This window comes from Moschus berezovskii, chromosome 1 (assembly GCF_049115385.1).
Source record: "Moschus berezovskii isolate FMDL1 chromosome 1, NW_MosBer_1.0, whole genome shotgun sequence".
Lineage (NCBI taxonomy): Eukaryota > Metazoa > Chordata > Mammalia > Artiodactyla > Moschidae > Moschus > Moschus berezovskii.
In genome coordinates this window covers 149574180-149696075 of record NC_142460.1, presented here as the reverse complement: position 1 = coordinate 149696075, position 121896 = coordinate 149574180, and the positions used below count along the sequence as shown (strand labels likewise).

At 41.9% G+C, this 121896-nt stretch overlaps 1 protein-coding gene across 1 annotated transcript; it reads right to left on the bottom strand.

The window, feature by feature from the left end:
• Positions 1-4142: 4142 nt before the first annotated feature.
• On the bottom strand, positions 4143-94912 carry PCOLCE2 (procollagen C-endopeptidase enhancer 2). The gene is made up of 9 exons (XM_055412312.2): positions 94549-94912; positions 93448-93556; positions 35395-35650; positions 27542-27663; positions 24136-24272; positions 16494-16648; positions 11103-11186; positions 7863-8030; positions 4143-4722 (listed from the first exon to the last, which is right to left on the bottom strand). The coding sequence occupies exons 1-9, from the start codon at positions 94629-94631 to the stop codon at positions 4592-4594; spliced, it is 1245 nt and encodes a 414-aa protein (XP_055268287.2). The 5' UTR covers positions 94632-94912; the 3' UTR covers positions 4143-4591.
• Between the last annotated feature and the right edge of the window lie 26984 nt (positions 94913-121896).

Sequence of the window (121896 nt, the reverse complement as noted above, 5' to 3'; positions counted from 1 at the left end):
AACTGGAGCCTATTATACAGAGTGAAGTAAGCCAGAAAGAAAAACACCAATACAGTATACTAATGCATATATATGGAATTTAGAATGATGGTAATGATAACCCTGTATAGAGACAGCAAAAGAGACACGGAAGTATAGAACAGTATTTTGGACTCTGTGGGAGAGGGCGAGGGTGGGATGATTGGGGAGAATGGCATTGAAACATGTATATTATCATATGTGAAATGACTCACCAGTCCAGGTTTGACGCATGATACAGGATGCTCGGGGCTGGTGCATGGAGATGACCCAGACAGAGCAAGGGGAGAAGGGAGGTGGGAGGGGGGTTCAAGAAGGGGAACACATGTACACCCAGGGCAGGTTCATGTCAATGTATGGCCAAACCAACCAGTATAATATTGCAAAGTAATTAGCCTCCAATAAAAAATCAAAAACCAAAAAAGAAAACCTATGGGTTGCAGCAAAAGCTGAAGTTCTAAGAGGGAGGTTTATAGCAATACAATCCTACCAAAAGAAACAGAAAAACATTAAATAGACAACCTAACTTTACACCTAAAACAACTGGAAAAAGAAGAACAAAACCCCAAAATTAGTATAAGGAAAGAAATCATAAAGATCCAAGCAGAAAGAAATGAAAAAGAAATGAAAGAAACAATACTGAAGATTAATAAAACTAAAAGCTGGTTCTTTGAGAAGATAAACAAAATTGACAGACTCATATAGAAAAAAAGAGAGACGAATCAAAACAAAATTAGAAATGAAGAAGGAGAGGTTACAACAGCCAATGCAGAAATACAAATGATTATGATATTATGAACAACTCTATGGCAATGAAATGGATAACCTGGAAGAAATGGATAGATTCTTAGAAAAGTTCAATTGTCCAAGACTGAACCAGGAAGAAATAGAAATTATGAACAACCCAGTTACAAGCACTGAAATTGAAACTGTGATCAAGAATCTCCCAAAAAACAAAAGCCCAGGACCAGATGGCTTCACAGGAGAATTCTATCAAACATTTAGAGAAGAGCTGATGCCTGTTTTTCTAAAACTCTTTAAAAAAACTGCAGAGGAAGGGACACTTCCAAACTCATTCTACAAGGCCACCATCACCCTGATACCAAAACCAGACAAAGACAACACAAAAAAAGAAAACTGCAGGCCAACATCACTGATGAACATAGATGCAAAAACCCTCAACAAAACTTTAGCAAACAGAATTCAGCAACACATCAAAAAGCTCATACACCATGATCAAGTTGGGTTTATTCCAGGAATGCAAGGATTCTTCAATATATGCAAATCAATCAATGTGATACACCATATTAACAAATTGAAAGATAAAAATCATATGATAATCTCAATAGATGAAGAAAAAGTTTTTGACAAAATTCAGCACCATTTATGATTAAAACTCTTAAAAAAATGAGCATAGATGGACCTACCTCAACATAGTGATATATGATAACCCTACAGCAAACATTATCCTCAATGGTGAAAAACTGAAAGCATTCCCCCTAAGATCAGGAACAAGACAAGTGTGTCCACTTCCACCACTATTATTTAACATATTTCTGGAAGTCCTAGCTAATAGCAATCAGTGAAGAAAAAGAAATAAAACAAATCCAGATCAGAAAAGAAGAAGTAAAGCCCTCACTGTTTGCAGATGACATGATACTGTACTTAGAACACCCCAAAGATACTATCAGAAAATTACTAGAGCTAATCGGTGAATTTATCAAAGTTTTAGGATACAAAATCAATACACAGAAATCACTTGCATTTCTATACACTAACAATGAAAAATCAGAAAGAGAAATTAAGGAATCAATCCCATTCACCATTGCAACAAAAATAATTAAATATCTAGGAATAACCTTACCTAAGGAGACAAAAGAACTGTATACAGAAAATTATAAGACACTAATGAAACTGACATTACCATATGTAAAATAGCTAGCCAACGGGAATTTGCTGTTTGTCTCAGGAAACTCAAACAGGGGCTCTGTATCAACCTAGAGGGGTGGAATGGGGAGGGAGGTTCAAAAGGGAGGGGATATATGTATACTTATGGCTGATTCATGTTGAGGTTTGACAGAAAACAGCAAAATTCTGTAAAGCAATTATCCTTCAATAAAAAAATAAAAAGAAAAAAATAGTTAAAAAAAAAAGACAAATCATTGCCATCTATTATTAACGACAAATCCCATCAATGGTTCTAAGTCTTCTGTCAGAGATGTCAGTGGTGTGAATAGTCTGGATTTCTTTTCCTCACTGTGACTCCAACCCACTCTCAGAAACCCATGGAGCTATTTCCACTGGTTGCGAAGGAAGCTGATGGCTGCAAGCCTGATACCTGTGGTATACCAATAAGAAGTTTCTGTTAGAAATGTTAAAATCTTTAGTAATTGCTCCCAAGGTCCCACAACATGCATTCTTGAAAGGTAGTGAGCTGTCTAGAGAAGGGTGGAATCAATCAGGATTCCACAGTTAAATCCTGGCTGCTCGCAGCTGCCCTGTCCCCTCTGTGGGTTGAGAGGGCTTTTCTAAAAGGTGGCACTGGCCAGGGAAGCCACCCACCAGCTCCTCTAGTTCAGCTACTTGCTCAGCTGGTGAATTCCCTGGTTGTTGTTGTCCAGTTGGTAAGTTGAGTCCGACTCTGCAATCCCTTGAACGAAAGCCCTCCAGGCTCTTCGGCCTGTGGGAATTCCTTGGCAAGAATCCTGGAGTAGGTTGCCATTTCCTCCTCCAGTGGATCGTCCCCACCCAGGGATCGAACCTGTGTCGACCCACATCTCCTGTATTGGCAGGCAGATTCTTTACTGCTGAGCCACCAGGGACGCCCTGAATTCCCTGGTACTGATGGTCATCCCACTGGGAGAGTTTAGGGATGATTCCTGACCCTCAAACTAGCCCACATTCATTGCTTTCTTGTGCTCCCTTAGCTGCCCAAGCAGGTTTCTTCCTTTTGAATTTCCATTTTCTGCTCTTTGAGTGTCTGGTCACATCTAGGGCTGGGAGTTATTATTTTTACCCAAAGGAGCATTTTCCCTTACTTCTAAAACATTGCTTCAGCTATGGGAGACCTTATGACCCAAGTCTGTGTTTATCCCTGGTGTGCTTTCCACCTTCTCCGGAGAGGGACAGTTGTTGCCTCTTCTGCAGCTCCCGGCCAACAACCTCCTGAGGCTGGTTGCCACACCCCTGGCAGGTATGGCTACGTTTTAAGTAGCTCTGCACACGATGGGAGCCCTTTAACAGTTCTTACTCTCCTGGGTGAGTATAGATTTTTTAAAGGCAGTGACAGAATGCATCCCAGCAGATACACCCTGACCCAGTTAACTGCTGCTGCTAAGTCACTTCAGTCGGGTCCGACTCTGTGTGACCCCACAGACGGCAGCCCACCAGGCTCCCCTGTCCCTGGGATTCTACGGATGAACAAAATAGCGGTGGGAGGTGCCCTTCCAATTTCTGCACTTCTAATTCAAGTCCTGTAAAATGACTAATTATGATTTAGGCTAGGGAAACAAAGACTGAACTCTGCAAGATAAGAGAGTTTTCCTCTGGGGCAGAGAAGACCTCTTCTAGTGGCAGGAAGGGCACTGGGTTTGGACTTAGGACTTCTGAGCTTGATTGCGTGTTCTGTCTTTTGGGAGGTGTGTGCTCTGGACAAGTTCCTAAATATACCCGAGCTTCCATTTCTATTACAAAGTGAAGGACCTGAAAGAGATTCCTGAGGGACACCATTCCAGCTCTCAATTCTCTGGTTCTGCAGAAAAGAATTATAGTCTGTTTACAAGACTGGATCCAACTGGTTCCTGTTGTCCTTGGACTGCTCTTTTGGTGGTGGTGGTTTAGTCGCTAAGTCGTGTCTGACTCTTGAGATCCCATGGGCTGTAGCCTGTCAGGCTCCTCTGTCCATGGGATTCTCCAGGCAAGAATACTGGAGTGGGTTGCTATTTCCTTCTCCAGGGGATCTTCCTGATCCAGGAATTGAACCTGGTCTCTTGCATTGCAGGCAGATGATTTACCAACTGAGCTGTGAGGGAAGCCCCTTGATACAAGGACAACCTCACAGGTAAATACCAGGGAATATTCTTTTCATAGTGTACCATTTTTTAATAAAAAAAGTTTAATGGCAGTTACATAATCATTTAAAAATACTTTATTAAGCACTGGTTTTAAAAATGCGAGAGAAGAATATAACACCTCAGAGCAAATGCTTGAAGGTAAAACAAATATCACTATAAATATTGCACGTATAAAAATCTCTTTTTTACATCTTCACACAACTCATTTCTAAAATATCCTTTTACAGAGATGCATAAATAAACTGCTTCCAAACTGTCAACGCTTGATACATTTAGTCTCATCACCCTACTGAGTCTGCAGGCTTCCAACCAGATATCTGCTCCTCTTCCATGCAGGCAACAGAACTTCCATCAGCAACACTCGAGCTCTCCTACCTACATCCTGTGAAGAGTAAATCTCTCTGAATGCTCAATATTTCAGGTTATACATTTTCTTCTTCTACTGAGAAAAAAAGATCTTTCAAAGGCAGTGACAGAACTCAGCTTAAATGGACACAGCGTTAACATTGCTTGTTCTTCAGGGCATCCAGGAGCTTCTGATTCTTGGTCTTGAACATCATGATAAAGCTGTTGGGCATAATCTTGCCTCGCCCATCTTCACCCACTTGACCCATAATTATGTAATTTAAACCTAAAAGAGAATGTAAGATTAATTTTTTTCTCTGTGTTGGTTTGAAACAACTGAGACTACAACTTCAGTCAGTTCAGTTCAGTTCAGTCGCTCAGTCGTGTCCGACTCTCCGCAACTCCATGAATCACAGCACGCCAGGCCTCCCTGTCCATCACCAACTCCCGGAGCTCACTCAAACTCATGTCTACAGAGTCGGTGATGCCATCCAGCCATCTCATTCTCGGTTGTCCCCTTCTTCTCCCGCCCCCAACCTTTCCCAGCATCAGAGTCTTTTCCTCCAGGTAAATGTTTTACAAATGGTGTAATTAGATATTTGTTCTTTCCAGCATAAAATCTTGTTTAAGACTTTCATTGAAAAAAAAAAAATCTAACTTTGACAGAATAGAATGTTCCAGTTCTGCTTACATTAGGAAACTGGATGGAATGATTAGATCCAGTCAGGTCCAGCTCTGCAGAAGGTCTAATGTATTTACTGAGTGTCCTTTACAAACACTATTGCTATGAAAAGCACTCCTTCCTCAAGGGGCTGTCTTCAGAAGGCCCTTCCTGGTCCTAGGCTTCTATCTCCCCAGGCATTTGGCAACTATTGATCAACTGTCTTCCATTGTTGTCTTGAACTTTTTATTAACCCCTCCAACATTTATACTATGTAAGCTTTTTGAGGGCATGCTTGGACCATATACTTCTTTACATTCTTATAGTCCCTAAAAAGATATCTACTAAAAAGTACTTCTATGTGTTGTTCTATTTTTTTATATATATCTGTGTGTCTGGCTAAGGTAGGTAGGCCGAGACTGGAGCCCACACTGAGTTATGTTGGGTTCAACTCTGAAGATTTACATTGCTTCAGAAAAATGTGTTACCACCTCCTTTATTCTCCCTCTCCCCCTGTGTGTCATAAGAGACATTTTCCCCCTGTGGAAGCCTTCCTCTGTGGTCCACCACTATAATCGTAGTGGTCCTGAGCCTGTGAAGGCTTGGCGGGCTGGGCGGGCAGAGGCCACCACAAGAGAGATGACAGTAAGCATGAGATCTGATGAGGTGAGATCTGACAGTAAGTATCCAGACCTGGATTATTTGCTGTTTCGGATACTTCTGGAAAGAAGTGTTACCTTTTACAGAGTCTTTACTATTCCCTCTTAAGAGTCAATGGGATTATTATTTGGAATTTATGTGTTTTACATGCATATTTGTGCTCATCTGATTATTTCTTCAAGAAACTACATTTTAGAGTGTAATTTCTGAGCAACAGTATGTTAGCATATGAAAGTTGTACAATGTTGGTTTTTCAACAAACTATAAGGTAGTGTTGGTCTTATTTTTCTGACGCTCACTCCTCTTCTTAGTAGAGAGGTACAATGTTACTGTATTAATTTATAATTTATTCTTGATTATATCCTTTCTGCATTTTGCTTTGAAATTACCAATTGTTTTCTGTTCAGAAATCAAGTCCTTAATACTACTTAAATAATATCAATCTCTTATCTATTGTGTTTACAAAAGTTACTCTACCATTTTATCGTGTTCGTTTGCATTTTAATCTCATTTATAATGTTATATGAAGCTCTGAAGATCAAATCTGTTATGATAAAACTGATCAAAATTTCCCTTTCTGGCATTTTCCATTTTATTGTAGGAAGATTTTCTCACAATATATATATATTTTCAAAATTAGAGTCGACATGAAGCTGCTGGCCTCTGACTTTTCTGAACAATCTGAATTCATAGTAAAGCTTTCTTAATGTGGGATATCTGTATTTCTGTATATGTGGTAGAGGTTTGGCTGCTTTTGATTGTGGAAGAGGTTTGTAATAAGACTGAGAAAAGGACCAAGCTGATGTCGGATGGGAAGTCATGGTTCATCACACAGTGGAGTGCCAGGCATTACTGCCATTACTACCATTCCAAAGAAAGAGAGGGCTGTGCATGTGCTGTTGATGGAAAGCTGTCCACGGAAACATCACGTGGAGGGAAGTTTGAGCAGAATATGTGTAGAAAGATCCCATTTGTCTACATGTGTATGTACATCTTTACATGGACAGAACTTTCTGGAAGGAGCTTTTCATTGTGCCTCTGGGGAAAGGGAAAGGTCTTCCTTTTTTATTTTAAATCCTTCTCTACTTAGTTGGCACTAGTGGTAAAGACCTCCTGCCAATGCAGGAGACATCAGAGATGTGGGTTCGACCCCTGAGTTGGGAAGATCCCATGGAGGAGGGCATGGCAACCCACTCAGTATTCGTGCCTGGAGAATCTCCAGGGACAGAGGAGCCTGGTGGGCTATATAGTCCATAGGGTCGCAAAGAGTCAGACATGACTAAAGCGACTAAGCATGCACTACTTATTTAACTTTTTAAAAAACCATAGAACATACATGTACTTTTATATACCTCTTTTAAGAAATCACGTGCTTCTGGCTCTAGGGTAACTTTCCTTTTCCTAAAATTTATCTTAATAAACTCACTCTCACCCGTGAATTTAATAATCTCATATCTACAGATGAGCCCCAGATCTTTTATTCTAGCCCATAGATACCTCTCTCTTCTGTACACCAGCTCTGAATTTCCTGTTCCTTTTTTTAAAAAACAGTTTTATTTGGCTGCACTGGGTTTTAGTTGCTGCTCACGGGATCTTCAATCTGAGGTATGTGAACTCTTAACTATAGCATGTGGGAGCTAGTTCCATGAACCAGGAATTGAACCCAGCCCCTTGCATTAGGAGTGTAGAGTCTTAGCCACTGGGCCACCAGGGAAGTCCTTGAATTTTCTATTCCTTGATAGATATTTTCCTCTACACATAGTAGTGGTCCTTTAAGTGCAATAACTGAAAATCTCTTTCTCCTGAACCTCTTTCTCTGTCTGTTCCCTATCGATCCAACTTCAAATGCTTCTTGAACTCACTGACCACTTATATTATCCTGTTTTCTTCCACAAGTTACAGGAACTGAGATTGGAGCCCAGTTCTGCCTGACTCCAAAGGCGCTCCTTCTCCATCACAAGTGGGTAACACATGAGCCATGACCTGACTTCTCTAGACCAGCCATGGTGTGGAAAGATCCATGACTTGCTCAGAGAGGCTCTCCTTTCCCCTTCTCTGCCCTTGAGTTCCCCTGGAAGAAAGCCAGGAGTTTTCTTCCTGCTCACCTCTTCTGAGGAGTGGGCACTGCTTGCAGACCACAATGACCTTGGCACTCATGTTCTTGCCAGCCTGCTGAATTGCCAGATTTCCCTCTTTATAAATGTTGATGATCGAGACCGTGGCATGCAGACTCCCACCTCGAGGGATGGTGGTGATGACAGTGCCAGCCAAGACTGCAAAAGAAAACATTTTTTAAATCATAGGACAGTGAAGACAAATGTAAGCAGAATTGAAAATAGTTGTATTGATACATTCCTCTAACTTTCAGATGGGAAACATTTTAATGTTAGAAAGAAGGGCCTAATAAGAGTCATTAAATTTAATTCTGCATATCTGTCATCAAAATTCAGGTTGAAAAACAGGAGTCATGGGGCTGTAATGTTACCCTAGCTGTTAGGCATTGAAAAAACCAAAATAACTACCAAACTGTAGTTATTACCAAACTGTCTCAGTTGCTGAGACAGAGACTTGTTCCAATGTTTTATCCAACGTGTGGATCAATTACCAAACATAGTAATTGCACCTCTGCCTGTTAATACTCGGAGAAGGAAATGGCAACCCACTCCAGTAATCTCGCCTGGAAAATCCCATGGATGGAAGAGCCTGGAAGGTACAATCCATTGGGTCGCAAAGAGTCAGACGTGACTGAGCGACTTCACTTCACTTGTTAAAACTCAACAGGTCTGTGTATCTTTAAGGCAGTGCCATAATAAGAAGTTGCATGGTGGAGGGCTGAGCCATAAACATCTGAGCCCTTGTGTCTGTGTGGGTGAGCACTTACCTTTCTGTATCTCCCCCTGGTTCCTCTCTTTTTATTTATTTATTTGGCTGAGTTGGGTCTTAGTTGCCACATGCAGGATCTTAGTTCCCTGACCAGGGATTGAACCCAAGCCCCCTACATTGGGAGCTTGGAGTCTCAGCCACTGGACTTCTGGGGAAGTCCCTCTGGGTCTTTCATATTCTCTTTCTTATCCATCCTTTTAATCTCAATGAACAAGTCAAAGTATAGAACTGAGGTATAACTTTAAACATTTCCTTGGTTAGAAAAAACTAGCAAAATTCCGTTGCTTTTCATTATGTAACTCTCCTTGCCATGTAACATTCAGAGAGGAGTCTTACTTCTGAGCCAGGTAAAGAAAGATGCAGTGTTTCACAAAGGCATGCTTCGGGCGTTTTTTGAAGAGGGTGTATTCCATGTGATGCAGGACTTAGACTGAATGACTTTTTGATAATCCTGTCCTTACCCAGAAAATCAACTGCAGCCCCCCGTCATTGTGAAATCAAAATCTGTCCCTAAAGGGATTTCCTTGGTGGTCCAGTGGTTAAGACTCCATGTTTCCACTGCAGGGGGCATAGGTCTGATCCCTGATCAGGGAACTAAGATACTGCATGCCGCATGATGTGGCCAATTAAAAACAAAAACAAAACCCTGCCCCTAAAAGAGTTTTACCAATGCTGGTTAGGAACCAACAGGCCTCTGGTGATAGTATTGGGTCATTTTGCTGTGTAAGTCACAATGGAATAGATGGAGTTTTGGACTTGATAATATTACCCTTAAAGTGAAAACTCACTGCTTATGTGGTATGCAAAGCTCATCACATCAGAATTCTTATTGCGACTTACTTTGATTCCCAGTGATGAGCGATTCTCTGCAAAATGTCAGTTGGTAGTGGAGTGAAATCAGATAGCTCCGAAGGACTGGGAGGGAGATTTCCTTAAGCACCTGTTACAGGAGATCACGCTGGATGTGGGATTAATGACACCTGGTGCTACTGGTCTTCATTTTCATGCCGGTTATTTGAATTTTGGCATGCAAACTCCAGATAGATTTAGGGCCCTAGTTTTTTTTTAATTGGGATATAGTTGCTTTGGGGGCATCCCAGGTGGCTCAGTGCTGAAGAATGTGCCTGCCAATGCAGGAGACTCAGGAAACTCAGGTTTGGTTCCTGGGTCAGGAAGATCCCTTGGAGTAGGAAATGGCAACCCACTCCAGTATTCTTGTCTGGGAAATCCCATGGACAGAGGAAGCTGACGGGCTCCACTCTGTGGGGTCATGAAGAATTGGACACGACTGAGCTGCTGAGCATGCATAGTTACTTTACAATGGGGTACAACAAACTGAATTAGCTATATGTGTGTGTGTGTGTGTTTGTATGTGTGTGTGTGTGTGTGTGTGTGTACGCTCAATCATGTCTGACTCTTTGTGACTCCATGGACTGTAACCCACTAGGCTCCTCTGTTCATGGAATGTTCCAGGCAAGAATACTAGAGTGGGCTGCCATTTCCTCCTTCAGGGCATCTTACCGACTCAGGGATTGAATCCACATCTCTTATATCTCCTGCACTGGCAGGCAAATTCATTACCAAATGAGCCACCTGGGAAGCCCCAACTTAGCTACATGTATACATATATTCCCTCCCTCTTGAGGGCCCTAGATCCTTTACTGTCCTCACATATTTACTGCAATATGGTCAATCTGGGCTGCAGTTATCACTTGAAGGCATAAGAAAAAGCAAGCAAAGCCTCTTCTGGGAGGCCCTCTGTGTTGGGTAACCTATTTAGGCCACAGCAACTTTCTTTTCCTGATAAGACTTTTCTTCCATGTTCCTTTTAAACATAACGAACATAATTCAACTTGGGATCGTTTTCTCTTAAGCAGTTTTCACAGAATGTGCAAGATTTTTTTAATTGGAAAAAAACTCTTTAGGAATTCTGATTCATTAGACAATATCTCCTCAGGTTCCAGTTTATAAGAGTTTCCAAATGGATTTCAGATTTCCAAGTTTTAATTTCATCCTCTAGAGGGACACTGCAGAGGAAACACTTGAATTTCTTCTGAGAGGCCAGCTTGGATATGTTTCTGATTTATTTAAGTTGAATTACAGATGTGTGAAAAAATACTCAGTACATGAAAACTATGTGAGGAAAAAAAAAAAGAATGCAGGTTTTTTTTTTCTGGGGTGGGGGGAACACTGAGCTAGCCAGAGCAGTGTCATATATCAGAAGTCAAATTATTAAGTTTTAAGTTTATGTGAAAAACGTGTATTTTCTGCACACATTGTTCTCAGTTGTGAACTCTAATACTTCAAACGGTGCAACACGCCTTAGTGTAGAGGAAAATACTTTCCTGGGTATGCAGAGTGTAACTGACCCTTTGCCATCCCATTCATGGCAGTTCCTTTGAGATTCAGCATGCAGTTTCGGGTTTCTGATTAGAGAGGAAAGACTGGGTTTTCTTTCTTACCGAAGTTGCTTGAGCAATAATTGCTCTCCAGAGTCCCCGACCGTCTACACTTCTGCTGACACAGGGCCACGGTGGGCTTTAAACCTTCATTCCAAGAAGAAATACACAAGATTCAGGAAAATAAAGGCATATATAATTGGTGTTTAGATCTGAAGTGGTCAATTAAAAACTCTCATTTATGTCTCTGAGTCACCAATCTGTCACTGCAGTGAAATAATTAAAGAACCTGCAAAGGATATGCCTCATGTTACCAACTACTACTCTTGATTTCCTCAGGGTAACTCAATGCCCTCTGCTGAGCTTTAAACCTGAGATCAAAGATAACCCAAATTTAGCCCTATTCTCTTCTTCCTTTATATATAACTAATGCTGTAACCAAAAATAGATACAGTCTCATGTACCCTGCTTACCAAAAACCCAGAACAACAAATAAGAACACAGGAAATACAGGTTAACTCTTCACTTCACCAACGGAATCTTATGGGGTTCCCTTGAGAGTGGAGGGAGTTTTCTTGGTGCATTTGAAATACACAGTTACCCAAATGTTAGTATTATAGGTTTTGGGGAACAATGCTCATGTGATGAAGTGTGCTATAGCTGTAATTAGATGCAACCCATCACTAAAACATTTTGAGCATGTCATTGCCTGTAAGGATCTTAAGAACTGAGAAGCAGACAAATTTAAAGTACAGCTAAATAGATAAACACAGTGGTTCTCAACTGGGGGTGATTTCTCCCACTAGGTGACATTTGGTAAACTCTGGAAATATTTTTGGCAGTCACAACTAGGGGATGATACCAGCATCTAGTAGGTAGATAACCAGCGAGGCTGCTCAACATTTCACAGTGAATAGGACAGCCCCCAACAGGAAAGAATTATCTGGCCAAAAATGTAAATAGTGCCAAGGTTGGAAAGCTGTGATATGATGATAACTTTTAATACTTATGAAATGAAATGAAAATATTTAATCCTAATTATCATCATTAAAAATGTTTCCAAAACATTTGGTAATGATTCCCTTATATGTGGCAACATGTTCAGTTCAGTTCAGTCGCTCAGTCGTGTCCGACTCTTTGCAACCCCATGAATCACAGCACGCCAGGCCTCCCTGTCCATCACCAACTCCTGGAGTTCACTCAAACTCATGTCCATCAAGTCGGTGATGCCATCCAGCCATCTCATTCTCTGTCGTCCCCTTCTCCTCCCACCACCAATCCCTCCCAGCATCAGAGTGTTTCCAGTGAGTCAACTCGTCGCATGAGGTGGCCAAAGTATTGGAGTTTCAGCTTTAGCATCAGTCCTTCCAATGAACACCCAGGATTGATCTCCTCTAGAATGGACTGGTTGAATCTCCTTGCAGTCCAAGGGACTCTCAAGAGTCTTCTCCAGCACCACAGTTCAAAAGCATCAATTCTTCGGCGATTAGCTTTCTTCACAGTCCAACTCTCACATCCATACATGGCCACTGGAAAAACCATAGGCTTGACTAGATGGACCTTTGTTGGCAGAGTAACGTCTCTGCTTTTTAATATACTATCTAGGTTGGTCATAACTTTCCTTCTAAGGAGTAAGCGTCTTTTAATTTCATGGCTGCAATCAGCACCCGCAGTGATTTTGAAGCCCCCCCAAAATAAAGTCTGACACTGTTTCCACTGTTTCCCCATCTATTTCCCATGAAGTGATGGGACCAGATGCCATGATCTTTGTTTTCTGAATGTTGAGCTTTTATCATAAGTGGACCAGTCCAGGTTCGACACATAAATTTTCCTCTGTTCAAAAAAAAAAAAAAAGGGTGGTGTCATCTGCATATCTGAGGTTATTGATATTTCTCCCGGCAATCTTGATCCCAGCTTGTGCTTCTTCCAGCCCAGCGTTCCTCATGATGTACTCTGCATATAAGTTAAATAAGCAGGGTGATAATATACAACCTTGACGTACTCCTTTTCCTATTTGGAACCAGTCCGTTGTTCCATGTCCAGTTCTAACTGTTGCTTCCTGACCTGCATACAGGTTTCTCAAGAGGCAGGTCAGGTGGTCTGGGATTCCCATCTCTTTCAGAATTTTCCACAGTTTATTGTGATCCACACAGTCAAAGGCTTTGGCATAGTCAATGAAGCAGAAATAGATGTTTTTTCTGGAACTCTCTTGCTTTCTCCATGATCCAGCGGATGTTGGCAATTTGATCTCTGGTGCCTCTGCCTTTTCTAAAACCTGCTTGAACATCTGGAAGTTCACGGTTCACATATTGCTGAAGCCTGGCTTGGAGAATTTTGAGCATGACTTTACTAGCATGTGAGATGAGTGCAATTGTGCGGTAGTTTGCAACATGTTAGGAAGAACTAAACAGAACAACTGTCAAAGAGCTGTACATATTGGGTAAGAATTTGTCCTTCTAATGTGTTCTGCTAACCTTTCTGTGAATTTACTCTTAATTTGTATCCCTACTTAACTCCTAAAGGATCTAAAGTGGATTACAATATTAAAATATACACAGTTTAATGTTAAAATATACATAATAGCATATAAATATATTGTAGAGAAAGAGCTCAGAAAGCATTTAGAGGGAATATTGCTCTAAAAGTTGGGGACCTAAATTTATCTAATTCACTGAGTCCAAAGCTAAGTGCCTTAGTGGTTCTCCTTGTCTGATGAAAGAGCATCTTCTTATGTGGACCACTTGAAACCAGCTCCTTCTCGGCCTCAGGACATTAGTCTGGAGGTTGGGTGGGTGTCCCACCCTGACACTCTTCATCTTCCTGTCTGCTCTCTGTGGCCCTGCACACCCAAGCGTGGCATGGGGTTTTCAGCTTTCCTCTTCACGTGCTCCCTCAACCATATCGGTGGGTCCTCCCTCCTTGGGGATGATCCCTCTTTGGCTGTAGCCTCAACCACCCGCCCATCTCAGATGTTCCCTCTGGTCCATCATCACCCCTCAGTCCCAAGCTCACGCGTCCTTCTGCTGAAGTCTCATCACCAATCTCTCACCCTTCATCCAACAGAACCTCCTCTCCTTTACGCTTATTTAGTTACCCTCCTACTCTCATGACTACTTATTCTTTCTTTAGAGGTTCAATACACTGAGCCCTCTCCTATTTCCCACTCCATCGACCTGGCCCATCTTAACTCCTTAGCTTCTCCACATAGTTCTCATGGTCCATTAGTTCATTCACTTTCTTAATAATACTTACACTCCTGTTCCCCTCTGCCCTCTGCCCTTTAGGAGTCCTGTAGGAGACTCTTTGCTCTTTCTGTGCCTGCTCACAGACAGCTGAGAACACAAACAGACCCTCATCCAAGTGACAAGCTGCCCCACAACCCCCAGGGCTCCCACCTCCCTTCTCATTCTCAGCGGGTGACCTTGCCTATTTTCTGGTGAGAACCAAGATCACAGAACAAAATGTCCTCCACCAGACCTCCGAGCTGTCTCCATCTGTACCCTCACTTCCTTCCTCTCCTAAGAGAGGAGGCTGCCTACCTCTGGCCTAAGGTCTGTGCTTCTGCACGCCCTCTGGAGGCCAGGCCCTGCCATCTTTGTGGAAACTTCCTCCTCAGTTATTCCCTTGCTCTGCCCTCCGGTTTTCCCTCTTTGCAAGCTACTTCCCCTTAGCTTTACCACGTTCACACACTCAGGCTCTCTACCTCCCTTCCTCAGGGCCGAACCCTCAGACTGACCTGCTGGACTTGGTGTTCATTTCCTTGCCATGCTCCACACGCCCCCTCACCCTTGTCCAGCTTCTACCTGCACCACTTGGCTCACACAACCCCTGCCAGGGTGTCTGGCAGCCTCCACATCACGAAATCAGATGGTACCATTCTATTCCTGCTCTTGTTTAAAGTCTCATCAACATCTGAGTGAGGTGAATTCTCATTAAGTGAGAATCTAATCCTGAACTTTGCTTAAATCCACCGACAGCTTCCTCCACATTTAGGATAAAATCCCAAATACTTAGAGCATAAGGAGCAAGGTGGTAGAGCCCAAAGATGAAGCTAGAAGGAGAGGCTCCAGGGACAAAGTGTGAAGGAAATTGGCCCCTGCTCTGTCCTCTGATCTGACCGCTGGCTACAGGAGGCTTTTAAAATTTAATGAAGTTAAAAATTCAGATCTTCAGTTGCACTAATCACATTTCAAGCATCTAAAAGTGGCCACCATATTGGAAGGCAAAGGTGTAGACAACAAATTTAAGTGGGGGAAAGACATAGTCTGCGCTGTTGGGGGGTGGGATGGGAAGGGGCAGGGCATACTGTGGGGAGTTAAGATAGAGGAAGTCAAGGGAACCCGAGGAGTGTGGCTACAGATGCTGTGGCCCAGGCTTGAGAAAACAGGTGGAGAAGCAGAAATGAGGCAGAATACAGTGTGATAGAAATGAGTTAAATCTGATATATTTTCATTTCAATGTCTAGCAGTTGCGAACTTGTAGGAGATCATTAAAAATCCATGTTTGCAACTTCAGAGAAAGTTTAGGACTGGATATAAGAGCTGGAGAACCACAAGGCTGTAGACAGATGGTTCACTGGAGAGTAGACGCCAAAGTCCACTGAGAGAACTGGAGAAATATTGCTGCGATGTGCGGCAGTACACTTCCGGGCCACAAGGTGGCACACTTGCGGAGTGCTCAGAAAAATCAGCCCTTTTGGAAGTGCCTGTACTCAGGACAGCCCTCTCTGCGAACCGGCAAAAATGGTGGGCAAGAAAGCTGGGCTATTTCAGCCTATTTCACGTCTTAACCTTAGATTCCCCCTTCCCACTTTTTTCTCCTCCCTTTTAGATTTTGAGATCTGAGGCCTGAAATCCTGGTGGGATGTGCTGACAGGGTGTAGAGACAAGAAACAGGAACCCTCTGTTGCCCTTGCATTTCTCAGGTCATACTCAGACCAGAGGTCCCCAACTGGTGTCTACAATACATAGAATACTTTTGTTTGATTTACTCCAGTTTGAAAAAATAATATATTTTGTATGGCACATTTTGGATCATACCCCTCCCCACAACAAAGTCCAAATACTGGCAGAAATGAAAACAGGCAGGAATCAGGGCCCTGAAATTTTAACCCAAAATACTACAGTTCTGTGTAATGAAAAGAAAAACATGATTTTATAAATACCAAGAAATAAAAATTAGGCTTGTTATGATCTCTACCTATAATAGGGTTCCTAGTATTTTTAAGTGACCATAATTTCCTTGGATAACATTTTAAAATTATTAGCTTATAAGCATTCTTATACTTCTCTTTCATTCATGGAATCATATTATTCTCTTATATAAGTTTTTGTCTTATTTAACTTATAGTAGTTTCAAGTATTTTCCTCTTAATCAGTTTTTTTTTTTTCCCCACTTCAGAAGAAATTTTCTTATACTCCTCAAGTCTGAGTAGAAATTTCAAATCAGACTTACTTGTAGTCACTGGAAAGGTGGTGGTAACAGGCAGTGCAGTGGTTGTTGGCAATTTTTTGGGCCTGAATTTGTAGTGCCCGATAAATCCATCTGCAGTTAAACTTAAATCTGATAAAAACTGAATGAGAAGTTCGTTTCTCTCCGATACAATTGGCCTAAAAGGGAAAAAGAAGTTTTAAAAATGCATATATATAGATTTAAAAGTGTAAGAGATACCTCTGAAATGTAGAACTAACTTTCCTTTAATTTCCAACAATAGATTACTCTCTGTTTAAACTGAAAAGTTAAAAGACTTAAAAAGATGACATTCTTAACCCGCTCAATATTCATGCAAATAGCTAACATTTACTGAACGTTTGCTCAGTTAGGCACTGTGCTTTTTGCAAACTGTTGAATTGTGCTTTCACAACAACCCTGTTATTATCACCTTTTTATGGAACTGGTGACTGAAGATCAGAGAGTTCAAGTGATTTGCCCAAGGCCCTCAGTTTGTGTGTAGGAGAGTCAGGATTTGAACCCAGGACCGGGTGCCTCTGGAGACAGTGGCAGACATTGGGGAAAATGTGGACACTGAAGCTGCAGCTGGTGCTTCATAAGCACTCTAGGGTCTGGTCTGACTCAGCAACCACACAGCATCTTTGAACTAAGACTCAGTTCCGGCTGGCCTGGGAGCTAGGGATTGCTGGCCATGGGGAATCAGATGGAGAAACCCGGTGAACAAATTTCCACACCCTGTGAAGGAACAACCAAAGGGATCATCTCAGTAGGCTGGTCACCTAGGGATAAGAAAGCCAAGCAGAATTTAATGGGACTTTCATTTCATTGTTAATAAGAGTTCTTATGTGTGCCTGAAATGGAAACCTTTCTGTTTATAATCTGGGTAGCAAAATGCTTTTAAGGAGAAAGAGAAAGTGATTACTTTGTTTTGGTGGTCATGAACAACCTCATTAAGAATCTAATTTTAAAGCAATCTTAGGGGTGTGCTGGTTATTTGGGACTAAAGATTTAGTGGCCATAATTACTGAGGCACAGGAGCTCTCTTACTTAAATCTTAGGGGATAACTATATTATAAAAGACAGTAGTTTTATCTAATCTTTTGCTATTGTTATTTAAACAATGGTTTAAAAAATGCTGTTTGGCTAATTCCATTTGAAAACAATTTAATTCAGAAGTGGAAAAAATTAAAGTTATTTAACCAAATTAATTGGTGGTTTGTCTAAACTCCTTTTTTGAGGCATCTTCTCAGCTGAACCACTTCTCAGACATCTTGGACAATAAATAAATGAGGCAACTCCTGTTTTCCCTCACCTATCAGCTACTTTGAGTTGGAAGCATGGAGGGGAAGGTAGAACTGGACTTGACCACCAGTTAGAAACAGTGTAGGGTCTTCTCTGTCCTGAAGGTTATTGCCTTCCGGGCCAAGGGATGAACCAAACCTAAGAACAAGCTCTGTGACCTCACTTTTGCCTTCCAGTCACAAAAATGGGACCAAGGTTATTTAAATAATGCTTCTGAGCATCAAGCCACAAATGCAAATATTTAATTCTGCTTCTGAAAATATTCCATGAAATAAACACAGCGTGCATGAAACACAGTTCTCAACTACAATTACAAATAAGACATGTTAACCTTGTTTAGATGATAAAATTACAAAAAGCACTTCTTGTAAGCAGCAAAGAAAACCTAAAGATCCAACCAAGCCAGCCTTATGGGCACGATGTTATAATTATAGTGATCATTCACTGCCTCTTGTATGAACTAATCTTGGAAGCACTATACTGGAAGCTGAATTTTCTCAAGGAAGAGTATTTTTGTAACAAAGACATATTTCAGCTATGCTGCTACTGAGCTTTAGTATGAATGTGACAGAACCGCAGTGCCATAAATGTACTGAGGGCCAAGTGTTGCATTTGCAAATTAATGTTACAAACCACTCGAAAGGCAAAGGGACAACTCATGTGTGCCCACTCCCCACTAGCAAATCCCAGGACTGGATGAAGGATGCTGACTGCTGTCTTACAGAATTGGCTATAACTGTCTGCAGCCAACCAACCACCATATTTCTTGACTCACCTCCTCGTCTTCATCTCTCCCACCCTTCCCTACCTCCATGTCTTTACCTGGACCACTGCCACAGCCTCCTCCCTGCTCTTGTCTAGGAGGGGGTTCTAGAAGCACCGGTCCTGTCACTTCCCCCACCTGCACAGGGAGGGCCCCCATGTCTGCATGATGTGGAGTCCAAATCCACTCTCAGCCTCCTCTCTCTCTCCCACTCAAGGTGTAGGCTCCAGAACAGCACCCATCTCCTCTGTATATCTTTACAACCAAACTCTGCTTGGAACGAATCCTCTGTTCTGTATTTAACTTCCACTCTTCCTTCAAGATTCAGATTCAAGAAGCATAATCTCCCCCAATCTCGCCACCATTTGTCCCTACTGGACCAAAGGACTCCTTGTCAGAAATCCACCCAAGACTTTTCATTGCCAATTTACCTGTCTGCCTTGTTTCCGCCCCTCCTGTTACTCACCTCCGTATCTTTTATTAATCATGGAGTTCCAGGTCCCTAACATCGTGCCCACCACATAGCTGGGGTATATATAGTAAACGTTTCTGAACTGAATCCAACGGTACTGATACTGCATTGAATCAGGCACAGGGATGCTGCGGATGTCCTGCCAGTCACAACACTCCTCCTCCTAGTCACACATCTAACAGGGGAAAAGCTCCCCAAACAGGGTTGCTCACTTTCTGTACTGCCCCACCCCAGAAGTACTCTGACTGTGGGGAGATATTCCTATGGTCCCAGTGCTAGTTGGTGGGCAGGCAGTCCAGCTCTCCCAGGCAAACTTCTTAGGAAGCCAGGGATGCTCAACAGTGCCCTCATCACCCTCACCCACCCTCGTGGAGGCAACCGCTACCCTGAGTTTGTGCTTCTTCATTCCTTCCCTTTATCTACAGATTTACTTATATAAGCTATGGTTTGTCCAGTCGCTGTGTATGGATGTGAGAGCTGGACCATAAAGAAGGCTGAGTGCCAAAGAATTGACGCTTTTGAACTGCAGTGTTGGAGAAAACTCTTGAGAGTCCCTTGGACTGCAAGGAGATCAAACCAGTTCATCCTAAAGGAAAATGAGTTCTAAATATTCATTGGAAGGACTGATGCTGAAACTGAAGCTCCAATGCTTTGGCCCCCTGATGTGAAGAGCCTACTTGTTGGAAGAGACTGATGCTGGAAAAGACTGAGGGCAGGAGGAGAAGGGGGTGACAGAGAATGAGATGGCTGGATGGCATCACCGACTCAATGGACATGAGTTTGAGTGAACTCCGGGAGTTGGTGATGGACAGGGAGGCCTGGCGTGCTGCAGTCCATGGGGTCGCAAAGAGTCTGAGCGACTGAACAACGGTCTGTATCATGAATCCATATAACCTATAGATTTGTATGCTCTTAAACTTCATCTAAATGAAAGCGTATAGTGTGTCTTTTTCTGTTTTTTTTTTCACCCTCAACATTACAACTGTGAGATTTATCCACTATGTTCATGGCTATAGAGTGTGAACTGCAACAGAATCTGACTGTTCTCTTGTTGATAAACTGTTTACTCTCCCTCCAGAACACACAACGTTAAAGAGAACACTTTCATGTCCTGTGACACAGGAGGGCAAAAGTGTCCTTAATGGACACACCAGAAGGTTAGGGTATATACTCTACACTAGGTTAAAGGATACAAGTTCATGTTCAATTTTAGAAGATATTGCCAAACTGATTTCCAAAGTGACTGTACCAATTTACATTCTTCTCAAAGATGTATTCACTGTGCAGCTTTCTTCTGGGAATGCCTTTTCATGTCCTTTGCCCATTTTTCCTAATGAGTTGTTACTTTTTCCTTATTCACTTTTAAGAATTTCTTGATATGTTCTGGAACCTAGACCTAGGTCTTTGTCAAGTATATCAAATATTTTACAAACACCTGTCTCAGTTTTGTGCGTTCTCTTTTCTCTCCCTTTAAGGTGTGTTTTGATGAGCAGAAATTCTCATTTAAACTTCTCATTTAAGTTCCACCTGTAACCCATCTGTAATTGATTTTTGTGTGACATAGATATGAACACAATTCATTTCCTCATGGAAACAAAAATGGTCCCTGCGTCCATTCTCAACAGGGCCATCCTTTGGCTGCTGACTTGTGGGACTCTGGAATGTGCCCACTCTGCAGAGACACGTGGATGTGTTTCTGGCTTCTCTGGTGTTTTCATTAGTCAATTTTTCTATCTCTCTGTTAAAACCACACTGTCTTAATTACAACAGCTTTCTGACCTGTCCCATCGTGGTAGGTCAAATATTCCTGCCAGTTCTTTTCCTTCAGAACAGTTCCCTGATCAGGGATCAAACTGCTGTGCTGCCTGCATTGGGACCATGGAGTCTTAACCACTGGACCACCAGCGAAGTCCTGCAGTGTTCTCTGTTTGTCCATTAGACCAAGCCTGTTGGTTTACAATCTTCTACCTCTTCATTTCTACTTTTTTAAAGAGGTTACCTCAATTTACCATCCATACTTACTTTGGCATATTATAAAGTTTCACAGTATCTTCACCCGACTCTCAAACAATACAGAGACCTGAGAATCCTTCAACTCTATATCCAATATCTTTGCTCAGCGTTTGTTCCTGCATTTCAGTCTTTTATTCTGTGTGTGGTCTTTCTGCCTGATTTAAAGTCATAATGCAGTTTCTTTAGTTTGGATTTGTCGGTAGTAAACTGTCTCAGCTCTTATTCAACTAAAAATGTCTGTATTTCACCCACATTCACAAAAGAGAAGTTTTCCTGGGTAATTAATTCTAGAGTGACAGTTATTTTGTGTTAGCATTTTGAAGATATTTTTCTAAGATCTAACTTTCACTGTTGCTACTGAGAAGTCAGTTGTTAGGCTCTTTGTGATAATCTGTCTTTTCTTCCTGGATGTTTTTAACATCCTTCTTTGCTGTTTTGTGGTTTTATATATAATACATGTAGGCATGAATCTATTAAAATATATATTGCTTAAGCTTTATTGACTTCTCATATTTGATCATTGATATCTCTCCTCCATTTTGGAAATCGCTCAGCTAGTATTTCTTCAAACATTAAATTTCCTACACTCTGTATTTTTTCTTATGGAACCTTGATTAAGTGTATATTACATTCCTTCACTCTAGCTTCTATAAATCTTAACCTCTCTTTCATATTTTCCATCTGTCTCTTTGTGCCATGTTCCAGGTAATCACTTCATACCTATTTCTCAGTTCCTTAAATCCTTTCTGGAACTGTGTCATATCAACTATTTAACATATGTATAAACTTTCTTGTTTAAATTATTATACATTTCAGTGCTGGAAATTCTGTTAGACTCTTTGTTAAATCTATTTGATCATTTCTAAAAGTCTCTTGGTTCTTATTCACTTTCAACCGTCTGTACCATAAAGGCTCTCAGGTAATATATTTTACATGAATTTCTTTGCACATACTTATTTTACATTATGTATCTCATAATTTTACTATATATAGTAATTATATAGTGAATATTTAATTAATATATTTAATTTATATTGAATATAAAATTAAAATATGTATATTTTAATTTTACTGTATTTTTACTGACTACTATAATCAGGCCTCTGTAGGTCTGATTATAGCTTGTTTCTGCTGATGATTGTTTATGTTGGCTTTTTCTTCATGTTTCATGATTTTTTTGATTAGTACTTGTATTTCTTGAAACTTTATTTATAGGAATTCTTAAAGCCTAAGTTAAGATGCATTCTTTCAGCGAGGATTTGTGTTTTCCTCTGTCATACCATGTGGGCACTCACAACTTGGAAATTCTTTAAGTTTCTGACTGCATTTTTGGGGGAATAGTCAGGTAGTGTAAATTATAACCTCACTGGTTTTTGGTGAAGAATTCCCATCAAAGACTATTTTTTTCTTCCTTTCACCAGAAGCCAAGGCCAAAAAACAGCCAGTTTTCCATATTATCTCCCTTGGCGGGGAAGGAAAATTAATTCAATCACATTGGTGTCACATAGTCATCTCCAAAGCCAAATTTGTCTATAGTAATTTTGAAAGTAATGGCAACCCACTCCAGTATCCTTGCCTGGAAAACCCCATGGACAGAGGAGCCTGGAGGGCACTACAGTCCATGGGGTCACAAAGAATCAGACATGACTGAGCGACTGATTACACACACAATGTTTAAATTACTACTAACTTGTGTGTATTAAAATTCTTAACATTATCAAACTTAATAAATATAAATGAATCTAAACTGGAAAGTAACTTGGGACTTTCCTAGTGGTCCACTGGCTAAGACTCCGTGTTCCCAATGCCTGGGGGAGGTGGGGGGAGAGGGGGTGGGCTTGATCCATGGTCAGAGAACTTGATTCCACATGCTGCAACTAAGAGTTCGAATGCCACAACTGAGACCCGGCACAGCCAAAGAAATAAATAAAAATAAATTTAAAAAAAGAAAGAAAATGCTGTGCTTTAATTCTAGCGTGCCTATGGGAAATCACAGAAATTCACTAAGATCAAGTGATGCAGGTACTCTCACCAGGTTGAAGAACAGGGTAAGAAAGATTATATATATATATATTTTTAGAAAGACTATTTAAATTAGCACAATGGTAATTTGCAGGCAAACTGTAGTCATTTAAACTGCCACCTTTACTAGTATTGTATGCGAAGGTGTGACATGTAGTTTATCATTAAGTCGTGTCCGACTCTTGTGACCCTGTGGACTATAGCCTACCAGGCTCCTCTGTCCATGGGATTCTCCAGATAAGAATACTGGAGTGGGTTGCCATGCCCTCCTCCAGGGGATCTTCCCAACCCAGGGATTGAACCCAGGTCTCCTGCATTGCAAGTGAATTTTTTACAGTCTGAGCTATCAGGGCTTACTCAGCAAGAATCTGGGCAACCATGAGAGGAAGTACAAAGCCCCCAAAGGTCCAGGACAGTCCTCTGATCAAGTAAAATCATCTGGATCCAGCTGGCCTAAGCTTTTAGGTTTCCTCATCTGGATTCTCAATAAACAGCCCACAAATTTTTCCTTAGAATTTTCCTCATTCTGCCATGACACTGGAGCTCCCCTCGCAGGGCAGTAAGGTTTCCAGGTCTCTGGCTCAGCATCTGCACCTGGGGCATCACCAGCTCTGCTTCTGTTTATTATTCAGCTGCCCAGGCCTCCACTCTCTTGTTAATGCTGCCTTGCTCTCTGGGTTGGCTACTCTTTGTGTTGTTGCTGTATGGGACTCCACTGGGAAGGAACCCAAGAATTTGCGAGCCAAACAACATAACATCTTCCAGGACATCCCTGGAGGTCCAGTGGTTAAGACTCCCCCTTGCAATGCAGGGGACTTGGGTTCAATCTCCGGTTGGGAAACTAAGATCCCACAAGCCACAGAGCAACTAACTCCACACGCCACAACTACTGAAGCACACACGCCACAACTAGAGAGTCCATGTGCACAACATCACAAAGATCCCGCGTGCTGCAATGAGGACCTGACGGAGCCGAATAAAGACAGACATACTTTAAAAATATATTCAAAATAATCAGATAATTTTATAAGAAACAAGTTTAGAGCCCCTAAAATAAAATAGGTGCTACTTACGCAGGGGGGCTGTCGCCACAATACTTTCCAATTCTTTCAGCGTCGTTGATCTCCCCACCATTAAATACAGCCACGTAATCGTATCGGCAGTAGTTATCACGCTCAACATCAAATTTCTCAAACTTTAATTCTATAAGCTTTAGTGAAAGCACAACATTAGAAGGGTCAAAGGGGTACTGCAGAATAACCTCAAACAGAATTATTCCTCTCCTCAGGTTTCTAAGGGTACCATGTTTTTCCTTGCTGAAAAAAAAGTATTCACCTTGTTTAAATTTTTTCTTATTTTCAAACTTCTTTAGTTAACAACATTGTGTTATTCTCTTGCTTTCATTTTTAATTGTTTCAAAAGATCACTTTAAGCCCAGATCAACCCTAGTTTAGGATCTTTTTTAAATGTTTTTTTTTAATTGTGGTATAAAACATACAATTTTAATCAGGCTTCCCTGATAGCTCAGTTGGTAAAGAACCCACCTGCAGTGCAGGAGACCCTGGTTCAATTCCTGGTTCGGGAAGCTCTGCTGGAGAAGGGAAAGGCTACCCACGCCAGTATTCTGGCCTGGAGAATTCCATGGACTGTACAGTGGCACTTACATTCACATTGTGCAACTCTCACCATCATCCATCTCCTGAATATTTCACCTTCCTAAATTGAAACTCTGTCCCCATTAAACTCTAAGTCCCCATTCTTCCTCCCCCACCACCGGCCCCTGTCAGCTACCAATGTACTTTCTGACTCTATAATTTGATTATTCTAGGTACCTCCTATAAGTGGAGTCAAACAGTATTTGTCTGCACTTATAGAATCCCATGGACAGAAGAGCCTGGCGGGCTATAGTCCACGGGGTCACAAAGAGTCAGACACGACTCAGTGATTAAACAACAACTGTATATTAGAATGCATTTTTAAGGTTACTGATTTAGGATCTTAAACATGGGAACTCTGTTCACTTATAGCTAAGAAAGTACAGAATCACTACATAATCCTATCAATCTATATTAAGAGTTAAATTGGGTTTGTATTGGAGTGGAAATTGGGGCTATATACCAACTTCATTCTTCTCTAGGGGAAAACTAATAGAAATAGAAAGTATTACCTACAATGTCCCCTGTAGTAGTGTATGTTGGGATGTGGTGTTTATGTACGTTGAGATGGGTTTGGTTGTCTGAGATGGGTGGACACAGCAGTTCTACCTTCAAGGGAAGGAGACTAATATTCCCATCACATGCAAATAACTCAAATTCTTCAGGACCAGAGGTTCAGGGAAGTGGGAATTGACTCTGATGTCTTCTGGAAATATGTTTTAAGGCTGTGTCTGCCAAGTACAGTGTGCTTGGTGATTGGGTTGATTTTTGAAGAGGCTGCATAGAAGCATGAACGCACAAAGTCAGTGTTAGATTTCTGAAGGTTTTTTTTTTTTGGCATTGGTACCAACAATAGTGTTCTAAAATACTCAAGTCGATAGGAAGTTTTGATTTAAAAGCAATCATTCCCCTTATAAAAGCAGATCTTTCAAGAGTACCTCCACCATACGTATCAAAGGAAGTCTCACTGGGTTCATAAAGACCCATGGCACCCAGAGACTGGTCCCTATTCTTCCTGGGTGGGCAGGCAACCCTCCCTACTGCTTATGGAAGATACTAGGTGTTAACTCATGTTAGGACAGTCACTCTGTTATTAGCTGTTAGCTAGGGAAGACTTGGACAGTAATGTGGGGAAGTTGTAACAGCAGTGACATCACAAAGAGACAAAAAGGAAAGCTTGGCTTTGAACATGATTGCCACATATCCACATATTTATCCATTTTTCAAAAGCACACTCAAAGGGTGAATAATAGCTTATTCATACTCAACACTGCTTTAAGTTACATTAAAATATTTCCCCTTTGGGTCCTGTAACTTCTCATTGGTCAGAAATAAAATGCATTCCAGGTTACTAAAAAATTGGCTGAACTTTTTCTACTTAGAAATTGGTTACAAATTTTTGGAGAGAAAATAAAAAGGAGGGTAAAGTGGAAAGCTATGATTTTTTTTAAAAAAAGATGTCCTTTAATAGACGAAAATGCCCAAAGCTTTACATAGAAATTACTTAAGACTTAATTTTCTCATATTATTTTTCTCATTTGGACAGTTTCCACTGATTTCAGACACTACAACTGTGACTAGAGACTCAGTTGGCTAAAGCCAAAAATTACATAAATAAAATCCAAATGTAATTTAAATAAAGAGAAAAACTTGGGGAAAAGATGCTAAATTGTAATCTGCAAGTATAATTAATGGAAATTACTTAATCTAACATATTTACAAATGACACAAAGAGAAAAATGATCAATACAATCTCAAGAATTACATAATACCTTAAATGTTGGATAAATTTAATTTTTACATGTTATCTTAAACTATAAAATATTCACTAGATTTACAGAATCCTTTATTATCAAATAAACGAATAAATTTTTCATTTAAACATAAAACTGAGTTTTAGCATTATGATCAAAGTATGTGTGTGTGTGTGCACTCAAATCACTGACTTGCATGGTATATTTTCCTGAATAATTTTCTGCTAAGGAAATGAATATATGGCAAACAGTATTTGTGTAAACAAAAGATCAAGTTAGAAAAAATTTTTTAACAATATCGTAATATTCACCATAGCGTTTGGATTAAAGTCTATAATGTTTCCCATAATAATAATTTTTTAAAGTTATTTTCAAAATTCTATAGCAAAGAGTTGGTCTATTCTCATGCTAAGTTCTGTCCTGAAATTAATATCTGAAAGTGGTCCCCAGAAAAGGTAAAAATTTATATAAACACAAACTAATAAACACTGGAAAACTAGATCTCTTGATTGTTTTAGAGCAATGAATAGTTATTTGTGAGGAACCTGCACAAACTTTAAACAACAACCAAAAAAAGAAAAAGAAAAACCATCATGGAGCACAGCAGTTTTCATGTCAGAGACCTTGTTCTTAGAAAAGATGATGTGATGTGCTTGCACTGGCTTTGTTGAAGCAAAGCATTCTGGGTGTTTTGGATTTGGTGATTCGGAGGGCTATTACCAGGACATGATGCTCTGTGAGCAGATGGTAACCTGAGGTGTACGTAAACTTGGGGATTTGTTAGTCACTGCTGCTCATAAACCACGCTTATAACACCTTCCACAGTGTTTAAACAACCACATGTGGGATTTGCAGGCCATTTGTATTTCAAACCTGTTGAAAATTATAGTTCTCTAATGGGAAATTAAATCCATGACTTTGCAAGTCAAAGAGCACAAAGGCAACTTTAACCTGGGTCTCTGCATGAAGAAATACTGTGTCCAGCAGGGCCTTCCTTGCCTGTATCTTTAACAGTTCACACTGGGCAATTCACACATGCATACTTTCTTCATGTTTTCAGGGAACTTCACCTGATTCTTTGGGGCTACGATGTGCCACACACAAGTGACTCCTGCAGGGTAATCACGGTCTGGCCAGTTGGGGGTTTTGAAAGAGCCAGGTCTTTCAAGGAGTCCTCCACAATACTGATCACCTGAAGTTATTAAAAATGAAAAAAGTCCAAGTTAATGGCAATGCAACCATATGGAAATTAGGAACTTGGAATATTGACATTATGATAAAGGCAATAGCAGATGCTCTTAGTTTTTCCCTTAAAAAATGGTTGTATAGTCTCCTTTAAACACACACACAGACACACACACATACGCACACACAGAATGATCTCGAGGTTACCTGATAGATCACATCAGCACAAGAGAGTGAAGGAGTGAAATGAGGGCCAGAGACTCTTTTCTTTGCCCCATTTTTTGGATGAGACAAAACATTTGGGCAGGTACTCACTCATTCAAAAACCATGCAGGCTCAACCAATTTTATACATTTAAGAACTTAGTTCAGTTCAGTCGCTCAGTCGTGTCCGACTCTCCGCGACCCCATGAATCACAGCACGCCAGGCCTCCCTGTCCATCACCAACTCCCTGAGTTCACTCAAACTCATGTCCACAGAGTCGGTGATACCATCCAGCCATCTCATTCTCGGTGGAAGGCAGGGGTATTTATTAAATAAACCTTATTTATTTATAAGGCTAAAATTCAGGTCCATGGACAAAATCTGAATGAGCTATTATAGACAACTCTTATTACTAGAAAATTGTTTATAAATCTTTCACAATTTTCAAGAATAATTTTGTCAAAATAATATATGTTTATAAACTGTCAGCAATACAGAAAAGCATTAAAGGTAGTATTGATTTCTAGATTGGGCTGATGCCAGTCAGGCAAGCTCTCTCCTAGTCTGAGAAAAGTGACTGCTCCAGAAAAGTCTGTGGATGAACAGGTGCAGGTGTCGCGTGGGGTGGCTACGCGCCTCACAGCTAACCATGCCCCTGGACTCGGTGCTGAGCATGCGCACTTCTGCTCTGAATGACGTCAGAACAGAACCAGGAAGGCTAGCCCCCGGGAGCCTCAGGAAGGGGCTGTTGGCGGCGCCCTCACACCACACAGCACAGGCCTGCACGTTTTGACAGGGGCTGTGCTTCTTCAGCCTGCGTCCCTCTGCTGCCCTCTGTCCCAAACCCTCGGTTCCTCCCTCACCTGCACACTGAGATGGCCTTGTGTGGGAGGATGAGACCGTCCCCCACCCATTCCTCTATTTCTCCCACCCCAGACCCTAACCTAACATACAGCCCAAACTCAGCCGTGCTGAAAATTCTCCCTTTAGGCACAAATCTCAGTATTTCACTAGGAGGTTCCAGAAGTTTCACCAGATCCAGACTCAGCAGTAGTTCTGACAGTGAGGATACTAAGGATGATGGTTTGGTTTCACACTTGGTTTTCAAGAGAATATTCTGCAATGCCAGCTTCCTGGCCTGGGCGAATGAATATTAGTCTCACTTCCCTGGGACTGAACTGGGTTTCCTGGACACATCTAGACTCCTAGTAAAGCTGCTTATTCCCGGTGGAGGGTGGGGAGGGATTAAATTTGGGGTAAGATTCCCTCAAATCCCACTACTTAAAACTAACCACAATAAGTATATGACAAACTCATTTCAGACATCTCTATGCATATGTACTAGAGAGTTGATTGAAATAATTTTAGAAAGATTTCAATACAAGTTTTAATTTAATTTTACTTGGATTTAACCAACAAAGAAAAACTTAAACTCATTCATATATTTAAATAAACTATTTCTTTGACACAGAAGCTAATCATTCTTAAAAGGATTCTTTAAATTGAAGACAATGTATTATAAAAATTGAGGTTGGAATAATTTCTACAACTTTTTGTTTATGGAAAACTTCAAAGCAAACACAATATAATGAATCTCTATGTGTTCATCGTTCAGTTTCAACAAGTATCATCATTCTACTTTTTTTAAATGTCTTTCTATTTTTATTTATTTATCCTTTTTGGCCATGCTGTGTGGCATGGGGACTCTTAGTTCCCCAACCAGGGATTGAACCCAGGCCCCCTGCATTGGGAGTGTGGCGTCTTAACGACTGGACCACCAGGGAAATCCCATCATTCTACTGTTCTATCAATATAGCTAGCCAATGCCCATCACTTGCACTATTATTATTATTACTTTATGCTGGGAGCCAGCACGCGATATCCCACCCATGACAAGGTCATGAGGAGAAGACCTGACAAGCAAGGCAGATCAGGACTTCAGGGATTTCAAAAAGCTGCCCTGGCGCTCACCTTAAAGATGATATCTGTCTTTCTGATGCTTATCTTTCTGACTGCTCCTTAATTTCTGTGACACAGGCTGAAGGCCTTCCCCAATCTCTTTCCAAATAAAATCAACTTGTTTATGCCCTTGACACTAACGCACATGACTGCTCACAACACCTTAATCATAAATAGCATAAAGAACCTGATCACACAAAAAGCCCTAATAGACACAGAGCCCTTCGGGGGGTGAAGAAGCCCTATTAGAAAATGTAAAAAATATTATTCTAGAAGTTGTTACTGAATCAACATTTGCTAGCTGTGTTTTCTGCTCTTGATGTAGAAATTATTGTTACTATAGTTGGAATTTAGAATAATAAGAGTTTAACCCTAGTGTAGAAACCATAAGACAATCGTAAATATTTAACCAGGAATGCAAGGCAGAGGCTGCCTCACCGGAGCCGCAGAGTCTGTGTGTAGTAACTAAAAAGAACTGACCATTGTGTTAAATTTCTAATATGCTGCAACCTGCTGAACCTTTACCCTATGAGATTATAACTTTTCTGTTTTCTGTTTAGCTCAAGGCAAGTGGAAAAATAAGAATAGCTTACAAGAAACAGCTTTGCATTCACCTAGCTTGTAAGAAAAGGTCATAAGATGTTAATAGGCCCCAAGGCCAGAAGATAATGTATTAATATCTACTATAAAAAAAGACTCTCGAAACAGAGAAGTATGCGGAAAGCATTCTGGTTTTGTAAAGGGCAAACTGATGTAATGTTAAGCTGACTTTGTTTACTCCCCTTTAGAACTGTACTAGTTTAGGGTATATAAACACTGATGTAAAAAAATAAAAGTCTTGATTCAGCACTTAACCAAGACTCGATTCGCTTTTTTTTCTTTCTTTTCTCGTCAACGCCGCTCATCCTGGGTATCCCTGGATTCAACCGAGGCTGGACCTCGGTAACTTTATAGGTTTGAGGGAGGTAAATTTGATACTTTGAAATGCACAAATTTTAGCTGTAAAAATTTGAAAAATGGTTACCCCTGTGTGAGCCACACTCCTATGATGTATGTATACAAAATTTCTGTGTCCCTCAGATCAATTTGCTGGATCTCCACATCACTTTTCTGAAAGATTTCACCGTAGATTAGTTTTATTCTAGAACTTCATATAAATGGAATCATATGGTGTTCCTCTTCTGTGTTTGACTTCTCTTGCCTGGCACAATGTCTGAGATGCATTCACGTTGCTGTGTGTATTGGTAGCTTGTTCCTTGACATTGCCAAGTAGTATTCTGGGGTGTGGAAACAACAATTTGTTCACCCATTCTCCCGTTGATATCCATTTGGGTTTCTTCCAGTCTGGGCTACTGTGAATGAAGTTGTTATGAACATTTTTGTACAAATCTCTTGGTGGACTTGTATTTTCATTTCTCTTATATAAATACCCAGGAATGCAATTGCTGGGCCAAGAGGAGATGTAGATGTTTAACTTCATAAGAAACTACCAAAATATTTCCCCATGTGGTTTTAGTATTTTATGCCTCTCAAGGGATGAGAACTTTGGTTGCTTCACATCTTTGCCACCATTAAGTGTTGTCTGTTTTTTTTTTAACCCAGCCTGATGGGTATGTAATAGTAGCTCATTGTGTTTTTAATTTGCATTTCCCTGTTAACTAATGACACTGAACAGTTTTTCATGCACTTATGAATCATTTGTGTATCTTCTTCTGAAAAGTAAATGTTCAACTGTTTGCCCATTTTTATATTTATTGGGATCTTTATCTTTTTACTGTTGAGTTAAGTAAGTTCTGAAGTATATTCTGAATACAAGTCTGTTAGGTATTTTTGCAAATGTTTTTCCTATTCTTTAGGCTATCTATATAAAATTATCTTTTTATAAGCATTAGTTTTCACTTTAATGAAGTTTGCATGGTACATATTTTTCCATCCTTTATGTTTAGCCTGTTTTGTCTTCATATTTCAAGTGCTTTCTTGTAGACAATTATGGTTGGGCTCTGCTTTTTAACCCATTCTAATACTTCAGTTCAGTTCAGTTCAGTCGCTCAGTCGTGACCGACTCTTTGCGACCCCATGAATCACAGCACACCAGGCCTCCCTGTCTATCACTAACTCCTGGAGTTCACTCAAATTCATGTCCATCAAGTTGGTGATGCCATCCAGCCATCTCATTCTCTGTCGTCCTTGTCTCCTCCCGCCCCCAATCCCTCCCAGCATCAGAGTCTTTTCTAGTGAGTCAACTCATCGCATGAGGTGACCAAAGTATTGGAGTTTCAGTTTTAGCATCAGTCCTTCCAATGAACACCCAAGATTGATCTCCTCTAGAATGGACTGGTTGGATACTTACTGTCTTCTAACTGGAGTATTTAATCCTCTATATTTAATGTATTTATTGATATGCTTGATATGCTTGGATTGAGTGTGCCAATTACTATTTTGTTCTATTTGTCACAACTTTCTCTTGTTCCATCTCTTCTTCCTTTCCTGCCCTCTTTTCAGTGGTTAAATAATTCTGGTATTTATTTTAATCTTTTGGCTTTTAGTTAAAACTAAAAAGGCATTTTTAATGGGTTCTCTAGGGACTGCAATATGCATCTCTAACTTATCACAGCCTTTTAGAGTTAACAGAATATTTCTTCATGTATTGTACATTTCCACTTGCATCTCCATCCTTTGTTCCATTGTTGTCATATATATCATATATTATACTTGCCACAATACGCACTTAAGCTTTTTGTTTTTTTTTTAACAGACATATGGTAAAGAAATGAAGAGAAGAAAATAAAATAATACATGCTGCTGCTAAGTCGCTTCAGTCATGTCCGACTCTGTGCGACCCCATAGACAGCAGCCCACTAGGCTCCCCCGTCCCTGGGATTCTCCAGGCAAGAATACTGGAGTGGGTTGCCATTTCCTTCTCCAATGCATGAGACTGAAAAGAGAAAGTGAAGTCACTCAGTTGTTTCCGACTCATTTACCATTTCTAGTGGCCTTCAATCCGTCCATTATCTTTCAGTTACCCTGTGGGGCCACTTCCCTTCAATTTAATAAACTTCCTTCAGTATTTCTTGTGACATGCTTGTTTATCTGAAAATGTCTTTATTTCACTTTCATTTTTGAAGTCTGGTTATAGAATTCTAGATTGATGCTGTTCCACTGCCTCTGGCCTCCACTGTTTCTGATTAAAAGAAAGCCATCCTTCATACCATTGTTTTTCTATATGTAATTTGGGTTTTATCTGATTGATTTTAAGATTTTCTCTTTATCTTTTGATTTCCTTAATTATGATGTGCCCAGGTGTGGCTTCATTTTTTACTTATCTCATTTGGGGTTTGTTGACCTTCCTAGTTCTGTAAACTGATGCTCTTCACTAAATTTGGGTGGCTCCAAGCCATTATGTCTTGAGATACCTTTTTTCTGCACTTTTATCACTCTCTTTTCCTCTGGGACACAAATTACACATATGTTAGACCACCTGATATTGTCTCACTAGTCTCCAAGGCTGTCATTTTTTCATCTTTTTCCTACTGGTTCTTCAGACTGAATCAGCTCTAATCAAAACCACTGCATTTTTCTTCTACCATCTCCAATCTACTTGTAAGTTCCTCTGATAAATTTCAAAATTTCATAGTCTCTATCTTTCAGCTCTAGCATTACCATTGTATTCTTTTCTGAGATTCTCAATCAGTTTATTTTTTTTACACATATATTTTCCTTTAAATCCTTAAACATATGTATAATAGCCACTTTAAAATGCTTGTCTGCTAATTATAACCTCTGGGCTAGTTGCAGGTCCGTTTTTTAAAATTTATTTATTTATTTTTGGCTGTGCTGGGTCTTTGTTGCTGCACTGGCTTTTCTCTTGTTGCAGTGAGCGGGGTTGTGGTGAGTGGGGGCTACTCTCTAGTTGCAGTGTGCCGGCTTCTCATTGTGGTAACTTCTCTCGTTGCTGAGCACAGGCTGTAGGGTGCATGGCTTCAGAAGTTATGGCACGTGGGCTCAGTAATTGTGACTCCTGGGCTCTCGAGCATAGGCTCAACAGCTGTGGTGTACGGGCATAGTTGCTCTATAGCACGTGGGATCTCCCTGGATCAGGGATTAAATCTGTATCTGCTGATTGGCAAGCTGATTCTTCACCACTGAGCCACCAGGGAAGCCCTGGGGGTCAATTTTTATTGACTGCTTTTTTTGTTGTATATAGACACACTTTCCTGGTTTCATCAGATGATTGGATACTGGACATTACGAATACACTATAAAGTGTATACACATGTATATGTATATGTGTATACATTATGATACACTACAAAGTCTCTAGATTCTACTGTGTTCCAATGAAAAGTGATTTTTGTTCTGGCAGGCATTCAACTTGGCTAGATCCAAGCTCGAAGTCTGTCACCCTGCTAATGGGCAGCAGCTGTATCTTGGATCGGTTTCTTCATATTCCAGATGATGCTTTTGCACCAGGCCACCTGGGCTCTCCCCCATATATGTAGAGTTTAACTGTTAGCCAAAGATTTGGGTGGATTTTATATGTATATTTTGTGTCTCAATTCTTCAGAAGCTCCCAGCCAGGATTTCCTCCCAAGTATTCTGGCTGCTCTGTCAGCCCCAGATTCTGTACTATAATATCTCAAACCAGAGAGGCTGAGCTACAGTCCAAGGCAAGAAAAGATTACGCAGTGCCCTTGGGCAGAAGGCTGCAGATCTTGGCCATTCCAGCTGTCTTTCAAGGACAGAAGTTTCTACCCTTGGGAGATCACATGTACTGTTGTGAAACTACTCCAACTTGTAGGGCGAAGCAAAAAGAAAAAGCTGTGAAACAATATGAAAGCATGAGCCCACTTAAAACATTTTAAAAGCTATTGCAAAAGTACAAACTTGTAATAAGTGCACAAAGCATGTATGGGACCCACCAGCCATGCACGGCTATTTCTAAGAGGGGATGACAATAGGGTGAAAAGTCTCTATATCTGTATGCAAGGTTTCACATGTTTTACTCCATGAATTTCTACATTTGAATTTTATAAGAATATATATGGGCTTTAAAAAAATACTGATTTTTGTATATGGTTTATCTCAGAATACATGAATATAATTCCCTGTGCCATACAGTAGGACTTATTGTTTAACCATTCTATATGTAACAGTCTGCATCTGCTAACCCCAAACTCCCAGTCCATCCCTGCCCATTGGCAAGACTGATTTTTTTAATGGTCTCTTGATGGTTTGGTGGGCTCAGCGGTAAAGAATCTGCCTGCAATGCCAAAGACCAGGTTCAATCCCTGGGTCGGGAAGATCCACTGGAGAAGAGAATGGGCAACCCACTCCAGTATTCTTGCCTGGAGAATTCCAGGGACACAGGAGCATGGTGGGCTATAGTCCATGGGGTTGCAAAGAGTCGAATATGACTGAGTGACTAACACTTTGATGATCTGGTGGTATTTGTTAGCTCTCTGTTTGAGAAGAATTGCTCTTAAACTTTGGATTAAGTGCCTAGAACAGTGCCTGACGTACAGGAGGCATTCAGTAACCATGGGCCCTTATTATTGCTGTAATGTGGGAACAATACCTCTTTCATTTGGTTCCGCGGCAGAGAACATGGCCATGAAGCCATTCCCAGCTGTGTTGGCGTCGGAAATCATCTGCACCATCATCTTGTTGCTGCTGGACACAAGGGCTCCAGGCCGGAACGTGCCGCAGAAGCGCCCGATGCGCTGGCCGTTGGCATGGCCATTGTACACATCCACAAAGTCATAACGACACAGGTTGTCACTCTCCAGGTCTATGAATCGGAAATTAAGAACTACTACTTTTCCCTCTGGAACCTGCCAAGAAAACAGCCAAGGAGAAAACTGTCATGGAAATGGCATCTGAAGCCTTCATGTCTAAGCCAATTACTGAAATGAGCAGAAAAAAGTTTAATACCCCAGATCATGTTTTTTTCCTTCAACTCTGAATGAGGCCATAAAAAGCATTCTACCATAATGCATTCCCAGTAAAAGACGAGCATATATTATCTTTTCACAATTCTCTAGGGTACATGAGCTTATTCTTGGGGAGTCTGTCTCAAAGTTTCAAACTATTCGATCAGTCTTATTTTTGAAAATTAATTATTAATTTGTTTGGCTGCACTAGGTCTTAGTAGCAGCATGCGTTTTTGGTTTTTTTTTAGTTGTAGCATGCGAACTCTTAGTTGAGGCATGTGTGATCTAGTTCCCTGACCAGGGATCAAACCTGGGCCCCCTGCATTGGTAGCACAGAGTCTTAGCCCTAGACCACGAGGGAAGTTCCTGGATCAGTCTTATTAATTAATAAATCATAGCTTACAAAGAATACCAGGTCTGACTGGATCTTAGCACACATCTCACATCTGCACATTCTAAAGCACCATGGCACTCAGACAAAGTGCTCGGCAAAGATACATCTGAAACGTCAATTCTCACAAATAACACAATAGGACAATCTCAAGATATAGAATGTTTCTATGAAGTTCAAACTCAAAGGGTGATTTGGGAACTGTGTAGGTAATTTATAGATAATTCACTTTGAGTCCTCAAGAGGCCAGATCAATTATCTACACTGATTATATTGATTAATTGTTGAATCAGCTCTTCTCAAAGTCACTGAGTTTTTGTTTTCCAGGTGAAAACTATACACTAGGCAGCCTTGAAACATAATACACTGATGAAAAAGATGCGTTTTCACTTTCTCCACTTTCTCATAAGACTTTTTTCACCATAATTTCCTCCTCCCTCCTTGTTCCCTGACTAGGTAGAGAAAAATGGCTACAAAAGCATTTGGCAGGATTCTTACAAAAGCCTCATTTATTTCACACTATCTTTTAATTTCTTCATACAAGCTGTTTAGTCATAAAGTCTTGATCAGATTTGTTTCACACTTGATAGCATAAGAATTTCATTCTGTAAAAACCTACAGATGACAAAGATTAAAAAACAACAAAGATCCATAAGCAACACTGTTCACTTCATCTTAATTAACCATCTCAGACTTAAGGATCAACAGATGCCATCACATAAATGTGGCTTGTCCATGTTGCTAAGCTCCCCATACTGGTAAGTGACATGAAAATTTTTTTTCCTATAATAAGAAGTGTGTCTGTGCTATTTGCCTTTTTAAATCAAACACATAACACCCAATGGAGAAACTATAACCCAATAATCACAAGAAGGGGGATATTTTAGCTTTACCATTGTTGTATTCTAATTGCTGGAGGCTTATATTAAGTATGAACATCAGAAGCTCTAAAGCCACAGTCTAAGAAGCTGATAGCAGAAAACACAATTTAACTTTTAAACATTCTCACTGAGATATTTGTTGCAGAATGTCCTCGGTTTTTTTATTTTGTTTTGTTGCATACAACCTCTCTTTATCCCACGATCAGAAAATTATCACAGTGTGATGCCACATCTGCTACCTTGACTATAGGCAAGCTCTCCATGAATCACTGAAAAATTCCCAGTTAAGAAAAACATTCGGAACTAAATTAATTTGGATTGTCCTTGAATGAATAATGACTATTTGCGTAAATGTATAAACTCTGTGGAGGGCAATTCAAAGTTATGGCACTCATCTACCCACAGAGTGAGTGTAGACGAAAAAGGAAAAAGGTCTGAGCATGGAGTCCTGGGGCATTCCAATGTCATCGTGTCTCCAAGATGAAGCCAAACCACCAAAGGGACTGAGTCAGCAAGCAGGAGGCAACCAGAAGAAGGATGTGGTGCCCAGAAGCCAGACGAAGAGAGTGTGTCAAGCAGGAAAGACTGATTGGCTGAATCAGGCGCTGCTGTTTAGTCAGTAAGATGACGGCTGAGCTGTGACCGCTGGGTTTAGCAACCAGAGGTCACTGGTGACTCTGACATGGCTGTTTTGCTGGAGCAGTAGGGATGAAGCCTGAGAAGAGAAGGATCGAGAGAAAATGGAGTGAGAGGAACTGGTGAAAATGAATACAGACAAGTCTTTCAAGGATTTGAGCTGGAAAGATGAACAGAGTAAAAAGGCTGTAACTAGAAGGGGATGTGTGGTCAAGACAGGATTTTTAAATGGGCTGAATTAAGGCATGTTTGCTTGCCAGTGGGAATAATCCTGTAGAGAGGGCAAAACTGATGAAGTAAAAGAGAGGGAGAATTGCTTGAGCAATGCCACTAGCAGGCCAGGGGAGAGCTGATCTAAGACACCGATGGAGCATGGATGGTCTGCCCAGTGAGAGGAAGGCAGGCAGGTGCAGGTAGGCTGGTACACGAGGCTGTGGTGGCATGTGAAACTTTTCTTTTGATCACTTTGCTTTTCTCAGTGAAATAGAGAATGAGGTCAGCAGCAGCAAAAGAGTGGATATGGGAGGAGCTACTGGGAGTCTGAGAACAGATGGATAGGTGTGTAACAGATTAGGGAAGTGTAACAGGGCTACCATGAGTGCTGAGGGTCCACTGGAAGTAATGAATTAAAAGTGAGTCCTCTCTACCGTAAGATCCAGCAATCCCACTCCTGGGTACATATTTGAGAAAAACAAAAACAGGAATTCAAAGACACCTGCACCCCAGTGTTCATAACAGCATTATTTACAAAAGTCAAGATATTGAAGCAGCCTACGTGTTCGTCAACAGATGAATGGATAAAGATGTGGTACATATATACAATGAAATATTAGCCATAAAAGAATGCAATTTTGTCATCTGCAACAACACGGATGGACTTGGACTCTGGGATTCCTTGCTGGCTCAGAAGGTAAAGAATCCTCCTGCAATGCAATCCCTGTGTTGGGAAGATCCCCTGGAGGAGGGCACAGCAACCCACTCCACTATTCTTGCCCGAAGAATCCCCATGGACAGAGGCCTGGGAGGCTACAGTCCATGGGGTCACAAAGAGTCAGACACGACTGAGCAACTAAGCTCAGCACAGGATGGACTTGGAGAGTATTAGGCTAAGTGAAATAATTTAGACAGAGAAAGACAAATACTGTATGATATCACTTAAGTGTGGAATCTATAAAGTACAACAAACTGGTGAATATAAAAAAAGAAACAGGTTAACAGATACAGAGAACAAATCAGTGGGGAGAGGGCAGGGAGGAAAGGGAGCAGAGCAGGGGGTAAAAGCTATTATGTACAAAATAAACAAGACCTGGGTTAGATCGCCGGGTTGGGAAGATCCCCTGGAGAAGGGAAAGGCTACCCACTCCACTATTCTGGCCTGGAGAATTCCCTGAACTTCATAGTCCATGGGGTCGCAAAGAGTCGGACATGACTAAGTGACTTTCACTTTCACAAAATAAACAAGCTACAAGGATATAGTGTACGACCCAGTGAATATAGTCAATAATTTATAATGTTAATAACTATAAATGGAGTGTAACCTTGAAAAGTAGTGAATCACTATGTTGTATTCCTATAACTTACATAATCTTGTATATAAACTATATCTCGTTTAAAGGGAAAAAAGTGAGTCCCCTGCATGGTTGTATTCTCCTTCTCCCCAGCCTGTTCAGCTCCCTAGGTGGAGGTCCAGAGTAGGCAGAGGTGAATTTAAGCAGTGTTGTCGGGGGAGGTTGGGGAGGTGGAGGGAGATTTGCCAAGTTAGGATGACGAAGGGAGAGAGGACATAGGCAGGGGAATGACCACAATGGTGGACTACAGAATCCACGCTGGGTTATAAGGACAGAAGTCAGGACTCAGTGAGGTGAGGACAGCTGTTGTTCAGTGGCTCAGTCGTGTCAAACTCTTTGCGACCCCATGGGATGCAGCACACCAGGCTTCCCTGTCCTTTACCATCTCCCAGAGCTTGCTCAGACTCATATCCATTGAGTTGGTGAAGCCATCCAACCATCTCATCCTCTGTTGTCCCCTTCTCCTCCTGCCTTCAATCTTTCCCAGCATTTCGGTCTTTCTAATGAGTTGGCTCTTTGTATCAGTTGGCCAAAGTGTTGGAACTTCAGCTTCAGCATCAGTCCTTCCAATGCATATTCAGGACTGATTTCCTTTAGTACTGACTGGTTTGATTACCTTGCTGTCCAAGGCACTCTCAAGAGTCTTCTCCAACACCACAGTTCAAAAGCATCAATTCTTTGGTGCTCAGCCTTCTTTATGGTCCAAGTCTCACATTCATACGTGACCACTGGGAAAACCATAGCTTTGACTAGACAGATCTTTGTTGCCAAAGTAATGTCTCTGCTTTTTAATATGCTATCTAAGTTAGTCACACCTTTTCTTCCTAGGAGCAAGCGTCTTTTAATATCATCTGCAGTAATTTTGGAGCCCAAGAAAATAGTCTGTAGACTGTGGTGGAGGCAAGGATAATGACAATGGATGTGGGTGACCAAGAAGCGATGGAGGAGAGGAGATAAAAGATCCAGAGGGATCATCCACACAAATATTGAAATGACTGAATAATGACAAGATTGGTGCTGAAAACAGTGACCATCAGCCAGGGCCTCAAGTTTATAAGAAATGAGGAAGGCTGTCCTGAAGTCTTCCGATGACTGCAACATGGAGGGACACAGGACATGATAGTCTTGTTTCATTGGTAATTTCTCAGTTCTCTGTCACTGAGAAAATGGTATGACTGGAGTGAGGCTGTTGAAATGGAACCCAAGCTTTGGAAATTCATTCCCTATGGGATACATAATTTCTTCTCCAACGTTCTTTACTTGGTCTGGATGCAATGAAAAGTTGAAGCTTCTCTGAGAATGAGACACAAATATGTTGGTAATAGAAAATGGGTTACATCGTGTAACTCTGAACACAAAATCCAACATCCCTAACAAAAATTCTTTGGAGGGAAGATTTCAGGGGAGATCAGTATTCACCGTGGGTCTCCTGGAACTAGATAAATGCCATCTCGCACTGAAGGCCAAGAGAAATTTTGTTGCAAGTGGGATGGACGCCAAGTGGACCCTTCACTATAGCACAACACTGTTCATCATTATATGAGGAACCAAGATTGATGCCCTGTGATGTGAACTCTGCTAAGAGTTCCTGGATTATCATTCTAAAGGATTTTGGAAAGCATCTTCTCTGAAGATGACCTTCCACTTCAAGAATCTATAGTCTGTACCCTTGGTTTTTCTTTGTTAGGAGTATAAAAACATATTGAAAGATACATAAAGTAATATACACCTGGATATCAACAAGCCAGAATTGATAATTGTTAACATTCTTTAAAGTCACCTTCAATAAAGTAAATAAATAATTTCGGATAAAATAGCTTTTTTTTGGCCTCACGTACAGCCTCATTCCCCTGCCTTTCTCAGAAGCAAACACTCATAAATTTAGTGAGTTTCCGTCTGTGCTATTCAAAAAGCTAAATTAATATACCCGTATATGTATCCATGCAAAATCCATAACTGTGTTCTTATGTCTGTTTTAGAAATGAGTGAAAGTGGGATAATGTTGTACATATCACTTTCCAACCTGGGCATCCTTGAATTTTCTCAAGGGTGAGGAAGAAGAGAAGTGGGAGAAATTGAAACAACAGGGACTTGGTAAGCTATTTCTTCTGCCTAGAGCACTTTTCCACTTCTGCCCTTCTCTTACTCAGGGTCTCAGCTTCAAGATCACCTCTTTCTGGAGGTGCATCCAGACCCCTCCCATGTCCTCCTCTTAAGATGGGCTCTGCCCAGTTAACATTCTGGCCCTCAGGTCTCCGAGCCCTGGAAGGCTCAGCCCACTTACTTGGCCCCTGTCTGTTTTCCCTGAAAGATGGAGTTCTAGAAGGTAAGGATCCCCATGCCTTTTCACTGTTGCATTCCCAGCTTCTGGACAGCCCATGGCCCCAAATGTAGTTGTATCATAAAGATTTACTAAATGAATGAATCCATCAAGAGCTAAATGGACATTAGGTTCTTTGCACAAATCCTGGACAAGGTACCTCTTGGGTGGCTCTGCCTCTTTGAGTTTTAACATCTCATACCCCATCCAGCAGCAAAACTCTAGAAGGCCTCTCTCTTTTCTAGGTCATTCTTTAAAAAAAAAAAAGAAGAAGACATATCCTCAGGGAAACTTTATCTTTCAAATCTCCTGTAAATGCTAACACAATGCAGAAACTCAATTAAGACACTTTCTTGGGGTAACATATTAGACAAGGCCACTGATTTGTGAGATCAAATTGACCAGGGGATACACTATCTGCCTGTAGAAAAATAAGTCTGTATTCGTGTTTTTCCCTATCAGCAGCTGAATCCTTCGTGGGCCAAAGCCTGGCGCTGCAACAATGACCTCAGCTCACCCCGCAGCGCCTGGGATGTCCTCATGGTCACAGGCAAGGGTGCCAAGTCGCTCAATGCCAATGCCAGGGCTGCTGCCAGAAAATGAACTGGGAATTGCATTCTAGGCTGGTTGTTTGCATTTTCAGGAAACTATAAGCAAATGCAAATAGAAGTCAGCTTCTTTTGTGTGGAGGAGTAGATTTCCACAGAAATGGGAATGCTCCTTTGTATCTACAGCTTTTCTTTCCCCAAAACACCATTTACTAATTTAAGCAAAAAAAAAAAAAAAATCTGCTTTAAAGCCTGATTTTTTTTAAAAAGCCCTTGTTTTTCATTCCTTTTTATGACTAATACCATGCTTCCCAGGTGGCCCAGTGGTAAAGAATCTGCCTGCTGATGCAGGAGCTGCAGGAGACATGGGTTTGATCCCTGGGTCAGGAAGATCCCCTGGCAACCCACTCCAGTATGGGAATTCCAAGGGCAGAGGAGCCTGGTGGGCTACAGAACACGGGGTGACAAAGAGTCAGACACGACTGAGCATGCACGCACATATGTACTATATATCTTTATCCATTCATCTGTCAATGGACATTAGGTTGCCTCCCTGTCCAAGCTCCTGGAGCAGGAACTGGCAACCCACTCCTGTGTTCTTTCCTGGAGAATCCCTTAGACAGAGGAGTCTGGAGGGCTAGAGTCCATGGGGTCGCAAAGAGTTGGACGTGACTGAGTGACTAGCGCACACACACGTCCTGGCTCCATGTCCTGGCAGTCTGTACTCCATGGGGTTGCAGAGTCAGATACAACTTAGCAACTGAATGAATGGAACGAACTGTGTGAACACTGGGGTTCAGTTCAGTTCAGTCGCTCAGTCGTGACCGACTCTGCGACCCCATGAATCACAGCACGCCAGGCCTCCCTGTCCATCACCAACTCCCGGAGTTCACTCAAACTCATGTCCACAGAGTCGGTGATGCCATCCAGCCATCTCATTCTCTGTCGTCCCCTTCTCCTCCCACCCCCAGTCCCTCCCAGCATCAGAATTTTTTCCGGTGAGTCAACACTTCGCAGGAGGTGGCCAAAGTTTTGGAGTTTCAGCTTTAGCATCAGTCCTTCCAATGAACACCCAGGATCGATCTCCTTTAGAATGGACTGGTTGGATCTCCTTGCAGTCCAAGGGACTCTACATGTGTCTTTTTGAATTACGGTTTGCACAGGTTGCTTAGCTTGGTGCTCTGTGATGACCTAGAAGGGTGGGATGGTAGGGTGGGAGGGAGGCTGAAGTGTATATGTATACATCTATATATATACGTATATGTATATGTATAGCTGATTCACTTCGTTGTACAGCAGAAACTAACAAAACATTGTAAAACAATTATACTCTTAATTAAAAAAAAAAAAGTCCTTGTTTTAATCTAAGATTCTCCTGTTCCACAAACAGACCTTGGGGAAAGCGTGTTCTAAAACACTGACCACATTTTATTTATGGAAAGTTCAAGAGGCATAGCAGCTCTGTTGTCAACTCATTTATATACCCAAATGTAATCCAGGGCAACGTACGTACAAATTATGCACAAATATTTGGCAATGCCTCAAGAGGGGGATAAATCCAAAGCTTCAAAATCTTATTCATATATATTCTGTGTCTATGTAAATACTCTTTTGAAAGATTGAACTGTAAAAGCATTTGGAAACCAGAACATACATTTTGATTCATGGAAATAACATGTGATGTTTAGAAAAGAAATTTTTTTGTCTGGGGATTAAAGGAGGGTGGAAACCCCCAACTACCTCAAGCCCAGGCCATGAGAACCAGTCAAAATGGAATGACACTCCTCTTCTGAAAACTGTCCAAAAGCTTTCCCATGAGGTAGGAATAGAATCCTCACTGTACCTACAGTCACACACCTGGGTAGTGTGTATTAGGTGCCAGGTATTTTTCTAAGCACTTTACTCATATTTACCCATTTAATAACAGCAACCCCATGAAGGTGATGTTAGCTCAGTTTTACAGTTTACAGGTAAGGAAACTGAGGCGCAGAGAGGGAAAGGCCTCGTATAATATCCCTGACTATCTCTCCGGCCTCATCTTTCTCTGTCAACAATCTGGCTGTTCAAAGAACTCTCTAAGCTGGTTCACCACCTCAGGGCCTTTGCACAGTCAGGTCCCTCTGCTGCACACTCTCCTCCCTGATATTCACACATCTGCCTCTACCTACATCATCATTTAACGCTCAGCTCAAGTGTCATCTTTGCAGAGGGGCCTCTCCTGAGCCCTTAGTTGCTTTAGATCGTGTCATCCACATAACCATGTTATTTCTTTATAGATTTTCATCTGTCTCTTCACCAGAATGTACAATCAAGAGACCAGAGCTTGTCCACAGCTAGTCCAATACCTGGCTATTACAGGAGTTCAAAAAGTAACTATTGAATAAATAACTGAGATCCTTATACTCCTTTTTTCTTTAAGAAATTTTATTTATTTATTTATTTTGCTGTGCTGGGTCATAGTTGCGACATGTGGGATCTAGTTCCTTGACCAGGGATCAAGGCCAGGCCCCCTGCATCAGAAGTGTGGAGTCTCAGTCACAGGACTACCAGGGAAGTCCCCAAACACTCATAATCTTAATTTTTAAAAAACAGTGCAGACCACAACTCCTATAACTAGCACATTAAGTTTATGTAACAATGTACATTAACTAATGGGCTTCCTTGGTGGCTCAGTGGTAAAGAATCCTACCAACGCAGGAGATGTGAGTTCAATCCCTGGGTCAGGAAGATGCCCTGGAAGAGGAAATGGCAACTCACTCCAGTCTTCTTGCCTGGGAAATCCCATGGACAGAGGAGTCTAGTGGGCTACAGTCCATGAGGTAGCACAGAGTCGGACACAACTTGGTGACTAAAAATCAACAAAAAACAGGTACAAGGCAAGCGGCAGTGGCACGCTTCTGAAAAGGAAGAAACTGCTCAGAGTGGCTGTGATGACTTAGAGGCACCCAGCAAGTCAGCAGCAGAGGCCAGGTCTCCTGACTTCTTTCCGACTATGTTTCCTCTGGCCTGATACAGGTAGAGGCTGAGGAGGTGCTTATGATCTCAAGTCCTTTCCCCAGCCCCACAAGGAGCTGACATGTCCCAGCCTGCACTGCAGTTAGGTAAGGCCAGATGCCTGGGTCCTGATCAATGGGATGTAGTGAGGGAAGTCAGGTACCCACGTCGAGGCCTAGCCATAAATGTCTCTGCCCAATCCTTTCAGAGTTCTCTTTTGGCTCTAAGAAGGGAACTCAACGGAGGAAACAGGAAGGTTCTCGGAGAAGGCAGAGTCACACAGGAGTTAATGCTCAAAAGAGCCGTCCAGGACAGTCATCCAACAGCATTGGAGTGTCATAAGCAAGAAATCACCATCTGTTCAGACTCACAGACATAAAGTGCTTCACACACGGCGCTAGTGGTAAAGAATCCACCTGCCAATGCAGGGGACGTGAAAGACGCAGGTTCGATCTCTGGGTCAGGAAAATCCCCTGGAGGAGGAAATGGCAACCCACTCCAGTATTCTTGCCTGGAAGTCCCATGGACAGAGGAGCCTGGCACCCTACAGTCCATACAGTCGCATAGAGTCAGACATGACAGAAGCCTCTTAGCATGCACACACACACATAGAGGAGGCTGCCAAGGTGGAGGGAAGGATTGGGAGTTAGGGGCTAGCAGATACAAACTCTTCCTAATAGAATGGATAAATAACATGGTCCTACTGTATAGCATATCTGTTATTTACTTGGGGCCAAACTATGGTGGAGGTAATGAAGATAACGGTGAGCTCCTTCAAAAGAGCCCATGCGTGTATGCTACACTCAGTGCCCCCAACCCTGCAGCAGGCCACCACCAACCCACACCTCCACTGGAAACTCCTGGACACTCACAGGCAAGTCTAGGTTAGCCTCTGGTGTGGGAACACAGCTCCACCCACCAACAGAAAACTGGATTAAATATTTACTGAGCATGGCCCTGTCCATCAGAACAAGACCCAGTTTCCCCATCGGTCAGTCTCTCCCATCAGGAAGCTTCCATGAGCCTCTTATCCTTCTCCAGCAGAGGGCAGACAGACTGAAAAACACAATCACAGAAAACTACCAATCTAATCACATGGACCACAGCCTTGTCTAATTCAATGAAACTATGAGCCATGCCATGTAGGGCTACCCAAGATGGATGGGTCATGGTGGAGAGTTCTGACAAAATGTGATCCACTGGAGAAGGGAATGGCAAACACTTCAGTATTCTTGCCTTGAGAACCCCATGAACAGTATGAAAAGGCAAAAAGACAGGACACTGAAAGATGAACTCCCCAGGTTGGTAGGTTCCCAGTATGCTACTGGAGATCAGTGGAGAAACAACTCCAGAAAGAATGAAGGGATGGAGCCAAAGCAAAAACAATACCCAGTTGTGAATGTGACTGGTGATGGAAGCAAGGTCCAATGCTGTAAAGAGCAATACTGCATAGGAACCTGGAATATTAGCTCCACGAATCAAGGCAAATTGGAAGTGGTCAAACAGGAGATGGCAAGAGTGAACGTCGACGTTTTAGGAATCAGTGACTGGAGTGGGTGAATTTAACTCAGATGACCATTTTATCTACTACTGTGGGCAGGAATCCCTTAGAAGAAATGGAGTAGCCATCATAGTCAACAAAAGAGTCTGAAATGCAGTACTTGGATGCAATCTCAAAAACGCAGAATGATCTCTGTTCATCTTCAAGACAAACCATTCAATATCACAGTAATCCAAGCCTATGCCCCAGCCACTAATGCTGAAGAAGCTGAAGTTGAATGGTTCTATGAAGAAATACAAAACCTTCTAGAACTAATACCCAAAAAAGATGTCATTTTCATTATAGGGACTGGAATGCAAAAGTAGGAAGTCAAGAAACTCCTGAAGTAATAGGCAAATTTGGCCTTGGAGTACAGAATGAAGCAGGGCAAAGGCTAATAGAGTTCTGCCAAGAGAACACACTGGTCATAGCAAACACCCTCTTCCAACAACACAAGAGAAGGCTATACACATGGACATTACCAGACGGTCAACAACAAAATCAGATAGATTATATTCTTTGCAGCCAAAGATGGAGAAGCTCTATACCGTCAGCAAAAACAAGACCAGGAGCTCACTGTGGCTAAGATCATGAACTCCTTATTGGCAAATTCAGGCTTAAATTGAAGAAAGTAGGGAAAACCACTAGACCATTCAGGTATGACCTAAATCAAATCTCTTACGATTATACAGTGGAAGTGAGAAATAGATTTAAGGAAATAGATCTGAGAGACAGAGTGCCTGGTGAACTATGGACAGAGGTTCATGACACTGTACAGGATACAGGAATCAAGACCATCCCCATGGAAAAGAAATGCAAAAAAGCAAAATGGCTGTCTGAGGCCTTAAAAATAGCTGTGAAAAGAAGAAAAGGAAAAAGCAAAGGAGGAAAGGAAAGATATACCCATTTGAATGCAGAGTTCCAAAGAATAGCAAGGAGAGATAAGAAAGCCTTCCTCAGTGATCAGTGCAAACAAATAGAGGAAAACAATAGAATGGGAAAGACAAGAGATCTCTTCAGGAAAATGAGAGACACCAAGGGAACATTTCATGCAAAGAAGGGCTCAATAAAGAACAGAAATGGTATGCACCTAACAGAAGCAAAAGATATTAAGAAGAGGTGGCAAGAATACACAGAACTGTACAAAAAAGATCTTCACGACCAAGATAATCACGATGGTGTGATCACTCACCTAGAGCCAGATGTCCTGGAATGTGAAGTCAAGTGGGCCTTAGGAAGCATCACTACAAACAAAGCTAGTGGAGGTGATGGAATTCCAGCTATTTCAAATCCTAAAAGATTATGCTGTGAAAGTGCTGCACTCAATATGCCAGCAAATTTGGAAAACTCAGCAGTGGCCACAGGACTGGAAAAGGTCAGTTTCCATTCCAACCCCAAAGAAAGGCAATGCCAAAGAATGCTCAAACTACTGCACAATTGCAGTCATCTCACACACCAGTAGAGTAATGCTCAAAATTCTCCAAGTCAGGCTTCAGCAATATGTGAACCATGAACTTTCAGATGTTTAAGCTGGTTTTATTTATTTATTTATTTTATTGGAGGCTAATTTTGCCAAACGTAGACATGAATCTGCCCCGGGTGTACATGTGTTCCCCTTCTTGAACACCCCTCCCACTTCCCTCCTCCCCTTATCCTCCCTTTGGGTCATCCCCATGCCCCAGCCCCGAGCATTCTGTATCACGCGTTGAACCTGGACTGGTGATTCGTTTCACATATGATAATATACATGTTTCAATGCCATTCTCCCAAATTATCCCACCCTCACCTCTCCCACATAGTCCAAAAGACTGTTCTATACACCTGTGTCTCTTTTGCTGTCCTGCATACAGGATTATCGTTACCATCCTTCTAAATTCCATATATATGCGTTAGTATACTGCCATATGATCCAGCAATCTCACTCCTGGGCATACACACCGAGGAAACCAGAATTGAAAGAGTCACATGTACTCCAATGTTCATCGCAGCACTGTTTATAATAGCGAGGACATGGAAGCAACCTAGATGTCCACCTGCAGACGAATGGATAAGAAAGCTTTGGTACATATACACAATGGAATATTACTCAGCCATTAAAAAGAATATATTTGAATCAGTTCTAATGAGGTGGATGAAACTAAAGCCGATTATACAGAGTAAAGTAAGCCAGAAAGAAAAACAAGTTGGTTTTAGAAAAGGCAGAGGCACCAGAGACCAAACTGCCAACATCGGCTGGATCATGGAAAAAACAAGAGAGTTCCAGAAAAACATCTATTTCTGCTTCATTGACTATGCCAAAGCCTTTGGCTGTGTGGATCACAATAAACTGTGGAAAATTCTGAAAGAGATGGGTATGCCAGACCACCTGACCTGCCTCTTGAGAAACCTGTATGCTGCTCGGGAAGCAACAGTTAGAACCGGACATGGAACAGAAGACTGGTTCCAAATAGGAAAAGGAGTACATCAAGCCTGTATATTGTCACCCTGCTTATTTAACTTACATGCAGAGTACATCATGAGGAATGCTGGGCTGGATGAAGTACAAGCTGGAATCAAGATTGCCGGGAGAAATATCAATAACCTCAGATATGCAGATGACACCACCCTTATGGCAGAAAGTGAAGAGGAACTCAAAAGCCTCTTGATGAAAGTGAAAGAGGAGAGTGAAAAGGTTGGCTTGAAGCTCAACATTCAGAAAACTAACATCTTGGCATCTGGTCCCATCACTTCATGGCAAATAGATGGGGAAACAGTGGATAACTTTATTTTTCTGGGCTCCAAAATCACTGCAGATGGTGACTGCAGTCATGAAATTAAAAGACACTTACTCCTTGGAAGGAAAGTTATGACCAACCTAGATAGCATACTAAAAAGCAGAGACATTACTTTGCCAACAAAGGTCCGTCTAGTCAAGGTTATGGTTTTTCCAGTGGTCATGTATGGATGTGAGAGTTGGACTGTGAAGAAAGCTGAGCACCAAAGAATTGATGCTTTTGAACTGTGGTGTTGGAGAAGACTCTTAAGAGTCCCTTGGACTGCAAGGACATCCAACCAGTCCATCCTTAAGAAGATCAGTCCTGAGGGTTCGTTGGAAGGACTGATGTTGAAGCTGAAACTGCAATACTTTGGCCACCTGAAGTGAAGAGCTGACTCATTAGAAAGACCCTGATGCTGGGAAAGATTGAAGGTGGGAGAAGAAGGTAACAACAGAGGATGAGATGGTTGGATGGCATCACCGACTCAATCGACATGAGTTTGGGTAAAATCGGGGAGTTGGTGATGGACAGGGAGGCCTGGCGTGCTGCAGTCCATGGGGTCGCAAAGAGTCGGACATGACTGAGCAACTGAATAGCATAGGAAACTATATTCCATATCCTGTACTTAAACCATAATGGAAAAGGATATGAAAGAGAATGTATATATATGGATTACTGAATCACTTTGCTGTACAGCAGAAATGAACACAACATTGTAAATCAACTATACCTGAATAAAATACTTTTTTAAAAAATAAATTACCATTTGTTGTGCTAGGCCACTGAGATTTGGGGGACTTGGGGTACAGCTTCGCACTTTGGGTTAATTATCCTGACATAAGTCAGTTGTCCTGACCAAGCAGCTCAGGCAACTGGGCAACTGGAGACATGTCTTTGTTGTTTTTTGGTGCCTGTTAAGTTCTATACAAATCAACATTATAACATGGCCACCAAAGAAGTGGGCACAGTCTCAGGCTGTGTGAATGGTGAGAGAGGTGACAGACAATTTGGAGCAATCAGGAAAGTGAGTGAATTCAGTAGGCATCATTGAGGTATGTGCTGTAAATTCAATGGTTCCTGCAAAGTCTAACTGGCACCACCATCGTGACTCCACAATGCCTTTATCTGTGGCTGGGCAGTGAAGGTGAGAAGAGGGTCAGCAGCCAATGGGACTGCTCCAGCTGGGAAAAGAAATGGATCTTATGACTGAAGACTTGACTTAGTCCGCAAGGGAAAATTCTGGTGGGAAAAACTTGAAGAAGCAATAAGGCAGAACCCAGAGCAACAGGATCTGAGGTTGCAAAGAGTCAGACACGACTAAGCGACTTCACGTTCACTAGTATCTCACTATATATTTACCACATCTCCTTTATTGATTCACCTGTCAATGGACATTGAGGTTGCTTCCATACCTTGGCGATTGTAAATAATGCTGCAATGAACACTGGGGTGCATGCATCATTTCAAATTACAGTTTCTCCCCATATATACCCAGGATTATATGGTAGCTCTACTTTTAGTTTTTTAAGGAAACTCCATACTGCTCACATGTTTTCACATTGGTGCCTCTTCTGCTTTTCCTGTGGCTCATGACATCACTAGTACTGTAGATGATGACAAATTTGAGCAAGTTAGGCGATTCATCATCACCTTTCTTGAGAACTGGAAATTCACTACTTAATTTTTCACTAAACACAAGCTTCCTTTTTGGATATTTGTTCCTGAAAGGATTTACTGCAAAATAAAAAAGCACTACCTGACAATAAAAGAAAAAATCACTACCAAACAATAAAGATTTATAAAACAAAGAGCTGTAGATTTATACCAAGCAATAAATAACAAAACCATTCTAGCAAGAGCACTCAGACTCTTTTAAACAGAACAGCTCAGCCTCTGTTTCCCAGCATACATTTCATGGACAATGAATCTATACTCCCCATGTTGTCCATGGGACTAGCCCACTGGAAGCCTGGTGGCCTCATGACCACATGACTGCAGGGAGCTGAAGAATAAAATACTCTTCCTTCCACCACCTAAGACTGAACATAGTGGCTGAAGTCGAAGCTATGTCATGTGATCACTGTGAGTCCTGAATACTGACCTTGAGAGGTCTTAGTTGTATTGGGAAAAAAGAGACAAGTTCTCACTATTTGTCTTTCTCATCTAACCATATGTTTAAGAGAGAGTTCTGCACACTGCGTATGTGTAATATGTACTTCTAGACTAGATCTCGGCAGAAGATGGAACCACCAAGGGAAGCTCTACCAAACCCATCTTGGATTTAACTCTTAGGAGTAATATGCCTTTTAAAACAATGAAACATCCACAACAGTAAACCACGTGAGATGTCCTGAATGACAGGTACGGTCAGAATGGTCTAGGACAAATGAGGACACCTGGCTATCCTGGCCTCAGGGCACCTGGGTCCTTCCTCTAAAGTTTGAAGCTGTCCCATTAAAAACCACAGGTTGAGAGACTTCCCTCATGATCTGGTGGCTAGGATGCTACGATTCCACTACAGGGGCCTGGGTTCAATTCCTGGTTGGGGAACTAAGATCCTGCAGGCCAAATGGCATGGCCAAAATAATTTTAAAATAAAAATTTAAAAATTTAGAAAAAGGATTTCCCTGATGGTCCAGTGGTTAAGACTCCATACTCCCACATTACAGGGGACTCCTGGTTGGGGATGTTCTACAGGCCGCCATGGTATAGCCAAATAAATACATACATAAATAAAATAAAAACCATAGGGTGACTAAATGAGCTGCTGAATGGATAAAAGGGTGAAAGAATGGCTTCCTGATACCTGGAGAATGAAGTCCAAACTCCTTAGAATAATAGTGTGTGAAGCCCACCCTTCTGACATCTACCCATCCTTGAACACACCAGCCCCGTTCTGTTTCCACCTCTATGAGATCATGTGTGCATCCCCTGCCTGGAATCCTTTCTTCCTGTCTCAGACTATCCACTGCCACCCCGATCCCAAATTCTGGGCCAAGCGGCACCTTTCTAGGAACCCACCAGCCTCCCAATCCTCCACCAACGTCCACACTCAGGGGGACGTTATCTTCCCTCTTTCTGCTCCGGGAGCCCACTCATCTACTGTTCTCCCTGCTCTCTTGGGAGATCCCTCAGCATCTACGGGGCCTGGGGTGTGTGCTCTCTGCCTCCAGAAGGACTGCGAACCTTCCACAGGCAGGACTGTTTCATTTTGATTCGTCTGAGTCTGAACCCACAGGCAGCTGGAGGCCAGGTATCAAAAAAAGTGCAGTGAAAGTTAGTTAGGTAGATGGCTCCTGGTTGGACAGCTGGTGTTTGTCAAGTGGATTAAAACTGAAGCTTTGTTTTCACTCAGACACTCCAAGGACAAAGCTAGTGGTAGAAACTGAGCTCTGCAGAAGTAAAGAGGTAAGATGACCACTCCTGGGGTCAAGGAAAACTTCCCTGTCTGCACACATGCAGGAAGGTTCCTTGGGGGTCAAAAGGAAGGGGGCACCACCCCGTAAGAAGTGTGGGCTTACACCCACAGGCCTCTGCAATAATGGACTCCATCTTAGCAAAATGTTGCACACGCATGTTGGGGAGGGTCCTAGAACAGGTCAGGTATGAACAAAGAAATGAGACAATTGGCCAAGGCAAGCAAAGACCCGGGCTTCCCTGATAGATCACTGGGTAAAGAAAACGCAGGAGACCCTGGTTCGATTCCTGGGTGGGGAAGATCAGCTGGAGAAGGGATAGGCTATCCCACTCCAATATTCTTGGGCTTCCCTTGTGGCTCAGCTGGTAAAGAATCCGCCTGCAAAGCAGAAGACCTGGGTTCGATCCTTGGGTTGGGAAGAACCCCTGGAGAAGAGAATGGCTATCCACTCCAGTATTGTGGCCTGGAGAATTCCGTGGACTGAATAGTCCATGGGGTCTCAAAGAGTCGAACACAATTGAGCGACTTTCACTTTTAAACAAAGACCCGGAAGAACTATGAAGTGATTTAAACCACCTCTTTTCTCTGCTCCTCATTCAGAACACACACACACCTCTCTGGGTATGTATTTCTGTCTAGCTTCTTTATTAAATAATAAACTGCTTCTCTGTGTGTTCTCCCATACCTTGTACTGTGTCTCCAATAATATAATTTGTACCTGGTTTTACAGTTTTTGCCTCCTTGAAACCTTCCTGCTTTCAAATGGAAGACCCCTTTGCTTCTAGCCTGTAGCCCCGGGTGATCTAGTGGTTAGAACTCCTGGTTTTCATCCAGGCTACCCAGGTTCAATCATGGGCAGGGAACTAAGATCTCTCTTCAGGAGAGCTCACTGCTCTCTTCAAGGTCATTAGGATGGAGATGGGGAACAGTTTCCAATCTTCATTTCAGTCTCAGATCTGTGAACAGTTTGGGGAATTTCTATGCCATTTGATTATTTGTTCTGCAAATCAACAAGTATTTGTTAAATACCAGCTGCTGGCACAGCATCATACATCAGGCTGGAGAAAACAGACTCCAAAGTTCCCTGTGACCCAAAACCTGACAGTGTCTCTCTGGAGCAAGCTGTGCATGCTAAGTCGCTTCAGTCGTGTCAGACTTTTTCCCACCCCACGGACTATGCCTGTCAGGCTACTCTGTCCATGGGATTTGTTACCTGCCTGAGCCACCAGGGAAGCTGCTTGGAGTAAGTCAGGGCTTTACTAAGACATGAGAGAAGTTTTCCTTGACCCCAGGAGAGAGAAGTTGATTTGTAAGAGCGCCCATCCCAAGCTGTCTGCTTTGTTATACTTTCTTGATCTGCATGGGATTCCCAGGTGGCACTAGTGGTGAAGAACCTGCCTGCCAATGCCAGAGATGCAAGAGACTCGGGTTCGATCCCTGGGTCAGGAAGATCCCCTAGGGGACGGCACGGCAACCCACTCCAGCATTCTTGCCTGGAGAATTCCATGGACAGAGGAGCCTGGTGGGCTCCATGGAGTCGCAAAGGGTTGGACATGCCTTAACGCACACGCACTCTCAACCTGACTATAATGGATTATGACTCTTTACAGTAAGGATATCCATTGCTTCTTCTTAGCTGTGTTTCAGCAGAGTGCAGATAGGTCACAGAAATTAAAGCTAGCTAATTTTTTCATGCCTTCAAAATATGGAACAAAGTACTTACTTGAGTCATTTTAGGATATGTTTTCAATTATCTAGAAGCTGTCAACACAAGTTAATCCAGAATGGGATAAACATGATTGGTGGAGATTCTTGGAGAAGAAGCATTTCTACCCTAAGCCACTGTTTCATGTTTTCTGACAGCGAAGCTTAACGGTAACAGATACAAAAGCCAGGGTTGTTCTTTGCTAGCGAGGGGCCTTTCTGTCATATAATACCTGGGGTTTTCTCCTTAAGAAAATGTGAGTATAATTTTTTTGAAAGCTTTTATAGGACAGCATTGATTTTTATGCAGTGACCTAAAGAAACAAATCTGAAATATTTTCAAGAAAATAATTTTGTAATCTGTGATTTCATCTGAGAAATCTGTAACAGCCCAGGAATACAAAAGTCTACTATTTTACTAGGAGTGAAACAGAAAGCCCTTCCCTTCTGGGATGAGAGAAGTCACAGGAAGGTAATAAACACATTCCAAGCAGAACAGATGCAAACATGAGCATCCAATGTTCTCCTCAAGGAGTAAGAAACAGGGTTCACATGGCCGCATTATGTTGTTACAAGAAAGAACTCATGTTGTTTTTAAATCTAATTCCTGGACTTCCCTAGTGGTCCAGTGGTTAAGAATCTACCTGCCAATGCAGGGGACATGAGTTTGATCCCTGATCCCAGAAGATTCCATATGCCACAGGGCATCTAAACCCATGAGCCACAATTACCAAGCCCAAGATCTAGAGCCCCATGTTCCACAACAAGAGAAGCCACCACACCACAGCTGGAGAGCAGCCCCTACTCGCTGAGACTAGAGAAAGTCCATGCAGCTTTCTGAAGACCTAGTGCAGCCAAAAATAAATAAAATTTTAAGATAAAAAATAATAAACCTGATTTTTTTATCCAAAAAAATTCATTTTATAATTTATATATTTTACAATTTAAAAGAGCCCTACAAGACTTTAATGGAAAATAACAGCCCTGACTCTCTTCCAATCCCTGATTTCCACTACTCAGGGACAACCAAATTGACTCTTTCATCTGTTTTATCTGGTCTTTACCTCCTGCTTTTTAACAAAATGCTTGTGCTGCTATTTCCTGACTTATCCTTTTAAAACGTCATCTCTTTACTCACTACTTTGCCCCCGTTCCTTCATCAAGAAGTGAAAGTGTTAGTAGCTCAGTTGTGTCTGACTCTGTGTGACCCCATGGACTGCAGTTTACCAGGCTCCTCTGTCCATGAAATTCTCCAGGCCAGAATACTGGAGTGGGTTGCCATTTCCTCCTCTAGGGGATCTTCCCAAGCCAGGTTTCCCCCACTGCAGGCAGATTCTTTACCATCTGAGCCACCAGGGAATCCAATCGTCTAAATTCTGGTTAAATCAATATTTAGGATTTTCGGTATTGTGACCACATAAATATTACTCACTGCTGAACTAAGTTATTACAGTTCTTGTATAATTTTTTGTTTTTCTTAGGTTAATAAGTTGCCTTGTTCCTTAAGGGTCCTTTGTTTGCCTCGTGCCTGTCACTCAAACCCCTCACAATAATGGGCATTTTCCTATTAGAAACAATGATTCTGGAACCTTCTACCCTCCTGTCCTCTCTCTCTTTCCAGTCTGGACTGGCTGCTGAACAGCAGCGAGGCTGGGATTTCCCTTTATCATCAACTCAGGAAATCCCCACGGGGCTCCTAAATCTTCTTTCTTGTTTACCTTATTCCCTCATTGTGCTGGAGCTCACCCTCTTATAGTTTTCGTACAAAGGGTACACAGAGATGAAAAGTTTCAGATCTTGCATTTCTAAAAACACCTTAATTCTGTGCTCACATTTGTCTGCCAGCTTGGCAGGGTATAGAATTGTAGCTTAAAATACTTTTCATTAGAATTTTAAAGGCATTGTTCACCACTGTCTTCTAATTTTCAATAAGTTAATGTTTCTTTCTCTTTCTATGTGATTCCCCATCCTCCAGAAGGGATTTTCTCATCTAAGTTTAACAAAGATGTGCCCTGGCGTTTATCTTTTTCCATTCATTGTGCTGAGTATTATTTCTTTGATAGTTTCCTCCCCTTCATATTCTGTTCTTTTTCTAGAACTCTTCTTGGTCACACAGGGGGTTCCCTATTTTCTTTTCTCTGCAATATCCTACCTCTTCTCCTTTTGTTCTACTTTTTGAGTGTGTTCAGGTTTATCTTCCAGCTCCTCTACTGATGTTTTTCATTTCTACCAAGTTATTAATTTCCAAGAGCATTTTGCTTATCTTCTTGTTTCTTTTTAAAAGTATCCTGTTCTTATTTTACAATTATCTTTTTGATCTCTCTGAGATAACAACATTCATTTTGAAATTTTTTTCTGCCCTCTGTACTGCCTGTGTTTTTTGAGTTTCTGATTTTTGTCTGTTTGGGGCTCCATTCTTTCGGGTAAGAGGTTTTCCTCAAATGTCTAGGACCTTCAGCTGTCTATTCATATTCAGAACTGAGGCCAGGCTGACAGAAAGCCCTATGGCAGGACTGATCACTACAGTGTGACTGAGGACAGACTGGCTTTTTCCTTGAGTCTCCCAAAAGTCAGTGTCTGGAGGGCCTTCCTTTGGGCTATTCATTTTCTCTAAGATTCTTCAATGCCTTGCCCAAAGGGTGAAGATCTTGCTGTAGCTTTCATGAAAGGAGCAGAGAGTAAGGGGATCAGGAAGACCTCCCATTTCCATATGCAGACTTTAATTACCCAGTTTTCAGTGCCACACCTCGGCCTGACCCCTTCTGCTGGGCCTGCAGTTCCCAGGTTCAGAATCCCTCTGGTTCCTAAAGAAGCAGCCCGACCATGATGGAGGCAACAGGCAGGGGAGGTGCCCCGATGCTGCAGGGAGTGGGGAGGGAACTGAGAGGTGGTTAATTGCTCTTATGTGTGCATGCTAAGTCTCTTCAGTCGTGTCCAACTCTGTGCGACCCCATGGACTATAGCCCCCCTAGGCCCCTCTGTCCATGGAATTCTCCAGACAAGAATACAGGAGTGGGTTGCCATGCCCTCTTCCAGGGGATCTTCCCAATCCAGGGATCGAACCTGCATCTCTAATGTCTCCTACATTGGCAGGCGGGTTCTTTACCATTAGCACCACCTGGGAAGCCCAATTGCTCTTAAAACATTTTCAACTGTAACTCCAGTTTTTAACCTCCCCTGCTCTGCTGCCTTCCAGGAAATCTGGCACCTCCAGTTCCTTTCAGGGATTCTGTGGCATAAATCAGCTTGCTCTGCAGTGGCTCCGTCCCCCTCCCCTCTGGCAGATACACAATTTTCATTCTCCCTCCTTTGCTAATTCAGTTACCACTGATCATCTGCTTTCTTACCCTCCAAAATTTTGTCAGTATCATCTACTGTTAGTTCCATTCCAGTTCCCTTTGTCCTTGGGGGTTTAAATTTTTTAATTTCCTTACCGTAATTTTTGTGGGATCTTGAGAGAAGGCAGAAATAAACACGAGCATTTAATCTACCATGCTTAACCAAAAGTCACTAAGGTGATTTTTATAAAGACTAACATTTATCTTATCCTTTTCCTTTTTTGTTGAGTGCTTCCCTGGTGGCTCAGCTGGTAAAGAATCTGCCTGCAATGCATGAGACCTGGGTTCGATCCCTGGGTTAGGAAGATCCTCTGGAGAAGGGAAAGGCTACCCACTCCAGTATTCTGGCCTGGAGAATTCCATGGACTATATAGACCATGGGGTCGCGAAGAGTCAGACACAGCTGAGCGACTTTCACTCTCTCACTCTTCCTTACTGATAAACACCTCCCTTCCCCCTTCCTTCCCTCATTCCTTTTTCTTCCTTCCTTCCTTCCTTTCTTTCTCTGTATCATAGATAAAGATAAGTTTCAAGCATGTTTGATAGAAAGTAATAAGAATGATGACACTATATTCTAGGTTATTCGTAAGACTATGCTATGTATAACATTATAAAATTATGCATAAAAATACGCTTAAAAACAAAAGCCAGATTCTATTAAGCACCTGGAATAATGCTTCTTCTATTCTGTTAAGCATTATTCTTAAATACCAAGAACAATGCTAGATGCTATGGAGGACTCAAAACTAAAAGACAGCTATGTTATAATTTTTAATGGCTTTATTCTAGTGTATGCCTATACTGTAGTTTATAGAAACAATCACATCTTTTTCTCCCTTTAATTCGTTTCACAGGGCTTCCCTGGTGGCTCAGGCAGTAAAATATCTGCCTGTAGTGCAGGAGACCCCCTGGGTTAGGAAAATCACCTGGAGAAGGAAATGGCAACCCACTCCAGTATTCTTGCCAGGGACAGAGGAGCCTGGCGGGCTACAGTCTGTGGGGTTGAAAAGAGTCGGACACAACTGCGTGATTAACACATGTCAATATGTTTCTAATTTTTCATTATTATATGATCACAACTATATAAGTCTTTTGTGTTTAAGGGAATATTTCTTTAGGATGAATTCCTAGAAATGGCTCGGTCAAGTTAAGGAGTATGGGCATTTTAGATGATTATAAAATATACCCAAGAAAAAGCTGAACTAATGCATATTCTCATGTTTCACACCCTCAGCTACACTGATGCAATCAAAACATATCAATCTGGTACGCAAAAACATGACATTCCACTGTTGATTTAATTTTACAATGGACATCTGCAGGGGACAACTGGGTTCACTTAAAGTGGTGGAGATGAAAGGGAGAATGGCAAGAAAAAGAAACTTCTCTAAAGATGACCTCGAGGTTTCAAGCCCACAGGTACCATCCACATTAGAACAGTGAGAAAGACAGAAAGCTTTTGTTTTGTTTTAGAGGAAAGTAGGATGGATGGAGAGAGGGTGTCGTAAGTTAGCTTTTGAACATGACAAGTATAAGACATCAGAGTATAATTTCAGTATCAAAAGGCATCAGGAATGATGGCTGGAGGGAGAGGAATGATTTTAAAAGGTGTCGTTCTCTCAGGAAAGAGAACATGGAAAACTTTTACAAGAGAAAACACAGTCTGAGGCCAGAGATGACTCTTAATCTAGCCACATGTCTCCCAAATGTGAAGCCTCAAGGCGAGGGTAAGAGAGGAGGGTGTGTGCCGGGCTGAGAGATGCCAGAAGCCACAACCCAAAGGGCACGTCCTTGGTACAGCGGTTAGGAGCGTAAACAGAGGCAGCTTCTCCATTATTTCCACTACTGTCTTCCCAAGACCAACAACCTTGCTAACTCTGCTCATAAATTCTCCTCCCCTCAGAGCCCCACTCCCCAAGGAAGCTTTTCGAAAAACGTAAATGAAATAATAAACACAAGAGGATAAACGAACATGCTTTTTAAGAAAAACCTCAGGACTCCCAGAGGAGAGTTTAGTCAGCAGGAGAAAAGACACTGAATCCTTTTGCTCAGATGGTGTGACATTTAAATTAAATGTTCTGTGACAACAGGACATTTAGGGAAAATCACAAAAAGAAGGCACTCGTGGATGGGAAGAAGGAAACTGGAGAGAAGCTGAGAACGAACTCAGTCATCCAGACGGCGTGTGATTGGCACAGATGGTTTGAAAAGTCACGGCAGGGCGGAGGTCGTTACGTCAAACATGGCCTGGCATAGTGTCCTGCTCCGCCTCCACGCTGTCCCCTGTCTGTTCTTGTTTCTGCAACTGCAAACCTTGGGCTTATTCATAAAATGAAAAAAAAAATGTCACACTTTCCTCAAAGCTCTTGGTTGCCTAGAGGGATGGCTGATATCAAGGGGAGGTGTTATCGTGTGGGTTTTAATTCAAGAAAATGATTCTTGAAACTAGAGCCCTGTAATGCCAGACAGCGGTTCTGCTTTTACTAGTCCCCACTTGGCCACAGGTGTCAGGTAGGGTTTTAGTGTTTCTTTAGTATCTCAGACCCCATTCCAATTCTGAAAATTTAAAAAAAACTTCACTGAGGTAAAACTTATAAACCATACAACTGATTCCTCTTAAGGATACATGAGGTGAAACTTGCAAACCATACAACTGATTCATCTCAATGATTTTTACTAAATATTTACAGTTGGGCAGTCATCATCACAGTCCAATTTTTTATATATGAATTTATTTTTACTTTTAAATTAAATTAAATTTTTTTGGCTACACCACGCATCTTGCAGGATCTTAATTCCTAGACCAGGCACTGAACACAGCCCATGGCAGTGAAAGCACTGAATCCTAATCACTAGACACCAGGAACTCCCTCTTGATTCAATTTTCTAACATTTTCAACACTTCAAAAAGATCCCTCAAGCCCATTCAGTCATTCCTCATGCCCATGCCCAGCCTCAGACAACCACTAAACTACTTTCTATCTCTATAAATTTACTTTTTTGGATATTTCATATCAATGGAGTTATATAACATGTGGTCTTTTGCATCTGGCTTCTTTCACTTAGCATAGAGTCTCTGAAGTTCATGCATGTTGTAGCATGAACTTCATTAGCACTTCATTCCCTTTTATGGGTAAGTAATATTTTATTGTGTGACACACCATGTATTATTTATCCATTTATCAGTAGGTGGATATTTGAGATGTATTTCTCAAATAGATGGGGAAACAGTGGCTGACTTTATTTTGGGGGCTCCAAAATCACTGCAGATGGTGACTGCACCCATGAAATTAAAAGACGCTTACTCCTTGGAAGGAAAGTTATGACCAACCTAGACAGCATATTAAAAAGCAGAGACATTACTTTGCCAACCAAGGTCCGTCTAGTCAAGGCTATGGTTTTTCCAGTAGTCATGTATGGATGTGACAGTTGGACTATAGAGAAAGCTGAGCGCCGAAGAATTGATGCTTTTGAACTGTGGTGTTGGAGAAGACTCTTGAGAGTCCCTTGGACTGAAAGGAGATACAACCAGTCCATCCTTAAGGAGATTAGTCCTGAGGGTTCATTGGAAGGACTGATGTTGAAGCTGAAACTCCAATACTTTGGCCACCTGATGCGATGAGCTGACTCATTTGAAAAGACCCTGATACTGGGAAAGACTGAGGGCAGGAGGAGAAGGGGACGACAGAGGGTGAGATGGTTGGATGGCATCACCGACTCAATGGACATGGGTTTGGGTAGACTCCAGCAGTTGGTGATGGACAGGGAGGCCTGGTGTGCTGTGGTTCATGGGGTCGCAGAGTCAGACATGACTGAGAGACTGAACTGAACTGAACTGAGATGTATTTACTTCTTGGCTATTGTTAATAATGCTTTCATAAGCATCTTTGTGCAAAATTTATGTAGATGTATGCACCTAAGAGTGCAATTGCTGGGTCATTTAGTAAATGTTTAACTTTAAAAGAATCTGTTTTCCAAAGTGGCTACAGTATTTTCCATTCCTACCACCTGTATACAAGAGTTACAATTTTTTCAAATCCTTGACAACATTTGTTAAAGTTATCTGTTTTTTGATGATAGTTATCCTAGTGGAAGTGAAGTGATAGCTCATTGTGGTTTAGGGTTGTATTTCCCTAGTAACTAATCATGCTGAACATATCTTCATGTATTTATTGACCATTCGTATATCTTCTTTGGTGAAATGTGTATTTAAATGTTTTGCCTGTTTTTCTAAATTGTCAACCTTAAAATAGTTCCAAATTTCAAACAGAAAGCATCAAAACTTAATGTGTTATAAAGATGAGCCTCCGAGTCACACTGCAAAACCTGATTTCACACATTGCTTTCATGATAAGAGGAACGTGCAAGGCAACCCTAACAAGTTTGGTTGATGATGTTCAGTTCATTTCAGTTCAGTTCAGTCGCTCAGTTGTGTCCAACTCTCCGCGACCCCATGAATCACAGCATGCCAGGCCTCCCTGTCCATCACCAACTCCCGGAGTTCACTCAAACTCATGTCCACAGAGTCGGTGATGCCATCCAGCCATCTCATTCTCGGTCGTCCCCTTCTCCTTCCGCCCCCAACCTTTCCCAGCATCAGAGTCTTTTCCAGTGAGTCAACTCGTCGCATGAGGTGGCCAAAGTATTGCAGTTTCAGCTTCAGCATCAGTCCCTCCAATGAACATCCAGGATCGATCTCCCCTAGAATGGACTGGTTGGATCTCCTTGCGGTACAAGGGACTCTCAAGAGTCTTCTCCAACACCACAGTTCAAAAGCATCAATTCTTCGGTGATCAGCTTTCATCACAGTCCAACTCTCACATCCATACATGACCACTGGAAAAACCATAGCCTTGACTAGACGGACCTTTGTTGGCAAAGTACTGTCTCTGCTTTTTAATATATTATCCAGGTTGGTCATAACTTTCCTTCCAAGGAGCAAGCGTCTTTTAATTTCATGGCTGCAATCAGCATCTGCAGTGATTTTGGAGCCCAAAAAAATAAAGTCTGACACTGTTTCCCCTGTTTTTCCATCTGTTTCCCGTGAAGTGATGGGACCAGATGCCATGATCTTTGTTTTCTGAATGTTGAGCTTCAAGCCAACCTTTTCACTCTCCTCTTTCACTTTCATCAAGAGGCTTTTGAGTTCCTCTTCACTTTCTGCCATAAGGGTGGTGTCATCTGCATATCTGAGATTATTGATATTTCTCCCGGCAATCTTGATTCCAGCTTGTGCTTCTTCCAGCCCAGCGTTCCTCATGATGTACTCTGCATATAAGTTAAATAAGCAGGGTGACAATATACAACCTTGACGCACTCCTTTTCCTATGTGGAACCAGTCTGTTGTTCCATGTCCAGTTCTGACTGTTGCTTCCTGACCTGCATACAGGTTTCTCAAGTTACCGCACAGAAAATTACAGAGTTGACAACAGTACCTTTTGAAGAATGTGTTTGTCAGGAACACTGGATTCTCATTTTAATTTCTCAGTCAGCAACAGTTTCTACAAACGATGTTGAAAAACTGAACTGGAAATCCACACAGAAAAATAAGAATCTTGACTCCCACCTCACATCTCATAAAATTAATTTGAGATGGATCATAGACATAGATGTAAAAACTAAATCTATAATACTTCTAAAAGAAAACATAGAAGAATATTTTTACAACCCTTGGTAGCAAGAAAGCACTAAGTATAAGAGTAAAAACCGATAAACTGGACTTCAAAAAATTTTCAGTTTCTGGTCATCCAAAGAAACTCATAAAATGAGTAGATAAGCCACAGATGGTAAGAAAATATTTGCAATACATGTATCTAACAAAGAACTTATATTCAGAATAAATAAGGAACTCCTACCACTTAATGATAACAGACAAATAATGCAATTAAGAAACACGGGCGCAAAACTTGAGCATGTCACAAAGCCAGACCAACATGCACATGAAAAAGCGTTCAACTTCATTAGCCATCAGGGAAATGCAAACTAAAATTACAGTGAGACACTACTGTACACTGTCTAGAACAGCTAAAATTAGAAAGACTGATGAGGATATCAAATGACAGAACATGGGGCATACAGAACTTTCTACCATTGCTGGAGGGAGTGTAAAAGGGTCACTATTTTGGAAACTGATCTGGAAGTTTCATATGAAGTTAAACATATACCTATCTCATGACTCAGCAATTCCACCCCTAGGTAGCTATGCAAGAGAAAACATGTATATATTAAAAAGCCTTACAGAAGAACATTCACAGAAGCTTTATTCATAACAGCCCAAATGTCAACAGAAAAATGAATAAACAAACTGGTTCATACGATGGAATAATACTTAGCAATGAAAGGAATAAACTACTGATACAACAATATAGATTAAATCCAAAAACATTATGCTGAGTAAACCCTGAAGAAGGAAGAGTGCATTCCAAATTATTTCATTTTTATGGAGTTCTAGAATAGGAAAAACTAATCTATGGTGCTTTTCCCATGGAGAGACGTGGAACAAATGGGGAAGAAGGGAGAGGGAAGGTTCTGCATGCTGGAGATATTTATGTGGATGGAGGTGTCAGTTATACAGGTGTAATGTGTTTGTCAAATACACTAAATTGTAAACACTAAATCTGCATTTTACTCTATATAAAGTATACCTTAAAAAAACCCAAACTAAAATAAGCAGAAACATGCAATGTCATGCAGGTGGTAAGAACATATAGCTATCAATCTACTGAGTTTAGAACAGTGCCTGCCAATTATTAAAAATGCAATAAATACTGGGTAAAAGTACAAGTATTATCTATTATAACACAGCCAATAGTTAAGGCCACCCACAGCACTGTGCAGACTTGAAACCTACTATTTAGGAAGTCTGAAATTAATATGAACCTGTATAACAAATTGCTATAAAGTCTAGTCACATTTCCTTGCCCTGTCATCTAGAATAAAAACTCACTTCTTACTGTAGGCCACATCCAATTTACCCTGTTTTGTTAATGAAACCCAGACTCCTTAAAACTGACCTACCCAGCTAAGTTTATGATTAACCAATCCAAAACTTTACTGAGCATTCTTGCCGCCTCCCTTCCCCTCAGGATTGAGGAGTATCAAAGAGAAGTGGGGAGTGAAACCGAGCAGGACCCTTTGGAGCCTTCTCAAGTACAAAAGCCCCTCCATGTCTATTTCTTGTTTGCAGAGAAAGGCTTTAGTCTCCTGGGCCTTCCCTCAGTTCCAGAGAACAGATTCAAGAAGCTATACTAATTAGAGATGTAGTAGAATTCAGAAATAAAGGAAAAGCAGTTAAGCAAGAAAAGTAATGATAGCCTAAACAACAGTTCAGTGAAGAAACAAGAGTCTTAGTTCCTCCTCGAAGGATATATTTACCTATCTGATGCCATGAAGTAATGGGACCGGATGCCATGATCTTTGTTTTTTGAATGTTGAGTTTTAAGTCATCTTTTTCACACTCTTCTCTCACCTTCATCGAGAAACTCTTTAGTTCCTCTTTGCCTTCTGCCATAAGGGTGGTGTCATCTGCATATCTGAGGTTCTTGATATTTCTCCTGGCAATCTCGATTCCAGCTTGAGCTTCATCTAGCCTGGCATTTTGCCTGATGTACTCTGCATATAAAGTAAATAAGCAGGGTGACAATATATAGCCTTGACGTACTCCTTTCCCAATTTGGAACCAGTCCGTTGTTCCACTGTTCCATGTCCAGTTCTAAATGTTGCTTCTTGACCTGCATACAGATTTCTCAGGAGGCAGGTAAGGTGGTCTGGTATCCCCATCTCTTGAAGAATTTTCCAGTTTGTTGTGATCCACACAAAGGCTTTAGGGTAGTCAATGAAGCAGAAGTTGATGTTTTTTGGAATTCTCTTACTTTTCCTATGACCCATGGATGCTGGCAATTTGATTTCTGGTTCCTCTGCCTTTTCTAAATCCAGCTTGTACATCAGGAAGTTCTTGGTTCATGTACTGCTGAAGCCTAGCTTGAAGGATTTTGAGCATTACCTTGCTATCATGTGAAATGAAATGAACATTCTTTGGCATTGCCTTTCTTTGGGATTAGAATGAACACTGACCTTTTCCAATCCTGTGGCCACTGCTGAGTTTTCCAGATATACTGGCATATTGAGTGCAGCACTTTAACAGCATCATCTTTCAGGATTTGAAATAGTTCAACTGGAATTCCATCACCTCCACTACCTTTGTTTGTACTAATGTTTCCTAAGGCCCATTTGACTCCACACTCCAGGATGTCTGGCTCTAGGTTAGTGATCACACCATAGTCGTTATCTGGATCCACGGTTCTGTGTATTCTTGACACCTCTTCTAAATCTCTTTTGCTTCTGTTATGTCCTTGCCATTTCTGTCCTTTATTGTGCCCATTTCTGCATAAAATGTTCCCTAATGTATCTCTAATTTTCTTGAAGAGATTGCTAGTCTTGCTTGGTGCCCCACAAATAAACACTGTACTTAGTGTCAATAGATTGCCTATGTTGCATGGGTGGGCAAAAGGATCCAAGTTCAGTTCAGTAGCAGTTCTGTATAGCAGAAGTTAACACAACATTGTAAATCAAAAGAGCATTGTCTTGAATAGTGTTTCTCAAATTTTTGACCTCCAAGGACCATTTAATGGATACTGAGAATATACAGTTTGTCAACTTTAGGTCTGTTTTGAAAAAGTCTAAAATTAAACTCATTTACTATCTTATAATTAATAGTATTTTCACATAAAAAAGAGGGGTGATTACAAACTGTGCCAATGGTAAAAACAAGGTTCTACTGTATAGCACAGGGAACTATATTCAGTATCCTATGATTAAGCCATAATGGAAAAGAATGTAAAAAATAATGTATATGTGTGTGTGTGTGTATATATATATATGACTCACTTTGCTGTATAGCAAAAATTGACACAACATTGTAAATCAATTACACTTTCACAAAAAAGTGTACCAATACATTTTATCATAGTCCCAGAGGCAGTCAGTTTTATTTTTTATTCCTGTCTCTAAAAGTTAGAAACTACTAAGAATCATAGGATGTCAAGAAAAGCAGCGAGTGTTTCCTGGCTCTGTCAGAAAGTTCTGGTGAGTCAAATCAAATCAGGATCCAGAATAACAGAGTGACTTCTCATTATAAATGACAACATTCTGTAAAATGTCAGATTGATGGGTTTATCACACTCAAGGTCTAGAAAGCTGACTGTTCCAATTTGGGCAGGGGCAGTGAATGGGTTCCTGATTCTGTCTATGATAATATTTAGCTCTAGAAAGTATTTTTTCATGTTCTGCTGCAGCATTTGGGCATGGTGAGAAAATATGTCTATTATTAAGTTATTGATTTATTTCTCTGAAAAGTGAAGAAAAACATCCAGTGTTGGCAATATGCCAAATTCTCAGCAACCAAACTCTATGTACCCCAATTCAATCTCAAAAGGTTCTAATTCCTAATTTTTAATGTAAAATACTGACATTATGGCTCTGAATAACAGGTTTACGCTAGGCAAGAAATAAGATTTATTGCCGTCATACACCAGAGCAAGTAATCTGAAGTAAAAGAAATGTCTTTATCAACATTATCAGTGAAGCAAAGCTATTTTTTTTTAACTCTATATGCCACTTCATTTCAAAAACTTGCATAAGCACATTTATCTTCAGCTGCCAGACACCTAAGCACATCCTTTACTGCAGCCAGTCCCTTGAACTGCAAATTTTAAAGACGGGGGTTCACTGATGTCATGTGATCACGTTTGTATTTTCCTTATTTTCCTAAAGCACTGATTCAATAGGAAGCCAATTCTTACCTGCCACCTGCTCTCTTTCCAAGTTAAGCAGTATTTGGAAGGACATTTTGGTGTGGGGTCTGATGTACACTCCAGCTTAACATGTTGAAACGCCACCCCTGATCACCCCGGCAAATCTACCCCATCCCACCGTCCCTGCCACACTTGGTCTCATCCTTCCGGTACGCTCAGACCAGTAACTTTGAAGCCATCCTTGGCTCCTCACTGTCTCTTCCACCCCACATTCTGTCCATCAACAATTCTTATTGGCTCTACTTTAAAGTACATCCAGAAACTAACCAGCTCTCACCTACTCCTCTGTGGCTCCCATGCTGGTCCAAGCCATCAGTACTTCTTGCCTAAATTATAGAAAAAGCCACCTAACTAACCTCCCCTCTTGCATCCCTGCCACACTCCCCATGCTCTGTTCTTAACACAGTATCCAGGGATCTATTACAAACACCCGTCATGTTGTGTCACTGCTCGCCCAGAGCTCGGCACTGGCTCTGGATGGTTAGTTTCAGCTTGGCTGGCCTGCAGCACCCAGTGATTCAAGCTCACACAGTTAGATTCTAACTGAATCTAATTAGATTCAATTAATCTAGGTGTTGCCGTGAAGGTATTGCACAGATGTGTTCACATCTACAATCACCTTGTTTTATTTTTTTTAATTAATCTATTTTTATTTATCTGATTGTGTTGGGTCTTAGTTGTGGCATGCTGGATCTTTCCATGCAGCTAACAGATTCTCTAGTTGTGGCGCTCAGGTTCTGTGCTGGTGGCATGAGGGCTGAGTTGCCCTGCAGCATGTGAGATCTTAATTCCCGGTCCAGGGATTGAACTTGAGTCCCCTGCAAGGTGGATTCTTTACCACTGAAGTTCCTACAATCACTTCACTTTAAATAAGGATTACCTTGATAATGTGGGTGGGCCTCATCTAATCAGCTGAAGAGCCTTAAGAGCAAAACTGAGGTTTTCTTGAGGTAGAGAGAACTCTGCTTCAGGAATGCAACATCTTCGACCCCGACTGACAAACGCTAGCCTGCTGACCTGCATTACAAATTTCAGATTGGCCAGCCTCCACAATCACACAAGTTGATTCCTTGAAACAAATCTCTTTACATATGTACTTTTGTGGCGCAGTGGTAAAGAACCTGCCTGCCAATGCAGGAGACACGAGACTTGGGTTTGATCCCTGGATAGGGAAGATCCCCTGAAGGAGGAAATGGCAACCCACTTCATATTCTTGCCTGGAAAATTCCACGGACAGGGAGCCTGGCGGGCTTCACTCCATAACATTGCAGAATTGGACACGACAGAGCGACTGAGCACACACACACGCGTATCAGTATATGTGTGTATGTACATGTGTATATATATTTATATGTACATATTTATATATGAAAAGCAAAGGAGAAAAGGAAAGATATAAGCATCTGAATGCAGAGTTCCAAAGAATAGCAAGGAGAGATAAGAAAGCCTTCCTCAGCGATCAATGCAAAGAAATAGAGGAAAATAACAGAATAGGAAAAACAAGAGATCTCTTCAAGAAAATTAGACATACCAAGGGAACATTTCATGCAAAGATGGGCTCGATAAAGGACAGAAATGGTGTGGACCTAACAGAAGCAGAAGGTATTAACAGGTGGCAAGAATACACAGAAGAACTGTACAAAAAAGATCTTCACGACCAAGATAATCAAGATGGTGTGATCACTGACCTAGAGCCAGACATCTTGGAATGTGAAGTCAAGTGGGCCCTAGAAAGCATCACTACGAACGAAGCTAGTGGAGGTGATGGAATTCCAGTTGAGCTATTTCAAATCCTGAAAGATGATGCTGTGAAAGTGTTGCACTCAATATGCCAGCAAATTTGGAAAACTCAGCAGTGGCCACAGGACTGGAAAAGGTCAGTCTTCATTCCAATCCCAAAGAAAGGCAATGCCAAAGAATGCTCAAACTACCACACAATTGCACTCATCTCACACGCTAGTAAAGTCATGCTCAAAATTCTCCAAGCCAGGCTTCAGCAATATGTGAACCGTGAACTTCCAGATGTTCAAGCAGGTTTTAGAAAAGGCAGAGGAAGCAGAGATCAAACTGCCAACATCCACTGGATCATCAAAAAAGCAAGAGAGTTCCAGAAAAACATCTATTTCTGCTTCATTGACTATGCCAAAGCGTTTGTGTGGATCACAATAAACTGTGGAAAATTCTGAAAGAGATGGGAATACCAGACCACCTGATCTGCCTCTTGAGAAACCTGTATGCAGATCAGGAAGCTACAGTTAGAACTGGACATGGAACAACAGACTGGTTCCAAATAGGAAAAGGAGTACGTCAAGGTTGTATATTGTCACCCTGCTTATTTAACTCATATGCAGAGTACATCATGAGAAACACTGGGCTGGAAGAAGCACAAGCTGGAATTAAGATTGCCAAGAGAAATATCAATAACCTCAGATATGCAGATGACACTACCCTTATGGCACAAAGTGAAGAGGAACTCAAAAGCCTCTTGATGAAAGTGAAAGAGGAGAGTGAAAAGGTTGGCTTGAAGCTCAACATTCAGAAAACAAAGATCATGGCATCTGGTCCCATCACTTCATGGGAAATAGATGGGGAAACAGTGGAAACAGTGTCAGACTTTGTTTTCTTGGGCTCCAAAATCGGATGCTGACTGCAGCCATGAAATTAAAAGACGCTTACTCCTTGGAAGGAAAGTTATGACCAACCTAGATAGTATATTAAAAAGCAGAGACATTACTTTGCTAACCAAGGTCCGTCTAGTCAAGGCTATGGTTTTTCCCGTGGTCATGTATGGATGTGAGAGTTGGACTGTGAAGAAAGCTGATCACCGAAGAATTGATGCTTTTGAACTGTGGTGCTGGAGAAGACTCTTGAGAGTCCCTTGTACTGCAAGGAGATTCAACCAGTCCATTCTAAAGGAGATCGATCCAGTTTGTTTATTGGAAGGACTGATGCTAAAGCTGAAACTCCAATACTTTGGCCAACTCATGTGATGAGTTGACTCACTGGAAAAGACTCTGATGCTGGGAAGGATTGGGGGTGGGAGGAGAAGAGGATGACAGAGAATGAGATGGCTGGATGGCATCACTGACTCGATGGACGTGAGTTTGAGTGAACTCTGGGAGTTGGTGATGGACAGGGAGGCCTGGCGTGCTGTGATTCATGGGGTCACAAAGAGTCGGTCACGACTGAGCGACTGAACTGAACTGAACTGATGTATATACGAGGGGCTTCCCTGGTAGTTCAGCTGGAAAAGAATCCACCTGCAATGCAGGAGATCCCAGTTCGAGTCCTGAATTGGGAAGGTCCCCTGGAGAAAGGATAGGCCACCCTCTCCAGTATTCTTGAGCTTCCCTGGTGGCTCAGATGATAAAAAATCCACCTGCAATACGGGAGACCTGAATTTGATCCCTAGCTTGGGAAGATCTTCTGGAAAAGGGCATGGCAACTGACTCCAGTATTCTTGCCTGGAGAATCCCCATGGACAAAGGAGCCTGGCAGGCTGTGGTCCATGGGGTTGCAATGGACAACTGAGCTACGAAACACAGTACAGCACATGTATATATGGATGTATATAAGTATGTGTGCATGCCAAGTCACTTTAGCCATGTCCAACTCTTTGTGACCCTAAGGACTGTAGCCCACCAGGCTCCTCTGTCCATGGGATTTTCCTGGCAAGAATACTGGAGTGGGTTACCATTTCCTTCTCCAGAGGATCTTTCCAACCCAAGGATAGAACCCTCGTCTCCTGTGTCCCCTGCATTGCAGACAGATTCCTTACCCACTGAGCCAACTGGGAAGTCCATATATACACATAGATTTTGCATATTTATATACACATATGCATATGTTTGTATGTGTGCATATGTTTATCTAGCTCCTACTGGTCCTGTTTCCCTGGAGACTGCTGATACAGGCTCCCCATGTCCAATGCCTTCCATTGGCCCCTCTGGTTCCATTCTCTTCCCATCTCCACCCTATTCCCTTTCCTGGGTGATTGACCTGGATCTGTGTATCAACCATTGTTTTCAGGGTGCTGGAGCCATGGGAAGCCCCAACAGGAAACAGAAAATAGAGATCGGGATGTTAACTTCCCTGTTTCTTTCTGAGGTCATCGTGGGTTGACTCCTGTGTTCTAGTAATATCTCTGTCCTCAAGGCTTCCCTAACCTTTTTAAACATCTTCTTTGTAAACAACACTCACCCCCCATCATCATCATCTTTTGAATGTGCTGTTTACTATGGAGGCTCTGATTGATAAGACTACCTTGCTTACACTGGTCTCCAGGCCTTATATGATCTCCTGGTGGCTCAGATGATAAAGAATCCACCTGCATTGTGGGAGACCTGGGTTAGGAAGATCCCCTGGAGAAGGGAAGGGCTATCCACGCCAGTATTCTTGCTTGGAGAATTACATGGACAGAGGAGCCTGGCAGGCTACAGTCCACGGGGTCACAAAGAGTCAGACACGACTGAGCAAACTTTCACACTTTCAATTCCCTGTCTGACCTCAGCATCTGCTCCCCTTCCCTTGGTTCATACCACAGGCCTCTTCACTGCTCCCAGCACATGCCAGGCATGCAAAGCTCCTCGAGGGCAAGAAGCTCTGTCTGCCAGGTTCCTTGATGTATCCCTGGTGCCCAAACAGTGCCTGGAACACAGTTGTTGTTGTTCTTTAGTCGCTCAGTTGTGTATGACTCTGCGATCCCAAGGACTGTAGCCTGCCAGGCTCCTCTACCCATGGAATTTTCTAGGCAAGAGTACTGGAGTGGGTTGCCATTTCCTTCTCCAGGAGATCTTTCCGACCCAGGGATCCAACTGGCATCTCCTGCGTTGGCACGTGGATTCTTTATCACTGAGTCACCAGAGAAGTCCACCTGGAACACAGTGCTCAGTAAATATTTTTTGCATAAATCAAATAAAATAATTTCATCAATTTCCATACCAGCATTGTTCCCTGTTGTGTCCCTAACAGATGCTGCATCTTGTGTCTTTATCACAGCTCACAAAATAACACCTAGTGGAAAGAAAAATCTTGTTTCCTGTTGCCTGGATTTGCAACAGAAGCCTCCATGTCTGTTCCCTTTATAAAGGTCCCCAGGATCACTAAATACATATCTTAGGGAAGTGTGAAATCAGCCAGAAAGTATCATCATCAACAAGATGACAATTTAACTGTTAATTCATCCTCACAAGATGTGAAGAATTCCCCTCAAATGACTTTTTTTCCCCAAAAGATGTATGGCGTAAATGGAATGAAATATGTAAACTTAAATATAACACTTAAGATGTTGTGACTGGATGTTATAAACACTCATTCACCAGACAATTCTACAAATGTTAAAAGGACACTATAATCTAATCTATTTCATTCATCTCTATAGCACTCACATTTTTGTAGGATTGACTGGCTTGAAAAGTCAATAACATTTTTCCCAAAGTGTTTTCCCAAAGCTAGTAGAATATACTCTTAATTTATATTAGCTGTTCATTGATTTCTCTGTTTTACTATTTACAGATTCCAGTCCCAAATGGTTGTAGATGTAAAGCTGCAGCTTTGAAAGTCAACACGAATAGTGCCGATTGTACTGTCGCCTATACCAAATGAATACATACACGAGTACACCTATACCAACACTGCACAGTGGAACAGAAGGCACGGAAGAGCTTCTCTCCATGATGCATCTAAGACTGTTCACCCACGCTGGCAAGGAAAGTAAACATTCGGAGATCAACACTCAATCCACAGGGTGTGATGTTCCGCTCATGTCACTGATATGCAAACTGACTGGCAGTCACCCGGTACAATCATACAGTGACTTATAATGCACGAACCCTGGGGGAAGTGCAAACAGCACCCATGTGTAACACAGCTAGACGCAAGGGAGGATGGAGGAAGGGAACATTTCTTTCAGCAGCAGCATTCTGCAGATTATGGACATCTTCAGATCGTCTCCTTCCCCAGAGATCTTTGGCAATAAACAGATACTCTTCTGCAGGGATCTGCAGCTTCCGTGCTGTTCTGCCTAAACTCAGGTTTGGTCACTGAATCTGTTCACTCACATTCATTCTTTCACTCAGCTACTACTGCATGTGTCAAGCACTACGTTTACTAGAACAGAAAACTAAAACAAGGATCTCATCCTCAAGAGCTTTGCGGTTTAGTACAGAAGACAGATTAGTAAACAGGTGATCAGTGATCAGTGCTGTAATACAGATATTCCCCGGATGCTATGGGGTCACAGAGGAAGTAGATTCCAGTCTTCACTGCGGGGCAGAGAGACAGCCAGGAATGTTAACTGGGAACTCCTTTCTGACTTAATAATCTATGATTCATTTCTCTAATAAGAAATACAGTTTCATTATTTTCAGATATATAAATAGCTAAGATTTGTCTCTATAAATTGTCTCTACACCACTGTAATCCCTAGATACAATGATGCAAGGAATGAAACAATATATGTATTGCTAAGACTTATATGGATAAATATATATAAGACTTTTGGAGAATAATAAAGCAAGTTCATTAAAACTGTAACTCACAATTACAATAATAAAAACAAGTATATTAGACAGCTCTTATATTAGCTGCCTGGCTTCTGATAAACCTCTTGCTCTAAAAAAATTTTTTCTGCTACATACATGTGTCCCCTAAACAATACATGCTTAACTGTAATTCCTGAAAACAGTGGTGCAGGTTCATATTAACTTGATGACTGTGCCAGAATCCCCCCTAAAATCTCAGTTGTTTTGGAGTATCCCAAAGGGATATCTACACAGGCCCACAAAGCAGTCTGGCTCCCTAGTGATAGTATTCACAGGTCTTTCTTCTCTTACTGCTGGAAAATAAGTTGTGTGTGTGCATGCTTAGTCACCAAGTGTGTCCGACGCTGCAATCCCATGAACTGTAGCCCGCCAGGCTCCTCTGTCTGCGGGATTTTCCAGGCAAGAATACTGAAGTGGGTTTCTATTTCCTTCTCCAGGAAAACAAATTGATGGCTCCTGAAAAAGCCGAGAATTACCACGTGATCCTGCAATTCCACTCCTAGGGGTATGCCCAAAGGGATTAAAAGCAGGGACTCAAACAGCACTTGTACATCCATCTTCACTGCAGCATTATTCAAAACTGCCAAAAGGTGGAAATAACCCAAGTGTCCCTTCTCAAGACAAATGGATAAACAGAACGTTCCTGGTGACTGATGTGCCATCCAAGTCCTCTGAACAGGCCGATAAAGAGGAAGCCTCTATCTATTTCAAGGGTACTATTTCCTGATGCTCCTAAGATTCTGCACTCCCCACCCCCCAAAGGTTGCAGAAACTTGTGAGCTGGGATGATGAGAATACCTACCTCCCATTCTGCATCCCACTGTTTCACCTGGGACCCAAGGCAACACTACTCACAAAAACTGACCCTTAAGCTCCACCCTCCCTACATTCTAAAACAGCTTTCTAAAGTAAACACCAAACAACTTAAACATAAATAGACAAAGAAGCAAACCAAATCCACTACTCTCTCCACAGGAGCTAACCTTAATTCGTGAGTAAGGCCTTTGCACTCATAATCATCTGGAAGATATTTCATATTCACAAAGGACAAGAAACCTCAGAAGTTGCTGAATGCCACATACCAAGTCATCTGCATTCAGAGTAGTGATGACCTCACCATTTCCTCAGGGACCATAAGTGGGGAAATGCTTTGCATCATTCAGGTTTCAGCTCAAATGTCACATCATCAGCATCAATCTCTATTACATCATCTTCTTTGACTCTTTTCATTGTACCCATTCCCATCCTACAATCAGTGATCTATTTTATTGTCTCTCTCTTTCCCCCCAGAAAGTAAACACCATCAATGCAAGAACCTTCAGTACTGTATCTTCAGAACATAAAACAAGGCTTGACACATACTAAACATTCAGTAAATATTTCCTGACTGAATAATATCTTTGTTTTAGTATTTACAACATGCTAACAGTATTTTAGTATTTACCACTGTTCTTAACACTATACGTGCAATAGCTAACTTTATGTTCAAAATGATCCTATGAGGTAGGGAGTGTTAGTAGCCATAGTTTATAGATAAGGAAACTGGGGCATGGAGGACACTAACAAATCCCAAACTCAACCTCATACAGCTAGTAAGTAACTGTTACAACCCCAAAATTTGATGACTTGAAACAACAATGTACTCATTTCTTTCTTGAAAAATTTTATTTTTATTCTAAAATTTTTATTTAATAAACGGTACAAAGCACAATGCCAAAAACATTAACAGTTAAAATTTGAAAAATTTTATTTATTGTTATTTTATAGTAGGTCCTTGTTGGTTATCTATTTTAAATATAGCAGTGTGTTGTTATCGTTTAGTCGCTAAGTCGTGTCTGACTCTTTGTAACCACATGGACTGTAGCCCTCGGGGCTCCTCTGTCCATGGGATTTCCCAGGCAAGAATACTGGAGTGGGTGGCCATTTCCTCCTCCAGAAGTTCTTCCAAATCCAGGGATCAAACCTTCAACTCCTGCACTGGCAGGCAGATTCCTTCATGTACCCATTTCTTATGGTCTTGTGAATTCACTGGTCTCAGCTGGGTGGTTCTCACTTGAATTATCTCATGCAATTACTATCAGTTCTCTGCTAGGGATTAAGTCATCTGAAGGCTTAACTAGGCTGGTCCCCCAAGATGGCTTTTCCACTCAAATGTCTGACATCCTAGCTCAGAATACTGGAACAGCTGGCGGTTGTCTGAGCATGTTTCTCTCCCTCTCCATGAAGCCTTGCTACAGGGCTAGCTTGGGCTTCCTCACAGCATGGTAGTCCTTACATGGCAGTTAGCTTCCCCCAGAGTTCATGCTTTCAGAGACTAAGACAAAAGCTTTAAGATTGCTTATGCTCTAACTCCAGAAGTCATGGAGCGTCACTTTTGCCTCATTCTATTTTTTTCATCAGGTCAGTCAATATTCAACGTTTGGAGGGACTAGGAAAAGGCGTCAATACCAGAAGGTGAGGTTATTTAAAGGTCATCATTGGAGATTCACCACCACAACAGTTCAGTTCAGTTCAGTCACTCAGTCGTGTCTGACTCTTTGTGACCCCATGAATCACAGCACGCCAGGCCTCCCTGTCCATCACCAACTGCCAGAGTCTACCCAAACCCATGTCCGTCGAGTCGGTGATGCCATCCAGCCATCTCATCCTCTGTTGTCCCCTTCTCCTCCTGCCCCCAATCCTTCCCAGCATTAGGGTCTTTTCCAATGAGTCAATTCTTCGCATGAGGTGGCCAAAGTATTGGAGTTTCAGCTTTAGCATCAGTCCTTCCAATGAACTCCCAGGACTGATCTCCTTTAGGATGGACTGGTTGGATCTTCTTGCAGTCCAAGGGACTCTCAAGAGTCTTCTCCAATAGGACATGGAAGCAACTTATATGTCCATTGACAGATGGATAAAGAAGTTTTGGCACACATAACCAATGGAATATTACTCAGCCAAAAAAGGAACACACTTGAGTCCATTCTAATGAGGTGGAAGACGCTAGAGCCTATTATACAGAGTGAATTAAGTCAGAAAGAGAAAGATAAATATAATATACTAACGCATACATATATTGAGAGAAGGCGATGGCACCCCACTCCAGTACTCTTGCCTGGAAAATCCCATGGACAGAGGAGCCTGGTAGGCTACAGTCCATGGGGTCGCGAAGTCGGACAGGACTGAGCAACTTCACTTTCACTTTTCACTTTCATGCACTGGAGAGGGAAATGGCAACCCACTCTAGTGTTCTTGCCTAGAGAATCCCAGGGACGGGAGCCTGGTGGGCTGCGTCTGTGGGGTTGCACAGAGTCGGACACGACTGACGCGACTAGCAGCAATGCACATATATGGAATCTAGACAGATGGTACTGATGAATTTATTTGCAGGGCAGCAATGGAGAACCAGACATAGAAAACAGACTTATGGACATTGGGGAGAGAGGAGGAGAGGGTGAGATATATGGGGAGAGTAACATGGAAACTGACATTACCATATGTAAAATAGAGAGCCAACGGGAATTTGCTGTTTGTCTCAGGAAACTCAAACAGGGGCCCTGTATCAACCAAGAGGGGTGGGATGGGGAGGGAGATGGGAGGGAGGTTCAAAAGGGAGGGGATATATGTAAACCTACGGCTGATTCATGCTGAGGTTTGACAGAAAACAACAAAATTCTGTAAAGCAATTATCCTTCAATTAAAAATAAATTAATTAAAAAAAAAAAGTTAAAGGGCATTCTCAGGTGATGTGGGATGGGGGTGGTTGGTTGAGGGCCCATGGCTTGAAGAGAATCAGGGAAGGTTTGGAAGCGCTTCTGTTGACAAAGTCTTATGAAAGACCATATTTTAAGCGAAGAAAGGACATAGTGAGTAGGAATGGATATTTCCAGTGGGAGCTAGCCATGCCCCAAAGGGATTACCAACCAGTTTGAAATGCATTGGCTTGCAGACAAATTCTACACAAACACCACACTTTTATGCCTTATTACAACCCTGGAAGAGAGGGTGAAAAAAAAAACATTTATTGAGTACTTTCTTGCATCAAGCGCTGTGCCAACGGCCTTTCATCTACTACCTCCTTCAATCCTCACACTACCCTTATGAGGCAGGTCTGGCCATGATAACCAACTTTGGAAAGTTCTGGAAACTGCATCACATTCCTAGCAAATGGCTGAATGATATTTCAGTATGACTTGCCAATGCCCTTTCTTCCAGTTACTGGATAATGCCATACTCACAAAGTTCCACCATGAACCCTGTCACAATGTGTTAGCGTGATTCATTTCCTGGACATCTCCCAGACTACTGACTCTTCCTTATTATCCCAAGCTCTGTTCTGGGACATGGTTTTAAAATCATTACAGTCTCTGTGCCCAGCCCAGCACCTGATCTCTGGTAGGTACTTTAAATTGTCATGAAGTATGCTTTCTTCAGAGAAGATCAGTCATAGCCCGGGCTTTTAGGAATCTGGGTCAGACCTCCATCAGACCCCCACTGAGACAGGCCGAGACTTCAGACCTTTTGCTGCAGTGCCTGTACCTGGAAAAACATCTCCTCCATCAACAAAATACAAAGAAATTTTAAAGGACTAAAAATAACCATGCACATGTGCAGTTGGGGCAAATTCTAGACAACAAGATACAAAGAGACCAAATACCCAACTGCCACTTCTGAAGAGCCAGGAGCAAAAACAGGGTACTGCGAATGACCCCTGCACTCAACACCACCTCAGGGGTGGGCCAACCACCTAAGCCACCCCTCTGATCCAACCCCAGGACACACCCCTACCCTCACCCCATATGAGGAACCAGCTCTCCCCTCCTCAGGGTATGAGCAAGGGAACATGTTACTTGTTTTCACTCCCCTCTGCTGCAGCAGGGACCCCAAAGAAGCCTTGCCTGAATTTCTTATCTGGCCTCTTATCAGTCTCCATTCATTAAGAAAGGCCAAGAACCCTAGTCAGTAACAATATCAACTCCTTTCTGGGAGCAGTAAACAGCAATCCAATCTCCATTGGCTTGCCTGTGCTTCTTCTCAGCCTGGTCCACAGAACAGCTGGTCTGTGAGTCAAAGGTCTCCCCCTCCCTCCACACGTTGGCAAACACTGTTTTATTATGTGTCATGCTCAGCAGTGTGTGGGAGAGGTGGTGAGAGAGAGGTGACACTTAGCGGGGGGACTTGTCCTGCTTTAATTGCAACTCCCCACATGTCTATGGGTGTCCCATTTATTTTCAGATATTTATACTGGTTTTCCTGTAGAAGGCAATGGCACCCCACTCCGGTACTCTTGCCCGGAAAATCCCATGGATGGAGGAGCCTGGTGTGCTGTAGTCCATGGGGTTGCTAAGAGTCGGACACAGCTGAGCGACCTCACTTTCACTTTTCACTTCCATGCACTGGGGAAGGAAATGGCAACCCACTCCAGTGTTCTTGCCTGGAGAATCCCAGGGACGGGGGAGCCTGGTGGGCTGCCGTCTACAGGGTCACACAGTCGGACACGACTGAAGCGACTTAGCAGCAGCAGCAGCATACTGGTTTTCCAGAGGCCTGCCACATTAACTCTTATGATCTAAGAAATAATGTAACTGAAGAAAACCCTTCTATTCTCCCAAGTTCCTAGAGTAAGAAATTCAAGAGTACCCCCAAAGTGCCATTGCCACTGTTGATAAAGTTGCTAAATTATAAGGGATGGGTGTGTAAGTTCAAGGGCTTCCCTGGTGGCTCAGTCAGTAAAGAATCCTCCTGTAATGCAGGAGACTCCGGTTCGGTCCCTGGGTCGAGAAAATCCTGTGGAGGAGGGCATGGCAACCCACTCCAGGAGAAATACCACTCCAAAGCAGCCCATTCCAATTGCAAGGAATCCACAAAATTTTTGGAATAATTCAAATTTGCCTGTAATTCCATATCATAAATTGAACTCTGAGAAAGGGAACTCTGGAAAAGTAACTCCATCAGTCTTTTTTATTATTATTATTATTATTTTTTATTGGAGGCTAATTACTTTACAATATTATATTGATTGGTTTTGCCATACATTGACATTAATCCGCCCCGGATGTACATGTGTTCCCCTTCTTGAACCCCCCTCCCACCTCCTTCCTCCCCATATCCTCCCTCCGGGTCATCCCACCAGTCTTCTTAATAATAAAATATTTAAAATCACTTCTGGGTGTTTTACCTCTTAAATGCTTTCTCATTAGACAGCTTTTTAATAGAGAGTTTTAGATTGCTATATTTGTGCTCTATTACAGCAATATTTCAGAAAAATGACTTTTTGTCACTAATAAATTATTAAAGAGAATCCTTTTTAGAAAAAATACCCAAAGGGTTCATTTTCATGGTCTCTCATTTCCTTCTCTATTCATTAAGCCCTTTCTAAGGCATCTGCCTTCACCGAGCGCTAAAAATACAGGCAGGACAAATAAGCACATTAATAAAACATCATGTTGTCAATCAACAAAAACATATTTGATTTCCATGTGAGAGAGCAAAGAAAAAACAAAAACAAGCAACAGAAGCCCTTAAAAGCAAACAGGAAAAGAAACAAATTTAGAAAAACTGGACTGAGGCCCCAGTGGGAAAACGTCATCTACTTGGCTTATTTATTTAGGATCTATATTCCTCCCTCCTTCTCACAAGGATGGAAGGCAGCAAGAAAAACATTTTAATTCTTCCAGTGTTTTATCAACTGAAACCTCACTGGGACAATTGAAGGTGCAATGCAGGAGATGCAGGTTCAATCCCTGGGTTGGGAAGATCCCCTGGAGAAGGCCATGGCAACCCACTCCAGTATTCTTCCCTGGGAAATATTATGGACGGAGAAGCCTGGCAGGTTACAGTCCAAGACACAACTGAGTTGGACACGACAAAGTTTCTGAATGACTCTCTCCTAATTAAGAAACAAACAACAAGCAGCTATGGCTCTTTTCTTGTTCATATAATCAAGTTTGGTATGAGACATTTCTGTTAACTGTACTCATCTTTACTAAGGAATTAGATATAAATAATATTAAGTCAAGCACTGGGTTAAATTACTACTCAGCCAGCTGAAATAATGAAGCCTAGTCCAACCAATGTATATGTACATTAAGACAAACCCCACAGTTAAGACTGGAATTTAAATCTCTATTTAACTCTAAATCCTACATGTAGTTTAAAGCCAGGAAATATTTGTTGAAGGCCAAAATTCCATTCCCCTATCTGTCCTGCTGTGGTTATGCCAGGCAAATAATAATTACAGTAATTTTAGAACTCCTTGCTATAGCCTTCAGTATAATTAAGGGACTGAAATGTTGAGTTCCTGTCTAAATTCCCTATTTGTTTTCTCAAATTATATACCTAGTGCTAATCTTAATAAATAATCACTATATGTATCAATTTCCATGAAATTCCATGACCCACCCCTGCTTTATTTTCATGAAGCCATATGAAGGTTATTGGGAGGAGGTACATCTCAATCAAATTTTCAGTCTATCATTTCTTTAAACTAAATGTGAATGCCATTTAAATTTAATCAAGCTTTTGGAGGATGTATTCCGTATGATGACTTTAACACACATTAGTAACAAAATCCCCCCATGGTACGGGAATGCCTATACATCATTGTTTGTTAGGCATACTTAGAAATATCAAGGCATGTGCTGTGGAACAGCCCTGTGCTGTCAAACAAAGGGCATATAACAATTTCTCAAGTCCCAGAGCAGCAAAGAGGTAAAATGAGTCATAGCACCTTTTACTCTTTGCATGAGGTAAGAACTATTTTCATTTAAATCATCTAAAACCTTCAATAATTTTTAAAATCTCATAAGCCTTATTCCACATTCAGTTCAGTTCAGTCGCTCAGTCGTGTCCAACTCTCTGCGACCCCATGAATCACAGCACGCCAGGCCTCCTTGTCCATCACCAACTCCCAGAGTTCACTCAAACTCATGTCCATCGAGTCGGTGATGCCATCCAGCCATCTCATTCTCTGTCATCCCCTTCTCCTCCTTCCCCCAATCCTTCCCAGCATCAGAGTCTTTTCCAGTGAGTCAACTCGTCGCATGAGGTGGCCAAAGTATTGGAGTTTCAGCTTTACCATCAGTCCGTCCAATGAATATTCAGGACTGATCTCCTTTAGGATGGACTGGTTGGATCTCCGTGCATTATCAATACTTAAAACTATACTTACAGTGAGCAGCATAATTATTTACACAACAGAATTGCTATTGGTTTTCTATTTTAAGGTGTTTATGTTTTTAAAATTTTATCCATTTATTTTTGGCTGCACTGGGTCTTTGTTGCTGCATGAAGGCCTTCTCTAGTTGCAGCAAGCAGGGGCTACTCATTGTGGAGACTTCTCTTGTTGTGAAGCACTAGTTCTAGGGCTCACGGGCTTCAGTCTTTGCAATTCACAGGCTCTAGGGCTCGGGCTCAGTTGTTGTGGTGCATGGACTTAGTTGCCCCTCAGCATGTAGGATATTCCCAGATCAAGGATTGAACTGGTGTCCCCTGCATTGGCAAGTAGACCAGTGGACCATCAGGGAAGTCCTTGATTTTCCTATCTAACTATTCCCTGTTGTTGTTTAGTTGCTAAGTCGTGTTTGACTCTTTGGCAATTCCATGGACTGCAGCCCACCAGGCTCCTCTGTCCATGGGATTTCCCAGGCAAGAATAGTGGAGTGGGTTGCCATTTCCTTCTCCAGCTCTTCCCAACCCAGGGATCGAACCCAGATCTCCTGCACTGGCAGGTGGATTCTTTACCACTGAGCCACCAGGAAACCCTAACTACTCCCTGCTGCTGCTAAGTCGCTTCAGTCGTGTCCGACTCCGTGTGACCCCACAGACGGCAGCCCACCAGGCTCCCCCAACCCTGGGATTCTCCAGGCAAGAACACTGGAGTGGGTTGCCATTTCCTACTCCCTACCAGATTATAAACTCCCTAAGGATAGAAACTAGGTCTTCCCAGGACCCCACCCAATGCTCAGTACATAGTAGATGCTCAACAAGCATTGAACGAATGCTTGTTTATTTGTTATAGAAGGGCATAGGAGTGCATTTGTATCACCAGGTTAGAAATGTGCTAGTCTTTTCATGCCATTTTCAGGGATATTTGTAAAGATACAAATGCTTTAGACCTCAGTTTCACCATTTGTGAAATGGACATAACAACATGTATCCACTGACATCATGGAATATGATGCAGATGATAATAATAATAACTACATGTTATTATTTTAGATCTGTGACCTACATAATAACTAGTATATTTAATTGCTGTTGAATAGAAGAAAAAAGGTAGTTATCAAAGTGACATTACTTGGGGAACCTGAAGATCTACATATGACAATTGATGCCTTTTTTCTTCTGTGTGAATTAGCTAAACAAAGAAAATTTTGCCACATACTTTCAGCTTAAATGGGACTGACTCTATTCATTGCTGGAACTCTCCTCCCATTTCTGGCATAGGTCTGTGACTTTCTGATCAGCCTACATTACTTACTTCAGAGTTAAAGGAACCTCCAGTACCAAATTTTAAACTGCTCAAATGTTAGCTGTTTTTTTTCCTAAGCCAGATTTCTGCCAAAAATAATATCTGAAACCTTCAATAATCTGCTCTCTAATTTCAGTGCCTTTAAAAAAAACTGGAACTAAAGAAGAGATATAAATCAAAAATAAATGCCTTGCAATTTCAATGATGATTTATAACAATAGGACCACATACATGAATTATTTCATTTTTAAAAACTGTTAATGATGCCCATTTTTAAATGTAAGGACAGAATAATTTTCACTGACATCTGCATACCAACTGCTATTTCTTTAGATAATAACAGCAATTCAGATGCAATATTTAGTTTTAACGTCAGGAACCAATTTAAAATAACAATTTCTACATACCTAGTAGAGGAGAGTTCCCAGAAGGTTCTAGGCTTCAAGTTTCCTCTAATTTGCATAGTTGCTATAAACAAAGGTTCAGCTGGTTCCACTTAGCTGGCCATACTACATGCAGCCCAAGTCAAACTCTGAGTAGAACTGCTTTTGCAAGGTATTATTTTGCTACCTATGTATGGTCTTCTTATTTTAAAAAAACTGTTTCAAATCATCACTATGAATTTCTAGTTCTACTATGAGACTGAAAAATGAACAAGTTATGGATGAGACTATCAAGGTTCAGAAGAATTGGTGATGTGCCAAGTTAGCAACAAATTTATAAGGAAACCACCAATAGAATGGTGATCTTTGTGCCTCTGGAATCAAGAAGTCAAGGTGCCTGTTGGGTTTTACCTCCCTTCCCACTCAGGGCCCGGGAAACACATCATCCCAGGCTGCCCAGACCGCCATGCTCACATTTCCCACGTATTCATCTGCGTGTCTCCAGCACCTAGAACCATGCTTACGGGGCTCTTCGTAAATGTGCCTTGCCAGTGTAGCAGTAAGCCATATCCCACTGGCTGTGCTCTTGTTGACAATGGTCCACTCTTCCTGACTTTTGGATGGGGGGCAGATCTCCGGCAGGACTGTCTCCAGCACAGTCCTGCCCCTCTGGGCATGCGTGCCCAGGACAAGGACCACTATAATAGAGAAGTCCGCGTGGTGATATGTCAGTAAGTGGAGCTTCACTTCATGCTGCCAGGCCTGACACAGGCGCAGTTACTATTAATAGTTCTTATCCTTCAGTCACTTTGGATGACTTTTGCCTCAACCCAATCATGTCCTTCCAGGCCTGTTTAGAAGACCAGCCACCATTTTCTAAAAATTAGACATCCTTCAGCTGTCAAATCATACTTAACTCCTGACCACCCCTATGTATGCAGGCTTAGTATTTTATGCAGACACTCCTTAGGTCACAGTAGTGAACATCAGCTCATAAAGGAAACTAAGAAAATCTTAACCCCATCACTGATAACAAAGTATTTTAAAATTTCTTAATCCTCAAATTCTCTGATTTGATCTCTTTTTTATTAACACACTCTGCAAAACTGATTTGAACATTTTTTAGAACACACTTAACAAAATTAATTAGTAAAACCTAATACTAACTCATTTCACACGCTAGTAAAGTGATGTTTAAAATTCTCAAAGCCAGGCTTCAGCAATATGTGAACCGTGAACTTCCAGATGTTCAAGCAGGTTTTAGAAAAGGCAGAGGCACCAGAGACCAAACTGCCAACATCCGCTGGATCATCAAAAAAGCAAGAGAGTTCCAGAAAAACATCTATTTCTGCTTTATTGACTACACCAACACCTTTGACTGTGTGGATCACAATAAACTGTGGAAAATTATTCAAGAGATGGGAATACCAGACTACCTGACCTGCCTCCTGAGAAACCTATACACAGGTCAGGAAGCAACGGTTAGAACTGGACATGGAACAACAGACTGATTCCAAATAGGAAAAGGAGTACGTCAAGGTTGTATATTGTCACCTTGCTTATTTAACTTATATGCAGAGTGCATCATGAGAAACGCTTGGGCTGGAGGAAGCACAAGCTGGAATCAAGATTGCTGGGAGAAATATCAATAACCTCAGATATGCAGATGACACCACCCTTATGGCAGAAAGTGAAGAGGAACTCAAAAGCCTCTTGATGAAAGTGAAAGAGGAGAGTGAAAAGGTTGGCTTAAAGCTCAACATTCAGAAAACTAAGATCATGGCATCCAATCCCATCACTTCATGGCAAATAGATGGGGAAACAGTGGAAACAGGGGCTGACTTTATTTTTCTGGGCTCCAAAATCACTGAAGATGGTGATTGCAGCCATGAAATTAAAAGACGCTTACTCCCTGGTAGTAAAGTTATGACCAACCTAGACAGCATATTAAAAAGCAGAGACATTACTTTGTCAACCAAGGTCCATCTAGTCAAGGCTATGGATTTCCCAGTGGTCACATATGGATGTGAAAGTTGGACTATAAAGAAAGCTGATCACCGAAGAACTGATGCTTTTGAACTGTGGTGTTGGAGAAGACTCTTGAGAGTCCCTTGGACTGCAAGGAGATCCAACCAGTCCATCCTAAAGGAGATCAGTCCTGGGTGTTCATTGGAAGGACTGATGTTGAAGCTGAAACTCCAATATTTTGGCCACCTGATGCGATGAGCTGACTCATTTGAAAAGACCCTGATGCTGAGAAAGATTGAGAGCAGAAGGAGAAGGGGACGACAGAGGATAACATGGTTGGATGTCATCACCGACTCAATGGACATGGGTTTGGGTGGACTCTGGGGGTTGGTGATGGACAGGGAGGCCTGGCGTGCTGCAGTTCATGGGGTCGCAAAGAGTCGGACATGTCTGAGCGACTGAACTGAACTGAATACTAACCACTCCATATGAGAGGCTCTAGGTTCATCCACACCACTATGACTGACTCAATTTCTTCCCTTTTTAAGGCTGAGTAATATTCCAGTATATATATATATATATGCACTACATCTTCTTTATCCATTCATCAATGGACATCTAGGTTGCTTCCATGTCCTGGATATTGTAAATAGTGCTGCAATGAACACTGGAGCACATGTGTCTTTTTGAGTTGTGAGGGTCATACTGCATATATATGAAATCTAGAAAAACAGTACTGATGAACCTATCTGCAGGGCAGGAATGCAGACGCAGACTTAGAGAATGGACATGTGGACGCAGCAAGCAAGGGAGAGGGTGGGAAAAATTGAGACAGTAGCATTGACATATATACACTATCATGTGTAAACAAGTATCTAGCAGGAAGCTGCTGTGCCAAACAGAGACCATAGCTCGGTGCTCTGTGATGACCTAGAAGGGTGGGTAGTCGATGCGGGGGGGTTGGAAGGGAGGTCTAAGAGGGTGGGGATATAGCTAATTCACTTGCTATACAGCAGAACTGAACACAATGTTGTAAAGGAACTACATTCCAATTATAAAAAAAAAACCTTGAACGTTTTCTACAACAGCACCGTCCAAAAGAACTTTTTGTGATGATGGACATATTCATATTAAATACTGTCTAATATGGTGACTGCCATCTACATGTGGCCACTGAGCATTTGAAATATGACTGAGGAACTGGGATTTTTAAAAGTTTTATTTGGCCATGCTGGGTCTTAGTTGTGGTATGCAGGATCTTTAGTTGTGGCATCTGGGACCTAGTTCCCTGACCAGGTATCGAACCTGGATCCCCTGCATTGGGCGTGCACAGTCTTAGCCACTGGACCACCGGAGACGTTCCAAGGAACTGGATTTAAAATTTGTAACTTAAATTTAATTAAGTTTAAATTTAAATAGCCAATGTTGATTGTGCATTTAGACAGTGCAGCTGTCCACAGAATACCAATGGATTCTTTTAAGTACTATATTTTAAGGACAAATATAAATTTCCACTCTGCAAACTGAACTTTCATATCAGAAAGTCCAATACAAATGGCTAGAAAGTTTGCTTGTGACCACTAACTAGCCTTCACCTTTCTCAAAGGATACAGACATTAACATCAGACTTTCTCCAACCCCCAATGGTAAGACACAGTTTCATGACAAGGATTAGATGGTGAAAGCCACCTTGCTGGGACACATCTCCAGTTTAGAAGAATGGACTGGGAGGCAGATGAGGGGTGAGAGGTGGGATATTTCTAGCTATGGGAACTTGAGTTTGAGGGCACTCTGAGACTCTTCCATCTTGAGGGGTCTCTATGATATTGAATCACTAGTGGGAACTCCTCAGTTTACTGACTACAGGAGCTGGAAGGTAGATTGGATCCACTGGCTTTCAGAAAGCCTTTAACAGACTGCCTTGATTGAGGCTATACCAGAACACAGCCCTGTCTGGAGCAGCTGACAAGGAAGGGTCCAGAGAAAGCCTGGAGCATCAGGCCTCTTGGCTGGTACACTCTACCCTTGCTGCATTCAGAACCTCTAAGACAACTGCTTTAGGCAGAAGGCTCCATATTTCTTCATCTCCTTGGTAACTACCCTTGTCCATTCTACCACCTTCTCTCTCCTGGAGACCACAGAGCTTCCTAATGGGTCTCCTGGCTTCTACTCTTAGCTCCCTACCACTCATCTTCCACACAGCAGCCAGAATCATCTTTTCAAATCAAATCATCTCAGGATTTCCCTGACAGTCCAGGGGTTAAGATTTTGCCTTCCAATTCAGGTGTGCGAGTTCAATCCCTGGTTAGCGAGCTGAGATCCCACATGCCTGGAGGATAAAAGACCAAAACATAAAACAGAAACGATATTATAACAAATTCAATAAAGACTTTAAAAATGGTCCACATCAAAGAAAAAAAAATCTTAAAAAAAAAAAATCAGATCATCTCACTCCTTTGCTTAAGATTCTTTGGTAGCTTCCTACTCAAAAAATTCAACCTCTTCACCGTGGCCTGCAAGGCCCTGCTCACCTTTTTAACTTCTTCTCTAATCATCCCCTTTGGTCATTCTGTTCCCTGCCACACTGATCTTCTGGTTGTTCTTCAGACAAGTCTAGCTTCTTTGAATCTCAGGGCCTTTGTACCAATGCTTGCTGGTCCCTCTGCCTAAAATGGTCTTCCCCAGACCTTCGCATGGCTGACTCCTTATCACTCAGGCCTCAGTTCAAATGTCACCTCCTCAGAGTGGCCTTTCCTGATCACCTTATTCATTGCTCCTGCTATTCCACCACTAGGTTATGTCTGTTTAAGTGCACTTTTAGTGAAAATACCAAGTTGTACAACCACCGCCATAGGTCAGTTTTAGACTATTTCCACCTTCTTGAGATCCCTCATGACCATTAACTGTTAAATCCCATATCTACCTATCCCTTGCCGCAGGCAAGCACTAATCAATACTACTCTTTGTCTCTAAGGATTTGCCTTTTCTGAATATTTCATGTAAGTGAATTATTCAATTATGATCTAATACTCCACTGCTCTATTTTTATTATTATTATTATTTTTTGACTGTGCCATGCAGCTTACAGAATCTTATTTCCCTGACCAGGGACTGAACCTGCACCCTCAGCAATGGAAGTGTAGCATCCTAACCACTGAGCCACGAGGAAATTCCCTTATTTTATTTTAAAAATAATTTTCATCTTGGTAAAATATACATAACATAAAATGTACCCGTGTTCGCCATTACTGTAAGTGTACAGCTCAGTAGCATTAAGAACATTCACATTGTGGTACACTCATCACCAACATCCATCTCCAGAACCTTCTTATCCCTCCCAACTGAACCTCTATATCCATTAAATACTAACACCTTTCCTCTACTCCCCAGCCTGAGAAGACAACCATTCTACTTCCTTTCTCTGATTCCGACTACTCTGTCCCCATGTTAAAAGAATCATACAATATTTGTCCTTCTGTGACTGGCTTATTTCACTTAGCATAATGTCTTCAAGGTTTACCCATGTTGTAGCATGTGTCAGAATTTCTTTTAATATTTAAAGCTGAATATTCCTCTGTATACCACATTTTGTTTGTTCATTCATCTGCAGATAGATACCTGGGTTGCTTCTACCTTTTGGCTATTATGAATAATGTGGCCAAGAACACGGACATATAAATATCTGTTCAAATTCCAGCTTTTACTTCTTTTCGGTATACACCCTGATGTGGAATTTCTGGGTAATATTATAATTCTATGCTTAATTTCTTGAGAAAGTGTCCCATTGTTTTCCACAGCAGCTGCATAATTTTATATTCCTACCAACAATGCACAAGGGTTCCAATGTCTCCACTTCTTTGCCAACACTTGTTATTTTCTATGTTTTATAGCAGCCATTCTAATGAGTGTGAAGTAGTATCCACTATATTTCTATAATTCATTCATCACTACTTATTTACTTATTTGAATAAGAAATATTTAAATATTTTCTTATTTACTTGTTTGTTTAAAAGTTAATTGCCTCATCTCTCCAAACTAGGATGCGAGCTGCATGAGGGCAAGGAGCTTGTTCACCATAACTCCAGTGGTATCCAAGACCCAACATACATTTGTTGAATGAATAATAGACCTTAGGGCTACAAGCTTCTACAAACTATAGCCCAACCACAGTTTTCCTTCTTTTATCAACCCAGGGATACACAGAAGCTAGGGAGCTCCTTTTAGCTACCCTGACACACCAGAGGTCCATGAGGAAGAACTGTAAAGATTTTTACCAATGATGCAGTTCTTTTCCTTGTGAAATGTGAAGAAAAGAAGATACCACCAAACTATAACCTTGAGAGCATCCACGGCCTTTGTGAACATTCTGCTGAGGGTACAATTATAACCAGGAGGATGTGCTGGGCTCCTCTGGAAGCTCTTGGTGCTACTCACATGCAAACAAACAAGTGGCAGCCACTTGAAATAGAATCAACCAGCTAAGAGTGAAAACTATAAAGCTTTTCACTAGAAAAACAAATTGTGCCGTCTTTTCTTGTACATTACCTATGCTTTCTAAAAATATATATTTTTCTAAAAAGGCTGGCATTTGTTACTCAACTTTTGAACATTAATTCGGGCAGCCTAGGCAAACCACAAATAAATATGTCACAGAGACTGCCTGTCGTCTGCTTGTTTTCCCTTCTTTCCACAGTTGATAGAAGACGTTTATTCAAAAGAAGACTTCTGGATTTTAGCGGAGCACACAGATTCCTGACAAGAAGCCTTCATTTCAGGGCTTCCTTGCAGCTAGTAGGGGCCATGTCATTAATAACTGGCAAATGTGATGTGAACAGCGAGGTGCATGTAATTCTGCACGATGTCCTTAAAGGGAGGATCTGTGCCCTTCTTCGCTTCCTTTTTGCTGGCTAGACCATGTACCTACCTGATGGCTGGAACTCGAGCTCACAGCTGAGTGGATACTGAGTTACTAATGATTTGAAGCAGCCACACCAATTCTGGATTGTCTACCTCCAGATCCCTTCACGTAAGAGACAGCCAAGCTTCTGGTTTTGTTGTTCCTCTAGTTGCTAAGTTGTGTCCAACTCTTTGCAACCCCATGGACTGTAGCACGCCAGGCTCCTCTGTCCACAGGATTTCCCAGACAAGAATACTGGCATGGATTGCCATTCCCTTCTCCAGGGGATCTTCCCAACCCAAGGATCGAACCTGCATCTCCTGCATTGACATGCGGATTCTTTACCACGGAGCCACCAGGGAAACCCAAGCTTCTGGTTGAGCTACTGTTACTTTGGATCCCTTTAACTGGAGCTGACCTAGTCCTAACTCACACAGAATCTCCCCAACAAGATTATATCGAAGTACAAAAATTTCCTAAAGGTACATGACAACATTGATTGTTCCATCAAAAATGAGCTGCTTTAAGCTGATGCCAAGCCCAGCTGAGCCAATATACTAAGTGGGTGGCAGTGATCTGCCACGTTGCCTGTGGGTCAGAAGGAAAGATGAGTGAATACCAGCAACAAAGGATAACAGTGCTGGCTAATACTTAGTGAAAGTGAAGTCACTCAGTCGTGTCCGACTCTTTGTGATTCCATGGACTGTAGCTACCAGGCTCCTCTGTCCATGGGATTTTCCAGGCAATAGTACTGGAGTGGATTGCCCTTCTCCAGGGGATCTTCCCAACCCAGGGATCAAACCCAGGTCTCCCTCATTGCAAGCAGATGCTTTACCGTCTGAGTCACCACTTATACTGTCTGAGTCAGCACTTATATCCCACTTATATCCCAGGCACTCAGCCCAAGAGCTTTATATGTACCATCTCATGTTGTCTTTACAACAATCTTGAGGTTTAAAGAAGACAAACCCATCACACAGCTTATGAGTGAAGAAATGTGAGCCCACCTACCTCACCTTTGCTTTGTATCCATATGCAGCATCCATTAATACTTCCCTCCCCCATACATAAGAATGGGGTAGTCGGGGCTCTCTAGAGCACCCTAGTTTGTCAAGGAGAACTTTCACTGGACACCCTCCTCTGTCTCGCCAACACTAACAATGAGTTTCCTCATCTATAATATGGGAATAATTGTACTTTCTCACAGTGATTTCAAAGATTCAGTAAAATTATGCCTGTTAACTTCTAGCACACAATAAGTGCTCAACAAGAGGTATCTACTTTAAAAAATCATAATTCATGGCTGACATTGAATGAAGCTTTCAGTGAACTAATGTGTTCAATTATTAAACAACTTCCCTAAAATGAAAAAATACAGAAGATAACAGTCATTACTGTGCTGACTGGAAAGATGACTTAGTCTAGTTGACTAAATCCAGGCTTATTTTTTTAAGCTAGCTGTCTCTAAATCTGACTTTTTATCTTGACTTAACTTAATCTATGCTATTACTAACCAGCCTGGGTGTTCTGTTAGTTTTTGTCTGATATTTAGGAATTTTCCCCCATGAAAGTGAAAGTAAAAGTTCCTCAGTCCTGTCTGACTTTTTTCGACCCCATTAATTATGGAATTCTTCACTCCAGAATACTGAAGTGGGTAGCTGTTCCCTTCTCCAGGGAATCTTCCCAACCCCGGGATCAAACCCTGGTCTTCCACATTGCAGGCAGATTCTTTACCAGCTGAGCCACAAGGGAAGCCCTTTTCCCCACTAAGTTACTATTATTCTCTATTTTAGATTGCCTTTAGTGGTGGGTTTTTAAAAATATCCATTCCCCCCAAATGCATCTGTGAGAACAATCATTTAATTTTTTAAATATTTATTTGTCTATGCCAGGTCTTAGCTGCAGCATGCAGGATCCTGTGTTGTGGGATCCTTTTTAGCTGCAGCATGCTAATTTTTAGTTGCAGCATGTGGAACTTCCCCCAACAGGGATCAAACCCTTGCCCTCTGCATTGGAAACTCAGAGTCTTAGCCACTAGACCACCAGGGAAGTCCCTTTAGGGGTGGTTTTAAGTCAGAGACATTAATAGGATTTTTTTTTTTGCTTTTGCTTTTGCCTAACTGCCCTCCAATGGATATAAAGTAGTCAGAGGTGAGGACTACCTTTGATTTTCTATTCACCACTGGGAGACATTTATGAAAGGCACAAGCAATAAATAGCTCCTAAAAGTCTTCACAAGGGGCCTTTGCCTGAAAATAGCCTTCATTCTGAATCCATGAAATCCAGCTGAGTCCAACTGGGTTTTCAGAAAACACATCTGCTTTAAGAATTTATCCCTCCAAGCATTATCTCGAGCCCTTTCTAATTGTTAACGCAGGACATTACCACCAGTTCTATTACAAATCTCCCAAATAGTTGAGGCAAAGCCAACATTTCACTATTTCAGACATTTACCCCCAACCCAAATTCTGTCACCAGAAGAAAAAAGCAGCAGCTCTTCCACTGTTTCCAATATTCATTTTTGGAGAATACTCTTTTAAAAACGGCTTACTGTGATTTTCCAGGTACATTTGCTATTGGGAGGGTACACTCCAGGAAAACCTTCGCTGCCAATAAATCCAGACTCTCCGGTAAGAATGCCGCCACATGTGAAAACAGGTCTGGGAAAATAAGAGAGGGAAAGAAATCTGAAACAGAGCCTAACAATTCACTGTCAATTTCAGAAAGATGTAGTTTATTAATAGGGATAAAATGAATACTGTTAAGTGCCTGCATCATATAGGGAATTTGAAATACTTACTAGCTCTTAGAGTATTTAAATTATAGCCTAATAAAACATTCAGTTCAGCTACAATTATCTCCACCATAGTAACACCATATAACAAGATCAATCTACCGATCTATCCATCCACCAACCATATGCAATCAAGTCCTTATCAAGTGATAAGATGTCACTGGAAAACGGTAAATAGAAAATATAACGGGGGGGAGTGAGAGAGAAAGGGTGAGAGATAGGCTCTGTGAAGTGCATGGGTTTAAAGATAGACAAGTAATTAGTTAATGTGGAAAAGTTTTAATTTCCTAGATTAAGAGAGATGCCTAATTCTCCCCGCTTTGGAAAATAGTTGGCCATTGGCAGAGCCTCCCACTGAAAAGGGAGGTTGATGGTGATGGAGGTGGAAAAGGAGATGCCAAAGTTGGCCATTGGACGAGTCCCCCACCCCATGTCCTGGAGCCATCCGGCAGCTCAGAGGTTGGTCAAGAGTTAACTTTCCAAGAGCTGCTCCCAGGCGCCGGGCAACTCGGGCTTTTCCGTAGGCTTAAGCCTCTGGGCAAAGCCTCTCCAGGGAAGAAAACAGAAGTAAACCAAAGTTCACACATTTGGGCCCCAGTGCTTCTTTGCACCCGCATAAAGCTGCGGGCAGAGCAGACGCAGCGCAGGTTAAGCCCCTACCACGTGGTGGCTGGCCAGCTGCAGGGCCGTCCAGCGGGCGAAACTGGGGGCGCAGGAGCGAGCCCCGACGACGGGCGCCGTCCCGTGTCCTGGTGGCGCGTGGGTCCCCCGGCGCCCCAAAGCGGACGGGGTAAAGCCAAGCAGCAGGCGAGGGGAAGGGAGAGAGGAGGAGAGGGGTGCGGATGGGGGTCGCGTTACCTCTCCGAGGGCTGCGGCCGCGAGTGCTGGGCGGCGGCGACCAGCAGCAGGCAGAGCCGGGCCCAAGCGCCCGCGCCCCTCATGGCTGGTGGAGACGCTCGGGGCTGCCCCGCCCCGGCGCGCACCCCGGAGCCCCGCGCGCTCCGCAGCCGCCCGGGCTCCCGCCCCGGCGCGCCCCGCAGCCCGGCTTCTCCCGCTCGCTCGCGCGCGCCGCCGCGGTGCAGCCCAGGTAGCTGGGTGTGCGCGGCAGGCGGGGCCGGGGCGCGTTTCTAGAGGCGATTACGGTGTAGTCCGCCTCGCCGCTGGATGTCCCCTGAGGAGTTGCTCTGGCAGCCGCAGGCCACTGCTGAATATCCCGTTTGTTCTCCAGCGGCGAGAGGGGGCGGCTCCCAGGCCGGAGCCTCCTCCTCTCTTGGGGCGGGCGGGCGGCTCCTCGCTGGCACCCCGAGACCCGCAGTCCTGGTCACATCCCGCCGGCAGGGGCGGTGAGGAGAAGGATGAAAGAGAAGCCCCTGCCAAGTGGTACCCAAATGGAACTTGGTGCCTTGCTCCACAGATGATAGGGGGTGGGGTGGCCTTGGTTTGCTTTAGGGGGTGTTTTGCTCTAGTTGCTTTTAAATAAAAAGTATGTCAATACTTTTGTCAATACAAAAAGCTTGCTGGTTGCTGGAAAATGTAGGGTTCCTCCTTCAAACACCCAGCTCCAAGGACAGAAAGGGGAAAATAAAGAATTCTATCATATTTTAACAACTACCCTAATTCTCTTAATTTAAGCATACACACACCTACACACACACACCCGTCTATACACACGTACAGAGTCAGTAGATTCTTTTATGTATTTACTGGTGTGTGAGAATAGGGAGATAGTTTCTATTTGGGAGGGGGATTAGGAGTTAGAAACGAGTTTTCAGCCATGCGATTTGTGACGGAATTGTCATTATTGTGCCAAATATAAGACAAAATCCGGATCATCAGTTCTCACTATCCCCTGTTATGTTTTGAAAATAGTATTTCTTTGCTGGCATCTCTCTCTTTTTAAAAAGATATTTTCTGGGACTTCCTTGGTGGTCCAGTGGCTAAGACTCTGTGCTCCCAATGCAGGGGCCCTGGGTTTGATCCCTGCCCAGGGAACTAGACCCCACATCTAATGAGTTTTCATGTTTAAACTAAGACCTAGCTCAGTCAAATAAATAAATAAAAAGAAAATACATATTAAAAAAATAAAATAAAAAGATATTTTCCAACAATGTCTTTTTCTGTAGTATTAATTAGTTAAGATTTACAGAGAATTTGTTTTTCTAAGAACAACTGCGATCTTATGGAGTCAAGACTTTCCTTTATTTTAATTAATTTTAATTAAAAAAAATTTAAATATTTATTTTGCTAAGTGCTTCTCAATAACCATGGACTAATAAAAGAAAAACAAGAGCGGAATGGATTCACTGAGGTTTTTCAATGACCAGGTCCCCACAAAAGCTGAATTTAGATGCCTCCTTTTAGATGTTCCTCCTACATTATTTTCACCATTCTAAGCAAAAAAAAAAAAAAGCATTAAGATAGTACTTACCAAGACTTCATTTCTAATGATGAACCTACAGTGTTAAGAACATAAATACTCCTGGCAGGGAAATAAACAAAAGTTGGCCTCATAGAATAATATTATTTTTAGAAAAGTGGAGTCCAGAAGTCAATAGTAGGAACCAGAATTTCCCTGTGGGGTTTAGATTTTCTTACTGTTTTTGAAAAAGTGAAGGAAAAATACACCAAGAACTACAACTTTTAAAAAATTTTCTAAAGGCACCACACCCTGTGAGACATTAAAATAAAAAGGATTACAGAATTTGGCAAACAACATTACATCCTGAAACCTACACCCTCAACCCAATAAAATTGTTTTAAAACAACAAATAGGAAAATAAATGATTGTTTATTTTGCACATGTTTCAAGAGTATGCTATCCAATAGCATACGCGTTTTAGATGATATTTTATTGAAAAGTCAAGAGTTTTAAATTATAGAGTGAAAATATTGCTCAATTCACTTTCTGGTAATGATTTGAAGTGATCATAGCCAGAAAATACTTCATTCTTAGGACTAAGCTAAGTTTTAAAAATTTAAAATTAAAAAACAAAGTATTAAACATGACTAAGTGGATAGATAACTGAACATAAGTACGCAACAACTCTTTTCTTAATTTATGTGTTTATGTGACTGTGTTTATGACTGTGTTTATATCCTCACTAAAAAAGTTAGAGTTTCAGCACTGATAGTTCTATTATTGTTGAGATATGTAAAAAGACATGGATGTTACCACATGATTTTAGAAATTTACTAAGACCTTATTATTTGCTATTAGAAATACATATTTAACTTGGAGCTACAATTCTGACCAAAATTATAAACCTTTAATGTCCCGAGAAGTTTAATGTGTTAAAATTGAGACAGACCCAAGTGGACTCTGAACGTTCCTGTAAGAACCTTCAGTGAGACTGATTTCTGGACTTCAGAGATGCAGTCTTGGTATAATGGTAGGTAGCCACAGAATTCCAGGCACTAGGAAAGGGGAAAGGTGGAGAGGACCAAAACCCTGGGGATGCAGAGTGGTGGGTGAGGTGCTACTTATTGTTCAAAGTGTATATTACCCAGTCTTTGCAGTAAACCAAATTGCACAGAGACTCAAAGTCATAAGAATATGAGAATATTCACCAATGAACTAACCACTAACAAAATCAGACCACACTCAAATGTATTTTGCTGCATAATATCAGCACCTGTGTGTACTCAGTCACTCAGTTGTGTCCGACCCTTTGCAACCCCATGGACTTCCATGTTCCTTCCATGGCTTCCAGGAGCCTTCCAGGTTCCTCTGTCCATGGCATTTTCCACGCAAGAATATTAGAGCGTGTTGCCATTTCCTACTCCAGGGGATCTTCCAGACCCAGGGATCAAACACGCTTCTCCTGTGCCTCCTCCATAACAGGTCATTCTTTACCACTGAGCCACCTGGGAAACTCCCTAGCTAGGCCCAATATGTCAACATCTTTGTTAGTTAGTACCTGGTCAGTTCATCAACCTTGCAAACATCTGAAAATGCAACATAAATACATTGCACATCATTTAATCCACGGTGCAATACTGATCTTGTAAAAGATCCAGAATCTCACAAGAAGGAAACAAGTGATGTTGAAAGAAGTAGAGTAGAAGAATGATGGACTTTTTTGACAAATGAAAACCTAGAAGAATCACTCCAGTGAACAACTGAAGGAAAAAAGCTAAAGGTCTCTGACCAAAAAAAAAAAAAAAAAGATTTTTAATGCCAAAAATATTAAAGAGATGCCCATGTGAACAATTTAAACTCCCTAAGCTATTTTTTGCAAAAGTAATCTATGTTATGATTTTGTGAAAGTCAAAGGTGGAGGGAAGAATGTTTGTATCTTGCTCAAATGCATTTTCATAGGGAAAATTATTCTGAAAAATCCACATTTGATTCAGTATTTTGAGAACTGGCACATAGCTGTAAATATAGATGAAATTTTGTGAAATACAAAATTTTAAATTTTTTAGTTTTGTTTTTGAAGGTAAAATTCTCAACAGTTTTTCAATATCTGCTGTGAAAATTTGGAATCTGTTTTCAGAACACTTTAAGTGGCCTTTTAATCTCAGATATGATCATCTTTAATTACCCTGAAAGGCACCTGAACCACAATCCAGGGCTCTGCATCAGACTGAGGAGGAGAGGCCGAGAGAGGACATAACAGGGAGCTGGGATCTATCTTCACATCTCTCCCATTCGTTCTCTTAGAGGCATGAGCCATATCTGGAACCCAGGTGTGCTCTGTGCTTCCTTGAACTTGACACTGCTCCAACTGCAGCACACAAGCCTCAAGATTTATAAGTGCTCCAAATGTATAAAGGAAATGAAAAGTATATGGAAAGCAATGTGTAGAATCTTTTTTTATGTAGCCCAAGTTAGTGACAATACAATGTTCAGGATGTTTCCATAACGGGTGTCATTCTTCAAAACTATCACACTGGACTCTCCCTGTGTTCTTTTATCTGCTGCTGCTGCTCAGTCACTTCAGTTGTGTCTGACTCTGGGCGAACCCATAGACAGCAGCCCACCAGGCTCCCCCGTCCCTGAGATTCTCCAGGCAAGAACACTGGAGTGGGTTGCCATTTCCTTCTCCAATGCATGAAGGTGAAAAGTGAAAGTGAAGTCGCCCAGTTGTGTCCAACTCTTAGCAACTCCATGGACTGCAGCCTACCAGGCTCCTCCGTCCATGGGATTTTCCAGGCAACAGTACTGGAGTGTGTTGCCATTGCCCTCTCCGGTTATTCTATCTAGGAAAATATAATAGTGTAGAGTTATTGATATTAATACTTAAGTGATGAAATGCCTTTTCTGAATTCAGTTTTCTAGATAATATCAACATTTAGGAACACTCTGTAAACTTTGAATTCTTGTGCACAGATATTCTTGTTCTTGTGACCAAGGATTTTGGAAATTAAAAGTTCAATTTTTATTTTTTTTTAGTGAATAGTAACCATACTATTCCTCCTAAGAATAGAATATTGGAAGGGAATTGTACTGGTTAGTCCTCTTAGCTTCAAACAACTGAGTTTATTCTGGCTGGCTCAAGCAGTATAAGGAATGTATTTTAAAACAGAAGGTAGTTTATATTACCATTAAGAAAACTGGAGAAACTTATTTCAAGGCTATTTCCCCCAGAATAATAGGCAAAACCTTGTTTCAGAAATGGCCCCATGAGAAATCTGTTGACATTGCTGCCACCAAGGCTAAGTACTAAATGCAAGTACTTCAACTTGTTGCCACTGCCATCTCTGTGAGCATAACACATGCATTTCTGCCCAGTGAAATTCAGTCTCCAATACTCCTACCTCAAAGGCCAGACAGCTCTGCTGCCACCTACAGAATGAAAGCTCATCACAGACTCTCTTTACTTGGATCTCTTGAATGAGTCTCCTGCAAGTGCATATGGTAATGTCCATGTCACGTGCCTCCATCTCAGCTGCAAGAAAAGCTAGGAGCTCAACTCTTTGTGGGTGATAAGAATTGCATACTGTATAAATTTCCCTCAATATTAAAAAGTGACTCAAAAAATAATGGCAGGCACAAATATGATTAATGTCCAGGACAGGGGACTATATGAAGTTCCATTAACCTGTCTTTATTGAGGAAATCTGATGTGAAGAACAGACTCATTGGAAAAGACCCTGATGCTGGGAAAGATTGAAGGTGGGAGGAGAAGGGGATAACAGAGGATGAAATGGTTGGATGGCATCACCGACTCTATGGACATGAGTTTGAGCAAGCTCCGGGAGTTGGTGATGGACAGGGAAGCCTGGCATGCTACAGTCCGTGGGGTCGCAAAGAGTCGGACATGACTGAGCAACTGAACTGATTGAGGAAATCGGCTCCCAGGTGGCCTTTATGTAAACAGGTCCTGAAGAAACCTAATGTGTTTTGAATGAAACCAGCTCCACTCATCTGACCATATTGGACAAAGAGGTCAGCAACATTTTCCTGGTTTGGAATGAAACTTTGTCCAGTGGAAGCACTCCATGATAAATCATGACCATTGTCATCATCACGATCTCTAACTTTTACTGAGCACTAATATTATGGCCTTCTCTTGTGGCTCAACTGGTAAAGGATCCGCCTGCAATGCGTGAGACCTGGGTTTGATCCCTGCGTTGGGAAGAATTCCTGGAGAAGGAAAAGGCTACCCACTCCAGTATTCTGACCTGAAGAATTCCATGGACTGTATAGTCCATGACTATACACGACTGAGCGACTTTCACTTTCAATATTATACACCAGGAACTGTGATATAAACGCTTTACAACAATATTTTGTTTAATTATCCAAAAACCCTATATAGTAAAAGTGATTATCGCTATTTTTACAGGTGAAGAGTCTGAGATTTATAAAGGTTAACCAATAAACCAAAACCTGCCATATGTAAAAGAAATGCTAGAATTTGAACTCACATTGACTAGAAAGTCCAAGCTCTTGATCAACACTGCCCATCAATTCAACAGAGCCTTGCAGGGGATTCTAAGTTCAGTGTACATGGAAATGGTGCCTACGCTGTGTACATGCACCCAGGAACACTGATTCCATTTTCAGTGTTTCTCCAGCCCCTGCCTCACCTGTCCTCCTTGGGGGGTGTGACCAAGGACTGTCCAATCAGACAGCTCTCCTAGGACTCTTCTTTTGTTGTCTAGTGCTAAGTTGTCTCAGACTATTTGCACCCCCACAGACTGTAGCCTGCCAGCCTCCCCTGTCCACAGGATTCTCCAAGAATACTGGAGTGGGATGCCATTTCCTTCTCCAAGCGACCTCCCCGACCCAGGGATCGAACCTGCATCTCTTCTACTGGAGGTATTGGAGAAAAGGTTCTTCTACCCTCTGGAAGCAGCATGTAAGCAGATGTTATAAGAAAGAGGAGTGAGCCTGAGGTAAATGCTTCAGAGAAACAAGATATTCAATTTCCACATGAAGATGAACCTCCAAGAATTTGGAAAAGAGTCTGTTGAGAACCCAAGATGCTACCACAGAATAAGGAGACTTGGTCATGAGAAAAGATATAAGTACCAGTGTTAATCAAAAAACTAACTTGATCCTAAAAAGTCCTCAGTGAGTGGAACATTAATGAGACTGTAGGCCATGAAGTAAAGAGTATAATTATCTGCACAACCAAATCAAACCAAAACACCTCAGAATGATTTTATTATGTTGACTTTTGGGGATAAACATTTGCCTAAAAGAATGATTATTATTAACTGTAGGTAAGAAGTTTCTTTTTATTTGTTAGATATACATCCCATAATTAAGTTTAAAAAAGTCATTTGGATGCTTTTTGTAGCTAACTTATCCAGATATCTCACCAGGACTCAACTTTACTCATAATCATGAGTCATGCCAAGATGGCAGCTGTCTTCAAGAAGGCAATGCAGTGGAGTCACTTGGGGGAAAGTGATGGGATCCCAAAGATTAGAGGAATGCCACCATGATTGCCCACTAACAAGGAACCAGGAGTCTGGAACAAGAAATACCAGAGTGCCACAGAGTATTAGCTCAGATCCCTTTGCTCTAGACCACCCTGAGGTCCTATGCCCTCCTCACTGATTCTCAAAGCTCAAGAGTTTGGTGTCAGACCCAACCCTAACCAGCACCAAGGAGTGAAAACTGAAACTCTCTCTTAAGCTATGTGCGTTTTCATCTTTGGTCACCATGTCTTCTTCTTTTTATTTAAGTCAAAATTTCCCTGAGTAAAAAGGAAATACATGCTCGTGATATAAAATCTGGAACATATTTAAAAAGAGAAAGAAGAAAATCACCATTAACTTTGCCACCTGAAGATGACACTAGTGTCCATTTTGTTCCCCGTCCTTTCTGATGTGCCTCTTCTACTATATAATTGTATCTAGGGATTTGAAGAGTTTGTTTTCAATCCAAGTCCTTCTTTGATTTTGGGAAAGTGACTAATAGAGAAAATCAATGATAATTTTATAGTGTCAACATTACTGCAATGACAGGCTGAACATGACTTCCTAAGAGGAATGGTGGTTTATCTTTTTCTATTTTAACTCCTTTCACAAGTCACTTCCTGCTTATTCATTGCTCTTCTAAACTGCTGTTTGGAGAAACCAATTCTAATCACAGGCAGAACTAGCCAACCTACCTCCATTCAATTGTCTTTTATTTGTCCCTCAAGGAACAGATTCACATTCATTGCTCATTAAGCATCTGGAATAAAAGAATTTGTGTTTGCAATCTGAACCTTGTTTGTTATGAGCTGCAAGATTGTTTAGGGGTTATTGCTTTTGAAAAAGTGAGGTAACTAGCTAAAAGCCATTATCCAAATAAATATTATATGTAAACAAAGACATTAGAACTATGAGACTGAATCATTAAGATATTCTTTAGAGTGCTGTGAATTATGCAGTTTGTTTTCTTTTAAGCATTTCTATAGAGATATTGCAATTTGACAATGAATGAAAATTAAACAAAATTAAATTTTAAGAATTTCTCTAAAAACTTCATATATAAAGAATTTATTACTATAAAATTATGTGTAAAGAATTTATATGCAGTATAGTACATGAATATATGTTTATATATAAATATATATAAATTATGGCTATGAACACAGTTCTAAATCCATGCTATTAATAAAACTAGCTTCAAGTATGTGTCCCAAGGCCTTTGCCCTCAAGAGTTCTAAAGACATTTTATAGTCTTGTAAATGCTTTTGAAATAATCCCAACGAAAACTTCATTTTTCCTAAGAAACAAGTTGAACTCTGAAAGCGTATTTTTTTCCACTAAGATAATTGCAAAAGAAGATATATGAAAGAAAATACCACTTTGCATAAATTTAAATAAAGCCCAAAGGTTTGCACATCAACATTTATTTATTGTGGATATTAAGTGGTTATTCATTTTAAAATTTTGCATGAGACTTGTTTGATGGAATTTAATAGGATTACAGCTCTTGACAGAGTCCAGAGCCTCTTCTCAGGGACACTGCAATTGCAACATCCAAACTGAGGGATGTTTGCCAGACGCTAATGACAGGAGTACCCTGGCTCTCTGTGTAGAACTAATTGCACAGATGAGAAGTTGTAGCAACAGAAGTGCTGTGTCTGTGCCTGGCGCTGGCAATTGTCTGTTTTCTCAATTGGTAATGTTTCCATTGGCAGTGTGGAGAGGAGATTTTGTTTGTTTGTTTCATTTTCCTTTGAACTTTGTGCTTTATTTTCGGTATGTATTGAGAATTCTGAACAAAGTAATATATAAACGTATTGTATTATATACCCAGCATTTTCTGCACATGTACTATTTATGCATATGTAGATAAGGATGCAGCTTTGAATGTGTATATACATCATCCCTAGACAGTGCTGAGAATGCAATAACAAATTTTTACTCTTTGAAGTTCCCTTTTCTAAATGCCAAACTGACCAGCCGCTTCTGACTACATGATTTTCCTTAGAATGCTACAGTTCTGATTCAATGGACATGAATTTGAGCAAACTCTGGGAGATGGTGAAGGACAGGGAAGCCTGGAGTGCTACAGTTCATGGAGTTGCACAAACAGACTTAGCGACTGACCAATAGCAACACAACAAAGTTTAATTAGATTTTTTAATCTCACCTAATCCAAAATCTTCCCTTCCTCCCTCCCTCTCTTCCTTTCATAAGTTTTTGAGAGTCTACTTTATGTCAATTGCTGCACTAAACCCTGGATATTCAGTGTTGAATAGAGCAGACCCAGCTTGTATTCTCACCATTGAGAATGCCCTTCAAGGTTATTTCTCCTTGGTGATTCAAGGTAACTAATGTCTTTCATTTTATATATGGTGTTGGTTCAGTCCTCTGGGAGGCAAACACTAGTACTGATTTAGGTGTCCAAGAAATGCCTGTGGGAGATAAAGGCAAGAGAGGGCATGAGTAGATGGGGAGCCTCAGACTGCAATGTGGACTGGAGTTAGAAAAAGAAGTGGGGTTGGGTTGGAAGAACTTTGGGTAACAGTGCACTCCTGGGTAAAAGCTGGGCCACATCATCAAGAAGCTCTCGCAAGGAGCCTGTTAGAGGAAACCTGGGTTGGGGAGGAAGGGCCTGGCTCTAATATTTCTGCCATTGACTGGGAATAGCCTGGTGGCCTTGGCATGTATCTTAGTAGATTCCTAAAGTATGGCAGCTGGAGGCTACCAGCCAATGACAGTACTTATCCCAGGTTCTCTCCTGAGGGACATCTGTATGGTACACTCCATGGCTGCCACATGGATAGATTTTAGGGTTTTACCCACAGATTGTACAATATCTGCATGTTCAGTTGTGTCCAACTCTTTGCAACTCCATGGACTGTAGCTTTCCAGGCTCTTCTGTCCATGGAATTTTCCAGGCCAGAATAATGGAGTGGGTTGCCATTTCCTTCTCCAGGGGATCTCCCTGACCCAGGGATCAAAACTGAGTCACCTGTGTCTCCTGTGTTGGCAGGCAGATTCTTTACCACTGCACCACCTGGGAGATGATCTTCAGAGGCAACTTTATTTTCAAGTTTTTGGAAGGCATAGGAGGACAGTGAGAGTGGAAGAAACATTTCACTGCTGCCCCCGTGTAAAGACTGCTATATCAAGAATTCAGCTGTCTGGCAACAAGGGACACAAGCAAGCACAGGGAACTGTATTCAATATCCTGTGATTAAACCATAATGGAAAAGTATATGAAAAAGATTATGTATCTATATATATGTATAACTGAGTCACTTTGCTGTATGGCAGAGATTAACACAATATTGTAAATCAACTATATTCAATAACTTTTTTAAAAAGAATAAATAATATGAATAAAAATTTATACTATGAATCCACAGTGATGGTACAAAATTTGAAAGGTGAAATTTAACAAAAATAATTTTGTGTGAAAAGCAATTAATTCTGTAACACCCAAACAAGTGCATTACTGGGTTCTTCCGTTTTAGGAGAGCGGTCTAGCACCCTCCATGGTCCAACTCCACTGAAAGTGCATACAGGACTATTTGTAATGATGCATTTCTTTGGATATCTAAGGCTCCAAATCCTTTTTTTCATTTTTGCACAATAGATACTTACTAGAAGTAAGGTATAAAATTAGACACACAGCAGGCATCCTATATTGCCTATCTCTTCTAGACTGCTTGTGCTACCTACAAATCTAGGACGTCCAGATCTGCCATTCTAGGACATCTTGGATTGCCTTTCCTCTTCTCTTAAACAAAATAAAGCCAAAACCACACCATCCCATGCCACCACCACCACCAAAAGACTTGCAGTTGAGGAAAAGAAAGACCACTTTAAAAAATGGATTAAAAAATGAAAACTACAAAGCCGTGTGATTATCTCCAGAATAATTGCCAACCAAGGTCCATCTAGTCAAGGCTATGGTTTTTTCTCATGGTCATGTATGGATGTGAGAGTTGGACTGTGAAGAAAGCTGATTGCCGAAGAATTGATGCTTTTGAAGTGTGGTGTTGGAAAAGACTCTTGAGAGTCCCTTGGACTGCAAGGAGATCCAACCAGTCCATTCTAAAGGAGATCAGTCCTGGGTGTTCATTGGAAGGACTGATGCTAAAGCTGAAACTGCAATACTTTGGCCACCTCATGCGACGAGTTGACTCACTGGAAAAGACTCTGATGCTGGGAAAGGTTGGGGGCGGGAGGAGAAGGGGACAACAGAGAATGAGATGGCTGGATGGCATCACCGACTCTGTGGACATGAGTTTGAGTGAACTCCGGGAGTTGGTGATGGACAGGGAGGCCTGGCGTGCTGTGATTCATGGGGTCACGGAGAGTCGGACACGACTGAGTGACTGAACTGAACTGAATGCATTTCCATTGGACCCTCCTCCAGCTTGCCCTCTCATCAGGTAGCTCTAGTGAGTCTGAAAACATAGGCAGCCCAAAGGATTTTAACCCAAAGTATAGCGAGTCAACAACTCTCCATCTCCAAAATTATTATCACCAAGAAAAAATTGAATACCAGCAGTCAACTGAATTCTTCAGGGCAAAAACAAACAGCTGAATACTAAGTGTCCAGATGGGTAGTATCTCAGATGATGGCCTGGTGGTTGGACTTTTTTTTTTTAATCTCTGCTGAAAGCACTAAATAAACAGGAGAAACTAGCTTCTTGGTTTCCAAAAAAGGAAACATGAGAACATTAGACACAATGAGAAGGTGATTAGGAGATTCTCACTATTGCTACTTCTCAACGTTTATGTGGTTGGATCTACACCTATCCAAAATACTAGCTTGCGACATTAATTTTAAAGCATAACTATGATGTCTTTAATGTTCTGAGAAACAGTAAATTAAAACCTAATTTAGCTGAGTATCCAGATGTGTGCTCTTCAATGACAGCCACCAGTCACATGTGACTATTTAAATTTAAATTAAACTTATATCAATTAAAATAACACTTAAAAATTCAGTTCCACAGTTGTACACTTCACATTTTGAGTATTCAGGAGCCACAGCTATGGGGCAGCACTGATCTAGATGACTGGTTAGATTTTAAATAAATTAGCCTGGGCTTCCCTGGTGGCTGAGAGGTTAAAGCGTCTGCCTCCAATGCGGGAGACCCGGGTTCGATCCCTGGGTCGGGAAGATCCCCTGGAGAAGGAAATGGTAACCCACTCCAGTATTCTTGCTTGGAGAATCCCATGGACGGAGAAGCCTGGTAGGCTACAGTCCACGGGGTCTCAAAGAGTCGGACACGACTGAGCGACGGAACGGAACAAGATAGTCCAACAGCTTCTCACTTGCAAGTGTTTAAATAAATAATGTGTTTGCCTTTAGCAAATGCTTAAAACTTATCTCTCTCACTGTGAGAACTCCCCTCCTTGCTTACCTTCCACTCTCTTCCTTCTTGCCCTTCCTTTCATTGATTCTTTTGTTATCTGGTGTGAAGACCAGTTATGCTCCCAAACATTCTCAGCAGGTTTAGCCTGCCTCTCCCATCCCTGGTATTTAAAGCCCAGGGGAAAAGATAGACTTTAGATCAGTTAGAATTTCAACATAACCAGCTTGAGATTTGTACCCTTCCTCTTGAAAATGAGCTTTATCAACAGGTTAAATTAAAATTGTTAGAATCAAACAAAATTGTATTATTTTAATTCTATATGTTATTTAGCCAAGTACAGATTTAAAAGAACTTACAATTATATAACAATGAAAAATATATTTGAAAGCTAGGACAAGCAGCTTTAATTATCTTTTCAGAGGAGTCTTTAGAAAAATCAATGGCCTCTCTGAAATTCTAAAAAGTTATACAATATGTGAAACTTACAGTGTTTTAAAGAAATCAGAAATATTTTTATATTTACTTTGGTCAAATGTCACATACATAATTAGGGACACTAGGTCTATTGTTTAAATCATTAATAAAATCTTGCCCATCAAATCAGACACTAGTTTTGAGTTGAATTGTGCAGCACATATGAATCCTCTAGTGGTAGAGCTAGATGTTATGAAAACGAAACTTTCTCGATTTTTCTAGAGCTGAAATCATGCCATCTCTCAAGCCCAGGTGGCACTAGTGGGAAAGAACCTGCCCGCCAGATTCCTCCTGCCTGCAGGAACCTTAAGAGACTTGGACTTGATCCCTGGGTTGGGAAGATTCCCTGGAGGAGGGCATGGCAACCCACTCCAGTATTCTTGCCTGGAGAATCCCATGGACAGAGGAGCCTGGTGGGCTACAACTCGTGGGGTCTCAAAGAGTGGGACACGACTGAAGTGACTTAATACACACAAAGCTCTAGAAGGCAGAAACCCTCATCTTACTTCTTGAGTCTAAACCCAAATCACTGCCAGTTTCTTCTCAGTTTATTTTGGGAAGTTACTCAGTGGTCGTCATTTCCCTTCTCTTCCTCTTCTTCAAGGAGTGACCTCATTCATTCATTCATCAAATGTTTACTGAGCTACCACTATTCAGCAGGAACCAGGCACTGGGGATCTGATGGCAAATAAGACAAAGTCATAGGACTTCCCAGGTAGTTCAGTGGTTAAGAATCTGCCTTCCAATACTAGGGACATGGGTTGGATACCTGCTTGGGAAACTAAGATCCCACCTGCCCAGGGGCAACTAAGCCCTCATGCCATAACAACTGAGCTCCGTGCATGCACCACAACTAGACAGAAGCCATGTGTGCACAATAATTAAAAACAAACAAAAAACAAAGTCCTTCCCCTCAGAGAGCGTGTGCTCCAGTGGGGAAGGAGGACAATAAGAAAGCGAACAAATAAAAAAAAAAAAATATTGACACTAGTAAAAGCTCTAAAGAAAATTAAAACAGGATGTTGTGGTAGAAAGCCCTGGGTGAACAGGGTATCCTCACTGTGATAATATTTAAGCCGAGACCTGAATAATAAGAACCAGGCTTGAGAAAGAGAAAAGAGCATTTGGGTGAAGTAAACAGGAGACACCAGCTCAAAGGTGAGAAAGAGCTTGGCTTCAAGTCTCTGAAGACTTCCATGATCTCCAGCAGCAGCAAAGGGGATAGTGTATTTCCTCCCTAACCCTGAGCAGTGCATCTGGCTACCTCAGTAAGGGAGGCAACCAGCAAATTTTAGGTAAAAGAAGCTTTCGTATTATTTTAGACGTTTACCACACAAAAGTAAGCATTCTTTAATCAATTTGTGCACTTCTCCCCTTTCATTTTCTATTCCTTGCATAACTCTTTTCTTTTTTTTTTTTTCACTTTTAGTAGAAAATAGCCCAACTGGTAAAGAATCTGCCTGCAATGCAGGAGACCTGGGTTCAGTCGCTGGGTTGGGAAGATCCCCTGGAAGAGGGGATGGCAACCAACTCCAGTATTCTTGCCTAGAGAATCCCCACGGACAGAGGAGCCAGGCAGGCTATAGTCCATGGGGTCGCAAAAATTTGGACATGACTGAGCGACAAAGAACAGCACAGTACAGAAATAATATTAAGAAAATATGGAGTTCGGTATAACATAATTTTTGAAGCAAGAGCCAAGACGATGCTTTTTCTTTCACAGGAGCATCATCTTTCTTGCAGGACCACACTAGCCAGTTGTCACCCTTGCCTCAGTTGAGCACCAAAACAAGAAATACGTATGGTGAAGTTCTTGGGAAACTTCTTTATGCCAATGTAATTTTTCAAAACGTGTATCATAATTAAAGGGCTTCCCAGGTGGCTCAGTAGTAAAGAATCTGCCTGCCAAGCAGGAGACATAAATGACTACTCACTCCAATATTCTTGCCTGAAGAATACTATGGACAGAGGAGTCTGGCGGGCTACAGTTCATGAGGTTGCAAAGAGTCGGACATGAGTGAGCACACACACACACACACACACACACATCTTAATTAATATACATCTAATATTCTCCCTAAACTCTTCAAATTATTATTTGTTCCTTGAGGCTGTGTCATCTGTCCACCTATTTGTACGTCCATACGTCCATCCACTTGTTGGACAGATTTCATCAAATATACAAGGGTCAGGTCCTTCTTGATCCAGTCCTGCTTAAATGCTTTCCTCTCTCCCCTCACTTGGAATCCCTTTGGCCCTTTTTCCATGCTGTGCAGCTTAGCACTTTATGATGTATTGAATGCAGTATCCAACTGACCACTGCAATGGTGGCAAGAATTAGGGTAGATATTATTTCCATCTTGCTAATGAGGAAACCAAGGCCTGGAGTATTGACATCTATGAGTGCTCTATTCTCTATTAAATATCCATCTGTCTACTTTCTTTTTTTAATTAATTTTTATTGAAGTATAGTTGATATACAGTGTTAGTTTTAGATGTATAACATAGTAATTCAATATTTCGGTAGATTATATTCCATTTAAAGAAATACTAAATCACTATGTTATGTATCAGACACTAGAGTAGTGTTGTATGTCAATTATACTTCAAAAACATTTTAAAAAGACACAACATTTGTGGAAGGCAGTGTAGGGAAAAGAATTGGATGAAGGCTGTGAAAAGGTACAAACTTCTAGTTATAAGATGAATGAGTACCAAAGATGCCATGTACAACATGCTAAATATATTAACACTGCTGTATGTTATGTGTAAACATTTTGGAGAGAATGGGAACTGAAAGTTCTCATCACAAGAAAAAAAAATTTATATTTCTTTACTTCTGTGCTGTGAAATGGAATATTTCCTGCCATATCAATAAACAAGGATGTCCCAGGCATCCGTGAATCCAGCCCTCCAGATATGAATTTCTGAGCCCAGGAAGAACAATGCCTGCTATCTGACAGCAGTCGAGCTTCCACCACAAGCTGCTACCACTCCCTATGGTGAGCAAGGAACTAAGAATATGAGTAATCAAACTGCGGGCTTCTGGCCCCAGGTAGCTGAGATGCACGTGAAAGGAATGATTTCAGTAAGTCCAGACTCTTGCATCTTCCCCTACATAGAAAGCATTAAATTCCTTAAACTGAGATATCTGATTTTCCTTAATTAACAATAATCTTTCAGTGTTCGAACTACCTGCCCCTTGCTGCAAACTTCTGTGTAAACTGGCTCCTCCTCCTGCCTCTTTGGAGCAGCTCTCTCAGGGTCACTTGAGATGCTGTCTCCCAGGCTGAAGTCCTAAAAATTCCCACCAAATAGAACGTGACTTTGAACTTCTAGGTTGTGACTACATTTTAAAGTTCACAATACCTATGGGAGATGGTAACCGGACTTGTGATAATCACTTCATAATGTATGTGGGTCAAATCATCATGCACTACAGTTTAAGCTTATACAGTACTACTAATCTTATATAGATTATGTCTCAAAAAAACTGGAAGAAAAAAAAGCAATGGAGTAAATCTCTATGTATTAGTAAGAAACGATGATCAAGTTTTATATGTTTAAAAAGTAAGTTGTTAAATATTATTATAATAGGATCCCATTTGTGGAATAATATAGATGTCTCTGTGTGTATGTCCATGTACGTATTTGTATACACACATATATGTTTATATTTATCCATATGTATTTGTATATGCATGAAAAATCTGGAAAGTAAGCAACTGCAAGAGGGACTTCTATGTTTACCTTACATTCTTCTGAATATATGAATTATTTGCAGTAAGAATATGGCAATATTATAATTAAAGTTTTCTTTTACAATTAAAATAAATACTTTGTACTAGGTGAAAAAAAGTTATTACAAAATAATGTCTACAATTCTCTGTCCTGTAAATATATCCTTGTTACTTTGCCTGCGCTGTGCTCAGTCATGTCTGACTCTTTGAGACGCTATGGACTGTAGCCCACCAGGCTCCTCTGTCCATGGGATTCTCCAGGCAACAATACTAGAGTGGGTTGCTATACCCTGATCCAGGAGATCTTCCCTATCCAGTGACTGAACCCATGTCTCCTGTACTGTAGACGTATTCTTTACTGCTGAGCCACTGGGGAAGCCCATTGTTTTGTCTGTTTTCCTAAAAAGTTAAACATACACTTTTGACCCAGAAACCCCATTCCTACGTCTTTTCTCAAGATAAATAAAAATATATGTCTACAGGAAGACTTATACGTGAATATTTATTGTCATTTTATTCATAGTAGCTCAAAGGTAAAATAGCCCAGGTGTTTAACAACAGGAACGTAGGTAAACAAGTTGCAGTACATGCATACAATGGAAAACTACTCAGTCACAAAAAAGGAAGGGACTTCTAATGCCTGCCAGAACATGGATGAATCTCAAAAACATTATGCTGAGTAAATGAAGCCAGCCTAAAAGAGTACATAATACGATTCCATTTGTATGAACTTTGAATCAGACAAAACTAATCTGGAGCAGCAAAAAGCATATCAGTGGTTTTCTGGGGCCAGAAATAGGGGTGCGTAGTGGATGAGTATAGATTGCAAAGGGTGTAAGGGGACTTTTGGGGGAGGTAGAAATGTTCTATAGCTCAATTGTGGTGGTGGTTCCATGGGTATATGCTTTTGTCACAACCCACTGAATTGTACACTTAAAATAGGTAGATTTTATTGTATGAAATTTATATATCAACAAAAGCAATTAAAAAATATATATGTATATCTACCTATAAAATGTATATATGTGTGTGTGTTCTTAAATTCCCTTTCCTCTGTAAAAGGTCTATGAAGATGTAGGGAACTATATGTAAGCCAGAAAGTTTCAGACAAGGAAGACACTGTACCAAGAATGAACATGTTTTTTAGCTTTGAGGATAACATGCAATGAGCAGATAGAAATAGGTTCCAAAATACAGGAGTGAGGCCACTGCACAAACTAGAAATTCAGTTCCTGGGAGGGTAGGCTTCTAGTTGCTCTTCCTAAGCAGTGGCTCATACGTTCCAATAGAGCATAATAAAAAGTAAAAAACTGAGGTGGTAATACCTGTGGCCTGGCCTCATTAGGTCCTTAGGGGTGGTTGTGGGGGCAGGGGCAGCTCAGACTCCCCTGAGACTCCAGGGGCCTCTCTGGGACTGCAGCTGCTTGCTGGCTCCCCCTGGAGGTGTGGACTCTCCAGTGGGAATGAAGAGAAAGCCTTTGCCACAGTGTGGGCTCCAGAGAAGACAAGGCTCACAAGAGAGTTGACCAGAAATCGGTCCTCTCGGAGACTCTGACTTGGAGCTGCTCACCTGGGACTCTGTGGTAGTGAGAACTGCTTGGTTCCAGGTTTCTGGTCTGAATACACCAGGCAGCGGAGATTGGCAGGGCTAGAGCTGAAACGGACGCTTGTGGTCAACTCCCCTTTCTTGTGCTCTTAGTGCCTGGATTGTCCTTCCCCACCCTTAGTCCAAGTTGTCCAGGCGAGGAGGCTCCACCCTGGCTCTCTGGGGAGAAGAGTGACTCAGGCAGCAGTAAATCAGAGCTTCCCACTCCCCTGGCCACAGCAAGCACTTCAGGGATGGGCATCTGACTGCTCCCTCCCCAGAGCCCACAGGTTGCCACGAAACATTTTTGGAGAATGAGACATTTCTGCGAAGAGTGGGATATGGAGTCATTTTTGCTCTGAAGCTAAGATCTGAGGGGATGTTGGGTCAGATCTGCTGTCACCATCTTGATACGACTGGAGCTATCTCAAAGGAAATCAGCTGAGAGATAGAGAGCAGGTCCCAAAGACAGTGCTTGGGCCCAGAATCCCACCATGATTGATGAGTCCATCCTCAGACTTTCTGTTTTCTCACTCAGTTCCCTAGTCAATTCCCTTCTTCTTTAAACCCACTGCTGTGTCTCATGCAACTGGAATGGAAAATTCCTGTTGCTTCCACTGTGTGGAGTTACCCCACCCCACCCCACCTCCATCGACTGGCAAATATGTCCTTCTCTTTCAAGATTCACTTTATGCACCAATCACCTCTAAGTCTTTTCTGGCTCTCCTGCCCAAGGTGGAACTTCCTTCATTTTCCTCCACTGTACTCTGTACACATTTGTATCAAAACATCAAAATTGTTTTAGAACCCTTATTCTTATCATTGGTGGCTCTCTCTCTATTAAGTTGTAAAGTTGTTGAGGACAGGAACTGTCTATGTGTTGGTTTTGTATCCTCAGAGTCTAGTCCAGTGTCTGACACATAGTAGGTATAAGACTAGCATTTGTTACATGAATCAGTGAATGGGGCAAGAGTCTGTATCCAAGTTTTCCTATAAGTGATATTCACATCCTAGCAGCTGGACCGAGTGAAGTCATGGAGAATTTTGGGTTGACAGTGGAAAGAACCAATCTGTCCATCGGTCAGTCTATCTGAATCTACTTAGGCATCACTCACAGCTGGAACTCCCAGGCTGAGGAGTGACTCATGCTTGGAAATAGGAAACCCAGGGCTGTTTCAAAGCCCCCTAATGCCCAGAACTGATTTTTGTGGCAACCTTTCCCCAACTCTGCTCTCTCTCAGGAGATCTGGGTGAGCAGCTCTGGAGAGCCAAGGGCAGAAAACCTGAGGGAATGAGGTTGAAAGTCATGTAATAGTTTCTGAGTGTTTGATAAATTCTTATTGATCAACTGAGTTTGTTTCCTCCAGGCACTTTTTTTGTCTCCATTATTATGAGAAGCCCACTTAGGGTGATAAATATGATCAAAGGCAAAATAAAATGACATTAGTGGATATAAACAGAAAATGTTTGCAGCATCAGATGCTTTCTCAAAAGTATCCTCAAGACAATACTATCAATAAGTAGGTCTGATCACCTGTCATGTTGCGGACTGATCTTGTTGACTTTTTCTATCTCCCAAATGAGAAGGTCACCAACCCTAAGTTCCATCATCTATTCATATTAACTAGAAAACCTTGAGCAAGTCATTCAGCATATCAAGGGTATAGCTTTATCACCTCCTCAATGGGACAATAAAATCCTCATCCATACTTATTAATACATCTCATAGTTGAAATGAGGATTAAATGAAAGGAGAGATGGAAACTGAAGTGAGCTTGTGTGCCTTTTAAGTTCTGTATCCTTTAGTGCACAGGTTACAGACTGCATCTGTCTTTATTTTCTTGGTTGCAAGTGACAGAAAAACAACCCAACCAGCCTTAACTGGAAACAAGATGTTTTGGCCCTTGTAACTGAAAAATCCCGAGGCAGATCTGGGATCCGATGGCATCACTGGAACCCAGACACTGTCTCTCATCTCTGGTTATCTTCAGTGTTAGTTCAATTTCCGAATATTATGTGGTTAGAAGATGCTTGAGAAGGCAATGGCAAGCCACTCCAGTACTATTGCCTAGAAAATCCCATGGATGGAGAAGCTTGGTAGGCTGCAGTCCGTGGGGTCGCTAAGGGTCAGACACGACTGAGCAACTTCACTTTTCACTTTCACACATCGGAGAAGGAAATGGCAACCCACTCCAGTGTTCTTGCCTGGAGAATCCCAGGGACGGGGGAGCCTAGCGGGCTTCCGTCTATGGGGTCACACAGAGTCGGACACGACTGAAGTGACTTAGCAGCAGCAGCAGAAGATGCTTCCAGGAGCAGCAGACCTCATTCAAGTGTGTTGGGAAAGAGTAATTATTCCCTAAGACTCCCAGTAAAAACTTCATTGAACTTTATGACTGGATCATGTGCCCATCCCCAAACCAATCAGTGTGACCAAAAGAAATGTCATATTTTTTTTTCTGATTAGCAAGGCTGAGACACATGTCCATATTTTGAGCCAAGGGTAAAATCAACCCCATATTCATTCTATGAACTGGGAGAAGACTTGGTGATCCCCCAACTCTTTCAAGGGAAATTTCAAGGGAAATTATACTGTGGTTAGCAGTAGGGAGAATAGAGGCTACATGACAAAACAAATGTCAATTACCCATAAGTAACTCTTAAGACCTCAGGACACACAAGAGTGGTGATATTGGCTGGAGGCAGATGGGAGAGACAAAGAGGGTCACAAGAGCATACAAACTAGAATTTCTCTGGCTTTATCCCTCCCTGCTATGTGGGAACCAGAACCTCACCTTCCTCCCAGATTATTTGGGGAGTCCCTGGAGACTTTAGAGAGGAGTCCCATGTACATGTGTGGAACAGTTCTTCTGGGTATCACTCAGGACCTGTAACCTCTTCCCCCTTTGCAGTGGCCTCCTGTGATGTTTCCGTGGCTGCTAAAGCCGAGGTACCCAAAGCACAGTGCTGCCGCTGCAGTGTCCAATGCCTTCAGAGACAATGGAGACGATGCACATGTTGCTGAAAGGACCAAACCCTTTTAAAAATGGCGTCTCCTCATTTCTCCGACAAGGACTCGCTGTGAAGACAATACTCTCCACTCTCATTTCTGCCATTCAGGCCCTCTTACCTGACAGACAGGGATCAGGTGTGCCCAGCCAACAAGTAAGCCAGAAGAAGGGGTTGGGGCACAGCTGTTTGTGGTTACAAAGCCAAGGAAATGAATCCATAGAGTCCAGGGAAATTCCTGGATGCAGTGCCTGGTTCAAGTCCCAGTTCAGAGCCCAAGTCCAGGGGAGGGGAACAGATAGTTGAGAAGCACCAAGGGGGAAAAATGAGCTTGAGTTGATTGCCTGGTGAGTGTCCTCTCTCTCAGAGCTGCTGGCTGGGCCAGGCTGTGCTTACTTGGCCACAGAGATTAGTCAAACCATCATGTGTGTTAGTAGTTAATCTTTCCTGCAGTCCTCTGCCTCTCTGAGTCCCTGGGGGCTGGGCTGGCCATCAGTCGACAAGGTAAACTACAGAGAACTCCTGCAGGAGTTACTCACTGTTGCTCTTGGATCAGGGCCAGAGTTCCAACTCTTTATCCCTTGGGGGATGGTGAATTCTTCATGCAAATTCTTGCCTGGGAAGGATGGCAGTGGTGGAGCTGACTGCCCTGCTGGTCCTCCAGGCAGTCCTCAAATACTGTAGAGGGGACATTTCACATCATGATAACAACATCTAATACAAATTGAGAGCTTGCTGTGTACTGGGCAGATTTAAGGGTTTTACATGTGCTGTCTTATTCACTCTTTTTAAAAATAATCTTATTTATTAATTTATTATTTTTGGCTGTGCTGGATCTTGGTAGCTGCGTGGGCTTTTCTTCAGTCGCCTCGGGTGGAGGCTACTCTTTGTTGCGGTGTGCGGGCTTCTCACTGCTGTGGTTTCTCTTGTTGTGGAGCATGGGCCCCAGGGCATGCAGGTTTCAGGAGCTGTGGCTCCTGGGCTCTCGAGCACCGGCTCAGTAGTTATGGCACAAGGGCTTAGTTGCTGTGTGGCTTGTGGGACCCTCCCGGACCAGGATTCGAACCCATGTCTCCTGCATTGGCAGGTGAATTCCTTGCCACTGAGGTACTAGGGAAGCACCTCATTTCTTCTTAACAGCAATCTTCTGCATTAGGAACTATTATTATCCAGTTTATAGATGAGGTCATTGAAGTAAAGTTTAGTAAATGTAACTGTACTTTGAGGCTGAATATTTGTCTGTCTCAATCACTGTTATGTTTCTTGTGCTCCATATAATGCCTGACTTAGAGGAGTTATCTGAGAAATAGTTTTAAAATTGATGGATGTACAGGGTATGCTGTGGTGGGCTTCTTTGATCTCTCATTTGAAACCAAGGCAATCATTGCCCCAACTGCTGGGGTGTCAGCATTCTGGGGTTTCCAATGCTAAGGTCTCCGGATTGGCATATGTCTAGGAATTTCCCACCGGAGAAGGCAATGGCAAGCCACTCCAGTACTATTGCCTAGAAAATCCCATGGATGGAGGAGCCTGGTGGGCTGCAGTCCGTGGAGTCGCTAGGAGTCGGACACGACTGAGAGACTTCACTTTCACTTTTCACTTTCCACTTTCACACATTGGAGAAGGAAATGGCAACCCACTCCAGTGTTCTTGCCTGGTGAATCCCAGGGATGGGGGAGCCTGGTGGGCTTCCGTCTATGGGGTCACACAGAGTCGGACACGACTGAAGTGACTTAGCAGCAGCAGCAGCAGGAATTTCCCACAGGACAAGATTTACAACCGTTCCCCTAGAATGGCAACCAGTGGTAAGTCTATGTGGGTGTTCAAAAGACCAGTCCCAATTTGGGAATATTCTGAGGGGCCATCCCAGTTCCCACTGAGGCTGGAGTCAGCTTGGTAGGCCTCTGTTGCATCTGCAGTGCAGTTCAGTCCCTCCTCTGCCCAGTCTTGCTTTCCTTACTTCTTTATAGGTGTTACTGCTGACTAAACACCTTGGTGAGCCACCTACTTGCAAGTCTCCATCTCAGAGTCCGTCTCTATGCAATTTGACCCAAGGCAGATGGAACATGCTACTCACACAGCCTTGTGGCTCTCACCTCAACAATCCTCTCTAGAGGTTGACTCTTTTTCTAGAACTATTTGAGGTGACATGACTATAGGCTGTTGCTGCAAAAACCTTTGCCTTCTTCACCGAAACATCCAAAATTCAGGAAGATGTCACCCCTCATCACAGCTGCTCTTTCTAAACTGGACCCTTTGTTCAGCCCTGATGGCCAGAGATGGCTCTCTCATTCCAGTGCTCCAGGTCATAGTGATGGTTTAAGATACAAAGAAGAAGCCTTCTTCCCTTCAGGATTCTCTCAGGAGCTCCACCCCAGCTTCACAGTCCTGCATATGAACCCTCCACACTGGTGACCCTCTTGGATCAGACCATCTCCCAAGGCTTCAGTGACCAGCACCACTGTTCCCCAGTGAACCAATGGCCATGAGTTCAGACTTGTCCTTCCTAGTGAATTCCTGCCAGGTGAATTCCCTTCTTGCTCTTCCTTCCCATCTGCTTGTTGTCAGGGTCATATTATACACTTCTGAACCACAAAATGGGCCACTTCCTCCCCACAGGTCCTCTGTAAGTTTGCCTTACTCTCCATTCCCCTTGCCTCTCCCCATCATCTGCCAAGTTCTGAGAATATTGAATATATTAGAACTGGGAGGGAGGGTAAAGGTGGGAGGATGTCTGCTTACTGAGATAAGATCCAGACAATGTCTCATTATATATGGCAGAGGAGTTAAGGAGTTAGGTAAACCCAGCTTCTTTACATACACATCTGTAAAATGGGGACATGTCCCTAAGTTGTTAATATAACTGAATAAAGTAAGGCACGTGAAGCCCTTGGCATTGTGCATGGCATGGAGTTAGTGTTCCATAGATGATGTTTGTGCCAGTTACTTGGTTTTTGCCTCTCTGCTCCACTTTGTGGGAAGGTAGTTGCTGCCTGTAGTTGCTGCCCATATTTGCTACGGGTATGATTTCTTAATGTCTTCTGTTTACCTTTTTGGTCTCCTAGTTAATAACATTATACCTAGTTAACAAAAGTGAAAGTAAAGTCGCTCTGTTGTATCCGACTCTTTGCGACACCGTGGACTGTAGCCTACCAGGCTTCTCTGTCCATGGGATTTTCCAGGCAAGAGTACTGGAGTGGGTTGCCATTTCCTTCTCCAGGGGATCTTCCCAACCCAGGGATCAAACCAGGATCTCCAGCATTGCAAACAGATGCTTTACCATCTGAGCCACCAGCTTTTGTTGGTTTGTTTGCTTCTGCCTTGCCACATGGCATGTGGGATCTTAGTTCCCAGACCAGGAACTGAACCCACAGCTTCTGCACTGGAAGTGTGGAACCTTAATCACTGGACCACCAAGGAAGTCCTTAAGTGTTTTTATTCATATTAAATTCTCACTTCTCAGATGACTGGTATGGTTTCTTGTCTCTTGACTGGGCCCTGGTGGATATCACCATTTTCCATTTTGTGAATGAGAAAACAGGAGTTCAAGTTGATTAAAGAATTTCCAAAGGTCACAGAGGAACCTTGTGGCCACAGGGGTTGAGATGGTTGAATGGCATCCCTGACTCAATGGACATGAGTTTGAGCAAACTCTGGGAAGTGAAGGACAGGGAAGCCTGGCATGCTTCAGTCCATGGGGTTGCAAAGACTTGGACACGACTGAATGACTGAACAACAACAAGGTCACAGACGGGTTCTTCGGGATTTGAATTCTGTTCTACCTGATGCCAGGACTGCATTGGCATCTCCTACATTATGCAATACAGCTGAGATAAGCCACATTGCGCCCGCTCCAGGTCACCCTCAGGTTTTCATCCTTGCCTTGTCGCCAGTTGCGTGATAGGATGGACTCTTCCCACTACCCTGGGGGAGCTGAGGATAAAGCCCAGCTGCTGCACCGCTAACAATGGGACACTTCGTGCCTCCAAACACTAGATTTCTCTCCACAATTTTCTATTTAAGAAAATTATTTTGACCAATTTCTAAATTTCTCATAAAGGGAAAAGGAATAAATAAATCAGTAATAAAACATTTCAATACTTGTCAATCTAAAAGGGTTCACGAAGGGTTATACAGTGGAAGTAAGAAATAGATTTAAGGGTCTAGATCTGATGGAGTGCCTGATGAACTCTGGACAGAGGTTCATGACATTGTACAGGAGACAGGGACCAAGACCATCCCCATGGGAAAGAAATGCAAAAAAGCAAAATGACTGTCTGAGGAGGCCTTACAAATAGCTGTGAAAAGAAGAGAAATGAAAAGCAAAGGAGAAAAGGAAAGATATAAGCATCTGAATGCAGAGTTCCAAAAAATAGCAAGGAGAGATAAGAAAACCTTCCTCAGCGATCAATGCAAAGAAATAGAGGAAAACAACAGATTAGGAAAAACAAGAGATCTTTTCAAGAAAATTAGAGATACCAAGGGAATATTTCATGCAAAGATGGGCTCAATAAAGGACAGAAATGGTATGGACCTAACAGAAGCAGAAGATATTAAGAAGAGGTGGCAAGAAGACACAGAAGAACTGTACAAAAAAGATCTTCATGACCAAGATAATCACGATGGTGTGATCACTCACCTGGAGCCAAACATCTTGGAATGTGAAGTCAAGTGGGCCTTAGAGAGCATCACTAGGAACAAAGCTAGTGGAGGTGATGGAATTCCTATTGAGCTATTTCAAATCCTGAAAAATGATGCTGTGAAAGTGCTACACTCAATATGCCAACAAATTTGGAAAACTCAGCAGTGGGCACAGGACTGGAAAAGGTCAGTCTTCATTCCAATCCCAAAGAAAGGCAATGCCAAAGAATGCTCAAACTACCACACAATTGCAGTCATCTCACACACTAGTAAAGTCATGCTCAAAATTCTCCAAGCTAGGCTTCAGCAATATGTGAACCATGAACTTCCAGATGTTCAAGCTGGTTTTAGAAAAGGCAGAGGCACCAGAGATCAAGTTGCCAACATCCGCTGGATCATGGAGAAAGCAAGAGAGTTCCAGAAAAACATCTATTTCTGCTTCATTGACTATGCCAAAGCCTTTGACTGTGTGGATCACAATAAACTGTGGAACATTCTGAAAGAGATGGGAATCCCAGACCACCTGACCTGCCTCTTGAGAAACCTGTATGCAGGTCAGGAAGCTGCAGTTAGAACTGGTCATGGAACAACAGACTGGTTCCAAATAGGAAAAGCAGTACGTCAAGATTGTATATTGTCACGCTGCTTATTTAACTTATATGCAGAGTACATCATGAGGAATTCTGGGCTGGAAGAAGCACAAGCTGGAATCAAGATTGCCGGGAGAAATATCAATAACCTCAGATATGCAGATGACACCACCCTTACGGCAGAAAGTGAAGAGGAACTCAAAAGCCTCTTGATGAAAGTGAAAGAGAAGAGTGAAAAGGTTGGCTTGAAGCTCAACATTCAGAAAATGAAGATCATGGCATCTGGTCCCATCACTTCATGGGAAATAGATGGGGAAACAGTGGAAAGAGTGTCAGACTTTATTTTTGGGGGCTCCAAAATCACTGCAGATGCTGACTGCAGCCAGGAAATTAAAAGATGCTTACTCCTTGGAAGGAAAGTTATGACCAACCTTGATAGTATATTAAAAAGCAGAGACATTACTTTGCCAACAAAGGTCCATCTAGTCAAGGCTATGGTTTTTCCTGTGGTCATGTATGGATGTGAGAGTTGGACTGTGAAGAAAGCTGATCGCCGAAGAATTGATGCTTTTGAACTGTGGTGCTGGAGAAGACTCTTGAGAGTCCCTTGGACTGCAAGGAGATCCAACCAGTCCATTCTAAAGGAGATCAGTCCTGGGTGTTCATTGTAAGGACTGATGCTAGAGCTGAAACTCCAATACTTTGGCCACCTCATGTGTCAAGTTGACTCACTGGAAAAGAGTCTGATGCTAGGAAGCATTGGGGTGGGAGGAGACTGGGATGACAGAGAATGAGATGGCTGGATGGCATCACCGACTCGATGGACATGAGTTTGAGTGAACTCCGGGAGTTGGTGATGGACAGGGAGGTCTGGCATGCTGTGATTCATGGGGTCACAAAGAGTCGGACACGACTGAGCGACTGAACTGAACTGA

Coding starts and splice junctions, on each gene's coding strand:
- PCOLCE2 (XM_055412312.2), bottom strand. CDS start 94,631: ATGAGGGGCGCGGGCGCTTGGGCCCGGCTCTGCCTGCTGCTGGTCGCC. Junction 27,664..35,394: donor CGCGGAACCAAATGAAAGAG/GTATTGTTCCCA, acceptor TAATAACTTCAG/GTGATCAGTATTGTGGAGGA. Junction 4,723..7,862: donor GTGCCCACTCCTCAGAAGAG/GTGAGCAGGAAG, acceptor ATTCTCTTTTAG/GTTTAAATTACATAATTATG.